Source organism: Talpa occidentalis, unplaced genomic scaffold (genome assembly GCF_014898055.3).
Source record: "Talpa occidentalis isolate TD23 unplaced genomic scaffold, MPIMG_talOcc4v2.1 talOcc4.16, whole genome shotgun sequence".
Taxonomy (NCBI): Eukaryota; Metazoa; Chordata; class Mammalia; order Eulipotyphla; family Talpidae; genus Talpa; species Talpa occidentalis.
Genome location: NW_023601653.1, coordinates 50,359,907 through 50,504,085, shown reverse-complemented (window position 1 = coordinate 50,504,085; position 144,179 = coordinate 50,359,907). Strand labels below are relative to the sequence as shown.

General features: G+C 42.0%; 1 protein-coding gene and 1 non-coding gene across 2 annotated transcripts; one reads left to right on the top strand and one right to left on the bottom strand.

Moving 5' to 3' along the window:
* Window positions 1–2,337: 2,337 nt before the first annotated feature.
* On the bottom strand, window positions 2,338–2,528 carry LOC119248531 (U2 spliceosomal RNA). The gene has a single exon (XR_005125961.1). It is a non-coding gene; the product is annotated as a U2 spliceosomal RNA (small nuclear RNA).
* A 62,015-nt stretch (window positions 2,529–64,543) lies between these two features.
* Window positions 64,544–132,557, top strand: STK38L (serine/threonine kinase 38 like). Its single transcript, XM_037514192.2, has 15 exons — window positions 64,544–64,605; window positions 86,947–87,041; window positions 106,144–106,286; window positions 111,450–111,501; window positions 116,323–116,445; window positions 116,684–116,767; window positions 120,812–120,935; window positions 122,323–122,477; window positions 122,826–122,928; window positions 123,086–123,147; window positions 124,981–125,098; window positions 125,503–125,626; window positions 127,357–127,452; window positions 129,674–129,765; window positions 129,870–132,557. Exons 3-15 carry the CDS (start codon window positions 106,153–106,155, stop codon window positions 129,995–129,997), a joined length of 1,395 nt encoding a protein of 464 aa, XP_037370089.1. The 5' UTR covers window positions 64,544–64,605; window positions 86,947–87,041; window positions 106,144–106,152; the 3' UTR covers window positions 129,998–132,557.
* The last annotated feature ends 11,622 nt before the right edge of the window (window positions 132,558–144,179 follow it).

The following is a 144,179-nucleotide window of genomic DNA, read 5'->3' as shown; positions in this document are numbered from 1 at the left end:
ATAAGAAAGTAAAAATCAAAATCAACAAACAGCTATGAACCAGATACACTCTATGGGGGAAGGGGGGTGGGGAGGAGAAGGATTGGGGTCAAAATAAGGGGGTCGCAATTGTATGGGGAATATAAAAATAATATTTATAATAAAAAAGAAAAAAAAAAGTCCTCTCTGTCCCTCTAATCCAGGAATGGTTACTGTTGCATGGACTCACTAAGATTGTGTCCTTTTCTTTAGAATATGAACTGGAGTTTATAATTATACCTCTATTAGTGTGATTACTTGACGGATATCTGAATGTCTCCTTTGACCATCTGCTCCTCTTCCAGCTTACTATGGTATCCCCAGGGCCTAGCACCAAGACTGAAACATAGTAGACACTTGGGAAGTCTGTGTTAAATAAATAAAAGAATGAATGGAAAATATTAAATGTAAATAACTATAATAGATTTCCAGGAGTGGAGATAGCAGGAAAAAATTGTAGCTAACTTTGCAGACACTCTAAGGAAATATCTTTAAAATGTTTCTTATAGACTTAGCAGGAGAAGACAGTCAGTAAATTTAAGGGGAACAGCATATGAGAAGGAATTTGAAAAACTCTCAGCCTTCCAGAAAAATCCGGTACATTCTTTATATATATTGAAGGAGCTTAATACTTTCTATTCTGAGCCCTATTTGAGTGTTTTTCTAAAACCTAACTTTCTTTTTACATGGCATAAAGGGTTGTCTGTTTTCTTGAGTAAAATGCTTTTCTAACCTAGTATTGTTATGGAGCAACCCCGATAAGTATCACTGGCTAATAAAATATCTTTATGCCAAAAGATTTCAAATAGAAAGCCACATTGAGAATTTCAGTAAATAGACAAATTAGATTACAAGAGGAAAAAGGCTCCGCTTAATTTTTTTTAAATGCCTCTTTCTAGCTTTTTAAGTTTTCTTTATTGATTATTGGTTGTTAGATTTTTTTGTTTTGTATTGTTTTGGTTGTTAGATTTTCTAAGTAGTATTTTGGACATCTTTTATACATTTTAGTCAATGCTTTTAAATTAAAAAAAAAAGTCCTCCTTTGCCTACCATCTTTTAGCTCTGGGAGAAAAAAACTACTCTGAGATTTCCTTGGTGGGTGAGGAAAAGTTTTGTTTGCACTGGAAAACTGGGTTGTCCTCTTTTCACAAGCCTTTTTTCCCTAAATCTGAGGACATATTCAAGGGAAACAAGGTAGAAAGTTTTGAACCATCCACTGAGGAATTCCTGGGAGGGGCAAAGAAAGAAAGCTGGCTAGAGAACAGGGCCTCAGAGAGTCTGCAAGGCTTTAGTAGGTTTCCAGTGGTCAAAAGAGATGTGAATTGGTGAACAGCTGGCCAATTAAAAGACAGAAATTTGTTTCTTTGTCCTGTGGGAGAACAAAAACTGAGTGACTTCCCTCAAATCTGAAATCTTCCTTGAAATTTTAAATGTATTGATTTATCAGTTTTCAATGTACTCGTTCACTGTGGCTTTTAGGCTTATGTTTCTTTTATAAGAGAAATAATCTCCATTGTGGCTAAAAAAAAGAGGAGGAATAACAGTAGCAGTTGGTATTTTCACAAGAATTTGACTTAAGAATGTTGAACACTTTAAAAGGAGATCAAAAGAAGAAACAGGCAGTCACAGATGAATCTGGAAAAAAAATACACTGAGTTTGAGGGAAAAAGCAAGTCACACATGAAGAAGGGAAAATTGGGAGCAAAACTTCCCTAATAATAGAAAGCCTGAGAGGCATATTTAACTTTTCTTTCTGTCTCTTGGAAAATGTATCCACTTAAGAGGCCATCTCTCTTGCCTGAGAAATAGTATCTTAAAACTTTTCACTTTTCACTTTCACTTCTATTATTTGCTAGATTGAAGAAACTTTAGTTAAAATTAATTTAGTCACAGAGTATCTACTCAATTCTCAAATTGAGTTCTTTGATTATATAAAATAAACCAACATTAATCTTGTTATCGGTCTATAACTAATATAAAATAAAAGTGAGAACCAATGATTAAAATATCCTGATACATTCAAGATGGTTTAAATGCCTGTTGATGCCTTAAGTCTAAGGCAATGGGATAAAAATAATCTCCTTACTAATGTTGAGTTTTATGGAAGTTGTGATTATTTTTAATGAGAAGAATTCATTATAGTTCTCCATTTTCCTTAGAAATTCCTACAGAAAGAAAAGGAATCTTCACAACCATGATACTATACTTTTACTAATTTTTTGGTGTAATAATAGTAATGAATATCATTTGACATCATTTAGAAGACCCAAATTTTTTAAAAATGTTCTTTTAATGGCTGCTAGATCTTTCTTTCCCACCAAAGTTTGCATGGTTCCTGGAGGTTCTACTGTCCCAAATGGTGCATGGAGTGGACAGAGCAAGTTGCTATCCCAGCTGCTGGCTTCCAGAGTCCATTTCATACAAACGTTCATGGATAGAGGATGAATCAGACATTGAACTGATAAAAACAGATGCTCCACTTGATCTTATCCAAAAGGCCAAGAAATGATAGAAAATCCAGATTTTAAAAGAGAAGAAACTATTTCATCACCCAAAAATAGTCACTGTGAGCATTTTGGTGTCTATCAGTTCAGACTTTTCTGTCTTCTTATATGTATTGCTTCAATAGAAAATGGAATCATAGTACCAATTATTTCTACACTTAAACCTGCTTTATACACTTAAAAGCACATTGAAAGTGGATTTATAATCCATTTTTAAAAATATCCTCTTGAGTATGTGCTTTTTTTTTTTAAAGATTCATTTATTTATGCATACAAGAACTGGAGCACAAGCCAGAGGTGTGGGGTGGTGAGAGGGCTCAGCAGAGACAGAGCGGGAAACAGAACAGGCAGTTCTACTGAAATACACTGCTGAGGGTTGCAGTGGGAGACAGGAGAGGTCTGCTGTGCCATGTGGACCAGCTCCCTGGCCAGGGATCGAACCTGCACTGCAGAGGCTGAGGACAGCTTCGCAGCTCTATGCTCAATCCCTTGCTCCACCAGGGAGGCCCTCGAGTATTTGTTTTTTCCTTTAAAATTTCTTAATATTTATGTTGAAAATAGATAATTAATTTTAAAATTATCTTGATATTTTGTTTTTATTATTTTTTTTCATTTTAAACTTTTAGAATATTTTAGTTATATTTCTTGTCTTGATATTTTAACAATTGTTGGACATCTAGTTTTATAATCTGGGATGAAGATATTTATTATTTGTATATGTTCTTTTGGATAGAGGTTTATATATATATATATATATATATATATATATATATATATATGTCCTTTAAATTATTAACAGTTTCTTCCAGTGGGTTAATTGGATGAAAACACTGATTTTCAAGAAAAATAGCCAATCAGGATTAGGTTTTGTTGCAAAACTTAATTTAACAACATTCATACATTACTTTAATCTGCCAACCACTATTCTGTGCATCTCAGAAATAGTCCTGTTAATAAATCTGTGAAGTACATCCTGTTACCACCCGATTATGCAGGTGGGAGAACAAGGATCTGAGAGTCTAAGCAGCTTGCCCAGTGTCACACAGGGAGCAAGTGGCAGAGCCAACCTGGCATCAGGTCCAGGCTCTCGACCTTCCCTTACAGGCCTCTCTGTGTTGCTTTCTCAGTTCTCTGAGAAACAGAATTTGAGGTGTTAATTGGAGCTATCTCAGAAAGAGAATTTGGTGACCACTGGGAGGAATCTGAAAATACAGGAGATCTTGATCAATGTTTTAGACTTTAAGGGACCAAGAATTACTAATGTCTGGAACAGAAACCTAGGCATCAATTACTTTATTAGGACCAAAAATGGAAAGCCTTATCTAAAGAAATCTTTATCACCCTCTCTTCAAATCCTTTGTGATCTCACAATGCCACTTTCCAAAACACAATTATTATGCAGAATGCATTTTTTTTCTCCTCCCTTTCACCATTTTGCTGTGATTTTACTTATCGAGAAAAGATTTTACTTATCGAGAAAAGATTTTTGCTCTGCATTTACGGAGATGTTCTCTTTGAAATGGCCAAAAACTTTTCTGTGAGGGCTTTAATATAATCAGTTCTAAGAAATTCTGCTCTTACAGAGAAATAACAGCACAATATGTTTGTTTTCCATTAAAGTTAGTGAATGTAAAAATGATTGTAAAAGCAGTGTATTCTAAGATCAGACTCGAAACAGACAGCTAAAGCCAGAGACCCAGCCCAGAGATAATAGGACATGTTAGTAGCCACTAGAGAACTCCTCTGAAAAAGAGCACTTCAGCCATGTCTGAGTTGCATGGAAGGTAAGTTTAGCAAGAGAGACCTGGGTTCTGGGAAGAAACAAAAGCTCCTCTAACCTTTCTATCAAGGCTCGTTTGTGGGGAAGTTTGCTATGGCTCCTTTCTGCTCTTAGTTATGGATATAGCGTTCTCCTGGTGTTTAAAACTATCTGCACAAGGAGTGAAGTGTAATTCCTTCAAGTTAATGAGGACTGAATTAGGAGGAAGAGAGGAACTCCAGGCAGTGGGAGAGGGAGGAGCTTGAAGAGAAGAAATGTCCCAGAGGCGCAGCCATGTCTCATGTGGCAACATAACCACGTTCAGAGCCACTGCAGCCCACTCATGCTAACAGGGGCAACTACAGGAAAATTCAACATGCTGAGCCATTACCATCCTTGACTGCACGGCACTGAGAGTTTCGTTCAGGGAAGACTTGGTTTCCATGTACCTCACGCCCTCCCTCTCCCTTGCCGGTGAGATGTGATTCTCCATGTCACACTGAGAAAGGGGAGGGGCCTCAACAGGGCCAGGAGAGGGGTCTTTTACCACAGATGCTCATCTCTACCAGCAGTGTCTCCCTGTCCTAGTGGTCGCCCTCACCGAGCATAGAGCTCAGCTTGATATAAAGAACCAGACTCATTATGAAGAGTCTGAAAGGAAACAATGTGACCCCTGGGGTCAGCTGAAAAACGCCACACAATCTGATTGGAGCGTGGTCAGTGTGACATAAAAGGGTGGTTGAGTCTCACATCCACTGCCTGAAGGATGGTGTTTGAGTACCTGTTGGTGAACAAGACTTAGAGAAAAGGGTGGAGAATCTGTGGGGTTGTCCTTTTTTAGGTTCTACTCTAAGGATTCTGGGTCAAAACTTAAGATAGTTGAAGCAATACTTTCTGAGCATCAACCTAGACTCATTCCATAAATGGCCTCAAAAGAGACAGCAAATCAGTCTGAGAACTGGCAACCTGAAACCAACAACTTGGGAGATACTCAAGAAGGACTCCAAGCAAAAGTTTTCTAAGGTGCTTTATTAGCACATCAAGAATAATTCCTAGACAATTTGAAAAACATACTGGTGACCAGAGGGAATGGGGAGGGAATTAAGAAGGGGACAGGGGAAGGAAAGGACTAGGACAGGCACAGGCGCTCTGGTGGAGGGTGAGTGAGGCCTGTGCACATGTGGAGGGGCGACGTTGTACCTCCGAAATTATATAATTACGTAAATGACTGGTGAAAAAGCTTTTATTGTTGTTACCTTGTTAAAAAAAAAAAAAGGTAATCCTTTCATTCATTCAGTTACTCATTCAGTCATTTGGCATATGATTAAGTGGTAGGGAACATCCACAGGTAAGATGGGTCCGAGCCCTGTGGGACCCATTTAAAGTCTGTTGGTACAAGGAGAGTATGTTACAGATGTGCCCTTCCTGTTGGGAGCATCTTCATCTTACAGGACTTGGGTTCTGCCTGCCATTTTTAGCTTAGGCTTGATGACGTGGTGATAATGGAGTCAGAAGTAGCAGCTACCATTCACTACAACTTACAAGGTGCTCTATAGATGTGATCTTATTTAAATTCTGACAATGGCCAAGCCTGAGGTAGCCTATAGGTGGCTACATGCCTTTTGCGGGTTAAAAGCAGGAACCTGTCTCTGATCCATGCTGCCCACTCCTCCTCTACTAGGTGCCTTTGTACAGTGCACCGGCTGCACAACTGTGCTTGGCAGCCCTGTCAAGAATTGACTGTAAAGTAGTATATAAATTTTCCAAAGTTGTACCCTTGGTCAATGGCAAACCCTTGAAGCAAAGTCATGTTTGTCTGGTTCTGGAGCCCTGTTGTCCTTGAGCCATTTGGTCTGTCTGCTTGCTAGATTGCCAAGACTTCCCAAGCCTCTCATGCTGGGGCTATTGTCATAGAATTCTCAAAAAGCCTAATGCTTCGTCTGCATGTTCTGTACATGGTTTTGGGAGTATTCCCCTTCTGATCTCTCTTACTAGCAATGTTAATAATAACTGGCAAATACATTTTATTACTAATGATGTAATTTAAATCCAGGTTATTTAAATAAACAATACCTTTTTTTTTTAAAGCCCTGTTGAAATCTTGTGAATGGGGTAACATGCATTTAAAAGTGAATATGTGGGGCCTCCCGGGTGGCGCATCGGTTGAGCGCTGGGTTGCAAAGCTGCCCAGAGCCTCTGCAGCACTGGTTCGATCTCCGGCTGCTCCCCGGCCTCCTGAGGAGGGTCCCACATGGCGCACAGACCTCTCCTGCAGCCCGCTGCTCCCCTCAGCAGTGTGCTTGTCACTCTGCCTGTTCTGCTCCCTGCTCTGGCTCTGGTGAATTCTCTCACCCTCCCGCGCTTCTGACTGTACCCAGTGCTTGTATGTATCAATCAATCAATCAATCTTTAAAAAAAAAAAAAAAAAAACAAGTGGTGCTGGGAAATGGACTGACACATGCAAAATAATGAGACTAAACTACTATCTCACATCATACACAAAAATCAACTCAAAAATGGATAAAAAAAAAATAAAAGTGAATATGTGAATGTGTACAAAGCCAATTTAATGATGCTTTTAAATAGTGGCCTGCCTGTTGGGAGGATTTACCTTCACCACTGGTTTTTCCTGAATGGGAATATTGTGGGGAGCAGTCCATTATCACCGTTACTGCATCTTCAAACTGACCCATCTGTGTACCGAGCTTGGGTTTTCCTTCCTCTGTTAGCTGGTTGTGAGGAGGCCACCTTAAGGCCATAGTGTCACCTGAGGGGGGCTGTCAGTGCAATGGCAGGATGGCAGGGGGCTCTCAGGGGCTTGGCTCAACTGTCAGAAAGTTTATTGGTGTATCTGCGCCTGCTCTGGCACAGTCTCAGGGTCCTGCTTCTCTCTTCAGTAGATTGCTGCTGAGCCTTCCTCACCTGGCCCTTGGGAATTTGAGAGCATCCCACTTGTGGCTGTTCTGGTGTGGGGCCACTTGATATCCCAGTGTGAGGTCCTCAGACAACATCATCACCACTAGCTGCCCAGATCTGCCTTTGCCAGGATGTAGCATTCTCTTCAGCATGTGGCATAGCTTTGCTGAGAGAACCCTAGAGGTTTGTGTTGCACACCTTCTATGCAGACTGGTCAAAGAAATCAAGTGCATGTTTTTGTTCATAGCACCCCCTGCTACCATGCAGTCTCCTGTGCTCTATGACCAAGCATCGAGGCTGCCTTGAAACCAGGACGTGATACAGCACCTTCTCCAAAACTGGCGACCTTCTGAGTCACTTTATAAATGGATGGTAACTGTGTGCCTCTGGGTGGAATATTCTCCCAACCGAACCAGAGACCTAGAAAGTGGTGTGCTGCTTACAGATAGGAAGGGAAAGATCCAATAACCTACCTTTTACTTTGGAGTGGATCTCCTAAATGACCTGCACTAACCTGGCAGGCCTCTGGATGTTGTTAGGTTGATTTCTCACCCTCTGGTTAATTAAGTCTTATCAAGGCATCTAGATTACCTGCCATATCATGCTCATTAACATGTAACCTCAAAATAGTGGCCTGATATAAGTTTCATAGGCTGTCCAGATAGTCCAGGCCCCTATGACCGGATATGGGACAATCACCTTCGTCTTCGTGCAGTTCTGTAAAGATATACTGTTGTCCTTCCATGTGAATGAAACTACATTTGATACTTTTTTATTGATTGATAAGGAAAAGAATTTACCTACCAGATTCAGTACCACATCAGTCATTCCCAAGGCTGTTGTTGACTAGACACAACCAGGCTGAAATGCAATCATGGAAGCATTTGAGAACAGGATCAGGCCCTGGTCAAAAGGGTGATCTCAAGCTGTGTCCCACCAGGGGGGCTAAGGACTCAGGAACTGTTGAAGGGTCTGGAAGGGAAGTGGTCTGAGCCTGGATTGCTTGAAAGCCTTTTGGTTGGTCCTTAAGTTCACTGGTCTTTTTATGATTGGTTGGTGAGCTTCTTCAGACAGGAGGCTGAGATGAGGGGGCTTTTGTAACAATTAGCAGATAGTCTGCTGTTTCTTTAATAGTCACAGATAAGGAGAAAAAAGGAAGTTGCTGAGTCAGGTTGCACTCAACTCCAAGAATTGAGTAGGAGACAAGATGGAGTGTGATTTTGGGTGGGCTCCATACCTTGCATCTGTTCTGGCACTGATCCCACAGACAGCCAGCAGCTTCGATAGGGGTTGCTGGTTTCTCAACCCAGGTAGCGCATGATCACCCACTTTTGGTTTTTGCAGATGACAGAATGATAAGTAAGTGGGGGCCCAGCACCCTTGCATTCTTGTGCCTCTGACATGGGATATGGGTCTTTATGTGCTTTCTTGGCGGGATGGGGTGGTTCCAGGGGCTTTCCCTTGGCCTATGCTGCTACAGTAGCTCCTCCTCTTGGGTCTGATGCCATTCTAATTCCCAAGAGTCCCGACTTATTTCATGACCTGACCCCTGAACCAGGTATGCCCATCTCTGCACTGTACACACAGCTATGCCAGCTATACACCTCTGGTGCCCCAGAGCTCAGCCTATCATGTCACCATTTCACTTTCATTATGGACAGCTCACACCCCTTTCACTCCCCTCACTCTGTCTTTCTGCCCTGAGGCTTCTCCGCTCTATGGTGGGCCCTGCAGCAGCCTTCCCAGCCCTTCTGACAAACCTGGAAATCAGAGAGTCTTAACCTCTTTCACCTATGGGAAGGGAGTCATGGGTAAATCATCCCATTATGTCCCTCAGGCAAACAAGGCTGAGGTCCATTCCACGTGGCTCTCCAGAGAGAACACCTCATCCACTCATCCATGGCGCTCACCAACTTTGCAGCTCACCTTGATCTGACTCTCCTTTATCCCGATCTTACCCTTCAACATCTACACGCCTGCTCCCAGGGGTCGCTTACCAAAATAAAGTCAGTGTGTGGAAACTCTTATTTTACGATCCATGTGAGCTCAGTGGGGCTCCATTCAGTACAGAATGCATATGTGTTCTCACTGAACATTGGAAAGATACGTGGGCATTTGGATGTGTGAGCTCCACCCCAAGACCTGGCTTTCTAGACGGCTGTCAATACATGTAGGCTTTTCCTGAAACTTATTCAATATGTATTTTTTTAAGATTTATTTATTTATGCATACAAGAACTGGGGTACAGGCCAGAGGTGTGGTGGGTGAGAGGATTCACCAGAGATAGAGTGGGGAACAGAACATGCAGATTGACTGAAATATACTGCTCAGAGGAGCAGCAGGCGAGTCAGGAGAGGTCTGCTGTGCCATGTGATTAGCTCCCTGGCGGGCTGGGGATTGAACTCGTGCTGCAATGGCTGCAATAGCTTCACAGTGCTGTGCTTACCCCCTTATGCCACCAGGGAGGCCCTTCTCATTCAATATATTGCGAACACTTTTTCAGGTACTGCTGTAAATTGTAGCAGGCGACCACAGTGGGTGACACCTGAGCATATAGCCCTGCCACCACTGGTGTGTGCAGCGCTCACATCCATGTTGCTCCAGAGCAGAACGATAATTCCCATCCATGAATCCAGTAGATGTGGTTTTACTTAATGTTGAATCTAAAACCAAAAGCAGACAGTTTCATGGGAACAGAACAGAATGGTGGTTGCTAGAGGGGGGAGGGAGAGGAGGGGGAGATGCAAGTCAAAGGGTGCAAACTTTCAGTTTTATGAAGAATACGTGCTGAGGAGCTCACGTTCTGCCTGGTGACTATCTTGTATCCTGTCATAATAAGTACTTGAGAGTTGCTGAGAGTAGATCTTTTTTAAACATTGGTTGACACCATTGTTAGTGTTTTGGAAGCACAGGACACCCCCGCCACCCACTTCGGGTGTTGTCTCTGAGCTCACCCACCATGATGGGCCCATAGTTTTCCACCGTCATCGTACTGTTTCTCCCCACATGCCCAGCAGGTCATGCTGTGAGGTGACAGATGTGTTGATTAACTTGATCTTGGCCATCATTCCACATTGCAGACTTTCAACAGACACAACTACACTTGTCAGGTATCCCTCAATATAGTGGGAATAAAAAGATTACTATAAAAAGACAACACACTTGATCATTAAGAAATGTTTAAGTCAAGGAAGCAATAAAGAGGAAAATTAAAAGAGAGTAGCAGTGTGTTGTAGCACCTGAAAGCACAGTGTCTGGAATTAAGCTGATGGATTTAAATCCTCTTTACCCTACCTAAGGTTCCTTTTTTTTTTTTTTTAAGATTATTTATGTATTCATACAAGAACTGGGGTGTAAGCCATAGGTGTGGGGGGTGAGAGGATTCACCAGAGCCAGAGTGGGGAGCATAACAGGCAGATCTACTGAAATACACTGCTGAGGGGAGCAGCAGGTGAGACAGGAGAGGTCTGCTGTGCCATGTGGGTTAGCTCCCTTGCCAGGGATGGAACTCATGCCTCAGTGACAGGGCATAAGTTGATATCACTGAAACTTAACCACTGCACCACCAGGGAGACCCTAAGTCTTCATTTTTGAGAATTTGTTCAACTTCTCTATGCACCCGTCTCCTTGTGTAAAAGTACAATAACACTAGGTATAATCATAATAGGTCATACATTATAGGATTGCTGTAAACATTCTTTTTTTTTTTTAAGATTTATTTATTTATTTATACAAGCACTGAGTACAGTCAGAAGCGCAGGGGGAGGTGGGGTGGGAGAGCGAATTCACCAGAGCCAGAGTGGAGAACAGAACAGGCAGACTGATGAAGTACACTGCTGAGGGGAGCAGTGGACAGCAAGAGAGGTCTGCACGCTATGTGGGACCCTCGCTGGCAGCTGGGGATGGAACAGGCGCTGCAGAGGCAGCTTTGCAACCCAGCACTCAACCACTGCGCCACTGGGGAGGTCCTGCTGTAAACATTCTAAGGTAATTTATGCAAAGCACTTAGTGCCTGCTACAAAATAACTATTTAATAAAATGTAGCCATTATTTCAGACTATTTCATTAGATTAATTCCTAGGAATAGAATTGCTTAGTGAAAAGGTATGCATTTTTGAGGTTTTGATGTAAATTGCCCAAATAAAGCTAACTATTCATATTCATAATTTTAATTAACTGTCGAGCTGTCATTAATATCAATGACTTCTCCATGGGTGCAAATATGTATATTGTCAGATATAGATAGACCTGATATAACAATTCTTCAAAATTACATTTGATTTGGACAGAAAGCCAGGAGTCCTTCGGTTCCATTCCATATCAGTGAGAACAGGCTAGTTTATGCTGTAGTAACAAATACTCCCATAATCTCTGTCATTGAAAACAAGCTATTTCCCCCTGTGGCTCATGTTAGTCCAGTGGTGGGGAGAGAGGGGTACTGTTCAGTCACACTCGGGCTAACAGGAGTTGGGTGATGCTCCTGTGACCCATGAGACAGGGCCCAGGCACCGGCTCTGCTGGCTTCCTCCTGTGTGTGACCCCCACTGCTTCTGCTTCTGTTTTATTCTTCAGATTAGGCATGTGTCACACCTCACTTCAGCCCAGGTAGGGAACTGCAGTCCCACCATGTGCTCAGAAGAGAAGTATCAGGGTATTTGTGATCAGCTGGAATGACTACCACCAGTTTACTTGTTTCTTGGTTTGTTTTGTAAATATTCAAATGTTATTTTTTGGAAATAGGTATTCCCCCTATTCAGAATTCAAAAGGTACAAAATGTTGGAGACTGATCATTGTTTGTCCTTCCACTGTTTTCCTTCCCTGCATTCAGCAAGTGAACACTTCTCCTGTGTTTCTTTCAGAAGCATTGTATACATATTCTTCACTGCAAATGCTTGTGGGGGTGAGCCCATGCATTCATTATTCTTTCTGGCCCTCAGACCCATTACCCACGCCTTGTGGATCTGCGCCACGCCTAGGGGGTGACCTGTATGAAATCATGCTTCAGGTCCCCTAACCCTCTCACCCACAGCTGGGATTGATCAGTGCAAAGCATCAGTGATCAATACGAGATTGAGGAGCAGGAGAGTAGACTTTTGGAGTTAATTCCCTGCACCAACTTCCTCTGACTCAGAGCTTCTATGGGGCCTCTTGCTGGGAGGCCCTCTTTTGGTCTTTATCACTCACTGTGTTGCCTCTTCTGATCCCATAAGTCATAGGGATGATAATGGCTTCCCGCCATGGTGATTTCTGGGAGCCTGTGTGTCTTAAAAACAGCTTTATTGGGATATTATTGCCACACCATACAGTCCTCCCAGCATCTTGTTGTGTTTCCCTGACCTTGCTAGGACCTTTGTCAGTACTCCCTTCACTGAATTTTCTTCCTCAAAGTGGGTTTCATTTGTTGGTGGGATACTGCCCCACTGAAACCCAGTGATACACCAGCTCAGACCGATTCATGAGAGTCAGGCATTACATTTTCAGGAATTCTGTGAGCTGGTGATTTAAAAAAAAAATTAAAAACTTATAATAAAATACATTTTGGAAGGTAATAATACCTGAACATTGGTCACTTCCTAATTGTTCTTGCTGCATTTTGCAGTTACCTTTGTGTCTTGAGATATTTTCATTTACTGTCTCTCTAGGGTGGAAATACTATATCGTGATGGGCATGCAGGTATCTGTATCTCTTCCTAACTGTGGTTTCAGTGACATCAGCCTGGTAGCTTGAAACTGCATATTCTGGGAGTATTTCCACCTCAGAAATCCAAAGGATATAGATCAGGATGTAATTGTCTAATCTTAAGAAAATGATGGGGGAAATGTTAATAATTCAAATTAAACCTTAAGACTTATTGTGAATATAACAAGACATAGAGGAGATAGTCCTCTAGTATTTGAAATTACTATCCAGTTGAACAAAGAAGTTCATCATTCACAGCACTGATGAACCAGGGAAGCTCCAGCTATAGCTTCAGTGTTTCCCTCTCATCTTACTGACATTTATGAAAGTACACTTGGCAAACTGGTGGTTTGCCAATACGCCACAGTGTACACACACACACACACACACAGAGACACTCATGAATTTAGATATTCCATATTGCGAATATCAGTCATGTTTAGATTTCCATCATATGTACCTTACTGATGACTATTTTTTTAATTTTTATGGTTACATTTTTGTTCTTCCATATGTGCACATGTTCCGCTCACCCTCCAGCCAACCCACCTGTGTCAATATTCCATCTCCTTCCCTTCCGCACCACCCTCTCCTTCCTCCCCTCTGTTCTCTGATAATCACTACATTCTTTTTATTTATTTATTTATTTTTAAATTTTATTTTATACATTTTTACATCATTTTTCATTTTTGCACAATGTATGCATTTTCATCTTGGTTATAGTCCCCATACAATTCCCACCTTCCTTGTTTTGATCCTGCTCCCTTCTCCCCCCATTGTAATGTGTCTCTGGTTTATAGTTGCTTGTTGATTTTGATTTTTACTTTGTTGTAATTAGTCTTTTTCCTGGTCCCTTATTTAGGTTTTCTAAATTCCTGCTATGAGTGAGACCACCTGGTATTTTTCTTTTTCTTTCTGGCTTATTTTGCTGAGCATGATCCCTTTCAGCTCCATCCATGTTGCTGCAGATGGCATGAGTTTATCTTTTTTGATTGCTGAGTAATATTCCATTGTGTATATGTAGCACATCTTCTTGATCCAGTCATCTATTTTGGGGCATTTGGGTTGTTTCCATAGCTTAGCTATTGTAAATAGTGCTGCTAGGGTGCAGGTGCCCTTTTGAATTAATGTTTCTGTGTCCTCTGGGTAAATACCTAGGAGTGGAATTGCTGGATCATATGGACGCTCCATCTTTAGCAGACTGAGGAATCTCCACACAGCTCTGCATAGTGGTTGGACCAGTTTGCACTCCCACCAGCAGTGCAGGAGAGTTCCTGTTTCTACATATCCTCGCCAATATTTATTGTTACTAGTTTTTTAATATGTGCCATTCTCACTGGTGTAAGATGATATCTCATTGTAATTTTGATTTGCGTTTCCCTGATTATAAGGAATGTTAAACATTTTTTCATATGCCTGTTGGCCATTTGCATTTCCTCTTTGGAGAAGTTTCTTTTTAGCTCTTCTGCCCTTTTTTTTTTTTTTTTTTAAGATTTATTTATTTATTTATTTATTTATACAAGCACTGGGTACAGTCAGAAGCATGGGAGGGTGACAGAATTCACCAGAGCCAAAGCGGGGAGCAGAGCAGGTAGAAGGACCGAAGTACACTGCTGAGGGGAGCAGCGGGCGGCAGGAGAGGTCTGCGCACCACGTGGGACCCTCCTCCGGTGGCCAGGGAGCAGCCGGGGATCGAACCGGCGCTGCAGAGGCCGCGGGCAGCTTCGCAACCCAGCACTTAACCACTGCGCCACCGGGGAGGCCCTCTCCTGCCCATTTTTTGACTGGGTTATTTACTTTGTTTTTGTTGAGTCTTGTCAGCTCTTTGTAGATTTTTGTGATCAGTCCTTTATCATTAGCGTTGTGTGCAAAAATTTTCTCCCAATTGGTGGGGTGTCTCTTTGTTTTGGTTACTCTTTTGCTGTACAGAAGCTCTTTAATTTGATGTAGTCCCAGCTATTTATCTTTGCCTTCACTATCACTGCTTTGGGTGATGTGTATTTTAAGATGTTACTGAGATGTATGTCATGTAGGATAATCACTACATTCTTCCCCTGAGTTCAAAATTATTCCTACTATATTCTGTTCTATCTTTTTCACAGCTGTATAATATTCTACCAAGTATACATTGCTCACTTTCCTTGTGGATTCATCGGTTGATGGCTATTTAGGCCAAAATCTTTCACTATTGCAAAACAGTGCTACAGTGAATCACCTATGAATCGTCTGTAAATGCTTCCATAATTTCCGTAGATATTGCCAAATGGCTGCCTGTGAAAACTATCATCAATTGATACTCCTGTCACCAGTGCTTGATAATGTGTTTCCCACACCCTCAGCAATAGTGTGTCAGATTGCTTTGCATTTTGCTATAACATCGTTAGTGATTGTTAATAATCCACCTAAATTCCTTTCAAGTGCAACTTTAGCTAAATGCATTAGTTATTGCATTTACTAATTATTGCAATTTTATGTTCAATGACAGCCAGTAAGTGACTTATCTGAGAGATGGTGTAGTTTATTCTTGGACACACAGTGTAGGAAGCTAGTGTTCTAAGGAGCAGATTGATCATGCCAGGAGATGAAGAACTGGTGATTCAAAAGAAGTATTGGCAGACAGCCTATCTGAGAAGTTGAAGAACACCACTCTTTTTTCAAGATTTCTGCTGAGAATGGAATAGGATGTTGGACTTTGTAGAATGCTTTCTCAGCATCTATTGATATGATCATATGGTTTTTATTTTTCTTTTTGTTGATGTGTTGGATTACACTGGTCAATTTTCATATGTTGAACCATCCTTGTGCCCCTGGGATGAATCCCACTTGATTGTGGTATATTATCCCTTTGATGCATTGTTGGATTCTCTTGACAAGGATTTAGTTGAGGATTTTTGCATCAGTAATTGGCACGTAATTTTCATTTTTTGTGCTGTTTTTGTTTGGTTTTGGTATTATTGTAATGTTGGCTTTGTAGAACATATTTGGTAGTATTCCTTCTTTTTCAAATTTTTGAAAGAGTTTGTGTAGGATAGGCACTAATACACTGCTGAATGTTTGGTCAAATTCATTTGTGAAGCCATCTGGACCTAGGTTTTTGTTTTGGGGTAGTGCAATTTCACTGCTTGTAATTGGTCTATTTAGTTCTTCTACTTCTTCTTTGTCCACGTTTAGATGATTATATTGTTCTAGGAATTTGTCCATCTCTTCTAGGTTGTTGAATTTGTTTACATATAAGTGTTCATAGTAATCTCTGATTATTCTTTTGATTTCTACTGAGTCTGTTGTGATTTCTCCTTTTTCATTTATAATCCTATTTATATGTGTTTTCTCCCATTTTTTTTCTTTGTGAGTCTTGCTAGAGATTTGTCTATTTTATTTTTTCAAAGAGTCAACTTTTGGTTTCATTGATCTTTTGGATTTTTAAAAAAATTTCCATTTTGTTTATTTCTCCTTTGATTTTTATTATTTCCTTTCTTCTACTGGCTTTAGGGTTTTTTGTTGTTCTTTTCCTAGCTCTTTGAGATGTGAGATAGGTTGTTTCTTTGAGTTCTTTCTTGTTTCTTGATGTGAACCTGTATTACTATATATTTTCCTCTTATTCCTCTTTTGCTGCATCCCATACATTCTGGAAAGTGGTGTCCTCCTTGTCATTCAACTCAAAGTATTTTTTAATTTCTTCTTTGATCTCCTCATTAGTCCAGTGGTCTTCCGGTAGTGTGGATTTCAATCTCCATGAAGTGGGAGGGTTCCTTGTTTTCTTTTCATAATTTATTTCTAGTTTGATGCCTTTATGATCAGAGAAGATAGTTGGAATGATTTTGATCTTCATGAATCTGTTGATGTTTGTCTTGTGGCCCAATATGTGATCAATTCTGGAGAATTCTAGGTGGCACCAAAGATCTTTCCTAGTATCCTTCCAGAACTGCCTTTTTTCTGCGCACTCTTGAGAAAAATGTGTACTCGGATTCTTTTGGGTGCAGTGCCCTATAGATGTCTGTTAATCCCATGAGTTCTATGTCTTTATTTAGGGCTCTAGTGTCTTCATTTTTTGTCTCTTTGATCTGTCCATTGGTGAGAGTGGAGTGTTGAAGTCTCCCTCTATTATATATGTATTTTCTTTAATGTCTGTTTTCAGAGCTGATAATAATTGTCTAATATATTTTGGTGCTCCTTCATTTGGTGAGTATATGTTGTTGATTGTTATTTCTTCCTGGTGTATTGTCCCCTTGATCATAATGTAGTGTCCATCTTTGTCTCTTTTTACCTTTTTTAATTTGAAGTCTATTTCATCTGATATAAGTATAGCTGTTCCTGCCTTCTTTTTCAGTCCATTTGCTTGTAGAAGTGTCTTCCAATCTTTTACTTTCAGTCTATGTTTATCTTTTGTGGTTAAATGTGTTTCCTGGAGACAGCAGAGGTTGGATTTTGTTTTTTAATCCAGCCTGCTACTCTGTGTCTTTTTATTGATGAGTTTAATCCATTTACATTTAGAGTTAATATTGATATGTTGGCATCTGTATTTGCCACGTTGTTTGCCTTCTTTGTGATTTTATTCCTTGCTTTCTTCTGTTCTTCTTGTTCATTCCTCTGTTGGTTTTGAATTTAGGACTTCTTGTAGAATTTTTTGGAGTGGGGGTTTAGTTGTAATGAATTTCTGGAGTCTCCGTTTGTCTGAGAAGATCCATATTTTTTCTTCATAGAGGAAGGAGAGCTTTGCAGGGTAAAGTATTCTTGGTTGCCATTTGCTGTCTTGAAGTTTGTTGAATATGTTACTCCATTCTCTTCTTGCCTGTAGTGTTTCTTTGGAGAAGTCTGAAGTTAACCTGATTGGTTTTCCCTTGCAAGTTATCTGTTTCTTCCCTCTTGCCAGCTTCATTATTTTTTCCTTATCTTTGACTCTTAAAAGCTTTACTGTTAGGTGTCTTGCTGTGGTTTTCTTTTCATTGTGGTAATTGGGTGTTCTTCTTGCTTCTTGTATGTCTATATTCGTCTCCTTTTTCATGCTTGGGAATTTTTCTTTAATTATCTCCTTGAATAATTTCTCAGTTCCTTTGTCTCTTTCCTCACCTTCTGGAATGCCTATAACTCTTACATTTCCTCTCTTCATGGAGTCTGATAATTGTCGAAGAATGTCTTCACACTTCTTCCTTTGCACTTTTCTTTCCTTTTCTCTTTTGGCTCTTTTTATTTCTGTAAGTTCGAGAGTACTGATCCATTCTTCCATTTAATCGATTCTGTTTTCAGTGCTTTTCCCAGAGTTCTTTATCTCCTCTAGTAATCTTTTAATCTCCTGCGTTTCTTTCCTTTCCTTTCTTGAGTTCTCAATTTCGTGCTTCAGTTCAGTGATTATTTATCTCAAATCATTTTTTCCTTTTTGTTTTCTTTCTGCTTTTTAATCATAATGATCATTAATTCTGTATTTGACAGGCCAAGAAGTTCTTCCATGTCTTGTTGAGCTCTGGTGACTGTTTTTCTTTTTGTGGTGTGTCCTTCTCCTGCGGGTTTGCTTGGTTATTTATATTTTTCCTTCTCCCTGCTGTTTGCTTTCTAATTAGTTCTATGTGTCAGGACGTTGTGCCATTGGTGTTGGTGGGAATCTTTTTAGGGTACTCCTTCAGGGGTGTTGGAAGCTGTTTACCAGACCAAGTCCAATACTGTATGCCAAAATTCCACCAGGGTGTCGATGCTGTGTTGCTAGGCACTGTCCCTTACAGTTCCCTCCCTCTGTATTTACTCAGTTCCAGCAGGGAATTAGCTAGTTGGTGATTTTGTTCTGATTACTAGGTGGCACCAGAGACCTGTATTTGCTGACCTGTGCTTTTTCCCAGTGGTTCTCTGAGAAATGGATTGGGGGGGGGGGCACCTCAACACAGGGGCTCTTGTTCAAGCTGGGTGCCATGTCTGTCCCATGTTCACCCAGTGCTGTGCCCACAGCTGTATAGATCCCATGCCCAGAATTCCATGCTCTATGTCTTAGTTCCAGAGCTATCAGATCCAAAACACTGGCTGTCACCCTGTGTAGTGCCCACTGTTATTGTGCGTCCCATGCCCCGGATCCTGTGCCTGGCTCTCAAGACCCCAGAATGGGGTCTTGCTCCATGCCTTGTTTCCCTTCTTACCTCCGTTTGCATGGCCCACCCTCTCTCAGAGCCTGAGAGAGGTTTTGGGATCCCTGGCTTCTGACTATCAGGAAGTTGGTGATTTTGTTCTGGTCACTAGGTGGCGCCAAAGATCTTTCCTAGTATCCTTCCAGAACTGCTTTTTTTCTGTTGGTCTCCAGGGAATAAACTGGGGGTGGTGTGGAGCGCCTCAACGGCGTGGGGAGCTGTGTCTACCCTGTGCCCCGCCGTTATGGGGATCTCAGGCCCCAAATTTAGTGACCCGGGTCTCAGTTCTGAAGCCCTCAGATCTGGGATGTGGGCAGTAGCCCAGTTCAGTGTCTGCGGAAATGGCGCCTTTTGCACCCTGCTCCCATGACTTAGTGAGGGTCATTCACCTCTGTGTCAGTTCCTGTGCATCTCCCCACAAACCTAGGTGGCAGGTGCTGGGACCTGGGCAGCTGTGATCCGCTTATGCTTTTTGAGCATGCCTGAAGCCCTTCGCTCACCTCCATGATGATTCCCGCACAGTTCTCCACAGTTCCCGTTTGCAGGGTGCGGTGCCTACAGTAGTTCCTATCCACTCACTGTCCCACTTGATCTGTAGTTTGTTCTTGTTGTTGTTTTTTTTCCCCCTCCTTTCTGTTGGTCTGAGTGTGGCAGTTTTGTGGGTGGGGGAGGGTAGCAGGGTTCTGAGCGTTCCTCTCTTCTCATCCTCTTTTATGGCAACTTTCCTCTTCAGGCAGTTTAACAGAGTTGCCCGTTTATCTTCCATGTGCTGGTTCTCGCAGAGACCTGCTACTTTTCCTCCCTATAACTTTTTTTTTTAATGGGAGGACTTACTGGCAGCATTTCCCTGATGCCATGTTGATCCTCCAGTCTCCTAATTAAAAAATTTTAAACGAAGTCTTTTGTACATCTGAACCAGAAGAAAGTACATAAGCAAAGATTAGATCTGGATGACCCCATTCCACATGGGGTGTCAAGAATCCCTTCATAAATGGGTGTGAGTAATTGACATTAAAAATATATCCATTACTTCCCGAATTTACTAGAATAAAGTTTGGGCTTTGGATCCTACCTCACTACCTAGAAGCTCTGTGACATTTGGAAGTTCTTTCACCTTTTGACTTTCAATTTTCTCATCTATAAAATGGAGATAGTAATAGTTCCAATTGCATAGGGAGTTTGTAAAGAAATGAGATAATCCATATAAGGTATAGATCTAGTGCTTGACATAAGCATATTATTGCTTAATATGTTATCTATCATTTTTATAGAATTGCATATTATAAATTGTATGAACCCTTATTACATCACTCACTGTAGATTTTTCTGTTGCCCTTATCCTGAGCTGAAGAACTCCACTAGATATTCACCTACAGAGCTCACTGGTGAAACTAATGTTGATTGAATAGAAAAGGTGAAAGTAAAGATCTAACACTCCCCAAAACCTCTGAAATGAGGAATGTCTCTGAGTGGGCTGGCTGCATGATACATGTGAGTTGATCCAAGCTTAGTCTTAAGTAGCCATTTATATATTTTGCTGAATAAAATTAGGGCTTTTGGGCATGTTATAACCTATATGCAGGCCCTATTCAGTCTCCTAAGAGAAGATTCTTAATGATACCCTGATGTTCTAGAAGCCCTCACTCAAGTTAGTCAATGAGATGTTTCATTTAGTCAATGAGATGTTGATCCCCTCCTCACCCAACCCCCGATGATTATGTATTGGAATCTGGCAGATTTGGGAGTTGCTTGTGTGTAAAAAAGCATGGATCACCTTTCCCTTGCCCACAGTTTAATTATATAGGAAGAGTGGGTAAGTTATGCACAAAAACCTAAATCTGACCCTACAATACACTGAGCTCACAGCAGAGATCATTTCTTTCTGCCCACCCCCTCCCCCACTCATATTTTAAGAAGTGAAGAACCTGGACCTGATTAGAACATTGATCTTTGCAATAATGTGGAGGGAATTATGCTGAGCTAGTAATCAGATGGAAGAAGATAAACTGCATATGGTTTTATTCACATATGGCATAGATAGGAACAGAAAAAATGCACCAAATAAAACAAAAATAAATTTTAAACTCTTAGACCAATTCATGATTACTAGAAGGGAAGGGTGTAAGTAAATTGGGTCAGAGGGGTCAATTATCCAGGGAAGGATGGAATTGGACTTTTAGTGGTAAATTTAATGTGCTATATACACATGTTGACTTTTAATGGTGCACACCTGAAACTTACATAATGTTAAAATGCAGTTACTTGGATAAAAAAATCTTTTTGAGAAAAGCAAAACCCAATTCCACACTGATATTAAAAAAAAAAAAACAGCTCTTGTTGAAACAGAGAACTATTTCTTGAGGATGTAATTATCCACGAGGTACTGTGCTGGTGGTGTGACTAATCAACAAGGAAGGTTGTGTCACAGTTCTCAAGAAGTCATCACCTGAGGGGACAGACAAGAGCAGAACAGACAGTAACAAAAATGTGGTAAGAGCTACACCAGCAGTACACAAAAAAATGTCATGCAGACTGTGACCAAGTCCATTGTCTCAGGATGGCAGGGAGGCGGACTCACCAGGAGTGATTTCTGAATTGGATCTTGGGGGATCTGCAGAATTTTTGGAGAGAAAGGGGAGAGAGAGAAATGGTCTGAGCAGGGCCAGAGAAACTCTGTGGTGGACGGATGAAACTCACAGGTTGCTGAAGCCAGGTTCTGTAGGACTTGGCAGTCTCCTAAAGTATGTGCACTTTATCCTCAAAGCAACAGATAACATAGAAGGTTCTTTGTTGAGGCAGTGTCCTGAACAGATTTGGTTTCTAGAAGGTCATTGCAGAAGTGAGAGTGGGAAGGGCGGGAGATAAGGGTGTCTAAGGGGGTTGTGGGCAGAGGAGAGGTTAGGAGAGTGGCTAACTTTGGAGATCACCTAAGGGTAAGTTGTGGGAGAGACAGGCGGGAAGGCTTGTCAGAAACGATCTTTAGAATTGAGAGAACCACAGGAGTAGGACAAGGAAGCCAGTCACGAGAGGGACAGACAGAGGAGATCTCAGCAGTGTCACACACTGTACACAGTTCCCAGAAGGAGAAAACTAGAAAGAATGTATAGGATCAGGAATCTAGACTCTGGTTACTGGCTCTCTTGAGACTAGTTTCAACAGAATTAGCAGGGCGAAAATCAGATACTGTGTCAGACTGGGAAAAATATTTTTAACATACAGGAAATTTAAAGATAGACAGGAGCTGATGGTGCCTCTCTCAAGGAGGGTAGCATTTAAGAGCAACTGATGGAAATCATGAGAAATTGCAGCCCAAAAAAGGTCTAATGCCAAAAACCAGACAGACGAGAAACATTTGCAGACTGATGTCATCCTGCCTCCTTGGGTGATATCACTTTGTTCCTCCAGTGTTTCACCCAGACTGGATGAGTCAACATCTATATTTGGGCATAAGGAGAACTACCTTTTGTGCTGTGTGCCAGTTCAGAAGTCTGCTTGTGCTAGTCTGGTTTAGCTCTGCCCAGTTATTTTAGGCTTGTGACCTCACCAGCTGCCCATGGTAGCTGATCTGCTTAATATCATACAGCTTTGGATTCCAGCAACTCTCTTTTATGCAGTGTAATCTTAATTGGATTTTTTCCCTTTGCATTTGGAAGACAATAGGTTTATATTTATGAGGACATTCATAGCTGATATTCAAAAGGCAAAAGTGGAAATGTCAGAAGTAGCCATAAATTGATCCCAGAGATTATGTAGATTGCTGAGTATGACTAGAATAATAGTGATAGCTTCTGTGAATCTGGTGCCTACTGTTTGCCAGAAAATTTTCATAGATTGTCTCTAGTTCTCACACTACCCTAAAAAGGTAGCAATGGTTTCCAACTACAAAAAAAAAATTAAGGGCCTCCCCTGGTGGCGCAGCGGTTGAGCGCTGGGCTGAGAAGCTGCCCGCAGCCTCTGCAGCACCGGTTTGATCCCCGGCCGCGAGGGAGGGTCCCACATGGCGCAGCAGACCTCTCCTGCCGCCCACTGCTCCCCTCAGCAGTGTATTTCATCCGTCTGCCTGTTCTGTTCCCCGCTCTGGCTCTGGTGAATCCTCTCACCCTCCCGCGCTCTGACTGTACCCAGTGCTTGTATAGATAAATAAATAAATCTTTAAAAAAAACCATAATATTAAAAAAAAATTAAGTTACTTGCCTCAGTTCACTCTAGATTTTATTGACCCGAGCCAGACCTGACCCCAAAGCCTTGTCTTTTACCTTGTCACGTTCTTTTGGTGTCCGTAATTGAAAAAAAAGTGAACCAAGCCTTGTCCAGTATGTTCCCAAGAGATGGCCTCGATTTTCATTTCTGGGAGTTCTTATAAGATAGATGTAAAATGGTTGGGTGTAATCAGGGAGATGGGGGAGAATGGGGTTCCTGGTTCTCTGCCACCCACAGATTTCCCCCTCTGTGTCTCTTCACTCTTGTTGCTCCTGTAAACTACTCATCTAATTAAGTTAGGCATAAATAATACAAATTGCATGTGGTTGACCAAACTTAATAGTGAGCATCTCTTTCTCTCTTTCTCTCTTTTCCTCTCTCTCTCTTTCAATCTTTCTTTGATTCCCATCAAAGTAGAAGTAAGAAAAAAAATAGGACAGGAGCAAGACATAACATGAACTATGCCTGAAGGCAAAATGAAAGAGCTGAGGTGGGTTCTTTTGAGATCTGGAGAAGCACAAATTTTCTGAAATCCTGAATTATAGCCATTCTTCTTTTGCTAAGTTATAATGAGATCTCTTATCAGAATTTAATTTCATTTCTATACTAAACTCCTTGCTGTGACCAGCAAGCAAATGTGCAATCCTTCCTTAGAAAAGAAGAGGAAATTAACACTTTGTCAGTGCCTCTCCCAGGTCCTGGTGCATAGAAGTTGCTCAGTAAATGTGCGTGATGACTGCTGTGTTGTGTTGCTCACTGTGCTATGCTGTTTGGTGCAGTAGCATAAGGTTTTAAATAGAAATTAAGGAAAAGGACATTGAGGTATTGATTGGGTGTTTTCCAACCTGCAATGCTGAGTAATCAAGTTTATGATATTTGATACCATTATGGGGCTATTTACAAGTGAAGCATATCAAAGAAATTATTTTGGGGAGGTCATAGGGACATCGATATCTTGTAGATTTGTGTGTCTAAAGAGTCCATGGAACAATGAAGGGAAAACTAAGGGAGGTGTTGTAAGAAGAATACAGCTTCTGGGCCTCCCTCATGGCCTAGGGGTTAAGTCTCAGTGCTTCCACCACTATAGCCTCAGTTCGATCCCCGGCCAGGGAGCTAACCCATATGGCTCAGCAGACCTCTCCTGTCTCACCCACTGCTCCCATCAGCAGTATATTTCAGTAAATCCTCCTGTTCTGTTCCCCACTCTGTCTCTGGTGAATCCTCTCACCCCCTGCAACTCTGGCTTACACCCCACTTCTTCTAAAAAAAATAAATATTAAAAAAGAGAGAGAGAGGGCCTCCCCGGTGGTGCAGCGGTTGAGCGCTGGGTTGCGAAGCTCCCTGCGGCCTCTGCGGCGCCGGTTCGATCCCCGGCTGCTCCCCGCCCACCGGAGGGGGGGGTCCCACATGGCGCACAGACCTCTCCTGCCGCCCGCTGCTCCCCTCAGCAGTGTACTTCGGTCCTTCTGCCTGTTCTGCTCCCCGCTCTGGCTCTGGTGAATTCTCTCACCCTCCCACGCTTCTGACTGTACCCAGTGCATGTATAAACAAACAAACAAATAAACAAATAAATAAAAAATACATGCCTCTTTAAAAAAAAATTGTAAAAAAAAAAAAAAAAAAGAGAGAGAGAGAGAGAATACAGCTTCTGAATTCCAGAGCCTAATCCAGTGGCTGACATGAGGAAGACAGTTAACATTTGTTGTGCTGTTAATCACTTTACAGTCAAGAAGCCATGTGCCCTCAATTCATCTTTCTGAGTTACAGTTTCTTTTCTATTCAAACAAAACATCCTTTAAATTCTTTTCTTCCTTGATGACGTAAGTGAAGTTCCTAAGAGCAGGGGCCAGCCTCCTTTTGTTCAGCATTTTATCCCCAGTGGTAATGTAGCATGTGGTGAATGCTGCCGAGTGAGTGACTGTGCTCACATCACTGAGGATTCTGTGTTCAGGTCTTTCTGATGACACCTGAGTCGCCCTGGTTTTCATTGGCATCTCAGATGGAGATTGCTGACCAGTCTGGCTCATAGTGATTCCTTCCCTGGGCTGCTGTGAGCTCCTACCACACTTTGTTCAATCATGGACCCAACTACTCTCTCCAATTCCTGAAGCAGTTCATAGAAGGTTTTGGTGGTTTCAGAAATTTAACTTTACTTTTGAGGTTCACATAAGGGGTGGATGTTATTGGAAGCAAACAAAATTGTAGAGCAGATAACATTCCTCTGGACTCCAGCAGGCCATGCTTCTCAGGACATCCCCAGGCTTTGCCTCACTCTTTAGCCCCTGGGTTGCATTGAGTTATTTGGGGTGTATTCCCTTCCACTAATGACAGTTCCCATACCCCCTCCAAATTCATGTCTACTCAGGACATGTGAATGCGACATTGTTTGGAGTAAGGTTTTTTGCAGATATAATCCAGTTTAAATGAGGTCAGATTGGGTCTGGGTAGGTCCTAAGTCCAATGACTGGATAAAAGTCATTCCCTACTTATAAAAGTAGGGAAATGTAGTCACAGAGATAGAGGGGAGACAAGGAAGAAGCCATGTGAAAACAGATGCAGAACTTGAAGTTATGCTACCACAAGCCAAGGGAGACCAGGGATTGCTGGTCACCACTAGAAGCTAGGAAGAGTCCATGAAGAATCCTTCCCTGGAGACTTTGAAGGGAACATGACCCTGCTGACAACTTGGCTTTGGACTTCTAGCCTCTAGAACAGTGAGAGAATACATTTCTGTCGTTTCAAGCCCCCTAGTTTGTAGTGACTTGTTATGGCAGCCTTAGGAAGTGAATACACTGTGCCTGTCCCCTGAAATCCTGGACGAGAAGAAATGGGGACAAAAAAAAAAAAAAAAAAACCAGTTCACTTCCTAAGAATCTCCAAAGATGATTTCCCTTTTCTAATGCCAATGCAGAAGACTTTTAGCAAATGATGTATAGAAGTTCTGCTTGTTCTGCCCTATCTCTTCTTTTCAGACCTGCCTGGGAGCGAGAGGACTGGCTGCCCTCCTGCCGGGGAGCCTTCTCTTGACAAAGATCTAAAGTAGCCCTCATTCTCTGACACATCACTGGATTGTGTGTTCTTCGTAGAAATACCTAAAATTATCTTGCTCGCTCATTTTTTAATTGACTGAAACACTCCCTCCTCCTCAAATTTACGCTCCACAGGAACAAATCACAGCTGAATCTCAAGGTTCCAGAACCATGTAAGCCAAACAATGTGTTGACTGAACAAATGAAAAGCCTGCTGAAGACACAATCATGTCAGTTCCCAACTTCCTGTGGATATCTTCACCAAGAGATAAATTCTCCTTCTCTCCTAGAAGGGGAAGGTTGTCATGGGGGTGGGGTGCATCCCTTCATGATGATGAGCTATAAAAGGAAGACTTGGAAAGACATACTATGAACACAGGCTGAGAGCTGGTTCTGAAGAATCTCCTTCCTCCTAAGGGTGAAGAGCAGACCTATAGACGTCCGAACATCTCTTGGCACTAAAGAGAAGAATGCTTAGTTCAAACTTAGTTCTAAAATACCGGCACGTGAAAGTTGTCAAAAAATATACTAAGTATACCCAAATAATTAAAATGAGTTATCACCATTCAGATCTGAGGTGATGCTGAATTGACTGACTATTGTCCAGGATTTCTTTGTCTTTTTTGCAGGTCAGAATTGTAAAAGCAACTCTGAATAGAAGGGAGTTTTATCTTATGCAAGTCTTACAGGAAGATTCTTACCAGCTCTCAGAGCTCTGTTTATTGCTGTGCTTCAAAGTTAGGAGTGAGATGGGTACAGTCCTAGTTGATGTGACTGGGTGCTTTAGGCAAATTACTTTTCACACAGAAGCCCATTCACAGACTTAGCACAGCCAGTCTCCTCCTAACTTAGTAAGATGGTCCAGTGAGAAGCCCGTGAGTGCTTTTTTTTTAAAGATTTATTTATTTATGCATATAAGAACTGGGGTGTAGGCCAGAGGTCCGGGGGATGAGAGGATCCACCAGAGACAGAGTGGGGAGCAGAACAGGCAGATCTACTGAAATACACTGCTGAGGGGAGCAGTGGGTAAGACAGGAGAGGTCTGCTGTGCCTTGTTGGTCACCTCCCTGGCCGGGGATTGAACTCATGCTGCAGTCATTGCGGATAGCTTCACAGTGCTGATGCTTAACCCCTTCCACCACCAGGGAGTCCCTCAGTCATCTTTATATTTCTCTCAAATAAATTGTTGTTTATTGCAATGAAAGACACGTGGTATTTTAGGGTGGGGACAAGTCCTTGAAAAAGAATGTCTTCCTAATGAGAAATGATTGCATCATTGGAAACTGGGAAACCCCATATATTAAAAGGTGTGTATGTTCCCCTGGCATAGTCATCACACAGGTGTATTGTCCGCATTCAGCAAGGATAGATCAAAGTGTGAGGAAGTTAAGTTAAAGAAAGCAATATGGTTAACAAAGGGGGAAAGGTCACCATCAATCACAGAACTACACCATCTGTTTTACCTAATGCTGTGAAACACACTGTCCTAACACTTGGTGGCTGAAAGCAATAGCAGTCATCTGTTTGCAATTTTGCATTTCATTCAGGACTGGATAGGCACAGCTCATGCTGTTCCTTTTGCGGCCACCTGGGTGGCTCCACCTCTGTGGGAAGGTGAAGGGCCCACTTTTGTCACATAACTGCAAGTTGGCACTGGACATTGTCTGGAGCTGGCTGGGATACCAGCTGAGGGTGCTATATCTGCCACGAGAACTATGGGTTCTCCGGCTTCTGCAGCTCGGCAGTGGAAGGTTCAGCCCAGAATCAGCTCAGAATCATTTCTACCTTATTCTAGTGGTCAGCCTAAGCATGTTTGCTGGGGGAACATGACTTGGGGGCTTATGTGTATTTGTAAGGTTCCCCCCCTCCAGTAAACTACGTAGCATTTCTACTGTTAGCACTGTGGGTAGTGTGCTCATTCACTGATGCACAAAAGTTAGGTTTATCCATGTGGATGACCTTGGTCCCTCAAAAGGAAACCATGACCCCACTCCAGGGAAGCGTGCCACTAAGGCAGTCTCTCTATTTATGGACCTTCTGGAAAAAGAGTTCACCCCACCTATATCCTGTCTCTCTCCTGCTTGTTGCCCGAGCCTCTAACAAGCCTTCTGCTACCTGGAGGAGGAAGCTGATCAGATTCCTTGACTCCAAGGTTGCCTGTATCACATAGCTGCCCTTCCTGCAAGCTCTGTGCACATTTCTTCCCATCTAGGCGCTGGTGACCACTGACTTCACCAGAAACAGGTAAATGTGGAAATATCTCAGTTCTTCCTTTCTGAAACCAGTGATCCTGAGAGGCCTGATTTCTTACCCATAGATGCCTCTCCTGCAGGTGAGTGCTGCTAGTTCCAAACCCTGCGGTTGCTTTGGTCGCCCCCTCTTCCTAGGATGATGCTTGCTTTCCTTTATTTTTATTTACTGTGGGCAAATATGGGGCAAAGAATCCCACATGCCATACTGACTGCCCCACTATTTGCTCCATGGGCCTGTGCTCTGGTTTCAGACACCACATCGTTTTAGGGGCGATGATGTCTTGCCTTGGTTTTTCTGCAAACAGTTTGTTCTTTGGTCTTTCTTAGAACCATTTACAGTTTCCTGTTGGACAGGATTCTGGCCTGTTGGAATTCTGTTTACAATGTTTTTCCTATTAGTTTAAAAATATACACAGAGAGTCTTTCTTTCTCTCCCCCCATCTGCCCGTCCTTCAGCTGTTTATTAGCTTTGGCTGGAAGAGGCATTCTGCAGGGTAAGGCCTTCCAGCTCCTTCTTGCTGCTTGGGATGCTTGTGCTCTCAGAGAAAAGGTCCCCAGAGCCAAGTAGTCGAGACAGAGTCCAACTTGACTGGGTGTGGTCAGGAAGTGAGGAGGCTTTGGCATGGGGGTGAGGGAGCAGGGGGAGCTGTATGGGTGGGCAGGCCCCTCTGTCTCAGGATGGCTCTTGCCCAGAGTGGTCTACTTTTTTTTCCCCAAAGATTTATTTATTTATGCATACAAGAGCTGGGGTGTAGGCCAGAGGTGCAGGAGGTGCGAAGATTCACCAGAGACAGAGGCGGAGGCAGAACAGGCAAGTCTACTGAAATACACTGCTGAGGGCAGCAGTGAGCGAGGCAGGAGAGGTCTGCTGCACCATGTTGGGTCACCTCCCTGGCTGGGAGGTGGATAGCTTCACAGTGCTGATGCTTAACACCTTGTACCACCAGGGAGGCCCCAGAGTGGTCTACTTTGTGGGGGAGTGGGGTCAGATTAGGACAGATTAGGATGGGGCAGTTAGAACCCAGTCCTGGCCCAGTGGTAAAGGGCTCTTCCCCTTTCTACCTTCCCTTTCTCTTTCCTATCTACGCCTAAATTTTCCTCCTCTTGACCTTCATGTGGACTTCCTAGTGCCCTTCTTTAGTGCATGAAGAGAATGCTGGCATGAAAATACATGATTTAAAGAGTGAAATTGTTTAATTTTTTAAAAAACGTTTCTTGCCACCACCCTTCTCTCCTCTCCTTTTCTCCCCCCACCCTGAATCCTCTCAACCTCAGAAACCTCACTTTGTTTATTCATGTCCACTAGTTTTTGTAAATTTTTCACTTTGTCAAATCATCCTCTGTGTATTTGTCTTTGTCACGGTGACTTGCCTTGCTGGAAAGAAGGAAGCGTGTCATTGCAACAGAGAGCTCAGGGCTGCTTAGGGACACCGTGGGGGAGCTGGGCTTGGCTCTGCAGGGCAGGTCCTGGCCAGGCTCCTCCCTTCTCCAGCCTTGACCATTGCAAAAGGGTGAGGAACGCCGCCACAGGGACATCTGGTCGGTCCAGGAGTCCTGCTCTGCTTTTCTATTCCTCTTCCTTTGGGGGGCTTGGGTACTTCCTTTTAGTTATGCTCTGTGCCAAGTGTTAGTGCCTGGATAGAGTGGTAACCCAAGCGCACAGTCTCTTGTACAAGCACTGAACTAAAGTCACAGAAGCAAAGACAAGCATGTTGAGTGTCACCCAGAAGCCGAGTCAGGATGCCACGAAGCAGGCAAAATCAAACCAAAACAAACCCTAGAAATCTGACGGCAGAACTGAGGCTGCCAGAAGGGAGGGAGAGCACATGGGGAGCAGGTCCGATGGTCTGTGGTAGGGGCTATGGGCGTTCTGGGGAAGGGTTTGATAACATACACCTGAAGGGGGTAAACCTGTACCTCTAAATCATATATAGTGTTATCAACCAATGTTGCCTCAATAGAAGAAATATTACAAGTTTTGACTTGTAACATCCACGTGGATACAGCCACAGGGGCAGTTGATCGGCTCCTTTTTCCTATAGGCTCAGGTACAAAAGTGCCCTTGTCCGTAAGTTGGTGGACTCCGAGAATTGGACCTGGCGGCAAAGTCTTGGAAAGTGGGTGAGGACAGCCTTCCCCAGGCTTTACCATGTGAGCCCGGGACATCTGGGCTTTGCTCTTGGCTCCATTGTCCTCCATGCCAGTTCCTTGCCACTGTGTCCTTTCATCTTCTTAGTTCTTCTCACGTCCCTCCCCTATAAGGCCTAGTCCTTTCTCTCATGTCTTCTGTCACTGGTGGGCTCTGCTCGCCCTGGACTCTGATTCTAGCCCCTTACCGGGACTCCCTCTGTCATGGCCAACTTACCCCAACCCAAGCCAAGCTGGCTCTGGATCCCCAACACTTTCCACCTGTCCTCACTCTCCTGACTCCTGGCTTCTCCCTCCCCTGCTGCTGTGACCCAGCAGGTGGTGACTAAGTCTGAGTTGTGACATTTTTTCTGAGGGTGCCCAGGTTTGTTGACAATTGAATACTATTGATTTGTTCTCTCTTCCTTGCACACAGTGTAAGAACTGACTTACACAGAGCTATTCTGAGAGCTTCTTGCATCAGGTGCTATTCTGAGTGCTGAGAAAACACCAGTGAACAAGACAAAGATCCCTTTCCTCCTCCTGAACCTGTCCGTTCTGTGTGTTCTCTGCCAATGTAGATCTGTAACATCAGATGCACTCTGATGTGGGATCAATGGAGTCCTCCACTCAGTGGACCAGACACACTGTACTGCCAGCCAGCGGCCCTGGCCCGGGGGCCCAATGCAGACTTCCTCCCACCCCTCACATCCTCCACTGAAAATGAAGCCCATACCGACCATTTCCAAACCCGCCTGCTTCCAGCCTGACATCAGCACACAAATGGCCAGTTTAGAAACCACCACTGATAAATGACTTTAAGACTTGGAAATCACATAATTGCCCTTTGAGACTTGCAGACGAGACAACACAAATTGCTCACTGCTGACACAGAGATTCCAAGTGAAGTCTTCTCATCTCAGAGGCTTTAAGCATGCTATTTAGGGGAATACAAATTTGACTTTTGTGCTGATTAAAACCTATTAAAATAAACACTGTTGAATAAATACTCTTTCCATAAATTTCTTCTCTTAATAGTAACAGTAATTTGGGGCTAAACACACACACACATACTATTTGAATCCTCTGTTTCCTTGTATGTATATGTAATTGTCGGTGTAGTTTCTTTCATTATTATTTTCTTTTGCGTTTTGCCTCTTTCCCCACTTGCAGATCTGTTCTTCTGTTGACCACCATAATGACTGAGCTGACAGAAATGTCACCTAGCTATGAAGAGTCATTACTTTCAAGAAGAATTTTTGCATCATTCCTTAGTACTGACCCCTTGTCTTGCACCTTGAGACAAATGTTGCTGCCACTCGCCCAGTGGCAGACACACCAAGGACTGGAGGGCCACCCTGGGCCTTCTGGCCACATGGTGATATACTGATGACGAGAAGCAGAGCAGGGCAGACATCAGCTAGGGGGCCTTGGGAGCTGACCATGTGACCAGTTTCAAGTCAGCCACTGGTGCCATTCCTTCCATCACCGAGCCCAAGCTACCTCCTAAGCCTCCTTTTTTTATTGCTGTTGGAAGTCCTTGCGTTGGGGGGAGGGATAGCTGCCTAGCTTGCATCCCTCTGGGTGGACAGGACTGCTGGAGACACTTGTGCCTGGCTGAGGGGCAGAAAGAGGCAAGCAAATGTTCAACACAGAGGTCCTGGCTGGTGGCAGGGAGGGTGGGTACTGGGGGTACCCTTGGCAAGGATGCCTTTCTGATTTGGACAGAGGCACCATGTGGGCAGCCAGCAGTGCTGGGGCATTAGGAAATTTCTTGTGCATTGGGAAAATAGGCCAGACCCCTCACAGGAGTTCCCAGGAAGGTCCTCTCCAGGAGCTCCACATTCTAGGTGCTTCTCTTGCTAGTTTCTCAATGCCCTGTGATGGGAAGTCTATCGTCTCTGACTGTACTTAATTTTTTAAAAAAATATTTATTTATTTATGCATATAAGAGCTGGGTAGAGGCCAGAGGTGTGGGGGGGTGAGAGGATTCACCAGAGACAGAGTGGGGAACAGAACTGGCAGACTGACCGAAATACACTGCTGAGGGGAGCAGCGGGTGAGACAGGAGAGATCTGCTGCACCATGTGGGTTGCTCCCTGGCCAGCTGGGTATTGAAATCATGCCGCAGAGGCTGTGGATTGCTTCACAGTGCTGTGCTTAACCCCCTGCACCACCAGGGAGGCCCCGCTGACTGTACTTTAAAGGAATATGAGCATTTCAAATCCTTTCCCCCTTGACATTAGCTGAGGGGTCTGTGCTCATATAAGGAAAGTCTGGGGTCTGTTCTATGGGGTGAAGTAGCCAATATACTGTCCTTTGCTAGCCCTCTTATCTTTCCAGAAGTTCAGAGAATTTTTGTAAATCAGTCATTCATGTCTCCAAAGAAAGCAAAGAACATCTGTGGAATCATCAACCTAATACCCATCCAATTCCCTTCTAGGATCTGTCTCTCCCCACCTCCCCCTCGCTCCCCACCCCCCACCCCCCACCCGAGGCCTGTGTCAAGAGTGTCACTCTTCTCCGACTCCTCTTCTATTGGATTTGGCCCAACCAGGGCCCTAACATTTTGCCTGGTATTTTTCTACTTAAAATCAAGAGGAATCCGGGCCTCCCTGGTGTTGCAGCGGGTTGAGTGCTGCACTGCGAAGCTGTCCGCAGCCTCTGCAGTACAGGTTCAATTCCCGGCCAGCCAGGGAGATACCTATATGGTGCGGCAGACCTCTCCTGTCTCGCCCGCTGCTCCCCTCAGCGGTGTCTTTGGTCCATCTGCCTGTTCTGCTCCCTGCTCTCTCTGGTGAATCATCTCACCCTCCCACGCCTCTGACCTGTACCCCAGTTCTTGTGTAAATAAATAAATCTTTTTAAAAAATGAAGAAGAATCCCACTCTAGGGATCAAGCAGTAAGATTTAAAAAGAAAGGGGTCTCCCTATTGGCCTCGGGGTTAAGTCTCAGCACTATCACCACGACAGCCTGAGTTTGATCCCTGGCCAGGGAGTTAATCTGCATGGTGCAGCAGACCTGTCCTGTCTCACCTGCTGCTCCCCTCAGCGGTATATTTAATAGATCTGCCTGTTCTGTTCCCCACTCTGTCTCTGGTGAATCCCCTCACCCCCTACCCCCGCACCTCTGACCTTACACCCCAGTTCTTCTATGCCAAAAAAAAAAAAAAAAAAGATTTACAGAAAGAAAATAAAAAAAGTTGTGCATGTTTTGCTTTTCCTGAGGGGGTTGATGTACATGTAGTGTGTGTGTGAGGGCAGTTTGTAGAGAAAAGCAAGTTCTCTGGCAGAGAAGGCCTCAGTCCAGAGGCTCAGCTGAGTCCTAGTTTCCCCCATCATTTTGTTACTCACCTCCTTGAATTCTGTGAATGAGCAAAACCCACTCCCCACCCCCTTTTCTTTAGATTACTTTAAGTAGTGTTACTATCACCTTATAGCCAAGAGTTGAACCTTATAGAGAGACAGATCTAGTGCCCTTGGAGGTGGGAGGAATTTTATTCTTTTGTAGTTAGATTCCACTGGCCCTGGACCAGATCATCTGTCACTCCAGTTGCTAAGTAGGATTCATTACTATCCACTGAAGTGAAGTGCCTAGTTCAGGAAATAAAGTCCAATAGGGTTTCCGGTTCATAATAATGCTGATTTCCTGACCCCAGCTGCTTGACCCCAGACAAGGCGTTTACTTTCTCAAGAGAATTGTTTTGTCTTTGGACAACAGAAACAGAGTGCTATTGTGTAGTAAGCATTCTTCAGATGACTTCCTTTCTCTATACAAGTATAAGCCAACGACACAGGGATTGAATAGGACTGAAAAATATGTGTGCGTGAAACACAGAATGAAAAATGCTGAGGTTTCACCCAGGATTCCAGGAGCTCAGTGTTACCGTAACCTGCTTTTCATGTTTGCATGAGAAACATTCATTCAGCCACCATTTATCAACACTTGGTTTGGGAAAACTCAGTGGAGACTATAAGGTTCCACAACGGAGTTCCTACCACAGGTGTTTATAACCCTAGTCTGGAAGTGCCCCTGTGAAAAGAAATTGAGGTAGTCCGGTGGAAATGGATGCTGTAACAGAGAGAAAGAAGTATTCTAGAAGCACTGAGGGGCAAGAGACTGACTTCACCTGGAATGGAACCTAAATGGTGGATGCATATTTCTCAAGCTCACCAAAAATCATCTACAAATCTAATGTCATTTTCAATGATAACCCTTGGTGGCCAGGTTCTAGACACTTCTTTGGTTATGCAAGAACTTCCTGAGGGCCCTCTGATATCAGACACTTCCAAAACTGAGATTCTATTTTATAATGAACATTTCTCAAAATACTTCACAATTCTAATGCTTGCAAATGTTATCTGGAGAGAAGGAGGAAAATGAATGATTTAATGAATTAAACTCTGGTGCACACCGTCAGGACCTATCTCAGCCACTGTACCCTCATGAAGCTACCTCAGAATAAGGTCCCCACAGTCATGCCCTAAGACTCCTTCACTACAGTAGACAAGATCATCTTCCAGTTTCTCCTCCCAAGTTGTCCTGACTAGCACTCAAATGCCCCTAGGACCTCTGACTTGGCCTCTGCCCTATACTTTCCCAGCTTTCCTCCCAGGTCTCAATACTCTCCGCTCACAGGTGTTAGTCTGCTGGATCAGGGCAAATATCCAGAAAGTTGACTAGTGTCCCACTTGACATCAAACTATGCTGACTCAGTCTCTGCTTCCTCTTGTACTTGAAATGATTGGATCTGAGCTGGGCATATGCCCTTTGCACATTGATCTTCAGACCATTTGACTGCACTTTTCTTCAGTCCAGTCTGTTTCTCTGACTCTTGGCCAAACCTAGAGAGCTGGTCTCACTCTGTCCTGGCTTGCTCTTTGTCTATGCTGGCACTCTGGAGGTGGAGCTTCACTAACCCTCTACCAGAGCCCACTGCTGCACTGATACATCATCACAGCCTCATGCCCATCCAGACTGAGGGAACAGCAGCCTCCAAGCCACCCTTTACTCTTGTTGCCAGTCCACAGTCAAGATCCTCAGGTTGAAAAAGGCCAAAATCTCCATTGATGGAGGCAAGCAGCTCATATCTACAGTTATTGGTAGAGACCTTCTGGAACCCTCTTGGAGATGGCGTGTTTATGTTTGGGCTTGATAAGAAAAAGTAAGATGATTAATGGGCAAATCCGGTTTACCTTACCTGTCTATGGACTCCCTCCTAAAAATCCAGGCTTATTGGTATCTACTCTGAGATCTTTGTCTTCAGCCTTGTGGAAATGTGGTGATTGGGGGACGGGGGAAGAGGGAGAGGATGATTGAGTCTATGCTTCTAGATGAAGATGAACCTGCTCAGCTCTGCTCACTTGCATCTTGTCTACTCTCATGTTCTTGTTACCTCTCAACAGCCATCTACATGAGTATGTATCAGATCATGGTGGATGTTTGAAGTAAGGTGTTTTGGACCATTTGAAGGCAAAATTGGGACTTTTAGGAAAAGGTCACCAGGATGGCTCAACACTTTCTGCCCTGTGCAGGGAGGAGGGGTAGGGTGGGGAGAACAGTGGCATGCTTGCCAAGGATTTCCCACCCTTGCCCCAGCCCACCTGGCCAGCATGCTGAGCTGCAAGTTGGCAGAAGGGCAGATGCTGCAGAGGGACTTGGGGAGCAACAGCAGCCCCTATGTCATCTCAGGACCTTTGCCTGGATCATGAGCCCCTCAAGCACCACAGAGCAGATCCTTCCTGCAAGCTTACAGAAGGTCACTGGAAGTATCCCTTGAGATCACCTTGAAATACAGTCTAGTCTAGGTCACATGACAGGCTCCCTCTTCCATTGTTAGCACTTTTATTCTAAGTGGGTCTGAGTACCTTTGGTAGCAGCCTAGCACAAGTAGAGTGACAGCATTGTGCATTGGGACTTTCCCAATGCTGCCTGCATCTCCTAAGTACCCTTGCCTCAGATAAGTACCCTGAAATTTCACAAAGTACTAAAGCAAACTGCAGTGTGAGATGCCTGACCTTCACCACCAGCCGAGGTGATCACCCAAGGGTGGCCCGGGGGAGCACAGCTGTGCGCACTCTAGGTGGGATCCCTGAAGTCATGTTCATTTTGGGTAGAAGGTCATGGTTTATTCTGAGCCTATAGCTATCCTCCCTAGAGGAGGCAGATAGTGAAAAATGATCGTTACATTTTAAAGTATTAAGAATTCCTACGTGGCAAATTAAAAGGAAATAACCCTACATAACATTTGGGAAATTGACACAATCTAGGTATTCCATGTGTAAAGAACTTAAATATGGGGAATCAAGCACAGACTTTTTACACAACTCTCTTTCTCCCTCCTTTCTTCCCTCCTTTCCTTGCCTCCCCCCTTTCTTATTTTTCCTTTTGTGAAAAGCTGTGCACTGTTCCCCATTAGAATTTTCAGAAAAGAATCTACTTGAACTGTTCAATGAAGTTTAATTTGGGGTGGACTTAAAGTAGAGGATAAGTGTGCTGTTGGCATAACCATTAGAGACAAGAGGAGATAAATATACAATTTCAATGTGCAGAAAGTCATTTTATCCAGTTTATCCTTTTAATCACACACACACACACACACACACACATGCATAAGTTAAAGACACATCTTTCAGATGTTGGTTTGAAGAGGCTATCAATGAGAACTTCATACAGTCAGGACAGCCTCTTCTATCAGTTTCTCTAAGAGTTTACCTTCCCAACACTAAGTATCTGAGGAGTGAAGGATTTTCACTGTGGTACTGCCTGCTGATCAGTTTCATGGCACTGTTCCTTCTTTTAAATAGTAATTTGTATAACTTTTACAATATTTTAATTGCAGCTTGTCTTTATTACTTGGTAAAAAAATGGGTAGAAAACAGAAAAAGGACTGATAGCTGTAAAGAGTGTAAAGCCACTAACTTAAGACAACTGAACAATGAGAACTGGGATATAGGGGACTCAACTTAAGATGACTAGCAAAGCCCCTGAATGTTGAATTGGGGATGAAGGCCATTGGAGATGGAGGAGGGGGCAGTACCCTAAGTGGGTGGTTTCAGGGAAAAAGTATAATTTGATGGAATAACTGAAATATTTGGCATTTGAAAAATAATGATTGCTGCAAATACTGCAGATGGCTAGGAAAGAGAAATGAGAGGTTATGAGCACTGGAAATCAAGTGAATAAAAAATTTGAGGCAGTGATTTACTCCAGGAAAAATAAAAAGATATAAACATCCCCTATATATTATTCATCTCAACAATAAACAGTACTACTGTTATTACAGTAAAAACAATACTGTTGATTGAACCCCAAAGTCTTGACATAACTCTCTTTGAGTGAATGAGACTAGGGCAAGTAGAGTTAGACCTATATTGTCCATAAAAAGAGATCAGTAGGGCCTCCCTGGTGGCACAAGGGGTTAAGATACAACCTATGAAGTTATCTGCAGCCTCAGCACGAGTTTGATCCCTGGCCAGGGAGCTACCCACATGGTGCAGCAGATCTCTCCTGACTTGCCCGCTGCTCCCGTCAGCAGATCTATTTCAGTAGATCTGCCTGTTCTGTTCCCCACTCTGTCTCTGGGGAATCCTCTCACCCCCCACTTCTCTGCCCTGTACCCAAGTTCTTATATGCATAAATAAATAAATCTTTAAAAAAAAGAGATCAACAGATTTGTAAAATTAGCACATTAAGAAAGAGCAATATAAACGTACTATTTGGATGTGTGCCAAAAGAAATGGATAAAACAGGAAGAGTTTGCTAGTATGACAGGTAGAGGGGACTGGTGAATGGAGAAGGAAAGACTGTTGCTTTTCATAAGTCTCTCCTTGGTTTCATTAACTGTACATGTTTTATTTTGGTAAAGTTTTAATTTAGTCATTAATTTTTTTTCAAAGTAGGGGATCATCCATATCATTGCTTCTGTAATGTCCATCTATGTTTTAAGAAATTTAAACAATCATATGCCACTTACTCCCTTCGGGCATGTAATACATGATATTGGGTGTGTGTATACTTTTCATTTTATTGTAAAAAAATCGACTTGTACATTTTTAATGTTTAAATTTAAACATCATTTTTCATTTCCAAAGTAACAAAAAAGAAATTTTTAAAGAAGCAGGAAAAGAATTACCATAGAGAATGTTATTTCGGTTCTGCAGATTCTTCCATCCAACGACCAAGCTCATTATTATTAGGAGAGAATTTTATGTTAAAAGCATCATCTTGAAGGGTCTCCCTGGTGGCGCAAGGGGTGAAGATGCAACCTATAATCTGTCCACAGCCACTGCAGCACGAGTTTGATCCCCTGCCAGAGAGCAACCACATGGCGCAGCAGACCTTTCCTGTCTCACCTGCTGCTCCCCTCAGCAGTTTATTTAAGTCATTCCACCTGTTTTGTTCCCCACTCTCTCTCTGGTGAGCCCTCTCACTGCCCCCCCACATCTCTGGCCTGTACCCCAGTTCTTGTATGCATAAATAAATAAATCTTTAAAAATATCTTCTTAAACTGAAAAAATTGACACAAATCTTGACTGTCTTCAAATGTTCACCTGCCATTGAGTCAGGTCGTGACTTTTCCAAGCCCTACCTGAGGGGGAGACATAGCCCACATGTCACACCTACTGTTTCTCCCTCTGCTTGAGGACATTTGGCCCTTCAGTGTGGGTTCTTTTGTTAACCCCAAAGCCTGGTTATTTTATTCAACTCTGGGTATGTTGGTTTGGCCTGTGAAAGACTCTATCCTTCCTTGCTCAGTCAAAGCTAAGTTTGCCTTCTCATCTTTCTGGAAACCTGTTCCCCTTTCCAAACTTTCTTTTATACTTACTTTTTAAAAAAAACACACTTATTAATTCAACCAACAAGCATTTTTCAAGCCATGATGATGGATCAAATCTTGGCTTGGGATTTGTTCCCAAAGTCCCCTATGTTCCCATGACCTGGGAACAGAGAAGAATATATGGTACTTCTAGAGGAAGAGATAAAGTTTCTTGATTTGGGGTCTCTTTTAGGAAGTACAGATGCCAGTAACCCTCTTCTAGAAACATCCAGAAGATGAGTACTGGGTGTTGGAAAAGGATACGTACCAGTCTTCTCACCCAGGCAGTATCCACACATCCTTCCAAATGAAGTCCATGCAAATGTGTATTGTTTGGCATTGGATTTTGAGTCTGATTGAGGCTGCGCTGGGGTTTCTCTCTGCACACTGATCAGCAGCCTTGGTGCCTGCATATTCAGCCTTGCCGCTGAGAGGTCATGGACAGCATCTTCAAAACAGACCCAGAGTCTTCTTACCCAAACTGCAAGGAGCACAGGCCTCTTTTTAAGATGTGGGGTCAGGCCCTGCCCACCTGTGCTTGCCTCTCGCAGGGGAGTGAAGGAGGGTCTGTGCACAGCCTAGGGTCCCCTGAAGTGAAGAGGACAAGACAAGACAGTTCTGAGTGGTGACTTTTATCTTCCAATGCAGGTCTTGCGACTCCACTCCCCTCTGTCAAACTGGCCCGGCAAATGTCCCCAACTTCCATGGATCACCTCAGTCTCTTCGGAGAGGAGGAATAAAGACAGGGAGATTGAGGGAGCACAGAGTGTAGCAGAACTTACTACCTCTCCATGAGGACCCCTGAGAGAAGGCCCCTCTCCACACCTTTCTCTACTCATGTGTCTTCTCACTTCTTTTCTTCAAAATAATTAGAAGTGTAAGGGTATAGAAGGGAGTGTTCAGCAACACCACGATTAAACACATTTCCTGTTATACCCACAAAATGCATACATTGGAATTGACTTCAGAATATTTGGGGGCGCAGTGGGGTCCCTAAACTACATCACATGATATGACTGGGTTGCTGGGAGAATTGAAAGAATTAAAATGTGTAAAGTATTAGAATAGTGGCTGGCATGCACAAGGCATTGTTGTCGTGACAATTACTGGTAATTACTATTATTACTATTCATTTATGTTGGTGCAGCCTAGTACAGTGATTATCTCATTTGATTTTCCCAGCACCTTGTTGAAGAAAATCAGACAAGTCACATTACCACCTTTATAGATGAGCTTCTCCGGTACACTCGATCTACCAGTCACATTTTCTGATCGTCAATTCAAAGCCCTCCCACCTGCCCCATACAAAGACTGTTGGCAGCTTTTCCTGAGTCAGAAATTTGAAGGTTGTGGGGCCTTCCTGGTGTGCAGAGGTTAAAGTCTCAGCCCTTTGAAGCTATTGCCAGCCACTGTGGCATGTGTTCAAAACCTGGCCAGGGAGCTAACCCACATGGTGCAGCAGACCTCTCCTCTCTCACCCACTGCTCCCCTCAGCAGTGTATTTCAGTGGATATGCCTGTTCTGCTCCCCACTCTGTCTCTGGTGAATCCTCTCACACCCCCCCACAAATCCAGTCTACACCCCAGTTCTTGTATGCATAAATAAAGAAAAAAAGAAAGATTGAAGGTCGGATGACTTGCCTTGTCATCGGGAATTCCCAGATGATGATGACATTTGGAATTCTCCTATTCTACAAGGAAGAGAGTCACTGACTTGACTTTGCCATCTCCTGGGCAGATCAATATGTGCATTACACAGTTGATAAACATTTGCTTTCTGTTTTGCACAAAATATTTTACAGGCTGATTGTTTTATTCCTTTGGAGTCAGGCTATTATGGGACAAAGTTGAGGGGTGAACCAGATGCCACTCTAAAGAGGTAATTTGGCCAAATAAGTGGTATCACCATCTGCTTCCTCTTCTTAAGCACATCTTTTAGCTTTATGTAGTAAAAAGGTGTGTAATATGTATGAAATACATATATAAAAATGTAGATCTATATACATATATGTGTGAACATGTGTCTGTCAACATGTACATATATACATAAATAATTGAAGCCATGCTACACACATTGTTCTGTGACCTATTGGTTTTGCTTATCAACCTATTTAAGACCGTGAACATTTCCCTATGAATTAACTACATTTGCCGTCCACTGTGGAACCTGACATAGCAAGACTAAACTAAGCCAGGGCAAACACATGAAGACATGTAAAAAACCTAGAAGTAGAATGCCTTCCAGAAACTGCCATCCTTAGCATGTGGTTTAGAACTTATGCTTGTTACCTCATTGTCACGAGGTGGCTGCTGTACCCTGCAGTCTGTATCCCAGGCAAAAGAAAGGGAGAGTAAAAACTGCAAAAGGCACATGTCAACTGAGTGTATTTCCTTCTAAAGAACTTCTATAGAATCCCACCTAACAACTTCCTTCCCCATTTCACAGGGCAACACTGTGTCATACAGCTGTCCAAAGTCATGAGGTTAGCTCAGTATTACTGGTTGCATTCTTCAGGAAGCATGCTGAGATGGAGTCAGGCACATAAAAGTTTCAATGCCGAGTCACTCCTTGAAAGAAGCAAGAAGCCAAATTGGGCAAGCCTAATCCCTAATTAGGATGAACAAATCTGCCAGCCCAAAATGCAGGGCAGAGCAAGCTTCCCCAGGAGGGGGTGCTGTGTTGGGGAGAAATGGCTAGACCTTTCTTCTGTCATCTTGCTTAGCCATTTTCTGGGTACTGCCTGAGGAGAGCTGATCTCAGTGTGAAAGCTGCCAGCAGCTGATGTTGGAGACTGTCAGCTGCCCACACCAGTCTTTTCCTAACGCATGGGCATCTGCCTGGCACATAGCTACTATAACACCCTAGAAATGTAGGCACATTGTCACCCCAGAGAAATCTGGAGCTCTCTTAATAGGGAAGAAGAAAAGACACCCATGCAGCCCATTATTACATCTGATACACAACTGACTCTTGAACGACATGGATTGGATCTACACAGGCCTGCTTCTTTATGGATTTTTTAAAAATAAAACTACAATTGATCTGGGCCTCCCTGGTGCTGCAGTGGCTGAGCGCTGGACTGCAAAGCTGCCTGCAGCCTCTGCAGAGCCGGTTCCATCCCCCGCCGCCGGGCGATGGTCCCATATGGCGCCCAGACCTCTCCTGCTGCGCCCGCTAGTCCCCTCAGCAGTGTATTTCATCCGTTTGTCTGTTCTGTTCCCTGCTCTGGCTCTGGTGAATTCTCTCACCCTCCCGCGCTTCTGACTGTACCCAGTGCTTGTATAGATAAATAAATAAATCTTTAAAAAAAAATACAATTGATCTTTGAACCCCACCCAGTGGAAAATACTGTTAATGTATTTTCTCTCCCATGTGATTTTTCTTAACAACATTTTCTTTTTTCCAGATTTCAAGAATACAGTGTATAATATATGTAACATGCCAAGCACATGTTAATTGACTTTTTTATGTGTTGCTCAGGCTCCTTGTCAACATATGTGAATTAGTAGTAACTGAGTTTGGGAGAAGTTTGACTGTTTCAGGTTAGTGACCCTAATCCCCATTTAGTTCAAGGGTGAACTGGACTTTAGGTTTCCTACTCAGGGGACAAGAACAGTATTTTCCGATAAACACAGACTATTGAAACAACTTCTAGTGGTAGAAGGTTGTCGAGAAACAGAAATGGACCCTCTTTAGAGAACATGCCCAGTTCATCTTCCCATAGCTCCAGCTGCCTCTCATGTTGGGTTATTCAAATAGAAATGGGACTAGAGTCCACCTGAAATGATGGGCATGGGTCATGGTAGAAATAAGTGAACATGAGTGTTGTTTTTTGTCCTTCCCCCTAATTTTGCATTTCTATAAAAATCACTGGCAGCATTGAATTTTCTCCTTTGGCTTTATCAAGACACAACTCATTGATATTTTGTTTGGTAGACTGGGGAGAGACCAATTATTCAGTACCCTCCTGAGGTTGGATAATACTGAGGCCTTTCAGAAGGTCTAGAGTCTCATTCAGAAAGGGAATTCTCTGGGGAAAACTGTAACAAGTAGAGTAGGCAAGTTAGGGCCTGTCGATTTGTTCATTTAGGATGTTTATTGCTCTCTGTTTTTGCTGAGGTTGTTTCCTCTAATCTGCATCTCTCTAATCCTATCAAGAAAAACTCCCTGTCACTAGCAGCAGGAAATATACTTTGCATTCTCCAGATATGTTTGAGAGTTTTTATGCAGTTTAGAGAGGATATCCTGAGTTTGCCCCCATGCAGATATCTGGGCCCATGCTATGAAAATAGATATGTCAGTTGATTAATTCCAAAAGACTTAATATGAGATGCACACCAATACAGCCTCAAAATCTGAAACTGTGACATCATGGAGAATACATTTGGGGCTTGGCCAATCTTAGAAAACTGGTGAATCATTTATCTTCTTGATGAGTTTCCTTGAAGGCTAACCAAAGTTTGCTATTTACCAGTAATTAGGATCCCCACTTCAGCTCCTTCTTTCATAGACAAAAATGGCATGTTCAGTTTTCATTTGGTAGCGAGGAATCAAGTTTTTCAGTGTTTTTAATTTTAAAAATACATGTTTAGTGTAAAAATCAGAGAGAAGTACCAAAAAGATTATTTCAATGAAAAGTAATCAACATTATGTGATCTTTCAGTCTTCCATAGCATTTACATTTATGTTCTTTGTAGATAATAAGTATGTGTAAAAAAGTGGTGAAAGTTGGGCATATGCACCGCACACTTGTTGCCTTAACTGCCTACCGTGGAATTTTTATTTTGTCTTTTTTTAATAATATTTTTTCAAAGACTACGCAGTGTTTCATTGACTACATGAATCATAATATATTCAACTCATCCCTTAGTGGACCGTTCATTCTTTCTGGATTTGCATTATTATAAATTTTTTTTCATGAATAACTTTGTAATGCTTTCACCTGATTATTTCCATATAGTAAGTACATGCAAGAGGATGAACTTTGTATCTTCGGTCATGGCCCACACCGTGACACTTCGGCTGACCACAGAGAGCATCATGTGATAGTGTCCCGATAGGCCATCCTCTATGGCCCAGGCTGCACCGCCTAGGTTGGTGCAACTACATTCTGTGATAGTCACACAATGATGAAATCACCCATGATGCCTTTATCAGAACATCCTGCAGTTAAGCATGCATGTCTTTCAATAGCTCTTGTTTGTCTGCCCAGAACCCCTTCCCTTTTTCAGTTGATCAGGCTGGTCTTTTGCTGCAGCTATCTTTTTCCTTTCAGTAATTGCTACTGCTGCTCTTTGGTAGAACTTTGGTCTCATGGCTAAGATTAATCAGAGTGTGTTTATTGTGGGCCGCTAGCTGACCCTGCTAGGGCCAATAAGATGAAGTTTTCTGAAAGTGATAATGATGATGACATAAAAATATACATTTTCTCGGCTCTCCCTGGTGGCGCAGTGGGTTGAGCGCTGCACTGTGAAGCTATCTGCAGCCTCTGCAGTGCGAGTTCAATTCCCAGCCGGCCAGGGAGACACCCACATGGCGCAGCAGACCTCTCCTGTCTCACCTGCTCCTACCCTCAACAATGTCTTCTGTCTGTCTGCCTGTTCTGGTCCCTGCTCTGTCTCTGGTGAATCCTTTCACTCTCCCGACCCTCTGGCATATACCCTAGTTCTTTTATAAATAAAAATAAATCTTTAAAAAATATATATCTTTTCTCCTGAAATTCTGAGCCACTCCTTTACCCCACTATTTAGATTGAAACTGACAAGAGCCATAGTGATGCCAACACAGAAGGAAGCAGAGCTGAGAGATGGAGAGGGGGCTTCCTGCTGACCCGGCTGAGTCTTGGTTCCAGTCATGTCAGAAGGAAGATGTCCCCTACCTTTTCCAGTTATTTGACCTGATAAATTCCCCTTGCTCAAGATAACAAACCTTCTCTCTTTAGGCAATCTTGACTGATATCAATATTCTTAAGATTTGATACACATTTCCAAGTTACCTCCCTTTGATACACACATTTCCGAGCGTGTGCCAAACACACTTGTGAGATGTAGGATTTTATTTTTTTAAGGTGTTAATAGCATTTTTTAAATTAATATTTTATTTTATATAATTCTTACATCATTTTTCATTTTTGCACAATGTATGCATTATCATTTTGGTTATATCCCCCATACAGTTGCACCCCCTCCCTTATTTTGACCCTAGTCCTTCCTCTCCCCTACCCTCCCCGCCCCCATAGTGTGTCTTTGGTTTATAGTTGCTTGTTGATTTTGATTTTTGCTTTGTATTAGAAATGTGGGATTTTAAATTGAATTGTAGTCAATATGGCTGCAATGGGTTGATATAGAGTTACAGTCTGAGTCATCCTTACCTCTTCTTTCCATATCCCATGCTGGCCTAATTTAAAGTCAAGTCATTCCACGCAAATCATCATGAATATATGTGGTAAAGGTGAGGCTTGTGAAAAATATGGACTAAACTAAGGTTGTATCATACACAGTAAACTAAGATTGTATCAGATTGAGTAAAACACTTGCTGTCATCGTGGAGAGAATAAAGATCAATGTCGTGTCCTGTAGCCAGGTACAAGGGTCCCTAACACCTTTACTTTTCTCACCCTCAGAAATGAAAGCCAAGAGATGTCTCCAGAGGAGTCAGTTCCAAGAAGGGAGTTAAATTATTTAGCATAAGTTGCCAATGTTGAGTCATTGAGCCACAGTAGAGACTACTAGGAAAAACTATGTGATTGGCTAGGTGAAACTGAAGATTTAGAGTTAGAATAAAGAGGCAAGATTGTAGAGGATGCTAAAGTAACATTGGAAAAACTAAATCAAATGTCACATCTCTGGAATGAGTTGGAAAGCCATGTCCTTGAACTCAGGGTTTTCTATCAACTCCTTATGTAACTATGGCATAAAAGTTGGTTCCAGTTTCACTGCCTCAAAAGGAAATGAAAACAACCCTCTTAGTTAGCAGTGGTCACCTAATTTGGGTATTTTTGAGATGAACATGCACATCAGAGGTCAACTGAAATTCCTGAATCAATTAATGTGTGGTCTAGTGCTGTCTTGAGAGAGTGAGTAGTTTATTGTACTTACCCTTTCACATCTTTAAAATGTCTTCTGGTTCTTTGTTCTTTCTTCTTCCCCTTAAATCTCCTGTACTTTTAACCACCCCCTGCTTCCCGCCACTTAACCTTAGTACCCGCTTGGCATTTATTGATGTCCATTTGTTTTTATAAGTATTTTACCTTATTGAATCATCCGCTATATTAATGTCCAATATTGTTTCTATTCTGACTTGCTTTAATACACATAATTCTCTCAAACTCCCTTCATTTTGCTGAAAATGTCTTCATTTCATCTTCCCTTATGGCTGAAGAGTACTCCCGAGTGTGGATAACCACATCTTCATTTAGTCTTCTATTGATGGGAATTTAGGCTGCTCTGATGTCCAAGCTCTTGTGAACAATGTTGCTGTGAGCATTGTAGAACATATATTTTTGCATTTTGATGGTTTTCTGTTCTTTGGATAAATGCCCGAGGTTGGGACTGCTGGATTGTATGGTATTTCCATTTTTAGTTTTTTAAGGTAAATCCAGATTGCTTCCCATAATGACTGCACCAGCTTATATTTCCACAAAAGTATAATAGGCTTCCTCTTTCTCTGCATCCTCTCCAGCCCTGTTGTTAGACATTTTCTCAAATGTGCCGGTAATATGGGTGAGAGATGGTATCTCACTGTGGTTTTAACCTGCATCTTCCTATTAGTAGCAACACATGTGTGTTGGACTTCAGGATATGTCTTATCATTTTTGAAATCATAAACAAACAAAACTGAAAAGCTAAGAGAACTTTGGAAAAATAGGAAGTGATAAATTTTTTTAGAAGAGGTTCTGTTCTTTGGCTAGTGGAAGTAAATCAATAAGCATATCCATTTCTAAACATATTTTTTAATTGATTACAAATAAGTTTTTCTATATCCTGATCATATTAATGTTGAACACAAATCTGTAGGATATTTGTTTGTAGGAGCTACCTGACTTGGTCCAGGCCTTCCAGGAGGTTGGGAATGAAAAATAGGATGAAGCAGCAAGGACTTTTTTTTTTTAAGTTCCTAAATTATTCCATTGAGGCAATGTCTCTATGAAAACAAATGGATAGCCAGGATTGCAAAAAAGTAAATTCAAAGACCAGTGAGGTTTGCATTAGAAATTTTGGAAGCATTTCCCAAACCCTGAGAGTCAGCCATCCATGATTCTTTAGGCAAAGGAAACTCTTGGGGAAAACAATAGTCAATTAGTAAAAGATCTGAAACTTTGGTAAAGTAATTAGCTTGTTCACCCAGTCTCATCCCTTTACCTTCCCTTCACTCATTCCTTCCAAGTGCCTTGAACTAAACACAAACTTGGTCTGAATTACAATTCAGTCTGGGCATCAGAGGGAAAATGGTCTCTCCCCACAAATTGAACTTTGCTGTGCCAATGGAAGTAACTGAAACAGAACATAGGTGTGACAAAACTCAAAAATAGCCTGAGTTACCATTATGGAATTTCTCAAAGAATAGACCGAAACCCTCCTGGAACTAATAAGTTATTATAGTAAGGTTGCAGGATACAAAGTTAATATACAAAAGTCAGTCACTTTCCTATCTACCAGTAATGACCAAAAAACATTTGAAATAAAAAAACACAATACCATTTTTGTTAGGACCCCAAAAGGATGTAATTCTTAAAAATATACAGTATCTATAGGAGGAAAACTGATGAAAAATTTTTTTCAAAGATTTATTTATGCATACAAGAGCTGGGGTACAGGCCAGAAGTGTGTGGGGTGAGAGGATTCACCAGAGACAGAGCGGGGAACAGAACAGGCAGATTGACCAAAATGCACTGCTGAGGGGAGCAGTGGGTGAGTTAGGAGAGGTCTGCTGCATCATGTGGGTAGCTCCCTGGCTGGGGATCAAACTCCTGCTGTGGTGGCTGCAGATAGCTTCATAGGTTGCATCCTTACCCTTTGCACCACCAGGGAGGCCCTGAAAAATATTTATTTAAAAAACTAAATAAATAAGCAAAGAAACCAGTCTGACAAGGCTACATATGGTATGATTCCTATTTTATAATATTCTGGAAATGTAAAAATCAGTTATTTTTCTGGTTGCCAGGGATTGGAAGGGGGAGATGAATCAAGGGGGTGGAGTATATAGGATGTTTAGGGCAGTGAAACTATTTTGTGTGGTATGAAAATGGTGAATTACATTCATCATGTATTTTTTTCAGAGCCTATAGATTGTACATAACAAGAGTGAACCCTAATGTAAATTGTGGACACAAAGAAAGATGTGGGTGCTTATAATGGGTGAATGCAATTTCATTGGTTGTAGCAAATGTGCCACTCTGATGCTAGATGTTGATGATAGGAGAGGCTGTCCATGAGTGGAAGTAGAGAGTGTATTGGAACTCTCTATGTTTTCCATTCAAGTTTACTATGAGCCTAAAACTACTCTAAAAAGTAAAGTTCAGTAAAACAAATAAAGGAGCATAAGTGTTAGTTTGTGAGAAGAACAAGTGTTGAGTAGCACAGGGTTTTAAATGTTTTTAAGAACATTTAAGAACTCAAAAAAATTATAGTGTGTGAAATTATTTTTTCATTTTTGTGGATAAAGTTGTATCATACAGAGAAAAATGCATGTTCGCCAAACCTCATAGTTGTGTAGCTGTGAGAGCAAATAAGTACCCCCAAATTGAGAAGGTGATTTGAGTCTGAAGAACAAAGCAGGCTCGGCCACTCATCAAAAGTAAAGTTTATTACATTCAGGGCTCCTCTGCACTAGTGGACAGGACTTCATGTTCAGACCTGAGAGTCTCCTCATGTTCAGAGGGGAGTTGGGGGGAGAGTCTCCACATCACTCACCCTACAGGGGTCTTCTTAACTCCTACATGGCACTTGTGGCCATTCTTGTGTAAGATGAATGATTCCAGATGTCTGGGGGGCACGTCAGGTGTCTTTGTTCCATGATCAATGGATTTGTACACAGATTGTGAGGACATGTTCATGCATGTGGAAGAAAAGTTGGGGAGATTGGCTCTTTTCCCAGGGTGGGGCAATGACTGGTCATGGCCTAAGATGCCATAGATACAAGATGGCGTCACCTTGGTTTTCCTACCACATCTATCCCAAGTCTCCTCTAGGTTACAAAGGGTGTAGGATGAATGGAATTTCTGTCCTGTAATCAATACCCTTGACTCATCTCAGTCACTCTCAGTTACTTAACTTCTTCATATCTTTACCTCCTCAATAAAAGAAGGGAGAAAGACTAGATGATAAGTCAAACCTCTTCCAGTTTTGAAATTTTTGTCATTTCTGTACTTTATATGCAAATACAGATGGTGACTATTTAAGCTGGCATAGTTTCCTCCTGAATCATATTTCTCTTAAAGTGAAACCTGAAATCCCAAAAAAGCTTACTATAAACAGCCACATTTCAAATTTCATCAACTCCCAAAGCAGATTGTGTATGGATCAGAGATTCTCGTTTTGAAAAGGAGCAAGTCCTAACTTGTACACAAGTTCTTTCCACTCCAATGCGGACACTGTTCTTGTGGAAATGGGAGAGGAGGGAGCCAGCAGAGGCCCCAGTGGAGGGGCCTCCCAAGGCAACCACTCCCAAAGGCGGGTCAGGTTTCTGTGAGCTGTTTCCTGCCTGGACAAACAGACCCTCCCAAGCCCTTGAGGCGGTCTAGTTCAGGGACCACCCTTTGGGATCAAGTCCATTGGACGGGCGGGTGAGTGTTGGATAAAAATAAATATGAAGCAAGTGGTCCCTGGGGTGTGACTCCATGGCAGCCCCAGAAACAACATGTTTTTTCAGGCTGCTAATAAATAAGCCAAGTCTGTGCCAAACCTGGAACACAGCCCCTGCCCTATCCTGGTTTAAACATGTCTGTGTGATACAGACAGGACTGGACACAGGGAAACAGGAGCCCATGTCCTGTCGGCTGAATCCTGCTTCTTGGCCAGATTACATCGCTGTCTGTCTTGAAGCCCTCCTACTTACTTCTCTTTAGACTTCTCCATCCATCTCTCTCTTCAAAGCTTTCTACTCTCCTGGCATATCAGCCCCTGTCTGTCTCGGCTGCCCACCTTGCTGATGTCCGGGCATAGCGGGACATCAACCCAGGCCCCTCTGGGTTGTTCTAAGCTGCAAATAAGCAAAATAATCACACATAAAACAGACTGATAAGAAAAAATGCCAACAAGAAGTTTAATAATAATATGATTATCTCCTGTATCCATGGGAGAGACCCAGCAAGACTGAGTATAATTCCCCATGTGGCTTCAGACCCCTTCTTAAATAGCTTAGCTAAAACGAAAGGACTTGGATGGAGCGGTGGGTGGGGGGGGAGGTTAGAGAAAGGGAAGGTTAGTTAGGGAGGTTGCTAAAGAAGGTGCAGTAGACAGGGATATGCAAATTAAATGTTCCTGTCTTCATAGAGCAAAGATAAGGAGATTAGGTCTATCTCTCTGTGTGTCTCTGTTTTCTCTCTTTCCCTCATCCATCCCTGTTTTCCCCTCTTCAACAGCACCCCAATTTCTTGTCTTTTAGACTGGGACTGCTGTCCTGGCTTTTTCATTTCTATCAATGTCTTCCTGTCCCTGGGTGAATTAATTCATTCCATTCCCTGCCACTAGACTAATCTCCTTGAAGAATTTGATTCTATCATAAGTCAATTCGAATCATTATTGTCTTCTCTTTGCCTAGAACATCACATTAAAAATCCTTACTCAGGTGTTCCAACCCAGACTACTTTTCTAACTTTGTATTCTAAATTCACCTTTGAGGGACTTCTTGTCCAGTCCCTGCTGTGGGACCATTCCTGCTTCTGCATCCATATTTGTGCATAGTGTTCTCCCTGTCCCTAAAGGGTTAGCTCTTCAACATCCACCCCAAATACTTTTTCGATTCATTCACTCAACCAGTCTTTCAGAAACTATTGGTTGTTGGTCTTCTATTTGCCAGGCATAATGGCAGCTAGTGGAGGTGCAGTGCTGAATGAAATAGAATTCCTGCCTTCAAGGAGATTTTCCCCTAGTGGCAGAAATAATGAAGTTGACAGGGCGTTGCAGGTTCTCAGGAAAGACTTCCTGGAGAGGACGAATCTAAGTGAGGTCCCCCACCCGCTCCCCCAGCATACCCCAGTCTTGCAGTCTGCTCTGAGTATGCCGTTCTTACCATCCCCTCCACTTTTACTTGCATAGAATTTTGTACAATTATTTCAAACACTACGCATTTTAAAACTTTGAGTTGGGGGCCTCCCCAGTGGTGCAGCGGGTTGAGCGCAGTGCTGTGAAGGTGTCCGCAGCCTCTGCAGTGTGTTTGATTCCCAGCCAGCCAAGGAGCTAACCACATGGTGCGGCAGACCTCTCCTGTCTCACCCACTGCTCCCCTCAGCAGTGTTTTTGGTCCATCTGCCTGTTCTGCTCCCCACTCTGTCTCTCACCCTCCTGTGCCTCTGGCCTATACCCCAGTTCTTATATAAATAAATCTTTTAAAAAATAAAACTTTGAGTTATAGCTCCCTAAGATAATTTTAATCTTTTTAGTGGCAGAAGGTATAATCTTATACTGTATTTTTTGCCCTGATACCTTCTCCCCCAAAATTTGAACAATGGCTTCTAGTTCTTCTACTTAGCACCTTTGTGCCTAGAATTTTCAGCAGGCTACTTACACTTGTCTGAAGACTTTTCTTTCTCCCAATCTTTCCTGCTCCCCCCAAAAAACTACTGAATACTTACAGCATCTTATTAATCATTCTAATAATTCATAATAATGTTGCAAATGCTATGATACTATATGTACAAGATACAAAGAGAGTATAAGGAAGGGATGATTTCTTTTTAGTATGGTTCCTTTTTGTTCCATTTAGTTTCCATTTTAAAGGAATAATTATACTAAATAAATTAAGTAAAAGTAATTTAATTATGGCTATGCATAATGGCTGTTTCATTCATTTTAGTTACCTTTTATTTCATTTTTATTTAAAATATATATTTGAAATCTATACACCACTAATTTATGGTGTGATGATGATGGAGTCAAGATCCAGTGTTACTGTAGGAAGTCATTCATTAGCTTCTCATTTCTAAATGAAGCAATAACTTGTTTCAGTTATTCCTCACAGCACCTCACAATTCCATTGAACTGTGTTGTTTTTCTAAATGAACATTTCTCTTAAGAAATTTCAAGTCTCTTAGAAATTATTATCTTCTACGGGGCCTCCCTGGTGGCACATAGCACCGTGAAGCTATCCGCAACCTCTTCAGCATGAGTTCGATCCCCAGCCAGCCAGGGAGCTACCCAAATAGTGCAGCAGACCTCTCCTGTCTTGCCTGCTGCTCCCCTCAGCAGTGTATTTCAGTCAGTCTGCCTGTTCTGTTCCCCGCTCTGTCTCTGGTGAATCCTCTCACCTCCTGCACCTCTGGTCTGTACCACAGCTCTTGTATACATAAATGAATAAATCTTTTTTTTAAAAAAAGAAATTAAATATCTTCTGTTTCTCAGTGTAGAAATTTTAAGATTGGGCTCACAAGAGACTAGGAGTAACATGTAATTTGGTTATGTACTAGTACTTATATATTCACTAATTAAAAAAAAAAGTCAAGTTAAAATATTTAGTGAAGAATGAAAGAGCTCATGTAAGTTGATCCAAGTCTTACTCTTAGTATAGACTCTAAGTGATTGGTAGTTGACAGGTCCACAAGGCTAGTGTTCATTGCTTAACTGGTGGGGTTGCTGCATTTTACAGTCCATTTTCATTAGTTTATCTTGAAAGAAAAGCAGAAAGTATACCTAGAGGGACCAGTTGTTCTAGTTTGCCCATTATTGAGGAAACAGGATTTTCAGGGCTAAATGCAAGAAAGTCCTGAGCAAAGTGAGATGATTTGGTCACATATATCCACAATAGATAGATGAATGGGTGGAAGGATGGATGGATGGATGGATGGATGGATGGATGGATGGATGGATAGACGGATGGATGTGGATAAAGATAGATGACAAATGATGCATAAAGACGTGAACTAGAGGCACAAATATAAGTTAGTGAAGGGGATCAGGTGTATGTGGGAGACATTGTTTCATCTAATTTTCTAACTTGTAATAAATGTAAACACTTTATATGCAAATGTATATTCATGTATCTGTCTCCTTTTTATTTTTCTTTATTTGAATCTTTAAAATGAGGAGGATACTGTGTGGGGGATGCCGAGTGAACTCCTGTGAGCACCTCACATTTAATGCTGGTAAAATGCTTTGCAGTCCTTTAATGAAAGCCTCAAGTGACCATGAATGTTTATAACAATGTTATTGTTGTTTTATTTGGAGGGACTCGGCTGGATTCAAAGCATCTTTCTGGTTGAACATAGAGGGATTACTTTACCATTATTGAGACACTAGAACTCCCCTGGAGGCTCAATACCAATCTTTACATAATATGGAACTAGTTCACAACAAATTATTCTTAAAAAAAAAAATCAAAGAGGGAAGTCAAAAGCCTTTGGATCTAACATACAAAATAGAGAGGTAGAAGGGAGGTCTCTGCACATCTGAAAGAAATGAAACCACCTGGCTTTTGTGAGAAGAACTATGAGAACAGGACAGAAAAAATGATGTCGTCTCCTTGTATACATTCTAGCAAGCACATTTCTCTGAAATGGAATTAGTCCTAGTTACTGAAAATGTCATCTTCTCTATTGGTAGATACTGAAGTTTTCCCAAGGCAAAACTGGGAATGTTTGAGATAAAAACAAATGGTGCTGTGGAAGGGAACAGTGTACTCTTTCAGGATTCAATATTCCTGTGTGTATGTCTTAGGAGCAAGGATGTTCTCTTACAAATGCCCAGAACAATGATCCAAATCAGAAATCTTACATTAATGTTATCAAATTTAGAGCTCTTACTCATATTTCTGCCAGTTGTCCCAATTACATCCTTTATAGCAAACAACAATAATAAAATTTTGGCCATGAATCTCAGGGGGGAGGGCAGTAAATTCTGCCTTTAGCTGTCTCATCTTTTTCATCTTTTAAATCTGGAATCATTTCTCAGTCTGTCTGCTTTTCATGACATTTATGTTTTGAACAGGATAGGCCTGTTATTTTTGTATGATTTTCATTACTTTTTCTGTGCCTGTTGTTCCCTCATGATTAGATTGAAGTAAGTAGGGAATGCAGAAGTGACGTCACCTTGTACATCATAGCAAGGGCAAAATGAAACCTTTTCAAGAACATTCTTTTACTATCCTGCAATCTAACAGGCCTAGGACCAAGGGCCAACCCTTTGGTGGGCTAAGAATGTGTTGGTTACACCCATAACAATGCCACCAGGAGCACTGGCCTCTGATGATAGCCCACAGCTGAGTTCCTCTCCAGTTCTTCTCTCTGCACAGGGGGCTGCAGCTGGTGCAGGTTGGGGTGCAAACCTGGCCCTCATTCAGTAGTTGGTGCAGGTTGGGGTGCAAAACTGGCCCTTCCACACATGGAACGACTCTGAAGGGTCTTCCCAACCCCAGAACTCCTTGTGGGATAGGCCGAGGTTCTGAGAACAGCTTGTCCCTCTGCTTGATCCTGCTTTCTTCTTGCTCTCACTTAACTTGTCCAAGAACTCACTCCCCAATAAATCTCGTGGGGATTTAATAGTGTCTTAGTAAAGACGTTCACAACAATCCCTTTTTCCCAGGAAATCTGACCCATCACTGGATCATTTCATATATGTGAGTCTTTTAATAAGCATTTTAAGCATTTAAAATAGATCTATTTTGAACATATTAAAATGATTAAAGTAGTATGTAGTTTAATCTTCTTATAGAATTGTACTCACTCTAATTCTCCCATAGGGACTCTTGTCAGAGAACAATACAAAGATGTTGACAAGAGACTTTATCTAGAAGTCGGTTCTAAACAGTCAGAGCTAGATCCTTAGCTCTGCATGTCTAGAAATTTCCCTTTGTCAGAGATAATGAAACTCAATGGAGACTCACAAAATAATGGAGAAGTACATATAGCAGTTTATAATAGAAGACATATTTGCCAACAAACTAAAAATTTCCATTGGCTAATTAGCACATATTTATTCCAAGAAACTTTCTCTGGGGGCTGAGGAAGTAGCTGTCCATGTACATGGCTCATCTAATTTAGTTTTCATGACCCTATCAGATAGAGTCCTCCTCATCCATCCTCCTCATGCAGTCCCTGAGTTCCCATTACTGTAAGGTTGTTTGAGGAAGTAAGAGTCATCGAAACATGAAAATAACCAACTGACCTATTACAAAATGACTCTCTACACATGCTTCCCTTTTGCATAACTGTAGTCAGGAGCTATCATGCTGAGGTCTCAGTTTCTCTATGTTTGACAAGATTAAAGGTATGGCGAAATCATATGTGAGGAAGCAAGTGGAAATTAGAATTTTCTTATACTGCTTTCTGGTAATAGAAATTTTTGCAACCTGGAGTGGTAGTTTGACTATATATAGTTTGGAAATATACAATGTGCATTCCCTTTGACCCACTTGTAGGCATTTGCCTTAAAGTTGACAGTTCTCTGGTGGGAAAAGAAACTAAGAAGCAAGTTCCATTGTTTCAATTGTTTTAACATACTGGAAACTGTTGGCAACATTGATTTAAGAGAAAAATGTGAACATCAAAAGAGCTCAGCAAATGCGTATTTTTTCAAGAGCAACCTTCTTAGTATTGTGATGTAATGAAAACTGAAAACTGAGGGATGTCAAAATATCATACAATTGGGACAAAAACTTATGCTAAAAAAAATCCTATTGTGATTCAGTCTATGCTTATTCTAAGTAGCACATGGCTGCAGATACAACCTCAAAATTGTTTTCAACTTTTTTTTGGTAAAACACATGTACCATTTTTTTCATATTCACTATAAAGTACTTATTTTCCTTCTGAGTGGTCCTCCTTCCATTCTCCAATGTGACACTGCAGGGACCCTCTGCCCTGCTTGCCTGCTATTCTGTGCTTTCCTGTGCCTCTGAGCTGAGCTAGTTTAGACTATCAGCCTGAACCTGGGCCACTAACAGGGTATGAATTAGAGACATTCTCCACGAGTTAGAGACATTGGCCTGCTCCTCTAGTTCCAGGAATCTGAACACCAAAAAAATGGAAAGCCAGTAGATTCTTAAATGATAGGACCTACACACAGAGTCTCTAAGAGGGTAGCTATACGAATAAGAAAGAAATCTCCACCCCAAAAGGTGGGGGTTGTAAAAAAAATCACCTCTAAACCCTCTTAATTTATTGATTTTCTGAGCCCTGCCTGACACCACCTCTAAAAAGCTAATTTTATTTTATTTTTTGTAGATTAAAACAATGGAAATATTGTTAATTTAAGATCTTATTGAAGATAATAGTTTGAGGACCAGACTTAGAACAAATTAACCTAGTAATTGATAAGCTTATGAAGTAAATACACAAAGAAATGTTAACTCCACATGATAGAATGATATTAGACTGTTGATATGCTGTGAAACATAAGATTTTTTTTAAGCTACCAAAGAGCTAATTTTAATAATTTAAAATAATTCAATGACTTTGAAGCAGAGTCATAATCACTTAAAAATAAATCAACTTTTTGGAAACATTCTACATTAAATGGACTGATAGATTGTAGAGGAAGAACCAAATTAAGTATAAGAATTCCAGTGCAGTTGCAAAGACCTAAGTATGCAAACACGTGATTTACAGTTTAAAAGGGGTGGTATCATTAAAATTCCTTGGAAAATTGGAAAGTAATTACTTTTTAAAGGTGTAATAATTTTAAGTGCTAGAATCATAGGCTATGAATAGATTCTCTACAATGAAGTGACTATAATAATTTCCTAGAATGTATTCAAATTATTTTAACTTTTCTTGGGCAACCTACACTGAACACAAATGGCTTTTTAAATAAGTTGAATTCTACTATGGTGATGAATAGTCTTTTAGGGGGATTTTCTTTCACTTGCTTGATAAAATGAAACTTGGACTCAATCCTAAGGTTAGGAATGAGAAAGCCAATAAGGTTTAAGAGCAATACACTTTAGTTTTAAAAAGGAAATATCTTGTCAAAATTGAATTATAATGATAGTGAATTTCTAATGTCTATGTAGACCAATTTTAGGAGATTGAAAATACCAAACAGAAATTTATTTTTGTTTATTTGATATTTAAAAAATTTAAGCAATATCATAGTGTCCTGTATTGCCTTTTGGTAAGGAGCTTAATTGTCAGTTTTTCTTCAAGTGACGGAGAAAGCAGATACAAACATGTAAACCTACTTTACTTTTATGAGTGTAATTTGGAAAAAATATTCTCCCCCAAAAGAGGTGGCAAGGCAAATAATGTAATATCTAGGGTTTGGACAGTGTTTTTCACATTGCAGGGTAAGGTAAAAGGTATCAGGCTTTTCTGCCCTCCCGCCATAAGGATGGATGACGGAACCCTGCGGTCCTGAATGCATGCCTGATGGCAGGCACCTGGAGTAGGGTGTGGGCATAGGTAGATGGGATTCGACTGGGCTTTTAAGGGCGGCGTCACAGGGATGCCAGCAGAAGCCGAGAGAGAAGCAAGAGAAGCAGAAGCCGAGAGAAGGCCAGAGAGCCCAGAGTGAAGACCTGCTGGGGCCTGGGAGGCCTGCCAGCATACCGGTGCCCCTGCCTGCCATGTACCTGGTAATCCCAATGAAAACCTGCAAAACCACTGAGGACTCTGACTCCTCCTTTACCCGGTCTGCTGGATCATAGAAAACCTGCACTGTGTCCGTTCCTGCCCCCCCTCACCCCATGCATAATATGATAGTCAGTGGTTTATTGCCAAAGTAGTTCTGCTTTTCTGTCCTGCCAGGAATGTCAAAGGATTGTACCGCTGGCTCCCTTTCATTGCATGGAGCCATACAACTACTCACCAACAGGTTGTGAGCTCAAGTCTGTGCACAAGACCCTCCAACCTTGTGTTCTGCTTCTGGCATGGAGATCAGCAGTGCTTAAGACAACGGCTGCTCCTTTGCTGGAACCCTAAGTCTCATGAGCCATACCCTACTGCTGACTTGCAAAGGACATAAAGCATAGCGATAAATAAATAAACCCTCACCACTTTAAGTCACTAAAATTCTGCGGTCCTCTGCTACTATAGCATCTCTTAGCTCCCTCTTACTTGAGTGCTATCCCCTGCAGTTCCTGTTTCACAGGTGGAAAATCCACTGTATCTGTTTCTCTGCTAGTATCAGGAATTTGCAAAAATTAAGAGAGTAGATGAGAATGAAAGACAAAAACATCTGACAGACTTTTTCTCTCTTCATGGATGTTAGCAATGCCAAAAATGTTTCTTAAATGCAGAGAATCCATTTGATTTGAGGCTAGGAAGAGGGGATTCCATTCTGAAATGTGAAATGTATTTTTGTGATACCACATATGCCTAGTATTAGTGGTAATAAAAGTGGTTTCCTTGAATTGAATGTAAATATGTTCTGGGTCCTATACAAAGTGCCTAATTTGCAGTATCTCATGTAATTTCACTTCATTCTCAGTGATTGTAATTCCAGCTGAGGTCTTTCTATCTTCAAACAGTATTTTTGCTGTTATAGCAATATGTTTTACCATTTATAGAGTGTTTGCACCATACATGATCACATTTCACCTTTGTTGCAACTGTTGCGTTGATATTCTTGCATTTTATAGATGAGGAAGTAGACTTAAGATAACTTTTCTAATTGGGGCAGTGTCATCTAGCTAGTATCAGATTCAAGTCCTTGGAACAGAAATCCCCTGTGTTTTTTCACTTCACTTTGCAGGACAATAAACATAAGGCAAAGACAGACATAATTTATTTTTCGACTGCCCTCAATGCTTTTCTCCGGGCTGCCGACTTATATCAGTGCTTTTCACTTTGGGGAAGAAATAGCCTAAAGCTGGGCATGCTTTAAACCTTCGGTGATAAAGAGTTTGCAGTTGAGTCAAGTCAATTAAAAAGTAAAGCAGAGATCAATTAGAAGTCAAAGTTCCCAGGTTTATAAAGGGCTTTGCAGAAGTCAGTTGGTGACAATGTTGAGTGGATTAAATTGTGTTTGATGAGATGACCCAATGAGAGAGGCCCTTGAAGCTCACAGGGCAGTCTTTCTTTTCTGGCCAACAGTCTCAGTTGCACCCAGCCTGTGTGTGGCCTGCAGCCTTTATAAAGTGAGGCTCTGAGTCAGGGGTCATGGGGCAAGGACTTCTGGTGTCAAAATGGAAAGGCCCATGCAATTTTTTTTTTAATCCCACCAACTATTCATGTTTTTCCATGGTAAAAACAATTATTAATGGTTTACCATAAGGCCATTCTTCCAGGAAAATTGAAAGACAACTATTCTTTCTCTCTCCTTTTTAAAAAAATCTATTGGCCTATCATTGTATATCATCTCTTTTTATAATTAGAGCACAAGAGAGAAAACTTTCAGTGTTTTCCTTTCCAGTCTTCAAATATATATAGTGATATGTGTATTATGAACATACACACATATTTTATCTTTCAAATGCTTATATTTGAAAGATATTGTGCTACTGGTAATCTGCTTTGAAAAAGCTCTCAACCTAACAATATATTCTGAACATTTTCCCATGTCATTAACCATATATCTACTGTGAAAATTAATATACAGATACCCTATTTAAGTGATGTCAGGAAGTTGGAAGAGACATTTTAAACATGAGTAATCAGCAACTTACAGGACCCAACGTGCCTTACATGTGCATGGGAAGTGATGTTGCTTCCCTGCTCACTAACAATCCCCTGTAAGAGCTAATAAAATGGGGTGTTAGCTTTAGTTCTGGACAAGTGCTAAGTATATTTTGCAGGAGACTGTATTTTCCCAAATTGCCTTATTGTTGTTTCTGAATAAGCCCATTTGTGTGTATGTGTGTGGACTAATGGGCTGCTTTTTGTTTGAGGTCAACACTAATTTTGGTTAGTAACACATATATGCTATTACCTGTACAGATTCACCATAAGTTTTATGTAAATCTCTATCTTCAGATACCTAGATTGGTTTCAGCTTTTCACTGCTATGAATAATTAATGCTGGCATAAACATCCTTGGAAGTGAATTTTGTTCCATATTTCTGTGTGTTTGAGATGGTGGTCTTAAGCACATTTGAGATATGGGGACTTTCATAATAACAGTAATAGCTTACATTCACCGAGGGGGTTATAAATGGATAAGTGACTTCAAGCTAGTTTCTCTGGTTCCAGATTCTATGTTTTTGTTTGTGCTCAGTGGGGCACTTCTTTGATCTATTTGGAACCTGGGTGGCTAGCTTTGCCTTGCTCTCAGGGAAACCTAGCCAGGTCACCTTAGTTCTCTGTGTCTCAGTGTCGTCACCTGTAAAGTGGGGATAATAATGCCTAACTTACAGGTTTCTTGTAGAGATTCAAAGAGCAATAATTATCAGCTGTTCTTAGTAGTCCCTCCACAACATGAAATCAGGAATTCACATTATTCTTATTCACAGAGGGGAGAGCACTCCATCAGTTTGTCTTGAGCATTTCTCCCTCTCAATTATAATCATCTTTTTGAATGCTTTAAAAAAAACTCCATATCTGCAGTTACATCTCTTTATCATTCTTACCATTTTGTCTTTCTTTTCGCCTGCCTTAGTCTTGCCAAAGTTTTTTCTATTTCTTTGACTTTTCAAAGAATCACCTATTGGTTGCTATTTGCCAATGTCAGTCAGTTTTTTCCTATTGCAATTTATTTCTGCCTTTATCTTTTAAAATGATATTTGAATTTGTTAATCATGAAGAATTTTCATACATTTGAAAAATAGAGTTATATATAGGAGTGATTATATGTTTATCTATAATACTTGATGCACATAGAGCCAGGGACCCATGAAGCGGTTTCTGCTCTAATCCCTATATCCTTCCACTGTCTATGGATTTATTGATCTCTTTCACAGGTCTCCTGAGTTGAGAGCTTGGGTCATCTGTTTTACGTTTTTGTGCTTTCTGTTAAATGCATTTAAAGTAATTAATTATCTTTTAAATACTGTTTGGCTATATTCTATAATTATAAATTTACATATATATAGGAAGGTGACTCAATTCACTTGGTGGAAGTGTTTTTACTAATAGTTTCCTTTTGTTATCATTTATTACCCATCATTTGATATTTGTTGGTAATTTACTACTTTGTAGGTAGTCCTAGAAGAGTGCCAGTAACAGTATAGTATCCTAGGCGTCAAAGAACTTATGACTTCATGTACTGAGAAGAAAAATCAGATGAACACCAAGTGTTAAAAGGTTTTTGCCATAACTTTTCTCACTTTCTCTGGTCTACAGTCTTGGCTTATTTACCTATATTGAGCATAGATTTGGAGAAGGGAGAATTAGTGAAAGATAGGGGATAAAAATTCACATTCAGTTGTACATTAATAAAATTAGCAGTGGCTGGTGTATGCCTTTTATTGACCTGAATTTTATTCTGACCTCAACTTTTATTACTGCCTGAACTTTAATTCTAATGTCTGAGAGAGCTGATAATATAGGACCTTTAAAAAGTCCTATAAATAATGTTATTTAGACCAAGAGTTCTTATCTGAATCTGTGAAATTTGATTAACAAGTATATACATTATATAATGTCTATTTATTTTTTAACCTACAGGTATACATACATATTATTTTTCATTAAATTTCCACTGAAAATGAGTATTTCTTCCATTATCAATGTAGTCAACAAACCAGAGTAAAGTTTGCCAATTGTGTTCCTAAAGGAAATCACACACGCTCCTACCACATTAAAATTGTGACAGATATCTCAAAATATTATTTATGTGCACCACTATTGTAAAATTTGGTAGGTAGGTCTTGATATTATTTAATGCATTATTAAAGAAGCAGATATGTAACTACTAGCTGCCTATCACTGTATAACAAATCACCTCTTAAGTTCATGGTTTACGACAACAAACACTAATTATCTCACAGCTTCCATGGGCCAGGAACCTGGCATGGCTTAGTAGTACCTGTTGGTTCAGGGTCCTTTACCAGACTGCAATCATGGTGTCAGCCAGAGCTGCAACTGTCTCAAGGCTCAACTAGGAGAGAATATGCTTCCAAACTCACTGACATGGTAGTTAGAAGGATTCAGTTCCTCATGGGTTGTCAGACTGAGGGTCTCAATTCCTTGATGGCTGTTGACTGGAGACTTCTCTCTGTTTCCTGCCTTGCGGGTCTCTTCATCAGGCAGGTCACAGTATGGCAGCTGGCTTCCATCAGAGTGAGCAAGTAAGAGAACAAGAAAGGATGGATGAGGAAGATGGGAGGTAGAGTCATTTATAATGTAGTCATGGAAGTCACATCTGCTATTTCTACTGCATTTTCTTTTTCAGAACCATGTCACTCAGTCCATCCACACGCAAGAGGAGGGCATTGTGGAAGAGAGAAATAACAGAAGGTGAGGGTTATTGGGAGTCATGTGAGATGCTTTCATTCACATAACTATATCACAAATTTATTTTTTGGTATTTTGATAACTGTATATGAGCAGAATCAATTTCCTTTATAGTCCTAGGTAGTTTTATTTTTTGCAGTGAAAAACAATTCTGAAAAAAGATCCATGGACTTTACCAATGTTCCAAAAGGGCACAAGCCTAATTTATTTCAATCCATATATCCTCAGTAACCTCCTGGGGAAATTGGTTTAGAATGGCTTTGATTGAGACGCCAGAGTTCAAAGCTTTGGCTTATTCTATCTTACTGTAATCTGATGCCCCAGACTGGTCCATATTGCCCCAGAGTCATGAAAAATGCCTGTCACATCCGAAAACATGCATTCATTATAGAAAACTCCATAAACTCTTCTCAGTCTACTCACTTGAATACAACATATATACACATGTGTGTATATATATATATTTACATGTGTGCCATCATATGATGGCAGACAGGTGCGTAGACTTGTGTCCAACTTGTTTGTTCACAATTAAACCTATTTCCCCCAAATACACTTGTGACCAGACTAGTGATTTTTCTGTTACCAAGTTATGTTTGAGAGTGTGCAAAAAGAGAAGCAATGTCATGATTCTTGTCTAAGTCTTTTGGCACTTGTCACCTGCTCTTGGTGGAACTAAAGAGAATGGCTGATATATCTGAATTAACTTTTCTCTAAGCACAGCACCCAATTCGTGAATTGTGTTATAGTCTAAAAGCTAAGGGTATTTCATAAAACCTCCAGCGTTCAGATGGAGGGTAAATTTGTCAACAATTGGCAGAGGTTGGAAATGATTCTCTTACATTGTTTACTCAGTAAGTTTTCTCCCAAAATTCAAATGCACCATTTTTCAAAAGCCATTCCTTCTGATTCATTCTACAGAGAGTTGATTTTCCTTATAGTTCTCCCATCCTAAATAAAACTATCACTTAAGATTTTCCAATATAACTCAAGAAAGATTTACAGGGACGTTGCCACGTTTTTCGTGGCTTTTCCCTTTCTCAGCCCCTCTCAAGTGGAGAGACTCTGGTGGTAAGGAAGCTGGGTAGTTTGTAAACCCCACAGCTACTAATGAGCCACTTGCTTGGTTAGTCCATACTGGCTGATCCCATTTTCTTAAATTGCAAAACGTGTGGATTTGTGGAGATGATTTCTAAGCCTCTTTCCGTTTCCAACATTCTTCGCACTGCAGAGTGAAATATTGCAAACAACTTTGACGACATGCAGGATACGTGACTAATGTAGGCAACACACTGGGTCACGCTCGAGAGAGGCCCGAAGCCGCTGTGAACAGAGAAAAGCGGAGTGGGGTGGGGGTGATGAGGGAGGGAAGGGGTGACGGGCGAGTCCCCGTCTCCCTAGCCCGTCAGGCAGTCACTCCGCGGAGGGGGGCGGGGCAGGAGGCAGAGGTTGACGACAAAAGGCGACTTCCGGCTCGGTGCGTGTGACGTCACGGTGCGTGTGACGTCAGGGCCGCGGCGGCCCGATTCGGTCGCCGCGCCGCCGAGAAGGGAGGGCTCGCGAGAGTTAAGGGCGGTCACCCGAGATCCCGGCGCGGCCGCGGGCAACGCCTCCCGGGGGCGGGGCGAGGGCGGAGCGGCCGCCGGGAGCGGACGGCGCGGGGCCGGTGCGGTCCGTGCTGAGGCTGAGCCGGCCGCGGGCGCCACGGAGGCAGGTGAGTGCGCGGGGCGGCCGCGCGGGGCCCGGACTCGTCGCGCCGCGCCGGGGCCGGAGCGGGCGTGTGTGTCTCTGGGCGGCCGGGCAGAGCCGAGCTGATTCCGGGCTGGCAGCGTCTCCGGTGCAGCCCGGCGACGGCCTTGGCCCTCTGCTTCCCGGGCTGGTGCTGGCCGGGGTCCGGAGAGGTGGCTCGGAGCCCGGGGCCGCGTCCCCGAGCTGCGCGCGCCTTTCGACCCCGGCCGCTGCGGCCGCCGCTCCCCGCACACGAACAGCGGCGGCGGGTCCTGCGCGCCGCCCCGGGCCCGTCCCGTGCCCTCCAGCCCTGCGGGTCCGCCGCGTCGGGGCACGGCTCTGCCGACGCGGGCGGTGCGCGCACCGAGCCCAAAAACTGATGCGTCAGGTCGCCCGGCGTGCTCCGAGCGCTCGCCCCGCTCCCGGGCCGCGGAGCGTCCCCACCCGGGGTCCCGACCGGCCCCTGTCCCTGAGCCCCCCCCACCCTGCTTGCTCTCCAGCCTCCTCTCCCCATTTCTCCCCTGCTCTGCCGGAGGCACTCGGGGGCTCGTCGGGTACGGCGGTAAGAAAGGGGGGAGCCCACGGAGGGGAAGACGTCTCACCTTTCGAAAAGTTGCCAGGTTGAGAAGCCAGAGAACAAACTTTGTTTGCCAAACCGCTGGCCTCCGGTTTGCTGGTGCTGCTTTGGTTTGGTTGGATGGCTTTTCGGGGGGGCAAGTTGGGAGGAGAGGTGCATAAAGGGATGGGGGTGGGGGCATGGGAGGAGACCCTGGGGCGCTGGAAGTTGTGGCAGGTCCCGGAGTGCCAGGCTGTGGCTCCTCAGTTGAGGACACGCAGCCCAAGCGCTCTGTTTCACATAACTTGTGATCAGTCTTGATGGAAGCCAGTTCATGTAAGGCCGAGTGTTTGTTGTCTTACTGCGAAATTCTGAGGAAACAACTTGGAAGTGTTTTAATGCATGCCTCCCGGTTGTAGGACGGGTATCCAGGAGTGAGTGCTAGTGTTTTGGGGGGTAACGGTGAGGTGGGGGTTTCAACTCTTAAGGGGTCCCTACTTTAAGGAGGGGCTAATTGTTTAAGCCCGCTTTTGCTTACCCCCTGCAGGTTTCTCAGAGTTCTTTGTCTCAGCCAGGTTTGTATTTATACATAAGATAACTGGAAACCTCTTTGTACTTTGTCTGCTTCAGGAGAGAGTAAAACAAATTTATTATGCTCTGTAGGCAGTAATTGAGAGGCATTACGTATGAATTTGCTACTCTTGTGACTATTTAAGGGGAAAGACATTAATCTAAAATAGGATGTGAAATTATGATAACATTTGTTCATTTCATAGCTTCATCAAATACCTCATCTCTACAAAAGTACAATGGCTAAATTTTTTTTTTGTTTGATCAAATGTTTCCCATTTGATTGGAATGTGTTTAGGAGAAACAAATTGGATGTAGTTTTTGAAGCTCTTTAAAAAACTGACTAGGAAATGAAAAATTACACTTGAAAAAACATGTTAAATAGGTGCGATTCTTCTGCAGCCTTTTTTTGAGGGTTTTTTTTTTTTAATAAGTCAGAATAGAGACCAGGAATATTTGTGCAAGTAACTAGGTGTCCTCTGCAGGTTTTATTCCAAAAAATTAATTTCAAAAGATGAAAGAGGAATTTTACTTTGTAGAAAATGTTAGCAAAGCAATGGGCTCAATTTATAATGCTTGAATCAGGGTTTGAGTAGAGGGTGTGTGTGTCTGTGTGTTTTCAGAAGAGTTCAGTTCTCTCCAAGTAAGGGACACTTCATTGTGTTACTAAGTTGGATAACACTTTTTTAGAAAGTGATCTCCTAGTGATCTGGGATAAATTTGAGCCTGGAAGTTGGGGGGGGGGCGGGGTGCGGAGAGGAGGAGAGAGAAAGCAGAAATCAAAGCTAGGAAGATTTGCATGTCATTGTAATGTTAAAGTGATTTTATTTTGCATAAATAGTGTAGGATAAATCAAGCTAGCATATTGTCATCTGGAGTCCCCAGAATTACATTAAAATCAGCAGATGGGCAACTTATGATTAGGTTAGACTTGACATATGCAGAAGTAATGCTACTGTATTTGTATACTAAAAGCATCATGGTCTTTTTGAATGAGATAATGAAAGTAAGATATTTAACGCATAAGAAAATTTAAAAAGTAAGTCAATTTAAAAAGATGCACTTCATCAGTAATTAAGAACTATTAAATGACTCCCTCTTTCCTGTTCTCCTACCCCAATGTTTTGTTTAAGTCATAGACTATTTAGCAAGGTATGACCAGTATTTAAGCACACTGATTTCATAAAACTCCTCTCTGTAGGGGTGTTATTGTTTACATTCTTGAGAGAGAGAAATGAAGGGCAGCAGAAAACAGTAGTTGCTGCCGTGGGTGCTCAGATGAACTGTAGTCTTCAAGGAAACATAATCTGATGGGAAGGAAATGTATTCAAATAACTATAATATGCAATGTGTTTCATGGCCAAGGAAGGAGGGATTGCATTCTACTAGATCAATTAAGGGAGGCTTTGAGGGGGAAGAGTGATTTGTTTAGTTCATTCAAAAGATCTAGTCATAGGAGAATCATAATAAGCAGACCCTTGATATAATGCTACTTGTGGCCAAATGCTTCCATGGACTAATTTTCCTGGGTTTAATTCTTTGCCTATCACATGGAGTAGGTAGGTTTACTACCCCTTTTGCAGGCGTGGTGACCAAGGTACCAAGAGCTAAAAAAATGGTGGGACAAGGATCCCAACCAGGCTTTCTGGTTTATACCTGTATCATTGTGCTTAACAACTTTGTGCCCATACTTTTTCTCTATTTATTGATGGTATTTCTCAGGTTTGTGGTTTTACAGAATTGATTTGGGAAAATACATTCTTCTGTTACCTAAATGTAGGGATTAATTTTCTAGGAAATTAATGTAAATAAAGTATTTTTGGAATGCTGTTTAATCAATTTCTGAAAGTTGCTCTTGGTGCCAATTATATGTAACTATTGAGTGGGACTATTGATGAATTTCATTTATTACCTAGTAGCAAACTCATGATTTACAAGTGAGAAGTTACCTTTCTGTTAACTCCTTTGTCTAGTGAAATGTTTGAATCATTGTATATTTTGGCCTGTGATTGTTTTAGACCACTGGCACTGGGTAGGTTTTATACTAAATTGTGGCACTGGACTTTTGTAAATGATGGAATGTCTATCTCAGCCCTTTTAGTTTTTAATTTCTACAAACAACTATATTTATAACACTTGAATCAGAGTTTGAGTAGAGTGGTGTGTGTGTGTGTGTGTGTGTGTGTGTGTGTGTGTGTGTGTGTGAAATGAGAGAAGCTCTGATACTTTGTTAGGGTAATGTTGAACACTTTTTGGGCATATGAAATCCCACAGTAGTAATTCCCTGTGACCAGGATAGGCCTACTCAATCAACATGCCTTTGTTCAATCAACATCTGACTAATTTTATTTATGAAGTTTCAGGAGTAGTTTGCATTTGTTATTGGTTATCTTAAGTGTTGCAATTGGAGTCAAAGGTGAGGGGAAAAGCCTTTGGCCAGTAGTAGGGCCACTGCCTGTTCTTACCTGTCTAGTGAGAGCCTGACCCTTCAGTTCCTTTGACAGTCCCCTGGTTGAGCACTATAGAGTAGAGCCCCAGAGGATAAATTGTAGCTAATGAGTTTAAAATGTAATGGGGAAAGTAGCAGGATTTACCCAGGATTTAAAAGTCATTGTGTTTTAATTATTACAATAAGACAAAAATGGCCCAAAAATGTTTTAAGACTTTTTTTTACATGATTTAAATTACTAGTGATGGCATAATAGTTCTATTTGCCATCTCTAATTGATAAGATGTTCAGACTCTCCAACCTCTAAATTCATGGAGATGCTTATTAGTCAACTATGCTTCGTTCCAAACAAGTTTCATATTTCTCCAAGGTTTGATTTTGAAAGGTTGTTCTTAGAAAGAAAGGAGGTTTCTTCGGAGGGAAAAACAGACCAAAGGAGGTTTCCTCAAAGGGAAAATCTTACCTCCTGGCTGACAGAAATTTGGGGGGCATTTTTTCCAATAGTAGAGCAGTTTTGTCACTGTTGGGCAGCCCATGAGACCAGTAGCCTTTCTCTTAGGTGGGCTTTGCACAGGCCTTAGGAAAGACCTCAATGGTCACATGTCACACTATGCCTGACCCTTTGTGTGGCTAGTATGTAAATTCAAAAAGACCTCAGATATCAGCAGTTGTTTTGATTCATGAGGCTGCACTTGCAGTGTGGCTGACTTGACACTCCTCAGTGAGCTCCTTGCCTGGCCCTGAGTGAGCGTAGACCACTGGGTTCAGGATGGATGTGGATACTCTGGCCTCACATACAGAGGCGGCCTGCTTTCCATGGATTCCATAGGTATGGCTCTTCACACGTTGCACAATGCCAGCCTCTAGTCTTGTTTGCACAGCCGTATCCCTTGTGTTCTCTACATCTGATTCAGGAGAAGAGTCTCTTTTTCTTTTTCCCGATTCCTGGAACACATTTATGGCTTTGGGGCTTTTGCAATTGCTGAGTGTGATAGAGTTCACAATGTTTAATACCTCAAAAATTCACCACAAATGCATCTTCTCCAGAATAAAAAACAAGACGACAGGAACCTAAATGACTATGCATGATGTTAATGCTGCCTATTTTTGGAAGGCAGAGTTGCTCTGCCTTTGCCATGGAGCCTCACTTTCTATCTATGAAAATTTAGAAAATTGAAAGTTTGGAAACAGGCTTCTGTACACATCAGCAAGCACTCCCCACTACCACCCCCACCTTTTTCTCTCTCCGCACAGTCATTGCTATTCTGCTTTTATAACTTGGGAGATTTTAACTACAGTTCTCTAGTCCTGGAGACAGTGTAAGTAACTTTTCACACTAGATACAAAAATTTGTGTAATCTATGTTTCTTCAGATTTTCCTCCCAACAGGAATGTAGAGACCTAGCTCGCTGTTTGGCCGCTGCCCCTCTGACATGTGTGTGGCTCCTATTTTCTTCCTGAGTATCACCAGTTGGGGTACAGGTCTAATAATAATTTTATTCACAACAATAACTGCTTGCTTATCACTTTCTATGTTCCTGGCATCATGTTAGGCACATTATACAAGCATCATCTCAGTTCACCCCCACAGCAGCCCTTACTGTAACTCTGTCTCCTAACAAGTGAGGAAGCTGCAGCCTAGTGAGGTGAAGGGGCCAATGAGGAGGCAGACGTTGGCTTCGGAGACCCAAGTTTGCTTTCTCTTATGTAGTTTTATTTTATGCCCAAAATATTTCTTTGGCTGTTTGATTTACCTCTTTCTTTAATCCCACCTGAATTGTCTTTCTCTCTCCTTCCCCCTCCCATTTTTAGGAGTTATTGACAGTTTTGCATATCAATCATGGCAAAATACACAGAAATAACTCAGGCATCTTCAGATTTCTTTGGAGAGGACTTGCTCTTGGAGAGAGTTCCTTTGAAGACTATTACTAGTAAAAGGGAAAAAAAGACTATTACTAGTAACACCTTATATTTGTATTGTGTTTTACAATCTAGAAAGTTTTTTGCTCATTTTCTTACTCATTCCCCTTAGTGGTCACGGGTATAGGCAGTGAGGATATGGTGACAATAATAATGCTCTCACATCCATTGACCATCTCAGAAGAGAGGAACTCAGATTAAGCAACTGTCTCAGCTTTCAAAAGAAGAGGCAAAGCCTGAATTTAAACTCCAGACATAAGAGGAAAAGCTGCCACGGGCGATTTGTTAGGGCCTTATGAAATTAGTTGATGAGACACAGTTCTTGCCCTCAGCAATTTTGGTGCTGAAGAAAATGATAGGATCAAATGTTTTGACTTCATTCAGGCCACTTAGGAGCAGATAGATATCATTGTAGCACAGTGTTTTCTCAAAAGGTGTTAACAGTTTTGAGCCTTGAACTTTTTTGTTCAAAGTCGAGAAGTTGGAATTTTAGTTCTGAGTTCTTCATCTTGAAATGTTAAAAGTCCTCCATTCTTATGATGTAGGCTGCTGTCTACTTCACCCTGCATTTTAACTCAAATAATGCTTGCGTTTTAACTCAAATAGTTACAGTGAAGGAATGGGATGGAGGGAGCATAGATATAATTTCAAAAGTGAAATTAAAGAAATTGGGGATCTTATCAAGGGCTGATGAAGCATCTTATTGTAACCTTCTTGCAGGAAATGGACAAGCTGTAATAAACGTGCATTTCTGGAAATTTGCATTTCTTGAGAGATCAGAAAGCTTACCGAATGATCCATTTTTGTAATGTTATCTTGTGTCAGTATATTGTGGGCATTTTTGTCCGCAGACTTGCTCTGTTCATGGAGCCCCCATTCTGAGTTTGGCCCCTGTGATTCTCCTGTGTTTGTCAGCAAAAGCTGACTGCCTGTGACCCAGCACCAGGAGTTGCCTTTTGTTGTATTTTTACATACAGGTCTGTTGCGTGTGGACACATCTTTCAAATCTGGTTGGATATCCTCCATATCTCCACTGTGATCTAGCCAGACAGAATATTCTTCCTAGTTTTGTCCCTAGTGGGGAAACTTTTAAGCCCCAAATTGCATGGATTTGATGCTTAACACTGGCAAGTCCTAAAGGAACCACAGAGTCACAGTGTTTTCATGAGGTTAATCATCACAATTGCAATTCATCACCTGTGTGTAGGGCACTGTGTTAGGTGCCATGGCAGAATAGAGATGAGTGCAGTGTCTTGCCGTACCACTTAGAAAGGTTCAGTCCAGTAAGAGATGTAATATTGGAGTAATTCAAAGAGAAAGTAAGTTGAGTAGGAGGGCACTGTTAGGGAAAGAGGAAGGAGGAAGAATTGCTTCTGGCTGTGTGGATTAGGAAGGCTTCCTACAGAATGTGAAATATGAATTGACCACAGAAGAGTAAAGGACATGTTAGGCAGAGGCATTAGCATGTGCTGGACATGTCTCATGACACCCCATGAATTATATGTTAGTTATTTACTTCTCTCTGCCCTGTTGGATAGGAGCCCATTGAGAACAGGTGTTTTTCAACTTTCGTTCTCTGCAATCTCAGCTTTCAACCATGGTGGTATTGTATGTAGAATGGATTCAAGAGGACGAACCAACCGGAAATGGGGCCACTAATGAAGGGACTGATATAAGCAATCTATAGGCTAAATGGTGAAGCTGTAAACTGGGTGGGTTGGGAGAGCAGAGACTTGGGTGGATGGACCTAAGGAGCTTTTCCACTGTGAATTACCTATGGCGTGGGTATGTGTACAGGAGATGCAGTGATGGGAGTCTCTCTGGAAGCAGGTTGGTGACCACAGACTCTCAGCTATTGAAATAGCTGCTGTATAGGAGGAGCATTGTGGGGCTCATATAAGGAAAAAGAACACCTATTTTGGAGAATCAAAGATGTTTCCCAGGGAGATGGTAGTGTTTGAGCTTGAACTTGAAGGGTGAGTGGGAGTTTTTCAGGCCACCAAGCTGCAGGAGAACTTTCTAGCACAGAGATATAAGAGACTGTTTAGAGAGACACAGAACCTGGAGCACTTTGGATAGGATACATGTTACAAAGTAACTTTTTTGTTTGCTGTTTTAAAGTATTTTATTTAGCTGAGGAGCTGAGCTTTTGTAGGCAAGTGTTTCTGTGGCCTCTCACAGCCTAGTGGAAGCCCCTTGGCTACACTTCCCACTCGCACCATAGGACTGTGGTGACCCATTGTCCTTGCCTCCATTCTGTGAAATTAAACAGAAAAAGTAATGAGGCTATTAATCAGAGACATCCAGAGAGAGAGATCCTCTGAAACCCTTCTCTTTGATGGATGCTGAGGCCTATGTGATGGTTGTGTGGTGAGCAAGTAGCCCAGGACCTGGGGTCAGGAGCTTGAGGAAGGCCTGTGGTCAGCACCTTCATCATAAAGTTTTATGGAACCCTAACAATTTCCCACAACTGTCATAACTGCTGTATAGGTGCTTTTTTTCTGGTTCAGCCTTGATTCCCATCCCCTGCCCTCCGCCTGCAGCTTCTCTTCTGGAGCCCTTATTATGTTTGAATAACTTATCATGACTTTGAACTTCGGATGTAGACACCACTGTCTCTAGTCTGCCCCCCTCCCACCTTACTCTGTTATGCAGAATCCTGCTCCCGCAAAACAAGGCTTTGAGCTCTGTGTCCAATCTCGAGGGGTCTGCCAGGATGAAAAAGCCACATTGCCTTCATTCTAGAATTTTCCTGTCCTGTGCATTAAGCCAATGAGACAGAATGTAGCTGAGTTGTTTTCAAAGAACAACCAGAAGTGAAGTGTAGGCTCCACTTAGAATACTGGTTGTATTTCTCGGCTGGGGGTTGGCAGCTGTGTCAGCTTTAGTGTCATTAGTGGTGACAGTAAAAGTTTATGGGCTCTAACAGGAGGAAAGTGAAAACTGAGGAAAGAGAAGAATGTAGAGTGGTGGGATTCTGGGCTGGAAAGGGGGACGTGTAGTTCCCAGGGGTCAGCTCCGTCCAGAAACACCTGTGCCAGGTGCACCTGTGGGGCCAGTGCCAGCGAGATGATGCTTAACTGCTGTAGTCCTGTCTCTGAAGACCCGGGCTCTGTGCCAAAAACGACAGTTTGTTTTAGTCAAATGTTTCTGGGTTTAATAAAAGAGAATTGTATATATACTGGAGTCTCTGTTTTTAGAATGGAGCAGAAAGGGGAACAAAAACCAACACATTTTAAATATTAGTGAGAATTACAGGCACTTCTGTGAATTATAGTAAAAGCCATTAAGACTTACATTCATAGATTATGTCTTGTCCTGGCCAGACAGAGGTGGGTGACACTGGGTTTCATACTCTGCCCGGCCAGAGAGGTAAGGTTGGAGATTGGGTCTAGTGGCCGGGCACCAGCGGGGGCAGGACTCAAGTCTGTGCTCTCCTGCCAAGGCAAACTGAGTGTTCATCTCTTTTCAGAAAACAGCATTGTCAGGCAAGAAACTTTTAATTCCTTGAAACATCTTTTTCATCAAAACCAAAGAATAAAAGTAGGTGTGCTTTTAGTTTTTCTGTAACAGTGATGAAAAGTTATTTCTCAGATTGTAAGACATACTGGATTGGATTCAAGTCTTTGACTCATTTTCAGGGTTGAAAGATGCTGTTGAGGTCATCTAGTCAAAATCTCTGCTGTGAATTCCTCAAACCCCTGACAACTGGGTGTTTGGTCTTGGCCTGATTGTTAGTTTCTTCCTTAAAGACAAGGCTGTGAGACCACCAGGTAACTAGCTTGCCTTGCCTTGAGTGTTGGTGTTCTGCAGCCTCTGTCCCCAAGTCTGCTTTTTTCCCGTAAGATGCTCTGGCATCTTCACTGACTGTGCTGTGGTTATCACTTCCACATCTGCCCACTGGACTTATGCCTTTCTTCTGAGCTTAAGACGCCATTTATTGTCTCCTAGGTGTCCCCACCTGGGGGTGTTCCACAGGTGGGGAACACTCAGATTCATCTTGTCCAGAGCAGACCTGCTTGCTACCTTCCCAGAAATTTCACATGCTCCTTACCTATTCTAGTGCATGACGCTATTCTCTGTTTGGTTGCTCAAGTCATAGTCCTGGAAATCATCCTTGATGCTTCCTCATTTCTTACTCACACCTGGTCATTTCTTAAGTCCCTCTATTGCTTCTTGAATTCTATCTTTGCTCTTTCTCCAGTGGCAGAATCTTCCTTCACTCAGGCTCCAAATTCCTAAAGTGGCCATCTCCCTGCTGCCAGTCTTGCCTTCTCCCAGGATCTTCTGTGTGGCTGTCAAAAGGGTTTTCATAAAACAAAGATCTGATTCTGCAGCTTCTCCAGACCAGTCTCACCACCTTTTGGATGCCCTCTCCCACACTCTTTTGGATGGTTTCCTGTGCTATCTTTGTTAGTCCACTAAAGCATCTCCACCTTCACCAGGATTGGGTGCCTCTCCTTTCCCACAGCATCTTGTTCATATTTTCTTTATATTTTTTTGTATCCCGAAATGCAAGGACAGCTGACAGTTTGAGCATTTACTATGTGCCAGGCATGGTACAGTGTTCATTGGCAAATTCTTTTTTATGTATCTTTCAAAGTCTTCATCTTAGAGTTAGAAAAAATTTCATATCGCAAGAGTGATATTTGAAGATGGCTACCTTGTATCTGCTCCGTTTTAGGCTAGGAATGTATGTTCAATTTGTTCAGCTCTCATGGATTTCAGGCATATTGCCTTCTGCACATGACCCCCCTATGTGTTATATTTTGCTAGTTTTCTTTTTTTTAAGATTTATGTATTTATGCATACAAGAGCTGGGGTACAGGCCAGATGTGCGGGAAGATGATAAGATTCACCAGAGACAGAGTGGGGAACAGAACGGGCATATTGACCGAAGTACACTGCTGAGGGGAGCAGTGGGTGAGTCAGGAGAGGTCTGCTGCACCATGTGGGTTGCTCCCTGGCCACCAGGGGGATTGAACTTGTGCTGCAGAGACTGTGGACAGCTTCATGGTTTGCGTCTTAACCCCTTGCACCACCAGGGAGGCGCCTTGCTAGTTTTCTTTTTAGAAATGTGTGGTTTGTTTGTAGAGAGAGATGTCATAGAGAGAGGCAGGACTTGGGTATTATGTGGATAAGGATCGTCATATTTAAAGTATAGACCTTGTTTTCTCAGGTCTGTAAGTGTAAAAAGTGTGTGTGAGTGTGTGTGTGTGTGTGTGTGTGTGTGTTATGGGAATTTGCTTACATGTAGCAAGTGACCAAGAGATTGACATTAAAATGACTATGTCTATTAATGGCTCTATCTGTGAACTGTTATACAAATAATGGAAATGGAACCTTGTGTCATGTGGTCGGCATACTGTCACCCAGTAAGAATCAATGTGGGAAGACAGTCTTCTGACTAGAAGGGTGATCTTGCTGGGAGTCCTGGTAGAGAGAAGCCGTGGGAGGCGGACCAAGCCTCTGTTAGTGGCCCACCAGCTCAGGGCTGCTCTGGAGCTGCTCATCCTACCTTCTCTTCACACAGTGCTTTGGGACACAGGCAAAACCTTGCCATTCAATTACTGCATTCCCCCCCCCCAGGTTAATGTTAACACAGCACCGCCATATTAATGTAACACCCACACCCAAGATTAATATAACACCTGCACCCCCACCCAGATTAATGTAATACCTGCACACACCCCTCCCCCACCATTAATGTAACACTCTTCTGTTAACACAGCTTTTCTTGAGCCAGAAGAAAACACAACTAACAAGGTTTCAGTTTTCTTAATTCACCTGCTAACCCAATTTCCCAGAAACTGCACCCTGCTCACTTTTTATTGAACTTGGGTGTTCCCAAATCTTTTCAGTCACACATTTTCTTGGAGTTATTGATGTTGAAAGCTTATTTCTACCACTTTGTTTGATTCATGCTGCAATTACTTCCTGAAAGTGACTTAATTTTCAAGTTTACGAGGGCACTTTATTCTGCCCCTTTGTACTGACTACAGGGTAGTGCCAAGTACTGTAAACTTCTCCAGGGGACCCGGCCAGTCAATGTAGAGCATGGTGTTCCCTGCCTTGTTGCTGACCTTCTCTGTCTACCTAGCCAAGGTCTAAGCTGTGCTGAAGTTGGTGGGGCAACCATGCACACTTTTAACTTGTGTCACGTTTGAGTCAACACAAAACTTTAGTGGTTCTTTCTGTGTGTGACAGGCTATCACAATTTATACTTTAGCGTTGGAGTTCTTAAATCCAAATACAATTTTTTTTACCTTTTCTCCACTAAATTTCATTTGTTAATCTTCATCTTCTGTAAAAAATCTTCTGGGATTCTGATTCTGCTGTCTTGCTCTGTATTGTTCTCTTCAGGTCCTGGTCATTCTCACGTATAGATAAGGAGATCACTGGGCCCTGCCCCAGGGAGTCTTACAGCACTTGTTTATGAGCATTTGAGATTTGTTGCCTAACTGGTAGTGAACACATTTATTATCAACCCATTTTTCTTCACCTTTTTTCCCCTTCTCCCCAAGAATTGGAGAGTGGCGTTTGTTATATGCCTTTCAAAAGGCCACAGAGATCAATTGCCCTGTGGATTTACTAACAAAAGAAATCAAGTTACTTGGCAAGATTTGTCCTCCTGGGTCTGTGCTGATTTTCAGTGATCACCCCACTATGACTAGTCAAGAACTTCTGCCTTATTATTGGTTCTAGACTTTCCTCAGGCTGGATGTGAAAGCACAGTGGTTACTATTTTGTAATGTCCATGTACTTTTGTAATGTTCTTTCTGCATTGTGAAAGATTGGGTTGTTTGTGTCCCATCCTTCAGCAGGCCTTCTGGTCTGCATTGTCCACCATTCATCACAGCGTCCTCACAGCCTTCAGCAGTATTGGTGTGCACGTCATGACCTGGTAAGCTGGGCAGGTCAGGCTTGCACTGCTTTGGGGGTGGGGGATACTGGGAAGGACAGCACTTGTGTGGCCTCCCCTATCTTGGGCCCCCCACACTCTCCTTGTTTGTCTAGCCTCCTGCTAGACTTGAGACAAGAGGTAGGGCTCAGGCCCTGCGATGTGCATTAGACAGTTCTCTGTGATATGGAAGATGTTGTAAAATAGAAGTATATCAACTCTAGGTGGTACTCAAGGGTAAGGCTTTTAAAAAGCAAAGTAGAAGCAGAGGCTTTTGTTTTCCCTCTTGTCATATATCAGTTACACCATTTACCTTAATCTGCTTACCCAGGCCTTTTCTAGATCTTCTTTTCTACTAGACACAAATTTCAAAGCCTCTTTTGTAGCCCTTAATGGCTTTCTGAATCTTGGCTCACCATGTGCCTTTTAACTTCCTGGTGTCATCTTCTTTCTTTTGTTGGTATCTGAGCTACACGTGCCTCCTTTATCTTTAAAAAAATATCTGAGTTCATTGGTGAGCTCTGTGTACAGCCAGTCTTCAGAATTTCCCCTTCTCCATCATTAATACCTTTGCAGTTTATGACCAGAATTCCATTTTTTTATGCCAGGCCAGTCTCTCTCTCTCTCTCCCCCCTCCCCCTTCCCATCTCTCTCTCTCTCTCTCTCTCTCTCTCTCTCTCTCTCTCTCTCTCTCTCACACACACACACACACACACACCACCCCACAGGTCTAGTGATGTAGCTTTAGGCATTACTTACAACCCAGTTTGAATATGCCATCGATAAAGACCAGTCCAGTAAAGATAGAACATTTCCCTTGTTATTCTGTTAAATTCATTTTCAGTTTATAATTTACTCCCAACAGAGTTTCAAATGGACACATTGTCTCCAGGTCTGTAATCATGTTTTCTCCTTCCTTTGTGTTTGCCTCGCAACACCTAGTAAAATATTGGTACTGCCCACTGATTTTTAGTCTAACAGAGCCCAATTAGTCTGAATTCTTATGTGTGTAATTCAGGAATAATAGGAAGTCTTTCCAGTCTCTCAGCACTGCTGCACATTCTAACTTCTCTAACCTCTGAACTCTTTGGCTTACCTCTCCCCCTCACTCACCCTGCTCACCACAACTTATCTCCTCGCTGTTTCTTACACACTTCAGCCTCCAGGCCCTTATATTTTACTGTCCCCTGTGTGGTACCCTCTTGTTTCAGGTTTTGGAATAACTCTTTCACCTCATTCAAACTTTCTACTCCGTGGAACCTTTCCTGTTGACCTTATTTAATGCCTCTCTCTGCCCCTGCACTCTTCTCCCTTTCCCCATTGAGTGGACGCTCCATAATGGCAGGTTTCTTGTACCACTTGTATCCTCTGTGTCAAGATCAGTTCTACATAGTGGTGCTTAGTAAATGTTTGTTTAATCAAACAAAGTTTGTTGATCTGGAATTCTGTTCTTGAGCACTTCTGAAAACATGACGTGTCTTCCCTTTTAGAATTTCAGGTAGGATTTACTTTTCTTTTTCTCTGAACTTGTGGTTTGTATTTTCTAATTATACCGCACATTCTCATTACCAGCCATGTAATAACTTCAGAGCTCCATTGTTAATTGCTCTCAGGTGTCCCAATATTTCCATTTAATCAGCTCATTTCTTGCCAGTAGTCACATTCATATCTGGAATATTTCTTCCCTTATTTGAGAGATGGCTTACAAGGCAGTTGTAAGATGCCTTGATTTTTAGCTGTGAAAGACTTCTAGCAAATATCCCATAAGTCAAAGTTCCATCACCACTCAGTTTATTTCAATGTCAGTTTCATCTCTAGATGATTCCAAATCAGCAATTCTTTAGGCTTTCACTTTCCCCCATTACTCCATCTAGTTCTGAGTCCTGTCCCATGAAGTCTCAGTGATGCCTAAATCATTAATTACATTAATTATTTTGCACATTATTTATTTGCATTATATCAAGTTTCTTTCTTTGTTTAATACCCCTATTCTGGACCTAAGTTTGCAAGTGCCTAAGATCATTTTATTTTCTACACCCCTCCATTTCTTTTTCTGCAACAAAGGATTTGCTAGATCATTGTCATCTTTTCAGAGTATGACAAGCTTCTTTCATAGTTAAGTGATATCTGTACTTTCCCTGTGTCTTCCTCCATTTTATACTTAAAGTCCCTTTGATCAATGAATTAAAATTACACAGTGATTAGAAGCAAGGATATATTATTTTCACTGTGTGAGCTGGAAAAATGTAATTATGAGTGCTCCTAACCGACTTTCATATCTGTAGAATGGGGGTATAGCCATTAATCCTCTCTTCAGAAATCCATGATATGAAGATGGTGGTGATAAAGTTTTATGGCAGGTTTATGATTTGCCAGAAACTGTCTTAAGAGTTGTGTATATGAACATAGGGCATACTTGGCATGAATGTGTGCAGCGTGTGCCGGGCACACAGAAGCATTCAGTAAATGTTACTATCATTAGGAGCAGCAAGTCTCTGTGTAAAAATACTTATTTCTTAGTTTCAGTAAGATATACTTCCTCATCAGCCAAGAGTCTGGTGGAGGTACCTGTATATTAAGGTATGACCCAGACATCCAGGTACCATTTATACTATTCTTTAACACTATAAGAAGTTGCATATCAGTCCCTCTCTCAAAATAGTTGTATTTGGATCATAGAGCCCCAGACAATAATAATCCCTTTTGAGAGACTAGCCATTTATACATTGAAATCAAATAAAAATTATGTCTTTAAAGCCCAACTTTTAAAAATTGAAATGTGTAAAACTAACTTACTTGTTTTGTGAATTCCATATACATTTTAATTAATACAAAATGAGTAAGTTAAAATAACATTATAGACATTTTGCTAGATTAAGCACTCTAAAATAATAAGTTTTCCACACAAGGAAACTCATAAAATGAGCAGTTAGTTTCTGAAGTAGGTCTTAATTTTAGAATAATATAGGTATGTGTGCTTAAAGTGGATTCAGACTAAGGCAGGATTTGTTATGTTTTATTCAATGATGCTGTGTCCATTTTGCCCTCTTTAGGAAAGATCAGATAGTGGAGTACAGTGTATGAAGAATGCCTTTTCAAGGCTCCTAAGAACTTGTAAGTGTGGGTTCTACTAATATGCCCATGAAAATATTTTTTTCTCAGTTGGCATTTGCCATCTCTTAAGGAACGGACACCTCCTAAGTTAAACTGAGACTCCTGCGATTTGGTGATTTATGCAGTACCTTCTGATAAATAAAGCAGGGCTCTGCTTAGGTCTTTTGTTTGAGTCTCTTTTGATACTCATTCTAGTCAGAGTGCCTGTTTTCATGGAAACTGGAAGGTGCTTGTGAGTTTCCTTGGAAGATACTAGAGAACACCCATCCTCATTCCTTAGAACTCTCTGTTGTCCCTGGTATGGGCCAGGGACCCTGCTATCCCTACAGCATTATTCATGAAGGGCCTCCAAAGTAATACGCTTCAAGAGTCTCATTATATCCCTTAGATGGTGCTTGACCTTCCTAAATCCTTCACACATTTTAAAGAAAGACTGGAGTTGAAGTGGGTCATTCCTGCCTGACCAGCCACAGATGCTGAGCACTTTCTATGATCTATGCATCATCCTAAATATTGTGGGGGACAGAAGAAAGTATGGTGGTGACCACAGCAGTGTGAACTGGGAAGATGACTAACAGATGTGACAGTGATCCTCTTACACAGGAGTAAGGAATTAAATGTGGCATTGTAAGATTCCTAAGACGTGCTAGACAAGCTCTGAAAATTGAAACATAAATGAGATTGGGAAAATGAGGAAATGCTTTGTAGAAGAGGTAAAATTCATTAGGTTCTATAAATACAAGTAGAGGGGAAAGAAAGACCATTTTTAGTTTAGATATTCTGGCACGTGGCGGTCAGGGAGATTATGGCATGTCTGTTGGTTGATGAGGGAGTATACCGGTGAATAATGGAAAATAAAGTTAAGTAGTTAGGGTGGAGCAAAATTACAGGGTTTAATAAAAGCCAAGCATAGAGGTATAAATTGGAGTGTTCGAAAAGAAAGCCTTAAAAGTTTTTGAGCCAAGGAATGACATCATCCCAGTTGTATCAAAGGAACAGTGATCCAGATGTGGGGAGAAAGGTGTTGGGAAGGCTCCTGAATGCTGGGGCTTTTGATGTTACTGCTGCTCGGCCCTTGAGTGCTGAAAGTTGAGGAGGAAGAGTTGGTGGGAAAGAAGAGAGATTTTTGACAGTTTATTCATGAACTTGAACCCAGGAAGGAGGAGAGGAGAGAGAACCTGAGGCTGCTTTCTAAAGCTTTTCGGTTGGGAGGAAAGTTAGTGCCATGGACAGAAACAGGCTGCTAGAATATTGGTTGTGAGGAAATAGTGAAGCCTTTTCTTGTGGTCATAATACATTCTGAGTTGTATGTTAGATGTTGAAGTGGACATGTTCAAGAGACAGCAGGAAATGTGGAGTGGAGTGTGGCTGGGCAGATGGGATGCCCCTTAGATGCAGTCCTTGTTACCATGTAGCTTACAGGCAGGGCAGGCTGAGGGTCATTGAGTGGCACTTACGATTGAAATGACTTCAAAAGCACTATTTCCCCGTGGTGATAGAAGGGCATATATTATTATTCTAGAAAATTCAAAAAGATATAAAGGAATAAAAGGGTGATCATTCACAGTACTCTGGTAACTCCTTTTGCTTTCCTGTGTGCAGGGGGTGGGCCGCATATGCGCAGTGGAGTGTGTTGGTAGGGTGCACAGTGTATTAGTGGGGTGCACATATTCACGTGCACCTTGATCGTATTCTGGACACACTTTTACTGCTGCTGTTGTCATTTGATACTGCATCACGATAATTCCTCCGTGTCATGAATTACTGCTTACAAATACTATTTTTAAAATAACTACATTTTTCTTTCATTTGGATCCATGATTACTCAGTCTTTGCTCTACTGTTGAATATACGATGGAATGCTTCCAATTTTTTTGCTCTTCATATTTTAATAAACTTCTGGAAATATATACTTCTAAGCTGTTATTAAGATATCAACTCTCTGAGAACAGAGACCTCTGTATTCCTAGCACCTAGAAAAGCACATGGACATAGTAGTTATTTAATTAAAAAACAATTACTGATGGACCTCCCCTGGTGGTGCAACCGTTGAGCGCTGGGCTGCGAGGCTGCCGGCAGCCTCTGCAGCCCCGGTTCGTTCCCCGGCCGCCGCGAGGGTCCCACCAAAAAAAAAAAAAAAAAAAAAACAAAAAACCCAATTACTAATTAGATGAAAAGACCATTGAATATCCACTTCCTCTTAGTTTCTTAATTTTGATTCAATGCTTGCCCAGAAACCTGACGATGATGTCTTTCCATATACTTCTGACTGTAATGAGGGCATTGCCTGTGTGAGTCTTAATGGACAGATCTGTTTTCAAACAGATTCTGTGCTGTAGGTCTCATTGAGCCCCCTGTCTGTTAGTCAACCATGACCCTAAAAGTTCTGGAAATGGTTCTCTATTTTCCGTGTAGATCTTTCCTGTCACACTTTATGGAGACATTAAGTTTGTTCTGAAGGTTCCTGTCTGGTTGGGAGTTTTAACCCCAATCAGATTTGGTGTAGACAGTCAGATTTGGTGTAGACAGTTAGCTGCTGAGGACTGAGCTGTCTGAGCACCCTTGCTTGAGCTTTTCCCTCTTTCTTGCCCTCATCTTTTATTTAGCACCACCTCTGTTAGAATCACTTTTCCCTTTAATTGGAGGAAACTCAAGTCCTAAAAAAAAAAAAAAAAATCACTATATTATTCACCATGTGAAAAAGGAAAAAGGTTCCAGAGTCAGAATTCAGTAAATTCTGTTCCTTTGCTAGGAGATTTGCACATTTGACCAGTTATTTCCCAGGTTTATTTTCTCCCACAGCCCCTTTCCCCCTCAGACTTGTAAGAAAAAAATGCTTTGTAGGACACGTGCTGACGATTGATGCTTCACTTTGTTACTTTGTTGTTTTCCTGCTTGTGAATTAGTTTGACTCTCTTAAAGTTTCAGGGTTTTGATTTTGTTGCAGGTTTTTTAGTAGTTACTTCCTGAAGGAATTCATTGTTTCAATGATGAATTCATTATGTATCCTTGTCTACAACTCACTTGAAAGGACTGTGTGTTAAGTTGTTTCTTCAAATGTTGAAGGGTGTTTCATGGCAGAATAGAAGACAGGTGCACTGTAAGTATAAGCCAAGTGGACCCCAGAATATCTTTCACAATGTTGGGGCATTCCTACCTCCTAAGCCCAGTGTGCCCGTTCTCCCATGAATCAGTACTAGGTTATTTTACTTGGTTCGGAACTTTATATATGTGGAAACACACAGTGGGTATTCGTCTGTGGCTTGCTTTTTTTTTTCCCTTTGGATTTTGTGTGTCTGCGATGTTGTGTAGTTTTCAGTTGGTGAATATAGTCCTTCCATCTCTGCTGATGGGCAGTTGTGTCGTTTGCCGTACTTTGGTCTGTGGGAACAGAGTTCCAGTGGTCATTGTTTAAATGTGCTTCTGCTTCTGGTGCAGGCGCATCTTTGTGGCACATACCGTGCAGTGGGTCTGACCACTGGTGTGTGTGTGTTCAGCTTGCCTGAGCAGTGAGGAGTGAGCTGGGCTCCAAAGTGCTTTACCAGTTTCTGCCCTCACTAGCATGGAGTAGAGTCCCGTGGTTCTCCTTCCTCAACCACTCTAGGTATCGAAAACCTTTTAAGTTTTTGCTGATCTAGGGTATAAAGTGATATCTTGTTGGGGATTTCTCTCCATTTCCCTGATTAGAAGTGTAGTTTAGCATTTTTCATTATGTTTATGAACCATTTGTTTTCTTGTCTATGAAATTCCTCCTTGGGATTTTTTGCCCTCTTTCAATATTGTTGTTTGTGTTTTTTTCTTATTGACTCAGTAGCATTTCTTCATGTATATAAGATATGTGTATATGGTTTGGAATAGTATCCGATACATAGTTAGGACTGTTTAAGAATAGCTATTAATACCGTGTTGTATTTAACTCTTTGTTATTATGAATTGCAAATATTTTAAGCTAGTTCGTTATTTTTAATTCTATCATGTTAATGTATTTTCCCTTCCTGTATATCTATATATCTATCCCCTTCCTTAATATCTATTTTTAAAAGATTTTTTAATTTATTTTTGCTTACAACAACTGGGGTACAGGCCAGAGGTGCAGGAGGGTGAGAGGATTCACCAGAGACAGAGTGGGGAGCAGAACAGGCAGACGGGCCAAAAACACTGCTGAGGGGAGCCACAGGTAAGGCAGGGGAGAGGTCTGCCATACCATGTGGATATCTCCCTGGCCGGCTAGGGATTGAACCCGTGCTGCAGAGGCTGCGGCCAGCTTCACAGAGCTGTGCTCAACCCCCTGTGCTACCAGGGAGGCTCCCTTAATATGTAAATTATTTTAAATAAAATCTTGATTACATATTCATGACTAAAGTATTCACAGTGCATATATTATAGTTCATGACCTCTAACTTTTCAGTCTTCAGTATCATTTTTTTTGGGGGGGGGGTTGGCAATGCTATTTCTTTTTTTAACCCCCATGAAAAATGAACCTGTTTTACCCCCTGTTCCAATTACTATATTTTGATTTATTTTCTGTGTTGTAGCCTGTTTATAAATGCATTCATTTCTCCAAATGTGTTGTGATTATTTTGAAGAGAAAACATTTTTGGCTTCATGGCTTCACAGATTTAGTACTCATAACTTAGTGGCATCTGAAATCAGCCACAGTTGCCCAGAAGAGAGACAAATAGATCTGAAACTGTTATTATAGTTGAGTCTTCTTGGTGTTAAGTCACTGATGAAGTTCCTCGGAATGTGTAGCTTGCTAACCAAACTAACTGTCAAGGTAGTCTTTTCTTTAGCTTAGTGGTTGCTCAGAGATCTAATTTATTTGTGATAGATTGTTTCACTCACTGGAAGAAGAGTAAAGGGACATATTCACAGTATCATTGTCAAGTTAACAGCAGCAATGATAGCAGCAGTAATGATGATAATAGTTTCTACAAACTGACCACTTATCATGTGTCAACTACTATTCTAAATGCACTACAGGCACTGCCAAGAGCCCCTTTGATTTGATGAGAAAACCAAAACTCACACAGATGAAGTAACTGGCTCAGCTCACACAGCAAGAGTGGGATGAGGGGCTCAAGCAGTCTAGTTATTAGTCTTATAAGTAGATTCACAAGATAATCATCTACTTGCTATCTGAAGAAGTGGGAATCTTATTTTAGTTTTAAGAGAATTCTAAAACTGCATTTTTTTGTATTTTTTTATGTGATGGTGAGAGAATGGCAAACTCATTTTCGACGTAGTGAGAGGGGGTCAAGGTAGAGCAGGTGTAGTGCTGGAGCTGCCTGCTGGAGGTTGGTGGGGACAGGTTTCCCCTGAGCAGAGGCGGAACACTGTGAGTAGATGATGGCCTGTGAAAGCTGTCAGGAAATCCAGAACCTTTCATTCAGTCCCCCATATGCTGTATTCAAATATTGGGAGAGTAGTCAGTGATGATTAGTTTTGAAAACACATAGAAGGGGCTCCGGCACGTTTTTGAACTTGGATAGTCAGGATATGGGAACTCTTCCACCGCTGCTTGGGAGATGCTAATCATAGTTGGGAAGTTTCTACTCATTAATGTTAGGATGTGAGAATTTACCTCCTCATAACGTTATGTGGAATTTAAACCATTCTCATTGCTTCAGGAAGCAGTTTTCTTTAGGTTGCTATTACTGCTTTGGCTATTGAGTATTTTCAGATATAATTTTCACTCAGCTGTGGTTTGATTTCTTTATTCATTTAGCTATAGATCATGTGCTTAAGTGAATTAAGGTTAGTGCATTTACTCTAAAAAATATAGGGTTAAATGACTAAGCAAAAAGAATGAAACAAGTTCTAGCTTTTTACCTATTCTGTTTTGAGTAGAATTAACAGAGTTGGAACAACCATGTAGAGGGAAGGTAGTTAGTACTGAGGTGATCCACTGTGGGGTGTGAGGCTGATGACTCAGCCAGGGTGTGTATCTTAATGGAAAAGTTTTCAAACTTTGCTATGGGATTTAGATATTATGCTTTTTCCTCTATTGCTTCCCCCTCAAGGAAGGACTCAGAAGTAGCCCTTTTCCCTCCCTTGTATGGTCATACTGAGGGATTGCAAATTAATTAGCTGCATTCACGGCACCACACAAAGATTGAATTCCATATTTGTCTTGGAGGGAAGTCCAGATTCTGTCTGGGGTGATTGACTCTGTGCTTTGTGAGACTGGGTGCAGCTTCCTTGTATTCAAGGGTGGGATCATCTTGTCAGCAGCCAAATGCTGTAAGAGATGGAAGTTCCTTACCAACATGAACCTCCCAAATATAATTTATTCATCATGTTTCCCACTACCATCTTCACTCCTCCTTCTGCCACACTCGTGTGCAAACACATGCATGCACACATGCACCCATAAGGTGCACCAGAGGAATGTTACACCAGCTTGCCACTTGGCAGTGGAGTCTGTGAGGATTAATTGTAGACATTGTTTTCTCTATGGTTTGGGGGCAGAAAATGGCTCTTTAATCTTTTCTCAAGTCCTTGATAAGTCCTGAAAACTTTAGCAGTTGCGTGCATGTGGGCTGTGGAAGAAACACATAGATAAATACTGGGAAAACAAAAATCAACATGCACATTAGAAATCTGCAAACCATGGTTTTCCAAACTAGTTCCTTTATGACCTGAGGTGAAGGTGGTCTTGACAGGTCAAAACAAATTTTACTAAGTCTTTGTTCTTTTTTGAAACCTCATGACCTTAATGCTGTGTTGACAAAGCCATTTTGTGTTTGACGTTTTGAAAGTAGGGTGGGGACTGTGTACTTTGCTGATGCCGTGGTGTGGCTTTGGTTTGTTTCAGGGAACAGGTCCAGTACTAGAGGCAGCGGTGGAGGCCTGGAACCCGGAGCCTGCTGCTGGACTCACCTGGCTCCACTTCCAGACGAGGAACCTGAGGCAAGTCTTGTCAACTTTTGTGTCTCAGATGTTTCAGAAGTAGCTGCCCACAACCCTCACATGGTTTGAGAGGGGTGCCTCTGGGGAGTGGTACAGAGTCCTGGATGCTGAGTCTGAAGGACTGATATGGGTGGTTTATCGCTGTCTAAGATGCCTGTTTTCTCTCAGCCCCATTGTTTTCCATTCAAAAGGACAGTAGCTTTATGTGCCACTTCTTAGGGTTAACATGAAGGAAGATCAGGATCAAATGGGATGATGTGGGAGATGGTTCAGCATATCACCTGGCTCATATGCAGTTAATTATCAGGAAGGACATATTGTTACTGTAGGTAACATTTGCAGGGGTGTAATGTTTTGTACAACTATGGGTATGGAATGAATGATGAGATTTCCAGGTTGTTTTTTAGTGCCACAAACTCACTGCTGGGAATATCTGAAAGGATCAGGAGGTCATAATTAAAAGGTGGACAGAATTTTCTAATTTCTGGCTAATAGTCTTTACTAGGAGGACAGTGTCTAACTGAGCTACCTTTCTGTGCTTTCCATTTTATCTATATTCGAGTAAAGATAATGGTTTCTGAGAGTAGATGTTGCTGTTGCCTTATAAAAATGTATACAAATGCCCATGTGGTCTGTGGCACTTCTGTGGTGACTGAACACTTTTGCTCTTAGATAGAAGTGCCCTCCTTAGGGCCCAGATAAAAGCAAGGAGCAAGCATTCTCTGTCACAGTCCACTTGTGGGGAGTGGCCAGATCTTATGTAATAACCCAACTGTCCATTCCATTGTTTCAGAAAGGACAGTGAAGCTCGTTGCTGATATGGCATAAAAATTGCAGTGGTTGGGGTGGGGGTACCAGGAGTTACTGAGGTTCTGAAAAGTCTTTCCTTACTTCTCTTTTCATCAAATCATTGCTGATATGACCAGCGAGCTAGGGGTTAGTCAGCTGCTGCACATGTATCTACTGGTTTCATTTGCTCACTAACCCATCTCATTCACCCCACATTAGTAAGCCCCTGTCTATCTGCGCTGGGCTCTGTGCTTGACATTTGTCACCCACTGATGATGAGTGAATATTAGAGTTTAATGCTGTAGGTTCTGCATTTTTTTTTAATTCTTTTTTTTTTTTTTTAATAGAGGCATGCTTTATTTATTTATTTATTTGTTTGTTTGTTTTATTTATACAAGCACTGGGTACAGTCAGAAGCGCGGGAGGGTGAGAGAATTCACCAGAGTCAGAGTGGGGAGCAGAACAGGCAGAAGGACCGAAGTACGCTGCTGAGGGGAGCAGCGGGCGGCAGGAGAGGTCTGCGCACCATGTGGGACCCTCCTCCGGTGGCTGGGGAGCAGCCGGGGATCGAACCGGCGCTGCAGAGGCTGCGTGCAGCTTTGCAACCCAGCGCTCAACCGCTGCGCCACCGGGGAGGCCCTGTAGGTTCTGCATTATATTGAGAAGAGGGGGAGAACTACTATACTAGAATACCTAAAATCTGCATTTCTACATCTGTGCTTTTTATCCTTGTGTTAGGGGGAAAAGGATGGCCTAAAGCTAATTCCATACAGGCTTTGTGGACTCCACCCCCACTCCAGACCAAATCCAAAAGACATTGGGAGAGACAAATCCATCACCACCAAAGGGAAGGTGGCTGGGACCTGAGGGTGGGGTTAAGCAGCCAGGTTTGGTATAAAACCAGACACGTGGGCTTTTGGGGGGGAGGGGGTTCCCTTTTTTGGCGCTCTGCCAGCTCACAGAGCTTGGCCAGCTCTTGGGGTGCCTTTGGGTTCCAGGTTGGCGGATCGGATAGGAAGCATTAAAGACTTTATTTCCCCATTTTCTCCCCGAGTTGTGCATTTCCTCATTTCCCTTTTCCTTGTAAATAAACCTTTTATTAACCTTTTGTGTGTGCCTGTAGTGGAGTACAAATAAATCCCTTTTAAGCGCTTGGGTGAGGACCCACAGCCAGGCAACACGTTTTTATATCGGGGCTGCTCCGTAACGCTTGGGAGAAAGAACGGATTATCTTTTTTGGACATTAGCAACCACTTATCAATACTCTTTCAGTTCCCTCCAAAATCTGACTGTCTCAGGAATTACTTCCACTCCTGCCATGGTTCAAGTCTCCTCATAACGTGCTGTATCATTTTATTTCTCTCCTAAAGGGAGGGAAACCTCACTTTCATTCTTTTCCTCCCTCCTTTGTTCTCCCGACATCACCACCCACCACCCAATCTATATTCCTGCTCAAGCAATTCCAAAATGTAAATTGATCCGCATCATTTCCAGGCTTAGAAGCTTTAAAATGCCAGCCTTACCTCCTGTAACATACTGTCCAAGTTTGTGGCATCACATTCCTGGTCCTTCTCAATGTGGTCATTACTTCCTTATCCAGACTCATGTCCTGCCACTTATTTCCTCTCAACTTCCTACAGCCCCTGCTCTCATCATACCCTGTGTTGTTGTCATTTGCTTGTACATCTGTCTTCCATGATTAAACTGAACCTTGAAGGCAGAGATTCTTTGTCATTTAATCTTGTATTCTGCCTACATGTAACATTGGTGCTCAGTATACTTTCCTGAATGTTTGTTGAAATAAATAAATGAGGGACAAAGATGATACCTCGTGGCCATAGCCTGTCATTAGTAACCTTTGCAGTTCTTAACTGTATGATAAGTAACTGTAAGTCAGTTTTATAGCTCTGATAATCATGTTGCAGTGAAAAGGGACTCATATATCATCTTATTCAACCCTTGCATTTTTTTTCACATTAATAAACTCAAAACTAAAGACATTGAATCACTAAGACTAGGTGCATGGTTGGTACTTTTCCTAGAAATAACCATTGTTCTAGGTTTAGAATTTTTTGTTACTCTGGTACCTCTATAACCTTACGATGAACAGTGATTTGCCTTTCAGAAGGCAATTTGATCTTCACTACTCTTGAAATATATAGCAAACTACATAGTGTTTCTCACTTTTGAAAATGTGCACTCCACAAACTATGCCAGTTTCACGTAAGGAAAGCTGTAGGGTGTTTTATGCTTTACCATGTATTTCACTAGAAATTGAGTTTTGAGACATGTGTGAGAACTATTCATACCTGCTGTGTTCTCTGCTTAATTTTAAGTATTAATAATTATCTTTTAAAACATAAACACAGATAGTACTAGGAGGAACTTCAGCCAAGTGGTCTTGACTTCCTGATTTTAGTGAAACTGTCTTAGGACCAACTTGGAAGTACATTTATATTTATTTTCAAAGAAAGAATCCTCTCTTTGAATGCACACTGGCATAACAAATTAGTAAAGTCACTGAGTTGTCTTGCTTTGTCTTATCTAATAATGCTTTAAAATTAAGTAACTGAAGGGTTTGCACATGTTTTAAATTAAAAAAAAAAATTCCACCCCAATTCTTCCCAACCAATATTCCCAGCTATGTTTAGCACCCCCCCCCCCGCCCCACTTCGGGAAGGAGATACAGTACTCATCCTGTTTATCCAACTTAATTTTTTTTCCCTTTTTCTTAAAAAGAAATCTAGTGCTGGTAAAATTTCTGACTCAGTAATTTTGGAAAGAACTACCTCTTTCCACAAATAGATGAGCCCACATACTAGGTCCTCTGCGTGAACTAGTACATTTCCATGATGTCAGGCAAATGACTGGATTTTTTTGTGGATGCCAGGGCCATGGCATAGGGACTTTCCAGGTCGGAATATAGAGGCAGTAGGCCCAACTTCTGGTGCTGAATAGGCCCTGAAGCCACACAGCTTTGGGGGATTTCCTACTGGGGTCACCCAGCACTGCCCAGTGTCTGCATATCAGCAGGAGTAGCTGATGGTAGAACAATCAGACACCTGCTGTGATCTCTAGGCTTTTGTTAGGTGCTGTAAGCTTGACTCAGTCTTGATTTATAGACTAAGTTGAGATCATTGCCACTTTTCTTTGCAAGGACTTCTAAATAGTTGTCATTATATTTTGGTTATCACCAAGCACTCAGTAAGCTGGAGCCGGGCTATCCAAATTGATTAGCTTTTATTGGGCACTGCCATCCTGGTTATGTCAGAAAGGCCCACTCAGGCTCATTTGTCACAGGCTATTTTCGACAATATTATAGGATAGGGAGTGTTCCTACTATCATCCTACTTGGGGTCCTTCTTACTAGCAGAGATTCTAGTGTATGACAGGAACTAATGATGCCAATTATTTCACCATCCTGACCCAAACCCATTGTTACTGCTAGCTTAGCTACTTCCTTCAATTTTTCTGTCTTTGGTCCTCCTGAAGCCCTAACTGCCCTGCAGGTTTATTGAATAGGCTTATTGAATATCTCCTTTTGTTGTTTTCTGTGGTCAATAACAGACGCTCTGAATTTGCATGCACCTCTTTTAAAAGAGACTTTAGAAACCTCAGCCTTCACTTTGGAATTTGTCTCTAAGGTGACAAAGGAACCAAAATCAAAGTGGTAATTATAATCCCAAGACTGAAGCTTCTTGGTTAGTTTAAACTTTGTGATTTCCTCTTTTCTGAAGAGATGATTTCAGTCAGACAACTCCAACAGCATTTGTAGTTGAACTTTATTAGCAGATTCTAAAATTCTTATGAAAGACTATGTGATAAATCTGGGGGGTTAGCAAAAAGAAACTTGCCCAACCAAATATATAATCCAAAATATATTTGACAACTCTGAAAATAAAATAATTTGGTTTCCAAGTGACTGGATGGATGGATGGATGGACATGAGAATAGATAAGATAGACTGATAGGTTAATGGAGCAGAGTAGAGTCTCACTGGATCCTTACAAATGGCTATCTCATGCAAAAGTTCCGTAGTTGCTTATAGTCATGCTCCTGGGTCTTAGTGCACATACTTCTGTTTCTGGTTTTGTGAGACATTGGGATTTTCCCCCCACAAATTTTACAATAGAAAGTGATGAGGAAAATAAAGAATTATTGAAAAGAACTTGGTGCTTTCAGGAACAAAGCACTCTCTAAAGGGAGGCTTCCCCATTAAAAGTAAAGTTCAGAGGAGGGACAGGAGAGCAGAGCGGGCTGTGAATGTGGGTACAGGGCTGAAGTGGATTCTGTTGACTAGTTTATCTTCGGGATGCAGCTTAACTGAGCCTCAGCTTCCTCATTGGTAAGTGTGGGAAACAACCACTTCACAGAATCACTGTGCACACAACAGTGTCACTCACGCTTGTGAAACTTCAGCATTGCCCTCGACACAGAAGTATTTGATGGAAGTTACCTGTGACTTTATTTTTATCAGTAATGGCCTTCAAAAGCACAGTGGAGATAGGTACTAGGCTTGAATATTTCATAAAGGCAACTTAATTTTCAAATTAGTTTCACAGTTGTCTTGAGGGAGACAAGCCATTCTTCCCTAAGCAAGATGACTAAAAATGTAAGAACTTTTAAATATGCAATGAAGAGAGAGCCAAAAGAAACTGGTACTGATTTCAGCTACCTTTTTCTTATTTGCTGTGAGAATTTGAGCAAGTTAATCGCTGCAAAAAAGTTCTTCATTTTTATGGAGAACTTGATGAAGAGTAAGTTTAGATTTCAGTGGGAGAGATTAAGGTTAGAATAAGTGGAACTTTCTCAGTGTGTAGTGGCCCAGCAGATAGGAGGGAGGCTTTGTCGCCTGCAGGAGACCTTTCTGGCCTTTCCAGGCTATTTTAAGGTCCCTAGAACCCCATCTATGTTCATTTCAATCCCTCGAATAGGGCCACTACTCTGTGCTGGGTGATGATCCCCTTCACACAGTAAAGCATGCTGATCCTTTTGTTCCTATTAAACAAGTAAATAGAATAAAAACTCTATGGCAAATAACCTATGAAATATTGTAAAGGTTCCCAAACACAGATTATAAAACTCTTTGAGCAATTTGTTGAGCAGTTTGGGCAAGAGGGCAGGTTGAGTGGGAGGAAGGTTAACACAATCTTGTTTCTAGTGGAAAGATGGGTGAGGTGATCCTTTTAAGTTTCTTTTAGATCAGGAATTATGCGAGGATTTAAGATTTATCAGGAGTAAAAAAGGTGATCATGTAAGAAAAGATCTGTGATTCTCTTAAGTTGCCTTAGGAAGTTACGGCTTTATTTTTGGTTTTAGCTTTGTTTAAGTAATTGAGTCTAGTCATAAAGACTAGGGATGATGTTAAAACAATAGAACAATAGTCCTGGAGTCAGGCAGGGTTTAAATCCCAGCACTACCACTTTCTCATTGAGAGGCCCCCGGCACACAGTTTCCTCTCTTTGAGCCTCAGTTTCTTGTTTGTAAATGGGTTAAAGGCGATAATGCCCGGGTGCTGTGGCACAGGGGATGTGCTTGATAACCGAAGCCTCGGTGTCAGTGATGTGGTGACAGTGGGAAGCACATTGATTAGCTGTTTTCCGGAGAATTGTTATCTAAGCTGGGAAATATTCCGCTGAGAAGTATACTGGCATCATTTAAAAAGAGAAATTAATATATTCTGGTTCAAATAAACAAACACCCTCGTCAAACAAACATTTAGACCAGGGTCTAAATGTCACATCTAAGTAACAGAGAATCTTAAATAGATTGGAAAACTATGTTCCTATGTACACTTCTTGCAACCTTTGAATCACATAGCAATAGTTTTGATTTGTAGGAAATTGCCCTACTTTTAATGTAATAATGATAGTTCCTGTGTGAACTAAAGCATGCTCTGATTTTTAAAAGTGGTATAAATTGAAATTATTTAAACACTGGCATTATGCTATGGTTTTAGCTGTTTATAATAGCTAAACATGGACTGTCATGGGCCTCACCCATGGTACAAGGGGTTAAGACGCAACCTCTGAAGCCCACAGCTGCTACAGCACGAGTTCGATCCTCTGCCAGGGAGCTACCCACATGGCTCAGCAGACCTCCCCTGACTCGCCCACTGTTCCCCTCAGCAGTGTATTTCACAATTTGCCTGTTCTGCTCCCCACTCTGTCTCTGGTGAATCTTCTCACACACAACCCCCCCCACCCACATACACACACACACCCCCCTCTGGCCTTTACCACACTTCTTGTAGGCATAAACAAATCTTTTTAAAAAATGGACTGTCATAATTATGTTATTCAAAGATAGCCTGAACCTCTTAAAGAATGAATTTTTGAAACAAAAGTGGACAAAAGGCGTAAATAAGTCAGTTTATAAAAAATAATTATTTAAAATATGAGAAATGCTTGGGCCTCCCCTGGTGGCACGGTGGACCTCTTCTGTCTCGCCCGCTGCTCCTCTCAGCAGTGTATTTCATCAGTTTGTCTGTTCTGTTCCCTGCTCTGGCTCTGGTGAATTCTCTCACCCTCCCGCACTTCTGACTGTACCCAGTGCTTGTATGTATAAATAAATAAATAAATAAACAAACAAATAAATAAATAAATAAATAAATAAATAATCAATCTTATAAAAAAAGATAAAATAAAATATGAGAAATGCTGAACTCATCTTATTAAAAAAAAATGCTTACGCATTTCTTTGAACCTGTCTGGCTGGCAGAGACTGAAAAGTTGCCCAGTACCCAGTGTTGACTCCTCACATTGCTGCAGATGGTCAGTTTGTACTGTCACTCTGGAAGACATCCTGGCCCTGTGAATCACAGTTTCAAATGTGAATATTCTTAGAGTCAGCAATTGCCCCTCTGGAAGTGTATAAGGAAGTAAAAGAAAGTCTATGCGGTGTATGATCTAATGTGTTTGTGCTCGCTGTAGCATTGCTAAAAACCCTTCCCCCCCCCCCCATGGAGTCATGTAAACATCTGTTCATGAACTTTGGTTTCAAACTATGACGCCCTGGAAGATGCAGGGTGCTGTGGTCACTTAGTGTCAAAGGAATCTGGAAAACCTGTTCTGCCATCACAGCTCGCTGTGTGGTCTAGGGCAAGCTCTTCAGGCAGCTAATTCTCTTTCCTCTCACCCCTAAATGGGAGCAGTAATGGCACATACTGTTTAGGGTTGGCGTGGGGATTAAGTGAGGTGATAAACACAAGGCAGTGTGCCCAGCACAAAACCATTCATTATGTATTAGAGAATATTATTACTGTGTGCTCCTTACGAAGGATAAAGTGGATCTATATGTATTAATATCACGGGACATCTGCAAGATAGTGATGAGGAAAGCAGGCTACAGACCTGTTACATCTGTGAGCCCATTTATGTTAACTCCTTATCTGCGTGTGTGTTTATATGGGGTACATAACAGCGTTCAGTGGACATCAGTGAATCTCAGGCACTTAGTACTTTCACACACATCGGTCAGCCTCTTTATTCATAATTCGTTAATATGTTTAAGTGCTTGGAACAAACTTCCACTTGTGAAGTAACTTAATAAATCCTAGTCGTTGCTGCTTACCTGCTGTCCTTGTCTCTGTGCAGGACACTGGTGCCCTCAGGGGTTTCACAGGTCTTAAGTGGCAGACCCAGAGTATAAATCCAGGCTTTTTCACTCCAAAGTCCCAACTGGGTATTGTGGAAGGTAGGACTGAGAGGTCATTTTCACAGTGCAATTTACATGCTAATAGAGATTGTCATATAAAACCTTTTATTTTCATAAATTTTTTAAAAAGGGGGAAAAACTTATAAAGAAAAAAGCATTCTATTTTAGAATGCTTCATTTCATCTGTTACACAATACCTGTGGCAGATTTCAGAGATCTAGATATAGGTACACTTAGGTTTGCCTCAAGCTCAGGTGTTCTGTTGTGTTTTCCAGAGAGTTTGGGATGAATAAAGCAGGCAGAAACCAGTTACTTCATCCATAGCTCCTCCGGGTCAGAGGGAAGTAGTGATGTGGTGTCGGAATGGAAGTTTGTGTTAGAACTCAGCAGGACCACGTGGCCTAGGGTTATGAGGCTATTTCCCTGCCACCTCCCACCCAGGGCAGCAAGTGGCCCAGAGCAGGAGCCCTACCTGAAGGCTAAGTGACCGGTTCTCACCCAGGCCTACCTGACAGACAGATGGCCGTGACACTGACTTAGCAGATAATGTAACTTCTCTTTTCAAGTTCTGTGATTCTGATAATCTTGTATTGGTGAACTAAGTTTGTGATCTTAGATCTTTACGCTATCTAGAAAAATGCTGAGCAGAATTGAACTCATAAGCTGATTTATGGGAGGGTTTGCTAGTATACTTACTTGAATTACAGGATATCCTTGATGACAACAAACTATACAATTTATTTTTTATTCCATTTAGGCATCTTTATTCTCTTCTATATTTGTTTCCCACACAAACCAGAATTCTGTTGTAGAGATCACAATTCAATAAAATGGTGTGACCCTGTTTGACACATAATAAGCTGTTCAGGTATTAATTATAAATGTTACCAGCACTGAAAAAAAATTCTTTTATGCCTTAAAGCTTTTTGTTCTTTGGTGTTTGATAAGGCAGGCACCACCTGGACTTTCTCATGGGAGCAGAAGGGCGAGTTAGCCTGTCCTCTGAGTCTGAGGAGTCACATGGTGTGTCTGCTTTTAGCTGGGAGCATTTTTGGTGGTCACTTGTGATGGTCAGTGAGTCTCTGGGGAGAGTTTAAATGATTCAAAATAGCTAAAAGTAACTCATTGCTACTTCTGTATTAAAATTGTAAACTTGGTGATAATCATGTTTTAATTTTAGTCGAATCTAATTTTTGCCATCTAAAAGGACTACAGCTTCTGGGTTTAAGGTTGTTAAATTAGTCAGATTTCTGTCAGTGAGCAGTTTTCATTTGGAAGAAGCTGCAAACAACTTAACACAGTCATTTTTACATTAAAATTTAAAAATACAAAAGAAATTGGTAGAATGGAAGAATTCCCACATTAAGTCCCTCCTGAAGTTATAGAAGGGTTGAGTCTTTTGAATAATGAAAATGCATTCATATTTCCAGTTAAGTTGTGTTTTGAAATTTTATATTTTACATCCTCACTTAAACTCAAGTCTGTTTTCAAGCCTCATATTGTGTATGATTATCATCAGTCTGTTCCCTCCCACCACAGCAGGTCACACCACTTCTCACTCACCTCTCCTGCTATTCTGGCCTATGTATGCAGTGCTCTCTGACCAGACCAGACCAGTTATTTATAACTGTTATAATTCTCTAATTTTATGCAAAATTAGCATTTTTGGTTAACTGGTGTTTTGAATGAGGCATTAGCTCCTTTAAAACAGGCAAAGACAGTGTAAAGGGGGTGAGGATAACTTTAAAGCTAGAGCATCTTTCATGTCCCTTCTGATTTGGAGGGAGTAAGTCCCCTTACCTAAATGAGACTGCATGTCAACTTGGCTGGGATGTGTGCTTTTCTATTTTGATATGGACCTTTTGATTTACCAGTGGACAGACTGCTTGGAAAGAGTATCAGTGTGAGCCCTTGAAAATATGCGCAGGCATTAAGTCATTTAAAAACTGTTTCCTCGAGGAGAAGAATAAGGGATGAGTGAAAAATGTTTCCGAATCCCTAGTAGTCTTCTGGATTGTCATGAGTTTAATGTGGAATGAAAAGTAAATCATATAGTTTGTTAAGTTTGATTCCACAACTTCAGAGTCTTTGCCATCACTAACCCAGAACTAAACCAGAACTAAACCACTAAACCAAAACTAAGAGTTTGGTTCACAAGAAAACTCTTAAGTATAGTAGTGCCTGGAAAACCTCCTCTGTGGGCCAGAAATATAAGTTGATCCCATTTACTGCTCTCATTCTCCCCACCCTCACACAGTTATTCTTATTTTTTGCTTGTTATAAAATTGGTTGTTTTCCCATTATGGAAAAATTGGAAAATTCAGAAGATGATAAGGCACATTTAAATTACCCATGACTTCCATACATAATTTATCCACTCTTTTTCATCTAGTTGAGCTCATATTTGCCATCAAGACAGAACTTTGTATTTGGTTTCCTTAACGTTATTTTTGATGTTAAATTTTTTGGGAAATTTTCTTGATTGCTATTTCCATAATTTTTATGCTATCACCATGCCATCAGTCATTTTACCTAATTTTAAGCCAATTGTTAGTTTTTCAATTTCAGATAATGCATTGATTTAAAAAAGTATAATTTGCTGCAATTTTGATTATTTTCTTAGAATAGGCTCCTAAAGGTGGAATTATGGTGCTAAAAGATTTTTAAAAATAGTCTTTAAAGTTCTTGATACAGATTGGCATAGTACCTACTGGAAATATTACAATGAATGAGCCCTGGGAGTGGTAGTATCAAGATGGTGACATAGGGCATTCCTGGCTTCAGTCTTCCTCACAAAAAGACCAACTAGCAAGTGTCTATAGACAGGACACCATTGTGAAAATCACAGAACCCAAGGGTGAGGCAGGAGCAACCCCTGGACCAAGGGCACTGAGAAGGATGGCATTGGAGAGGGGAGGGCCGTGCTTCCTTCGGACTGTACTGCCCCTTCCCCAGGCTGGCACAGTGCCACAGAAAACAGTTAACAAAGTGAAAATTGTCTTTACCTATCAGTAATAACTTAAATGTTAATGGATTAAATTCTCTAATCAAAAGATACTGAATGACTGCAGAGATAAAACCAAGATTCAGTGATGTGATACCTATAAGAGACTTACTGTAACTTTAAGGACACACATAACTGAGAGGGAGGGAATGGAAAAGTTGTTTCAACAAATGGTAACCAAAAGAAAAGGATAGCTAGGGTAGATCAAGCAAAAGAGCCAAAATGGTCGTAAGAGGCAAAGACAGTCATTATATAATGATACAGGAGGTCAATCCATCAAGAAGTTATAACAGTTATAAATAACTATGCACCTAATATCAGAAAACCTAAATATATAAAGCAAATACCAACAGAACTAAAAGGGAAAACAGTCTTATAATAATAGTTGGGGGGGGGCCTTAATACCTTGTCTCAATAACGAATAGATTAGACAGAATAAGGAAATAGCAGATTTGAATAACACTGTAGACCAAATGAACATGACAGACAAAACCCAAAACATTTTATCCAGTAGCAGCACAATGTACGTTCTTATACACACACAAGACATTTTCTGGGAGAGAACATGTATTAGACCACAAGACAAATCTCAACAAATACAAGAAAATGGTAATTCTATCAAGTATCTTTTCTGACTTTAATAGCATGAAACTAGAAATTAGTGACAGGAGGAAAATTCACAAATACATGCTAATTAAACAACATGCTCCTGACCATTGTGTCAAGGAAGAAATCTAAAGATAAAAAACAATAATAAACAGAAGCAAATGAAAATGAAAACACAGTGTACCTGAACTTAGAGGATGCATCAGAAACAATTCTAGGAGGGAAGTTAATAGTGAGAAATATACACAAAAGAAAAATCTCAAAATATCCTAACTTTACACCTCAAGGACCTGGAAAAAGAAGCACATACTAAGCTGAAGTTTGCAGAAGGAAGGAAATAACAAAGATCAGAACAGAAATAAATGAATAGAAAAATAATCCAAAAAATAATAAAATTGAGTTGGTTCATTGACAAGATAGACAAAATTGCAAAATCTTTACCGATACTAATCAAGAAATAAGAGTGCCCAAATAAAAACATTTATGAAAGAGGCAATGTTACAACTAATACCACAGAAATACAAAGGGTCATAAGAGACTGCTGTGAGTGATTATACACCAATACATTGATCAGCCTAGAAGAAATTGATACATTCCTACTAGCAAATAAGCTGCCAAGATTGAATTCTGAAGAAACAGATGATCTGAACAGTCTGTTAACAAGTAAGGACACGGAATCTGTAATTAAAATGCTCCCACAAAGAAAAACACAAGGTAAGGGGTTAATTTTCCAAAATGTAGAAGGGACTCATACAGGTCAGTGGCAAAACCAAACAAATAATCTAACGAAAAAACGGGCAAGGGACCTGAATAAACATTTTTCCAAAGAAGCTATTCAGATGGCCAACAGTTACATGAAGAGTTGCTCAAGTTCACTAATCATCCCAGGAAATGCAAATCAAAACCACAAGTAGTATCACTTCTTACCTGTTAGAATGGGTTGTATCAAAAAAAAAAAAAAAGAAATGACACTGTTGGTGAGGATGTAGAGAAGTGGGAACTCTTGTGTACTGTTGGTAAGAGAACTAAATTGGTGTAACTATTATGGATAACAGTGTGGAGGTTCCTCAAGAAAATAAAAATAGAATTATCATACTATTCAGTAATTCCATTTCCAGGAATCTAGCCAAAGAAAATTAAATCACTATTCTTTTAAGTCTTGTATTGACTTAAGCATGTATAGAAGTTGACCATTGTTATCTTTATTTTAATGAACAGAAGCACAGAAAGTTTATATAATTATCTAAAGTCACACAGCTAATATGTCTAGGCCAAAATTCAGATCCAGGCAGTTGGACCCTTTATCACTGCTCTGTCACCATTTAAGCAGCCCATCAACCTAACATGATTTGCATGTTTTGTCTCCACCCTGGCAGTGTAGACTCTGAGTCTGGTTAGGTAACTCAGGATCAGCCTTGGATTTATTTTCACTTCCGAACAAGTGAGCTTTTGTAGTATTTACTGTCCTTACTAACAATTTCACCATGCACCCAGTCATCCAAATCTGAAAACCAATGGTCATTGTAGGTTTTGTTCTTGCCAGCTATGTATCTGAGCCCCACTTTTAGTCTCTTCTGCTGCTATCTTTAATTATAACATCTTGGTGCTTACATGAAGCAGGCAGGGCCTATGGGAGTAGAAATTTGGTGGAGCCCACTGGGATGCTGTTTCCCTCTTCTATTCCAGACAGGAATGTGGGTTCATATTTGACACTCAGTTCTTTAAAGGGAACCAGAAATCTGAATTTGTAATGTGAAAACCTGCAGTTTGTAAATCATGGTATGAGCCAAACAAAATATAATTACAGGCTACCAGTTTATAATTCCTATTTATTTTTTATCAAGTCCCCCTAAACTGATTTGCATTCTTCCAGTTTAACTTCCTCCTAGCCTTTCTGCCATCTTCCCTGTGCTAGGTAAGTGCCAATCAGGTAGACATCGATACAGTTAAGCATGTGAGATTCTAGAAGAGTTCTCGGTGGGTGAGCACTCAGAGGTATGTTGGCTGTTAGTGCTGGACTTAATTAAGTCTTGAATGACTCCCACCACACGTCTTGACCCCGATATCCTTATGTCATTCTCTGTATGTCCCCTCTTCCGTCCTGTCTCTTTGACTTGTGAACTCTTACCCCCACCCCTACCCCTCCTCCACTCAATTCAAGCATCTTCCCCTTTAGTAAACTTTTGATTTTTCCCGTCTTGCTATCCCCATGAAATTGTGAACTACCCAAGGACCATATTTTATCAGTCTTCACATTCTCAGTTCTTAGTGCAGTGCCAGCACATGGTATAGATCTGCAGCACTGCTGGTGGAAAACACTACTAATAAATACTAAGTAATATTAGTGAAAGTTAGTGATGGGACATGAATGCTCTTCTGACTGAATGTTTGTGCTTATGATTATCCCTTAGAGGAAAGAGGCCATGGCAGTTCTGTTATTAGGGACCTAAATAGGGTATCTAGCCTGTTGCAGCCCAGAACATTATGGTTACAACTAGTGGTGAATTTAGGAATGATTTTATATTCCATGGCAGTATAGCGGCATTAAGAGTGCTCTTTCCTTGAAATGTAATATGTGAAAACTAAAGTGAGATCACCTGTTAAATAGTGTTTTACCAGTCAGGTAAAACAGTTCTGTTTTCCTATTACAGCAGTTTGATGGTGAATGGTTGGAAACACCACAACTATTTATAGACGACCTGACTGCCAGATTTGTTATCTGCTGTCCCCAGGCTTGATAAATGAAAGAATGTTGGACTTAACTCTTGGTAGTGTCTCCAGTAATGAATAGGGGAGTCTGGAGAAAGCATGTGGACAGGAAATTCAAGGGCACCTACTGTTGTTTTTATCAGTCCAGGAATTCTAGACTTGCAAATTGTATCCTGTTCTTTTTCTGGACAAAGAAAGGGCTTTAATAAAAGACAAAGAACAGTGTTAAATCAATTAGAAGAATAAATATGCAGCATAATAAGTGCCAGTCATCTGGATCAATCTTTGTAATAATTTGATCAGTTCTGTTTCTGGTTTTGTTTAATCTGAAATATTTAAAACCTATTTGTGTCTGATTAGAGGGAAATTTTTTTCTTGTTTTTTTAAGCTACTCTCTGAAGATAGTTAATCGAGTCGTAGGGTGGGATTTGGCTTTTCTGCAGTTGTGTATCTCAAGTAGGATTTGTTTCTGAAGGTTTACATAGCACTGAATGATGCCATAGGAAATTATATATGAAAAATAATTTAAAATCCATTTAATTGGAGTTCACTTGCTCACTCTTCTTTACAGAATAACTACTCCATGCTCAGCACCTTTTCAAGGACTATACTGCTTTCATTACAAAGATGAATAGGCATAGGTTTTGCTCAGAAGACACATCTACTTGCACCTATGTATAAGTGGATGGAGAGAACTTAGCCCTCATGATAACATTTCATGGTATCTAGAGGTTGTTTTTCATTACTTCATGTCCTCTTCTGGATTTTAAACTAATTATAACCAAAACAACTTCTTATTTATTTCTGTACTGTGAATGTATACACTTCCTCTTATTTGGAATTGTTTTGAACTCCCTAACATTTTTTCACAAAAATCCCCCCCAAGGTTTTGCTTAGTAATATTTCTGCTACCTCCACCCAGTAATCTTGCTTCTTTCTGGCCATCTCTCCAACTACTGGACATGGGCAGATGTGCCCAGGGCAGGGGTCAGAAGCATGTGCTTGTTGATGAGAGCCCACCTGACCGTGCTGCCAATCCTTAAGCATTTCAGCGGAATCACGGTTCTTGTTTTTGTGCCCTCGCATCGCCTGTCTTCTGAGCTTTACATCTGACTTGCATTTGCTAGGAGATCAAGCATCTCTTTGTTCCTTGCTGCTCATTTTCTCATGTGTAATTCAGTAAATGCCATTATGTTTTGTGTGTCAGTCTCTTATGAACCTCCTTAAGATAGAACAACTTCCAGAATTTGATTGCCCTGGGACACCAAGGGCCAGACCTTGCACCTTGGCTGACTGAACAGGGCAGGCTGTTTCCTCCAGGCACCTAGTGGCCAGTCCACTGCCTTCCAAGGCCAAGCCTGAGTTCATCCTACAGTTTTTTGACTTCTGTTACCATTACTCAGGCGTGATTTCTTTGTGCTTTTCTCAACAGACATTATACAAAGTTTTATTTGCTTTTTCACCATTCACTTTTTGAAAGGAAAATTATAGACTTTGGACCAGTATAGTAAGGTCTTGACCTTTTATCCGGTTAGGAACTGGCAAAACAATTTGGAAATCATCTTGTCATCTCCAGATTTCTGGGACAAATCAGAAAGCACTTTGAAATCCCTAGGCATTCTCTCTGATAGAACATCTAATGGTTCTTTTTTTTTTTTTCCTTAATGTTAGTAGAAAAAATAACAGGCACTTTTCCACTAGTGTTTAAAGAGTTATCTATGAACTTAAATTTTATATATGCCTGAAGGAGGCTCCCTGGAATACTATTGCAAATTGTATACCTAACCCCTTTCTGAGGATTTAGGGTGCAGATTTACTTATTAAAGATGCTGAGAAGTCTTGCAATAAGACATTTGCTTAACTTTGTATAATCTTGATTTTTTTTTAATTTGTTTGAATTCCTTGATTTTCAGTCCATCTGCTCCCTAGCTCCACCACCAGGTTCCCAAATCCCAATTAACAAACATATTTGGAATATTTACTGTTTGCCATACCTCTTCTATTTTTTTCTTCTCTGACTTTTCTGCATCTGACCCTGAACACAAAGCATGAGCTTTCTGATCCTGGGATTTCCAAAAATGGTTTGGTAGCATTGCTTTAGATAGCATTCCAAGAAGAACAGCTTGGTGCTGAAAAATCATTTGGCCATGACAATTCCTGAGTTTTATTTATTTTCATTATTTATTGTTTTTAAAAATAACACTCATTATTATCAAAGCATTTAACACATTTAAAAAGGTCAAACTAGGTGCCAAAATAGTTTCTTACATTTTTATACACCATGTGGCTTTGCTGACTATTTTCTCAGATAGCCTTAGACTATGCCTATGAACTAGACAGAAAAAATACTGGAATTCCTCTGGGGAAGGGTGACTAGAATTCAGAGTGTACTGGGGATTTGAATATGACCAGTTAGATCTCTAGACATCTCACTGTGTTCAGTAATTTCTTTTTCCACAGCTGCTTAATAGCCAACCTTTATAGAGTGCTGTCCTGTATATTTACAGATTCTTTCCATTCTTCCTCCACCCCTATTTGCTAGGTTGATTCATTCATTAATGTTGTCATGAGTCAAAGACTGTGCTATATCATCATGAACTCTCAGAAAGAATCAGGAAAAGTTCTTGCCCAGAGTTGCTCGTCTTACAGTGGATAGAGAGATGGAGGCCACCACCCAGTATCTGCAACACAATGGTCCAAGAGCAAGTGAACACACTGGAAAGAGTGCCAGCAGCTCCATCTGTCCTGGTGGGGTATGCCATCGCAGTAGGACTTGAGATACTCTGGGCCTTCAAGAATAACCACTGATTAGAGGGTGGGTCCTGTGAGGAAAGGAAGGCACAAAGGATCCCAATCCTTGGGGAAGATGAGTGGTGAGGGAGGCAGGTGGCCCCCTGGCTTTACTGCTCACTGGCTGGGACCTTTCCAAGTGTTACTTCCTTACTGTACTTTACAACTTCTTGTAAGGAATTTAGAGCAGTCAATAGAAGGACAAGTTTAGAACAACCAGAATGGTAGACATGGTTTTAGGCAGGATACTTGTGAGGCTCATGGAGTCCACTGAGGTATAAACCCTACAAGATGACAGTGCAGCTGGGAGTTTCCATTAATTAAATCATTTGCTTTCAACCTGTGTTGAATTGCTTGACATGGAAGAACAAGAAAGCTCTTCTGTTCATTCCCTTATCCCTGGAGTCTGTCTAGGCCAGTTCATGTTGATGTGCAGGGGTCCGTGTCTTCATGGAGTTGAGGAGATGTGGTTGTTGGGGAGTAGGTGGCAAGTTTAGGGGCATCCTTTCAACTAAGAGTGCAGTGTTGCATGGTCAGTTGGCAGTCTGGGTCTTCTCAAGGATGGAATGTGGTGACCCCTTGCACAGAAGCAAGAAACTTCTTCACTGTTTGGATCTAGTGTACTCTCCTGGGGAGATGTGGACGGTGGTGGGCATGTCTCTTGGTCAGTGCCCACCTATACTAGCCACCTGGGTTCATTCTCTCACCCTTCAAAGCAGTCCTTTTGCTGCATTTCTTATCTTGTCTAGTTGTCCATATCATCTTCTTCCAGCCAGAGCTCTGTTTGGCTGGCCTGTTGGCTTTTAAATGCTGACTTGAATGTTCAGTTAAGGCCACAGAATTTGCCGTTGTCCCCTAACTTAATTCATACATTTATGTTTCCAGTCTGGTTCCTACAGGCATTTCAGTGTCATTGAATCAGACCTTATGGTGTAGACCTCGCGGCATTGAACAAAACAGAATTCAGAATGAAATATGACAGCCAAGAGCTCCACCCAGAGGAGCTTGTTCTTAAAAGAAGTTTTCCCCTAAAACGTGTACCTATAAGAATTGCTTTAAACTGATCTTGTGGGCATATTTGATGTAACATTTCAAGTTTCATAGAATTTATGTGGCATAAGACACTTGTTACTACTTTACTAAACTGCATTAACTCTTAGGAGGGCAACACTTATTGGGGATATAAATATTGGCAAAATATTACGTATTTTATTTAGTAATCCTAAAACAGAACAAAATAGATTGAGTTTTGTTTTGAATGCTTGCTTTGTATAAATGTGCCTGTATAGTGTGTGGACAGTCTCTGGTGGTTCTTTAATGTATTCACCCAGGGTTTTGCTAATTAATTTGTCAAAAGTAATTTCTATAGCTTTGGAAACAGTGCATCTTTCTCTTTCTTTGCTAGCATTGTATTGTTTTTAATGTGAAAGACTCAGGTGTTAACTGTTAGAACAGGACTTTACTTAGGAGAAATTAATCCATTCTCAGAATTTATCATAAGGAATAGAAAGTGACTTTCTCTTGACAGTTGGTCCTGTGTTCTTACAGTTCTGTGAGATGGCAATGGCGGCAGGGCCAGCAGCAACCTTCCCCATGAGCAACCACACCCGGGAGAGAGTGACAGTGGCCAAGCTCACTCTGGAGAACTTCTACAGCAACCTGATTCTGCAGCATGAGGAGAGGGAGACCAGGTAGGGGCTTGCTGACAGGTACACAAAACCCACTGGGTGTTTCCTGGAGGAAGCTGTTGGGGGAGGGTAGGTGTGTAGCCCCTAATAAATGCCACGTCCTTTGTTTTGATGGTGAAGCCCACCCTACATGCCATTTGAGTTTCTTGCAGCAACAGTATGCCTTGTGTACCTTGTGTTTCCAAAGAATGCTTTCTGGAGATCCCCACAATCCCATGCACTGCATGCTAACATCACATGTTAGTTGTTCTTTTAAATAAAATGTTTCTAGCCGTGAAATTGTGGTATTTTTATAGTTTCTTCTAGAGGGATGCTCCTTGAATGACTGATTTTAATCCCACCACATTTATAATATAGTGTGTGTGTCAGTAGGAACAGAAAAATTAAAAAAAAAAGAATGGCATGTTATTTTGCTTTCTGGAAACCTGTAGTAAGAAAGATAAAGCATGTCTTTTGAAACAGTGAACAGTATCACTGAGAGAAATCACCTAGAGAAGGGGAAGAAAGGAAAGAAATGGCTTTTAACCAGGGTTTGAGGAAGGCAATTCACAGATGGTGGTGACATTTAAGCAGGAAGAATAGGCTTTCTGCACGCATCAGAGGAGGAGGAAGGTCAGAGAGGGGATGGATGCTCCAGAGAGACGATGTGGCCTCCTGCTGCTCAGGCAGCGTCAGGCTTGGCTGCAGTGAGTTTCAGCATTTCCTGGGTGCCTGGTCACGCTACTGCTCTCGGGATGGCAGAGCTTAAGTGTCCTGAGCATATGCGCGTCCTTCAGTGGTGTCCCTGGAAGAAGGAGCAAGTGGTGACGCGCAGAATGGACTGTGGGAGTGGACCAGAAACAGGGAAAGCTGGTGGCGTCGCCAGGGAGCTGGAGAGGAGGCCGAAGCAGACTTAGAGCCTCAGCAGCCGTAGAGAAGGACCAACAGGGTCAACCCACCGAAGAGAAATGTGAGAGGAATGAGTGATGCTAACTGTGACATCACGTCTGGACACTTAGTAAGACTAGAGAAGAAGAGTCATGTTTTTGAGTTTAATTTTGGCTTAAGTGCAGCTTAGATGTAACTGTAGAGAGAATTAGAACTAGAAAATGAAGCATAAGTAACTATTCAGAAGTAAAGTTAGATTAAGAGTGTGAGAGTTCAGGAGTTTGGAGAGTCGTGCTGACATTTCTGTAATCACAGTTCCTAAAGGAAGTGAGGAGAGAGGAGGGAGCAGAGGCAAATTACAACTGAGACTTCCTCATCAAAGAAATTCCAGAGGGTTCAATAAGAAGGAAAATGATTACAGAGAAAAATCTATATGCAAAGATATGGATAAGTCTCAACAAAGTTGTTCTTATAGCCCAGTCTATGATGAGTCCCAGGCTGCCCCGCCCCAGCAGTGGGATGCAGAGGCAGATCCAGAAGTGTTCCTGGCAGGCTGCCATCCTGGGCTGATGACAGTCCTTACCCAGGAGGCATTTTCTTGGCCAGCACTTTCCCACAGATTCCTCTTGCAAGTCCCCAGAAGTTGTTTCCATGTCCAGAATGTATCCTGCCAACATCAACTGCAATGGTAGCATCTGCGTGGATGTCTGGCAGTCACTGTGGTCTTCAGACTAACAGTATCACAAAGTATCGTGTGTTCCAGGTGCCCAGTTGCTTCCTGGCCCTGCCTTGGGCCTGCTCTCACAGCAGCATTTCTACACACCTGGAAGGTTCAGAGAAGGCAGCTTCCCCAGGTGGCTGCCGGTGGCGGAGGAATCAGGCGCACACTACCTGCCCAACCATGTCCACACAGATCAGTCCTATGCGCAATCCATCCAGGCTGTCGCGTGGATGCAAGAGGACCACGCCATTTACCCTGTGGATATAGAAACAGAAAGGTGGATAGTACATTACCTCTCTGGTCCCTCTTGTATTCTTTCATCCACACACACAGACTTGGATTGTGAGCTGCCCTGAAGGAATTGATACGGGACCTGCCCCTGGGTCTTGCGTTTTGGGGAACCCTGCCAGGGACTGGTGATGTTTAGCACGGTCCCTCTGGGTTTTAGAATCTCTTCTGAATTAGGATGGCTGTGGGTATACTGAGGCCTGCATGTGAACGGCATTAGTGTCCTGCTGGGGTCATGGGTAGGATGATGACAAAATGAACCCCAGAAAAAGAGAAAAAAAGAACAAACAGGAAATAAGAGACAGCGGAGTGCAAGGCAATGCAGGTGGCGGATCTCCAGGCACCTTTGAGGAGCTGCTAGGCCAGGGCGGTGGGGAGAGACAGTTTCCTGAGACTCTTCAGGGTGAATGTGAGGGAAAGGCGCCCTCCTCTGCATCATAGCTCTGTGGGGACAGAGCCAGCTCTGAGCCGGGGCATTCTGGGGACAGGCGCATCCTGTGAGATGACGCCACGTGGAAACTCCTCATGTGGCTGAACCCTGGTCCCACTGCCTGAACCTGGGAAGTACTCTGAGGAAGGCCTGGAAGGGACTCAGAGTACCAGAAAGTAGGGAGAACAAAGGCTGCACTTGGTTCCATGTGCCCTTCTAGGGACAGCCTAGGTGTTCAGAACAGCAGGGGTCAAATACCTTTAAAAAGGCAAACCCATGCCCTCCCACCCTTCCTCCAGGGGGTGGGGAAGAAAATATTGGGATCATGAATATGTACATTTCCTTAGAGGTAGTGATGGAATCCCAGGTGTGTGCTATTAAAACAAGAGTAGAGGCCCCTTCCCCAAAATGGACTGTGAAAGCAGCAAAGGTGGTGATGCTGATGTCTTCTGCATTCTTAAACACAGAATTAAAATATTTTTCAACAATATATTCTAAGTCAGGAGGGGCATCATGGGAGTTAAAATGTTCTTCAAAGGGGGGTAAAAATTGGGTAATTTCAGACTAAGTGTATATGTTGTATATCTAGACTAGTCACTAAAAGAATATAGAGTTTGTAACTTTCAGTCTAGTAAAAGAAAAAAAAAAAAAACAATGACAAAAGTCAGATCAAGAGAAGGTGAGGGAGAAAGACTGACCAAAAAGTAAGCACCAAAAGAACACACAAATGAGTTATAAATAAACCCAAATATCTGAGCATGTACACTTACTGTGAGTGTATCTAAAGCCTCTGGAAGTGATCAGATCCTCAGGAGAGAACCAAGGAAAGATCCTCAGGAGATCCTCGGGAGAGAACCAAGGAGAAACCAAGACCTGTGTTTTTCAAGTCAGGCAGTTAAGTTCTGCATCCGAATTTAAAGGTTCATTGTCTTTTCTTGCTGAAGCTATAAAGTAATTAAGTTTTGGCCTCTTTTCCCAACCAAAAGAAAATAAGAATGAAACTATCTCCTGCTATTTAAAAAAAAAAAAAAAAAACTGGTGCCATGGAGTCCAGTTGAGCATCTCATATTTCCTACAAGCTTATACTCTAAGCGAGCCTGATGAATTTTTAAGATTTAACTCATTAGATACCTGAATACTCCATTCAAGGACAAAATATGAACACATATTAGGGAAACTACTCTTTGAGAAAGTACAAGTGCAGTCAGGGGCCAGGGGCCTTCCTGTTTCAATACTGTGGAAACAGGTGCGCGTGACTCCATTTCTCCCCAGCATGAGGGAGGGGACAGTAGAGATTTGACAGAATGGTTTGCCGGGAGAGTGTTTTCTTCCCGAGCAGTGGTGGTCTTTCTCTCCAGATTCCTTCTGCCAAGGAGAAAACTCCAGCTCATGCACCAGCAGCTGCTGTGCCTTGCGGGGCCTGATGGCAGGCACAGAAGCCATACTAGACACAGACTCCACGTTAGCAGTGGGAGGAAGGTGCTAACAAGACCCAAGTCACTGTGGTGAGCTCTGAGGGAGGGTCCTATCACCCATGCTCAGAAGAGAGCAGAGAATATGTTGCCCAGTCTCACCTCCTCCAGTGGGAGCTCATTTATCAGCAGGCTTTAGATATTGTTTAATGAATTTTCCATAAGAAAGACAAATGATATTTTAGGGGAGAGCTTTTGGACATTTAAATAACAAATGTCAAAAAATATGTCTGATGGTTTCAGTCCTTGGCCCTTATGACCCATTTGGCTTGATCATGGCAAGTCAGAATTATTCTGGCCTCCTGCAGGACAAATTAGGAGGAGCCTTCCTGTGCTGATTTTTAAGAAAACCTAATACAACAGAAATAAAATACTAACATTCACTTGGAAGTGAGTTGCAAAATGTATGCCCTGACCAGCTCCCTAGTTACTATTGCTTCATCCCCACCCCTTGCCACCCCAGGACTTAGCTTGAGTCACTTCAGGGGTGCTGTTTAAAAATAACTGAGGGCCTCCCCGGTGGCGCAGTGGTTGAGCACTGGGTTGCAAGCTGCCCGCAGCCTCTGCAGTGCCAGTTCGATTCCCGGCCGCCAGGCGAGGGTTCCACATGGTGCGCAGACCCCTCCTGCCGCCCTCTGCTCCCCTCAGCAGTGTACTTCATCACTCAGCCTGTTCTGCTCTCCGCTCTGGCTCTGGTGAATTCTCTCACCCTCCCGCACTTCTGACTGTACCCAGTGCTTGTATAAATAAATAAATCAATCTTAAAAAAAAAAAAAAGTAACAGCAACAAAAACACTTTAAAAAAAATAAATAAAAATAACTGAACTTGGTCATCCCTAAAAAGCAGATATCTTGTAAGGCATTATAATTTTTAATATACATGCACGGCTTTCCAGTTTTCAAGGACTTAGAATAGAATACACCCAGGTACAGTGAACACCTTCCCTTATAGAAGAGGGATCAGTCAGATTTGGGGTCAAGTGAGGGTCAAATGAGCTCTCTTGGCTGCTGCATGTCAGAAGCACCACCCACAGACCTAGGAAGGGCCGCCTCCAATCTCACACCTTCAGCATTTCTGGTGTAAACACTGATCCATGTTAATGACTTTGATGCTTGGACATTAGATAATCATTGTTCATATTTCTAACAGTTCCTTAGGCAGGTTTAGAAGTAAACTGTATTTGGCTGGTATGAGAAAGTAAAAACTGGTTTGGGTAAATAGTTGGAGAAAGAAAATATCCATGGTGATTATTTTAATTGAACCTGAAAGATTTTTTTTCAGCATAGCAAACAAACTGAAATGTTAGAGTTAAGTAAGTAAATGTGCCTTTTTAAAGTGGAAACAGTTAGGAACGTACTTAAAATGTTCATTTTTTTATTTTGAAAAGGCAGAAGAAATTAGAAGTGGCCATGGAAGAAGAAGGATTAGCAGATGAAGAGGTACCTAAGCTGTAATGACTATGACTTTGGGTAACATGATGGCATCATGCACCTGATCAGAGAGTAGATCTTACATGTTCTTACCACACACACACACACACACACACACACACACACAAAATAGCAGTGTGTGCAATGTTGGAGGCCTTAGCCAACCTTACTGTGATAACCATTTTGCAGTGTATATGGTTACGACAGTTATCTCTCAGGGAGGCTGGGGGGTGTAATTACTGTACAAAAACAACTCCAGTGACTTTTTAATTTCTTGGTATCAGATGATTTTATAACTTAGATTATGTTGATTTCTTCATTTGAATATGGACTTTGTTGCTGTGTGGTGGACATCTTTAAAAAGTGGTAGCTTTTTAAAAAAATCTTGAGTGTATATTTGATGAACAATATCTGTAGTGCATGGAGCAGGAGAGCTTTAAGGAAAATCAGTTGCCAAACCTTTTCACATTTTTTCCTAAACATTTTTTAAAACCATCCATTTCTCTAGTTCACTGCCTCTGCCCTAGTTTAACTACCATGTGTGTCATCTAAGGTCTCTCTTCCTCTTCCCTCAGCCTACCCTCAACCCCAGTTCGGCACACTAGCAGAGGCATCTGTCCAGAAACAGATGTAATCATGTGCCTCCTTTGTTCAGTACCTTTCCTTGACTTCTGAGGACTCTAAGGATAAGGGCTAACCCATCACCATTGATGAACCAGCCCCCTCTCCGGTTTCCCCTCTTACTGCCACCCCCTCTTCTCACCCCCCCATGATAACCAGCAAGGTTGACTTACTTTCTACATTCTTACCCGTGGACTTTTGCACATGTTGTTTCTGCCCTTTGGCACTCTTCTTCACTCCTGCCCAACTCCCATCATTCTTTTAACAGCGTAAGCCCTCCCTTTAGGCATTGCTTTTCCTGGGAAATTCTTCTACTCTCTCGAGCTCCTCCTCGTAAATTCTATAGCATAACACTGTTTCTGTCCCTTCGGTGGCCTGAAAATACCCCAAGTACAAACTCCATCTCATTTCATTCAACTCTACATTTCCAGACTTGGCAGAGGGCTAGAGTAAATATTTGGTGAATAAATGAACAATGGCTCTTTGCCTTGAGTTTATAGATGAGAAGGAAAGATTGTGTGTGTGTGTATGTACACATGGTGGGATGTGGCAACTTGGAAAAGACACAGATTTTTTTTTTTCCCTCTAATTCTGAAAATCAGAAAAGATTTCATGGAAGAGGTAACAAGTGATTTCAATCTTAAAAAATGGGCGGTGTTTACAGTACAGACAGGAGGTATATGAAGTACTGGGTATGTGTGTACAGTAGTGATTCCAAAGGTGCAGTAAGGAAATGAAAGGTGAGAAGTCTAGAGTTTATCTACTAGGTGGTAGGGAGACTCGACCCGGGCAATTAGCTTGAAAGTTTTCAGTGTTTGGAAAAGAATTTCTGTATTTAAAGAGTAATTTTGCAGATGGCTTGAAATCTAAACATTATGCAGGCTTCCTTGCATCTCTCACTGGAGAGTTACCTGTGGTTTTATATTTGTAATGTTTAAGTGAAATAAAATATTTTATGATGATATCAGAGCTGGTTAGTTTATTAGTTGACTCAGTCTTAAAAATTCAAATTATTTACACAAAGTTAATATAATACTTTTTTCCAAAACTCATTTCATTTATATTCTTTAAATATTAAGTGAGAAGGATAATGATTTAAATCTGCATCACAATCTGTAGAGAAGACAGGATATCTTTTGTCATTTTTATTCATTAATATTAATCATCTTCTTGTCATTACTAGCTTATTAATTCAGATGACATATCATATTGATATTTTGATCTCACATAAGATCTTACTGTGAAATCTAGAGAAGTGACAGAGCAGCTGCCTGAGGGCTGAACAGACCTGACTGGGCGCAGCAGCCAGCTCGGCTTCCTGTGGCATCTTAGGTTGTGTTCTGTTGAGCCAATATAGTCTGCATATTCAGCTCATAAGGATATTACTTCTCATTTCCAAAAAGAAATAGACTTTTCTTTATTCCTCCTTCCTAAGTGATTTGATGCTCACAGTTCACCTTTGCTATCCCTTACTGCGAGAAGACGGCTGCACTGGCCCTGTGCACAGGTCACCTGTGACCAGCGTTGCTGGGCAACTGTGACAAATGTGATAGTGCTGTCCTCAGCAGGGGCTGCTGCTGGGCCCTAGGCGGCCCTGGGCCTGCTGTTCCACAACATGTGGAAGACTAGACATCAATGAGAATACCTGCTTTTTTCAATATTGGCAAGGAATTCAAATGTTTTAAGAACGTTGTGCAGACCAAATCTAGTGCATCTGTACACAAATACAGTTTGTAGTTTCAGGGCTTGCAGTGTCTCATCTGTACCAGGAAGTACTGACTACATTCAGAAAATGTGAGGTGATTTCACCCCTCAAATAGTCAGTTGCTTATTATAACTATAAAACTTGTAAAATTTTTCAGTAAAAATAATTTAATTCCACAAATGTCTATTACCAGGCCTCATGCTAGCTCCTAGATTGTTGAATTCTGTAAAATGGAAATTACTCTCTAAACCTTAGTATAAAATATTAATTTATCTAGAAATTACTCATGGAAACTAAGCTACGTAGTGTAGACATGAAAAGCATACCCACCACTCCCTCTCCCCTCCTGCCCTCACTCTCGGTCTTATACCAAACCCTGGGCCACACAGAGGGAACCTTTGAGGAACACTCATCTGCAAGGAGCAGAGACAGAGAATGATTTCTTCTTAGTTCTTCTTGAGATGAAGTTCTGTCAAAGAAAATTACTTGTTCTAATGGAAAATTAAAGTAGGCAAATTTAAGCTGCAAAAAAAGCCATGAGAACGTTAAGCCTGTTCACAGACTTTTGTACAGGAAAAAAATGTTATTATTTTTTTCAAGGCTATTCAATCTGTACAAGTTGTAAGCAGATAAACAGCATGCTTTTTTCATGCAATTTTGTAAATACACTCTTGCTTCAGCTACCTCAGACTGCAGCACGGATTTTTGTTTTTTAAGTAATATAAAAATGTTACAGGTGATCCCATTTTGGTAGAATTAGGTGTTCCACACACTGGCGATTTCTTCTTTTGCCATTAGAGAGCAGCACCCAAAGCAGGCCCTCGGCCTGTCGGTGCTAGCCGGCATCTTCATCTTCAGCTGCTTCTCTTGTCTGTAAATTTTAAGCCCAATTTATGAAACTGTGATGTCGTGTTTTCCATTCAGATTATACAAGTTTCTGAAACCATACCCAACTGTACTTTTTTTATCCATAAAGTCAAAAATCTAGAACATCAAAATGTATTTATGTAGTTGACAACAGAAATTGCTTCATGCTCTGTAGACTCAGTCCTGCAGTGCCACCATGAGGCCCTTTTAATTACAGCCTTAAAGTTTCAAACAAGCTACTTTGGGGACTGTCTTGTTTTTCTAGTGGTTCCTTTTAAAAAATTATTCAGAAGGCATTTTGAACACCAAATAAATAAATAAATAAATAAATACATAAATAAATACATAAATAAATAAATAAAGTCATCGCTATTTCCACCACTGAAGTGCCTGTCACTTAATTTAGCTGTTTAAAGATAGTGTCTTGATTTCAATCTCTTGAAATGACTTTGTTAGAAGTTAGGATTCCAGTGCATGGATGGGACATTGACACACTGGTAATTAATAGTTCCTTCAACCTTTGGAAATCAGGTGTCTAGTGGGCAGGACACCAGGTTATACCTGGTGCTGCATCCAGGAGCAGCATTTCCAAATTGTCCTGAAATACTTTACTTGTTTCCCTCAGAACTGAACCACTCCAAGCTTGACAGGGTTCAGGTGAAGATGAAGGGAAGTGTGGTTTTCCCACTGAGTCTGTTTCCCACTTTGTGTGTGTGGTACTTATTTTTTGTGATCTTTGGAGAATGAATTATGAAATTCCTGACTTTGAATATTTTTGTCAGTTCTTCATGTATTTTTTTTCCATTTCATATTTTCAGGAAATCAAATGCCAAGTCTCCAGCAGTTTATTAAAATGTGTCCAAGAATAAATTCTCCCATGATTCAGTCTCTATGGAAACTGTGTCACTGGCTGTCGAGTCTCAGAGACTGGGTGGTGACAGAGCCCATGTGAATGTTAGGGGTGGGAGCCGAGTAGATTTCCCATGAATCCAAGTGAAAATCATAACCAGAATAGTAGCATTTCCTAAAGTTTAGTGTTTATCTATGATTTAAGTTAATATAGATGGAGCAATTTGACAGACTCAAGATGAAATATTTCAAGGGGTCCACCTCAGGAATAAAGATTTATCATTTGTTTAAATGTGTCCTTCAAATAGCTTTATTCTTTCCATGCTTCATAAATCCCTGACTTTGGGGGCTCCCTGGTGGCACAGGGTTATAGTCTCAGTGCTGTCAAGCTATCGCCAGCCATTGTAGCCTGAGTTAGATCCCTGGCCAGGACGTTAACCCACATGGCACAGCACACCTCTCCTGTCTCACCTGCTGCTCCCCTCAGCAGTGTATTTAAGTAGATCTGCTTGTTCTGTCTCACCCCCTGCATCTCTGGCCTACACCCCAGAGGTGTGCATAAATAAATAAAAAACTTAAATAAACTTGTATGCATAAATAAAAAAATCTTCAAAAAAATTATAAATAAATAAATTAATCCCTGGCTTTGATACATAAGTTATAGCACTAGTAGTTAACATTTAAGGGAATTTACCCCTATTTTTATATGCCTCATCTTCTGATACTATAGGTTTCCTCTGAAACAACCTGATTTTAAAGTCATCCTTTGAAACTCTCTTTTTTAATAGAAAAAGTTACGTCGATCACAACATGCTCGTAAGGAGACAGAGTTCTTACGGCTCAAAAGGACCAGACTCGGCCTGGACGACTTTGAGTCTCTGAAGGTCATAGGAAGAGGAGCATTTGGAGAGGTATGATTCTCTGCAGTCACTGCTGCTGAAAATCTCTATCTTAAGATCCTTTAAGATCTGTTTTAAAACTGTTTAACTGTATAAAATATGTATTAAGATAGTTTAATTTTAATAGAATTCCTAAAATACCAGCTGTGACAAAATCGTGCTTTTTTTAAAGGAGCCTACCTTTTGCTCCTAAATATAAATGATAGTGACTGTTTAACATGTATAATATGATCTGCTGTTTCCACCCCAGGTGCGACTGGTTCAGAAGAAAGACACAGGCCACATCTATGCAATGAAGATCCTGAGAAAAGCCGACATGCTGGAAAAGGAGCAGGTATGTTTCCTTTAGCCTCGCGGCCGAGGCCGTGCCCTGACTGCAGGCAGAGCAAGTTAATTGTTCCTCTCACCATATAATTATCAATATTTTTATAGCCTATTTCATCATTTCTCAATTGTTAGAGTTAAAATCCCTTCCAAATTTATAATCTAAATATACATTTCTCTGTTCAGATTTCCATAACAAAATGTCACAGACTGGGTGACTTCTCTAAGCCCCACATGGGGCTGGGGTAGGGAACACACACTGGCTTTCATATGTCTCTTATTATGTGGACACTAATTTCCCCCCTTCACCTTACTTAATCTTAGAGGCCTTCTCTCCGAATCTAGCCACACTGGGGATTCAGGTTTCACCATAGGACTTTGGCAGGGGTGGAGGGGGACACAGATATTCAGTCCAAAACAAAGTACCTTCTTTTCTGGCTTCAGTGAAAATGCAGTTTTCAACACTCTTGATCCCTTCTATATATCAAGCAGGCAAGACCAGTGTCCTGAGAATTTGCTCATTTCACACCTTTCCAATCTCATCCTCTTGGGCCCTCTCCAAGTTTCCTGTGACTTCATGCAGCTCATGGGATGGCCATAAGTCCAAATCATCAGTAGCATTTTTTGTGTAGCACTGTGTTTCCAGTCTGGGTGGACACTGTGTGGAACCCTAAACTAAGTATGTGTTCTAGTGAAGGAGTTGAGAATTGGGGCTGACGTAGTGCCTCTCAGCACCTCATGTTTCAGTCTCCTCGCCCCTACCTGAAGCTTAGCCTGTTATTGAAGCACTGTCATACTCACTTAGTTTTATTGAAATATGGCTCACTTGAATTTTCACGGCCTTCTTTCTGTACTCTTTGCATTCCTTGAACTAGTATTTTTCGGGCTCTTAGGGTCCATGGAATGAAGGTGCAAGGACAAGAGTAAGAGACCTGGAGGGACACAAGATGGAGATTACAAAGAAGGCTCCTCTGTTGAAGTTGAGGTTTTTTAGAAGGGATGCCATTATTGATGATAAGAACAAAAGGATTACCATGGGTGGTCGGGGCGTACTGGAGGAAGAGACTTGGGAGTAAAGAATAGTCAAGGAGCTATCTAAGTGGTGGAGATGAAACCCGTCCCTGAGTGGAGAGAGGATGGAGATGGCACTGATAACCCATGAGCCTTGGGCGTGAGTGAGAATTGACCAGAATTCTACAAAGGATAACAGTAAAGAAAGACAACAGCGGATTGTCTCTCAGTGTGTGCTGCACGGACAATGGAGAGAAGGAAAGTGTCATGGTGGTTCAAAGCAGCCCTGAGGATGAATTGGAAACCCACCCTTCCCCATCAACACTTGAGGGAAAGCGGCCATTCTAGAGAGTGCTGCAGGCAGACAGATAAGCCCTCAGTGTACAGCCTAGTTCAGTCAGATGAGAGTTGGTGGGAACCACTAGACATGAGGTGACTAGGTCTTTGTTGTGGGGAGGCGGTTTCCAGCAGGGTAGTTTTGGAAGGCAGGAAAGTGTAGATGTTGAGTTGTATTTGAGAAGTACAGACAGTCATGGGAATTCAGGAGTCTGGATGAAGACATAGAACCTGAGACAAGTAGGTAAATGGGAATTCAGGAGTCTGGATGAAGACATAGAACCTGAGACAAGTAGGTAACCAGGCCATAATGGGATAGGGAGGCAGGACAAAAGACAGTTCCAGCACATCCTTCAGTAAGTAGCCTCATGCTACTGGACATCTAAATCCATCTAGTATGAATTGAGATATCCTGAAAGTAGAAAATACACATCACAGGCCTCCCCTGGTGGCGTAGGCGGTTGAGTGCTGAACTGTGAAGCTGTCCGCAGCCTCTGCAGCGGATTTGATCCCGGCCGGCTGGCGAGGGTCTCATATTGTGCGGCAGACCTCTCCTGTTGCACCCGCTGCTCCCCTCAGCACTGTATTTCGTCAGTCTGCCTGTTCTGTTCCCCGCTTTGTCTCTGGTGAATCCTCTCACCCTCCTGCGATTCTGGCCTGCACCCCGGTTCTTATATAAATAAACTAATTAATCTTAAAAAAAAAAAAGAAAGAAAATACACATCACATTTTGAAGACTCAGTACAAAATAAAAGTAAAATTCTCACTGATTTTTATATTAAGTACTGAACTGATAATGCTTTGAAAATTTGGGTTAGATAAACTATATATAATAAAAAATAATTTCACCTATTTCTTTTTACTTTTTGATGTGATGACTAGAAAATTCTAAACACACATGTGGCCTTCATTATGTTCTGTTAGAGGCCGTGGTCTAGGATGTTGTCCCAAAAGTTGAAGAGCTCCTGGACCATTATTCTTTCCCAGCTAGGTAGTCTCAGGCTAGGGGGTTAAGGTAGGGGGACACACACTATCAAGGCTATTTTGCACTTTGGGGTTTTTTTGTCCCCCATAAATTAATCTGCATGTGTCACCATTACATTTCTTTGTGGAAAATGTTCCCCCCCCTCAATTCAAATGTCAATGTGCTAGGTATTTCTTACACTTACTTTACTGCTAATCATGCTCACAATGGTGAATAGCAATGAGTCTCCCTGCCATTGTGTACCCAAATTCTGTGGTGACCCTCCTACGCTTTGGAAACATAGATCCATTTGGGAAACCGATCCTGGAATCTGGCTAAGATACTTTCAAATAGTTAGGCCAAGTTTATGATGTAGTTATCTTCCTGGCAGCACCAGACGCAACTCCAGGCCTTTCAGCTCTTACCTATACCACCTAATAATGCTTTGTAGCATCAGTAAGAAAGAATCTGGTGCCAGCATCTGTTTTATGAAACAGATCCAGAGAGACTACAAAGTTTTTTGATGCCAGAAAACAAATTTTGTTTTCAGCTTTTATTCCTGTGCTTTGATTTCAGAGCATTCACTGCACCAGGTGTATTTGTACATTAATCCTAAATATGACATTTTAAGCAATCATTTCATTTTCATGAAAAGGCTTACAAAATCTGTGTTCTCTTGTGCTTTGATTCAGAGTTTGTATGGGGTACAGTGAAAATAGGGAAAGCCTGAAATCAAATCTTACTGTTAATTTAATCTTTGAAGAAGAATGCATAAGTAAATTAAGAAAAGCATCTGAAAATTGATTATGCCAATCTCAAAATTAAGCAGTTTGTAAAATTTTCCAGTCTATACAAATTTTGGTCAAATAGTGTCTATAGTAATTATGTGTCTGACCAAAGTCAGTAGCAAAACCCCCAGCTACACTAATTTCCTGTAGATGTGTTCATAGATATCACAGAATGTTTCTATTATGGCAATAATTGGTATTCTGGGCCTCCCCTGGTGGCGCAGGCGGTCGAGTGCCGCGCTGTGAAGCTGTCCGCAGCCTTTGCAGCGCAGGTTTAACCCCAGCCGTCCGGCGAGGGTCCCACATGGCGCAGCAGACCTCTCCTGTCTCGCCCACTGCTCCCCTCAGCAGTGTATTTCGTCAGTCTGCCTGTTCTGTTCCCCGCCCTCTCTCTGGTGAATCCTCTTACTCTCCTGCGTATCTGGCCTGTATCCTGGTTCTTGTATAAATAAATAAATAAATCTTTAAAAAAATAATTAGTATTCTGTGAAGTTATTATAAATGTTTCTAATTCTTAAAATAAAAAACCACCACCACCAAATGGTAAAATACCAAGTTGAGCCCTTTGTTTAATAACGAAGATTAAAAATAGTTTGCTAAGGAGCTCGAGTTTGTCATGTCAGTCTATAGGACATTGTTAACTGCTTGTTGCAGTCAGACCACTGCCTTAAACTTGACCCTTTGCTGGGTAGAAATTTTAGTTGGACTGTTTTAAGGCTAATCAAGTTTCTGCCTCATAGGCCTTTGGGCCCCACTTTATCAGCCCTAAAAAGTCTATGCTAAAACAAACTTTCTTCTGAGACTTCCCAGATTTAAGACCTTGAAACGTGCCTATATGTTTCAGATCTTTTCTAAAACTGCCTTTCCTTCCTGGTTGTAAAGGAACTGGAAGGGTAACTGTGAGCTTGAAAATGTGTAGTGTGTTACAATTATTTTTCTCAAAACATTCACCTAGGTGGCCCATATCCGAGCTGAAAGAGATATCTTGGTAGAAGCAGATGGCGCCTGGGTGGTGAAGATGTTTTACAGTTTCCAAGATAAGAGGAACCTTTATCTGATCATGGAGTTCCTCCCCGGAGGTAAAAGCAACAGTGGAGACTGATACAAGCACACATCTTCCTATGTAATTACGATTTGCTGATAAGGTTTGCTTTGATGTTCCTTGCTTGAGGTTTTACATGGTCAGTGATGGTTTTTCAATATTTCCTCCCATGGTAATGCTCGTTCTGACAACACATCAGATTATTTTGAGGGAATAATAAAGTCAGCACATTTTCAGAGCTACCCATTCTGGGTTTCTCTGTATAATTAGATTATTAGAGGTCTAGCCATAAGAACTAAATCACTAAATTAAATAAATTACTAAAGAAAAAGACACACAACCCAGTGGTCACATGTAGAAGAGGAGAAACTCTTCACATCTATAAGCATGTGCAGGTGCTCACTTCACCCATGGCTAGGGAAATGCCTGGTGAAGCAAGAATGAGATGCCATTTCTTACTCCTAATTAGTAGAAACACTTAGTCTGATGAGGCAGGAGGACTGGCCTCTTGCATGGAGAGCGATTCGTGGACCCTGGTGGCCCCCTGTCCATTCCATCCCGCCATGCTCCCCAGAGGTTCTCCCCATGTGTGCCTGAGGGGTTGCAACAGTGAAAACCTGGACACAAAGTGCATGTGCATCAGTAGAATAGATAATAAATGTGGTATGATGAAGAGGTTCACGGAAATCTAAAAGGAGGGGTAACTGTGAGCTCAGAAATAGATTGGAGTGATGAAGAGAGAACTGTGCAAGTATACGTGCAGTTAGACTATCGATGGATGAATACGTGTGTGTCGAAAGTACTCAAAAATAGACTGGAAGGATACCCAGCAGAACAAACCATAACAGTGCTGCCCAGCAGGAAGGGCCGGGGGACAGAGCAGGGCAGAAAACACTGCACGTTAATTCTTTGAAAAGACCCGCAGCATGCATGAGCAAAAGCCACAGCTACCGACTGCAAAGTTTATTCCTTGCCCCCTAGTAAGAAAATCCTTAAAAATCAAAGAATGTGTGCAGGTAAGTTTTCTCATGGGATAATGTCCTTTTAGGGGGTGAAAGAGCTCCGGTCTTTTTGAAGCTGTAACTGGATTGAACGCGCTTGTTCCACTGCGCTTATGGATTCACTCATGCGGTTTGGTCTGACCTGTGTCCAGAGTTACTTATTCCCAGTGTTGAGTGGTGGACATTACTTCCTCATCAGCATGACTCTGGTTTGATTTCATATATTTCCTAGCTTAAAACCATTAAATATTGGGAAACTTCTATTTCTGCAGTGACACTTTTTCATTTGGTCTTAGAAATGGGAGGATGGTGGATATTAACAAGCAAAACATCAGGCACACCTGGTAGAAATCAAAGATGGCTTTCTTCAGGTGTGCCCCTTTGGAGGCGTATCCAGTTCCTGACATGTATCCCTTCATTTAGGTGACATGATGACGTTGCTAATGAAGAAAGATACCCTGACCGAGGAGGAAACGCAGTTCTACATTTCAGAGACTGTTCTGGCAATAGATGCAATCCACCAATTGGGGTTCATCCATCGGGATATTAAACCAGACAACCTTTTATTGGATGCCAAGGCACGTGAGCAAACTGATGGACTATGAGGTTGCTGGTTATTTTATGAAGGAACAGAGCTGATTCCGTGACTGGAATGGGCAACCGCAGTGTGTTACTTTCACATTATTTTATAGAACAATGTGACAGGGAGGACTTCGGAATTGAGATGCCAGCAGGGGAATATAGCTATTGTTTTCTTGCATTTTCTTTTTTTTAGAATTGTCAAATATTAATTTTACATTTCACCTGTATGATTTTTAAGCTAAGTATTTTTATAAGTGCATTTAAAATGGAGTTTATAATAGGCTTTTGTTTTCAAAGTTAATATATATACTCTTGATTTTACTAGATTTTAATTTTAACTTTAGGGGCACGTGAAATTATCTGATTTTGGTTTGTGCACGGGATTAAAGAAAGCCCACAGGACTGAATTCTACAGAAACCTCACACACAACCCACCAAGGGACTTCTGTGAGTTTACATTTTTGGGTTAAAGGGTAACTAACTTAAGTCAGAACTGTCAAGAATGGAAAGCTCTCTCCCAATGTGTTTTAAATGTCTGTGTGTGATTTTATTTTTTGGTGAGAGGTTTTCCCTCCTGATTACAGTTCTGTCTTGTTGAAATTAGCATTTCAGAACATGAACTCAAAGAGGAAAGCAGAAACATGGAAGAAGAACAGGAGACAACTGGTGAGTTAGCCAGATTTTTAAGAAAGAACTTCTCCCTGGTCCTAAAGTCTCATTTGGTTTTCACTTGATATTTTTGTATCTTCACAACAATTAGTATTTACTTTATAGCAATGACAGAGCTTGCTCTGGATCACAGAGTCTTCATAGTCTAACATCTGCCTGTAGTATGTAATGCTGATTTTTATGATTTTCAGTTAGATTATTTGATAGAGAATGCTTATAGTTGAGTCATCTGCTTATTGGTCACTAGCTCTGCACGTGGCAGGCACTGAGGTGAGGATGACCTGTGATTTCCTTTCCTGTCTTCCACTCCCAATATAACATGTGTGAAGCAGCATGAGCATTCCATTGCAGGTCTAAGGACTTCTTTCTAGATAGAGTAACAGGAAGTTTGCTTGTTAACAGCGTTATAGGAGACGATAGTGGAAAGCAGACTTTACCACAGCGACTTACTCCTGTGGTGTGGTATTACCTGTTGTAATTCCACAATGTGTGCCTGTTGTTAACCCATGCTGTTTCTCCTCTATTGCTCAGCAAACATGGGAATCCCTTGCCTCTTCCTCTTGCCCTTTATCCTGTTAATTAGATCCACTTGCACTCTCAAGTTTAGGCATGTGCCTTTTCTTAATTCTTTTACAACTCCTGGCACAGGTAAATATTCTGTAAATATTTGTGGAATTCAAGTGATGAAGAGAAACTAACTCAGCATTCTCCCAGGAAGGAAAATAGACTGAAAGATAATATTTTAATGCCTTCTCAAACCAAATAAAGTGATCTTTATATTATTAGGTTTATTCTCTTATTAGCCCAAGTAATTGTGAGTTTCCTGTGCTTATAAAATATTTGTGTTTTTAAAAAAAAAAAACTGTAATGTATCTGAGTTCTGTAGTAAGGACAGAAACTTCATTGTACTTTTAAATCTGTCACTTTTAGATCAGGTTTTACAACTGAGGAAAAGAACTGGGACATTCCCTCCTTTTAAAGGGAAAAGTTGATAGTGTTTTAAATCATGGTGGGAATTCTGTGCCGCTGTTTATAGAATCCTCCCCGGCCATGACTCCTGTGCATGCTGCGCTGTTCTGTGGCCACCTGGACTGCTTCTGTCAATGTTTCCCAGGAGAGGGGAAATGAGGCTCTTTTGGAAATTTCTTCAGAACATGTTTCCCCTGCTCACTAAATGCCAGTCATGTCTCCCTAAGATTATTGAGATGACAAAATCTACAGCCACGCATTTTCAAGTGGCTCCTGAAATAATACCCTTAGTGGAGAACTGTTGTGTTAAATAGTTTCTGTAAGGTTTTATATGAATTAAAAATGAAAAGCTGTACTGCTTCTTAGTGAATAAGCAGTGCCCTGGAATTAGGTTTACAAAGAAAATAGTGATGTCTCTACAGTAGGATGGAGTTCACCAAGTGCATTCCTGCTCTTCTCTGTGCCTCATTTCAGCTGTCAGGGCAGGTGCTGCTACTCCAGCTTTGTGGAAGTAGAAGCTGAGGCTCAGAGGGTTGAGTAACATCCCTAAGGACACATTAGTAGTGTTTGAGTGCTTGAGCCCAGCCAGGCCACTGGGCTCAACCTTGTCATTCTTTTGGAAATGAATTTAGGGCTAAAATATGCAAATATATTTAGTTGAACTTCTTAGAGGGTGGAAATCATGTGTTAAATAATATATTCTCTCAGTGCCTACCACTGCTTTACACATTACAAACATGAAGAAGCCTAAATGAGAAATAAACTTGTGTGTATACTGCTTTTTCCAGTAGTGAGCCTTCCTCAGGTCTTTCAAAAATAAAGATGTTAAGAATGCTGCCTTGACAAGCTGCTCCCTTGCAGGCATATTCCACAGTTGGGACGCCGGATTATATTGCTCCAGAAGTGTTCATGCAGACTGGCTACAACAAGTTGTGTGACTGGTGGTCTCTGGGAGTGATTATGTATGAAATGCTCATAGGTAGGTCTTACCGTTCATTTGTGAGCTTAATATGTAAATTTCCTTGAGCACCAGTGAGTGATTGCAGATATCATCGGCTCAGCTGTCTCAAGTCTTTTAAACTGACTCCTGACAACCCCAATGTTAAATACACCATGATAGATACCAGTGAGTGTTCTGGGATCCTCTTTTGGGAAGGGAGGTATTTAAGCAGAAGGCTTATGTCAAAATTGTATCTGTATGTCCTTTGGGGTGGGGGGCTAGTGCTTTAAATCCTTTATTGAGTACTGCCAATAGCTATGGTATTAAATTGCCGATTCCAATTGTTAAATAGAGCACTATTTTGTTTCTTGTGACAAATATATATTAGGAGTCACATATTGGATCATAAAAGCTGATAAAACTTTTGTTTCTCTGATACATAGGATATCCACCTTTCTGCTCTGAAACACCTCAAGAAACATACAGAAAAGTGATGAGCTGGAAGGAAACTCTGGTATTTCCTCCAGAGGTGCCTATATCTGAAAAAGCCAAGGATTTAATTCTTAGGTTAGTGGTTAAATCCCCAGAGGAGTGTGTGGTATTTAAAACATTACTGTTACCTAAAAGATTAAATTGCCCATGTCACTTTTTTTTTTTAAAATAATAAATTTTATTTTTATATTCCCCATACAATTGCAACCCCCCCATTCTGACCCCAATCCCTCCCCTCCCGCCGCCCACCCCCCAAAAAGTGTCTCTGGTTCATAGTTTTTTGTTGATTTTGATTTTCACTTTCTTATAGTTATTCATTTTCCTGGTCCCTTATTTAAGTTTTCTAGATTCCTGCTATGAGTGAGACCATCCGGTATTTTTCTTTTTCTTTCTGGCTTATTTTGCTGAGCATGATCCCTTCCAGCGCCATCCATGTTGCTGCAAATTGCATGTGTTTATCTTTTTTGGATGCTGAGTAATATTCCATGGTATATATGTACCACATCTTCTTGATCCAGTCATCTATTTTTGGGCATTTGGGCTGTTTCCAAAGCTTAGCTATTGTAAACAGTGCTGCTATAAACACAGGGGTGCAGGTGTTCTTTGGAATTGATGTTTCTATGTCCTTTGGGTAAATACCTAGGAGTGGAATTGCAGGATCCTATGGAAGCTCTATGTTTAGTAGGTCCAGAAATCTCCACACAGCTCTCCATAGTGGTTGGACCAGTTTGCACTCCCACCAACAGTGCAGAAGAGTTCCTTTTTCTCCACACCCTCGCCAACATTTGTTGTTGCTAGTTTTTTAAATATGTGCCATTCTTACTGGTGTAAGATGGTATCGCATGGTAGTTTTGATTTGCATTTCCCTGATTACAAGTGATGTTGAACACTTTTTCATATGCCTGTTGGCCATTTGCATTTCCTCTTCAGAGAAGTTTCTTTTTAGCTCTTCTGCCCATTTTTTGACTGGATTATTTTTGTTGTTGTTGTTGAGTCTCATCAGCTCTTTGCAGATTTTTGTGATCAGTCCTTTATCATTAGTGTTGTGTGCAAAAATGTTCTGCCCATGTCACTTTTTTTGGAAAGTAAACTACCACTGATCTATACAGCCAGAGAGATCCATGAGGAAAAGGTGTTTTTTAAGAAATGCAAACTTGTAAAAGGAAGCGTTCAGGAAATAGAGTGCAGTAGGTAGTGGTGCTTCACAGTCTGCAGGCGAAACCTCCTCTCAGCTCCACATCCCACGCTATCCCGCTCTGCTCAACTGAGATGCAGCGTCATGGTGCTGCTGTGAGTGACTTGAAGGAGGTGGAGTCGGGGCTGCCCATGGCAGCAGTCGGGGGTTTAAACTTTGACCTGGTAAATCTGCTTCCAAGAGTTGTGCTGGTGCAGATAACCAGATGTCTGTGAACTCCAGGCTTAATATGTGTATCATATTATTTTTAGTAATGAAAAATACAAAGCTGTCTAATTGTTCAATAGTAAGTAGTGGACTGGCAAAATAAACTATTTCCACATGCAAATTTTAGAAAATGAAGTTACAGAAGTATGTGTAGTGCTTTGGGAAATTTTCTCAGTATAGTAAATGGAAAAAAGGTCCTATAATAGGAACTATAGGAACACAAAAATAATTTTTTTATTACATGAAGATGAGACAGAAAGGGCTTTGAACTATTTAGTTATTATCTCTGAATAGTATAATTACACATGATTTTTTTCTCCCACATTCTCACATAGTTGAAATGATACAAATAGAGTACGTCTGATGTGATTTACATGTGATGATTTCTGCTTCCCTTTTCCAGATTTTGCATCGATTCTGAAAATAGAATTGGCAATAGTGGAGTAGAAGAAATAAAAGGTCATCCCTTTTTTGAAGGTGTAGACTGGGGTCACATCAGGTATGTTCACAGGCTTTGATGGGAGAGGTCTGGGTGGAGCAGATTTCTGGAGGTTGTGATTTATCTGCCTCTGCCTCTGCTAGATTAAATGCAAGAGTCACCAGCACAACATTGTTATTGAACCAGTATTTTAGGGATTACATCAGTGAGATGACAGCAGCCGTTGTTGAATGGCTCCTCATAGCTGCATCCGCTCAGGGCACCCACCTTGTGTCCTGCTTAGATTTCAGATTCAGAACTGCCAGAGGAAGGTCACGAGCATGATGCAGATGTGTCTACGTTTCTCACATTAGTCCTTTCTAATATCATACACTGTGCCTCTTCTGTTAATTTATAGGAACAAATATTCCCTCCATTGATTGATTTTTGTTTATTGATCATAAACAAAAGAAAGAAAACCTTATAGATCAAAACACACACTATGTACAGCAATAAATACTCAGATCCTAGCCCAGTGCCGCCTCTCCTGGACAGCAGCTTAGCAATAAATAACAACATGACAGGAGAGAGGCTAGGAGTCAGCTCCCCAGGTTCCCACAGCCAAGTTCAGGGCACCCAAGGCTGGCCCTCTCCTCACTTAGGTCTTCAGCAGCTCCCCAACCCTCACCCACCCAGGATGTCCCAGGGGACCCTGGCCCCACTAAGCCATTGGGGGGCTAGAGCAGATGGGGTCTGATCCACTGTGCTTGGATCCACCCTCTTAGTGCCCAAAGAGCAGAGTGGGTAGAGTCCCTTTTGAAAACATTGTTGGAAAAGTTAAATGATGCACTAACTTTTAGAATTTGCTAATGGTTGTTCATTGTGAGCAACCAGGGACCTTTGTTCAGTGTATGGCCAAACTGCCTTCAACAATTCTGGTCTGTTCTCCACATCACAGAAGTCTGGGAGACACGAATCTGATCATGCCATCATCTTTCTCCCCTTTGCACTAAGGATAAAATTAAGAGTTGTCTGCCCTGGTCCCTGCAGGTCACATATTTCATCTTGCCCACTGCTTCCCACCACAGGGCTTTGTCCCTGCTGGTCCTTGTGACTGAAATGACTTCTCCCCTACCCTGCTACCTCCCACTTTGATAGCTTGTGTGGCTGCCTCCTCCACCCTGCTGTGCACGAGGCACTCTATCAAGTTGCTGCTGCCCTTGGGTCACTTAGTGTATGTCCAGCACTGTTCTGTACCTTTTTTATCCTCTTAATCGACTTCAAAAAATCAGTCCTTAAGTCTGCTTTACAAACGAGATACCAGGGCCTACTTCTGATCTGATTGGCTAGCTGCCCACAGCCAGTGAGGAGCTAGCCAGAACCCTGGCTGAAACTGGGCCAGGCACTGGCTCTGAGTCCCGACTCGCAGCTGCTGTGCCAACTGGGCCATCCACAGTTCATCTCACTGTGCAGAGCTGCAGACCCTGTAAAGCTGGATCCCGGGCCAGTCCCTTGGTTTTGAGGTGAAGAGACAGTCACAGAGCAGGATTTGCCTGCCTAACATCAAGCTGCCACTCTGCTGCTTACAGCAAGTGACTGGATCTCAGGATAAGCAGGTTCTAGTTCTTTCCACCAAACTAGTAAATTATATTAAGTTGGAATAATTTGGGGAAGAAGATATGTATGCTTTTACATAATTTTGTCAATTTATCACCTTATAGATCCAGTGAGTATTTGTTGGAAAAACAGAAATATAAAAAAATGATACCTTTTTTTAACTACTTCTATACTTAAATCTTTTCAGCAGAATAAGAAGGCATTTGCATGACTAATTTTTTAGACCTTAAAACTTACACGTCCAGATGTTATCACAAATGTTTGGTCCCATTACCCTTTGTACCCCTTATATTGCCAAATGACCTTTGATTTATAGATCTTCTACTAGAAGAACTCTATTCTTGAATTAGGTAGGATCCAGTCCCACAATACAACATACTTCATATAATTATAAAATCATTCAAATAAAATCTCTTCTGTTCTTTCTCGCTTTCATTAAGTCTCATTTTTCCATTTAAAAAAAAAAGCTTGAGAAAATCTTGGTGTAAAGAAATTAAAATGACAAGTGATAATATAAAAATTATGTTCAACTGTGTAATACATTAAACTATTTTCAAATCCATAATAACTTTTTTGGATCTTCTATTATCTATGGAACAGCATGCAGGATTTTCAAATAGAATCATTTTCTGGAATATTAAGAATTCCCAAAAATTGACTAAGAGTGCTCCATACCTTTTTGTAGGGAAAGGCCAGCAGCAATCCCAATAGAAATCAAAAGCATCGATGACACTTCAAATTTTGACGACTTTCCTGAATCTGACATTTTACAACCAGGTAAGACCATCTGCAGCACCACTAACAGTTTGAAAAGTCTGAAGATGATGACATTCTCATTCATGACATTCCTTTGCTCTTGGTTACTTTTTCTAACTCCCTAGTGCCAAACACCACAGAACCGGACTACAAATCCAAAGACTGGGTTTTTCTCAATTATACCTATAAAAGGTTTGAAGGGTTGACTCAGCGTGGCTCCATCCCCACCTACATGAAAGCTGGGAAGTTATGAACGAAGACCACCTCCCCCCACGACAAGAGAACTCAGGTAGCTGCATCGGCAGGCTCGCGCGGCATAGGTAACAGCCCCCTGAATATTCGGACGATGGCGGTGCTCGGGACTACAGGAGGAAATTCTACAGGCTTAGGATTTCTAAGACTACTACAGGAATTGGTTGGCCGTGCCAGCTGGCTTTTTTTTTTATATTTTATTATTTTTGTTAACTTTATTATTCGAAGGTACTGGAATAAAAGAAACATGTATCCCTTCCTAACTGCACTGCCTACATGCGTATTAAGGTCCATCCTGCCTGTGCCGTGGCTTTGTACTGTAACCCCTCTAGTCAAGTCAGGAGAAACACCCGTCACTTCAGCAGTGTAGGCCACCTGTAGGTAGCGCCGCAGCCTTGCTGTCTCACCGCCAATCTTACGGGTCTAGGTGACCCACAAAGCCATCTCCTGCAGAGGACGTTAGAACACTTGCCCTGTTGGTTTGGACATCACAGGATACATCCGAAGGCAATTTCGGTAATGGTTCTAAGAAATTTTAGTAAGGAAATACACTGGTTATTTAAAAATAATAGAATTTATCATCATGTTACTTACAAACTCCACAGTAAGGAGTGACACGTTCCTCACAAAGAAGAGGAAGGTGACGCTGCCACTCGCACAGCCCACGATACATTTACTTTGCCTTCGGAAACACTGATGACCTTCGTACACCAGTCTGTGTACTCATAGGGAGATGCACTGTATTATAGAGTGTCAAGTTGCTTTTCTTGTGACAGGAAGACTTCTTTTTTAACAAGAGGACATGGCATTATTTTAATTTGATTATGCTGAGTTGAATTTTAGAAATGACCACGAAGGCTGCTTGTAGAACTCGTGTATTTTTATTAAACTATTTTTTTAAAAGTCAAACTTCTGATCATGTAAAAATGGACTTGCAGAAAACAAAGAGCTATTTCCTTTGGTTTTCGAGAAAGTTGTTAACATATCATGGCTGGTTAACTTTTACTCCCTTTGACTGCCCTTGTGTTATTGTGCCATTATTTTCTCACACTCCAAATGTACCAAAGATCCTGAACAGAGTGGATGAACTCAGTGGCTTGTACTTCCCTGCAGGAGTGCTGTGTTCTCTCCTGATGGGTGTCCACTAGAGGTCAGCTTATGCGGGGCAGGATTGTTCGTGTTTAGCTCCCTCGCTGTGGTTCCTGTGAATGGCGGTAAGTGCAGGCCCAGGGTGCAGTGATGAGAGGGTTGGGGAGATGATGTTCACTTCCCTAAGAACTCAAGTCTTTTCTAGCTCAGCATTTTAATTCTAAAACTACTCTGAGGTTTTGGTTTCATAAGTCAATAATACTTGATCCAGGAATGGCCTAGCTTATGTCTTTACCTTTAACTAATAGAACTTTTTAAGATACAACTATAACCATTACAAATGACATGTGATCAGAATCTAAAATGGCCACATAGTTGTGGGGATGTTCTTAATGGGAAAGAATGGCAAAGGACCATTATGCAAATCAACAAAAGCTTTTTCACTGTTGCTGCTAGTGGCTCTGCAGTGTGTCAGTAGACCCCTGGATTGGTGTCCCCCCACATCCCCATCCCCTCTCTCCCTGTCTCTCTCCCTCCTCCCCTCTGTGTTTGGTATTTATTATGTGTTTATCTAATAGTTCATCTGTTGTGTGGATCGTGTGGCTGAGTATTTTGGAAAGAGAAGTTTTTAAATTCCGGGGTTATCACCATTCAGTTAACTCTAACTTTTCTAATTATAACTGCCTCTTATTAAAACAAGTCTTTAACTTCTGCTCAGATTTGTGAGATTTTCTCACTCCACCTCACACTGTTTTTTTAAAGGACTGTTTTCCTAGTGTGTTAGTGAATGGGTAAGATATTTGGAAACTGAAACGTTTTCTAGCTCTGATATGGTAGCTTTTCTAGCACAGAAAATATTAATTCAAATTGGAATGGGAGAAAAAGGAGCTGAATTACCTAAGTTTATTTTTTAATTGAATAAGAGTAGAATGTGTTAATTTCTGTCTCCTCCGATCTTGTGAACAGGAAGGACTTGGAAATAGTTACGATATCCTGGCAGTGGAAGGGCCGGTCTGGAAAGTTTACTTGGTTTAGAGTTTCATTTTCCCCTGGACTTAACAGAGTGATTCATAACCTTTGGGGTTTTCTCCTCATCAAAAGCATTTCTTAAGTGCCTATCTAAAAGCAAGTACAGACTGTGTCTGCCCTTTGGAAGCTAAGAATTTGATTCATGATACAAATTAACTAGATCATCTGCAAAGTACCCTTGAGATGGAATCTTCCCTCGTACACATTTCCCACATTTCAGGTCAACCATTTGATTTCAGTGACAAAAACCCTACTAACCAACTGGGCATAATGGCATTTTCTTTAAATTAGACTCTATTTTGAATTAAAGAGTTTTATTATAAACTGTGTGTTTTTGGTTTTTCTAAGTATATAGAAAGCTTGTATAATTCAGATTTATTGAATTTTCCTGATTTAATGTAGACTGACTTTTTTATTAAAAAACCTTTGTATTAAAACAAGTTATGTTATTTTTCTTTTACACTTCCATTAGCACAGCTTTAAACCTTTAAATTTATTGAAGCATGGTGCTGTTTGAGAATGAGGAATTTGTTATAAGTCAGTTTTCTGAATGGAATCTTTCACTGATTTAATAAGTAGTTGAATGGAAAACAACAAATGCGGACTATTCAAAACTTTTCGTGGTTGCTAAGGTTTTATTTATTTATGATAGCATGGCTTTTCTGTTGTTTAAACACTTGTATCTCTTCATGTTGATCTGTAAATTTAAAAACATTTTAATTTATGTTGGGTGTTTTACCATAGAAAGACAATGCATCCGTCAGTCTCTGTCAGTCAGAGAAACAGCTCACCACACCACTTGGTGTACAAATACAGGAATTGAGATTTTGCTCAGTAGGGTGGTCCTTGGCTACTACACACATTCTCTTTGAATTGCAAAGAATCAGAACCTTCAGAAAAACTGTTTTGCTATAACCATGATTATTTCCTCTTGTCTTTGTTTGAATTTATTTCCTCTTTAGAAGTGCACTTATTTCTGAAAATTTTTAGTGAAACAAACACTTAGCACAAACATCAATACAAGACATAGGGGACTACCAGAGATAATTTAGATTTTTATGAAAAAAAATGTGAGGGGCATTGCTGCTTTAAAAAGGAATAAAGTGATAAAAATAGATTTTAGTTATTTTTTTAAAAATATAAATGATTCAACAGTTGTCTAGAAAAAGAATGGTCAGGCTATCAAGTACTGTGTTTAGTTACTGAGTTTCAAAAATGTTTTGCTGGCCTGAGGCCTTTTTCATCGAAGGTAAGATGAGAATAAAAACTAATATTTCTATTGGTGAGGCTTTTTGGGTTTACTGTCAAGTTTTGAGATAGGCATTATCCAAAACTCAAGACACTTGTAAATGTATCCAACTTTTACACTTAAAAATACGTAAAACCAAAGCAAGTGATTACACTTTCAATTGTGTCGTGTAAATAATCAAGATAGTTGCACAAGTTCATATACAACGGTTTCTGACCCACTAGGCCAAAGCTAACTAGCCAGGAGGGAAGTGAACAATTCCTCAAAATAGCAGGGCAACTGGGCGTACAGATGCCCAGGCCCCACTGTCCTGCCCCAGGAAGAGGCTGCCACCTGTCCCGGTAGCCTGGCTGCTGCACTCAGAGAGCCAGTGAGGACGCGAGCATCCCAGGTCAACTCCGACCTGTTGGCTGGCAGGCCTCGTTTCAGTCAAACTGTCAAAATGTGGACAGTGGAGCAAACTTAGAGGCTCTGAATTCAACTTGCAAAAACTTCTTGTGAGCAAAAGAACTTAGAGTTTCTACAAAACATTTTCACCTGCAGTGTTCATTTTGGTTTTTCCTGCTGTTCAGTGACCGCATCATTTCACCAGTGATGACCAGAGGTCGGTGTGACTTTACCCAAACTCAGGTCAGGAGATGCTCTTGAGCCCAAGGCCAGTCTTTACCCCCCCACACCACAGCACCTGCTCAGGTTACCTGTGTGCTCGCGGTTACCTGTGTGCTCGCAGGACCACAGGGTGCTCTTCAATGTGAGCGTCAGAAGACAAGTAAAACTGACTACAAGCAAAGTGGGCTCTTACGACACTGAGGCATGAGACCCAGCGCTGCCAGGGCAGTCGCTTCAGCATGTCCGGCGCATGGGCAAGCACACAAGGTCTTTTCATTTTTCTCTTTGTGGTCCTCAGTGTTAACTTTGTCCTCGGCCTGCTTTTCCCAGGAGCTGGAGGGCTGCAGGGACATGGCAACAGGGGAGGCCTTCAAAAAGACCATTTCTTGTGCACCCTTCATTTCTAAGACCAAGAAAAAACTTTGCCAGAATATTCTCAGCAAAGTAACACCCACATTTTTTCTGGCCATGAGTATGTCATCCATCCGTTTCTACAAGGCTTGCTGTCTGGTTTGGTGACTGAGTCAATTTTCACTGCTGGGATGGGATGGGGCGCACCTAAAACCCACGGGCCACTGGTACCAGAGCCACATTGCCTTTTTTTTCCTTAACTACCTTTAAGCTCCCAGCAGGTGTTGCAGCTGGAGCCCCTGCACCCAGGGGTGGCCCTGGTCCTGCCTTTGCCTGTGTATAAACAGGAGGTTTATTCATCTTTCCTGACCTCTGGCTACCACACTAACAGGATAGGCTGTACGGAGACCAGGGCTTGGTCTTTTTTAGTGCTTTTACCAGCCCTCCCAGCTCCTAGTCACCCCCTCATTGGTCCATCTCTCCCAAGGCTGTTAGGTGAGGAGCAGGGACCCTCATCAACGTCTGAGATCCAGCCAGGACCCTCATCAACGTCTGAGATCCCGCCAGGGGTCATGGCCCGCCTACTGTCGACTCAACTGCATGAGAGATGAGTTCTGACTAATAGAATGATGGTGGGAGGTGATGGTGGGGAGGCAACAGTGGATCCTGCTTAGGATGCCTGCCATCCCCAAGAATCTTGCTTCTGGAATCACCCAACCACAGCCGGACCCCAGGCTGCATCCTTAGTGATCCCTCTCTGCCACTGCACCCCGTCTCTGCAGCCACATCCTTCCCTAAGCAAGGAGAGCCCTCCTCTAGCACCCTTCCGGCGCCTCTACACACAGGTCCCGCTTGCGATCACGCCACACCTCCAGAACCTCGATACTTAAGGTGAGGTGGAAACGTGCTTGAAATGGGCAGGTCTCCAGGGAAGCACCCCATTTCCTGGCTCCCCAAGTTCCCTCCTCCAGAGCCAGCTCACCCTGCGGCAGGGCTGCAAGCCTCCAAGGGGTCATGTGCTGACCTCCCAGGGGCTGAGACTCAGGAGGTGCGTGCCCGGCGCTGCTCAGTGGTCTCGCCTCCAATGGTGTCAGGCCCCAGGGCGTCCTCCCCGACTCCTGCGTGGGGAGCCACGTGCCCCGGCTGCACATATGGCAAAGGGACCCTTCACCCTGGGGTGGGGAGCAGCCTTCCTCAGCCAGTCTCTGGGGCTCCCTTGTAGTCTACAGCCTGCACTGTAATTAACAGGGTTGCCCCAAGAAAACAGGAGTTTCCGGGTTCCCTGCCCTGGCCAAGGGAGGGGGGAGCTGAGCAGGGAGGAGAAGAAGCTGGAGAGGAGCCTGGGGAAGGAAGGAAGCAGGATGGAGAGCCAGAAGGAGACCTGGAGGAGGCCCACGGAGCAGAGAGACATGAAGCAGCTGCGCTTGATTCTTGGCCCTGGACTGGCTGAAACAGATGTGGGGAGAGCCCCATGGGGGGGGGGGGTTAGCAATGGCAGCTTTTATCTTGAATTCGATTTTGCTCTTTTCTTTCCAGACTTGTCTGGCTATTTCTGACATTATTCTGTGGGTCCCCGCCTGAAGGTGCTTTAGACTCGCGGCAGGCTTTCGGGCCTCAGTGGCTCTGCCTTGGGCCAACCTTGTTTGGCCGGGCATTTACTTTCCCACAAGGGGATGGGGAACTTTGGGTGCTGGATTTGGAAACAATATTTTTTGTCTTTTCTTTGTTGCACAGTAATAGTATTAAAGTTCCTTTCCATTAAAGGTCTTATATGTTTTGTCTGGATGTGGCAGATGGCAAGAACCTATTTAGAGCAGGCGGGTTTGAGGGTTCTAGGGTGCCCTGCTCCCTGCCCTGTAACAGCACCAGCCAGAGGGCATTGTTACCAGTGGGGAGGCAGCTGGGGGGTTACGTGGGGTGGGCAGGGCCACATCGATGACTAGAAACCAATGCAGGGCCCGTGACATCCCTTGCCCAGAGACAGGCAGCTCGTGTCTCCTCATCAGAGCTCCAGGAAAGCCTTCCATGGAATTCACTTTTATTTTCGTGGCATTTTTCTGAGTCCAGTCAGAAGTGGTGCTCCTCCCCTCTCTGGCAACATGTGGTCTGTTCCATGGGCCTACTGACAACAGTGGGATGATTGTGAAATATTTGTTTTCTGAGACAGATGGGAGGCAGGAAAACACAGAAATAAGACTGGCAGAGTCCCGGCAAGCAGTTGATTCAATCTCTTTCCTTTTGGAATTCAGAGTTTAGTCTCTTCTGAAATAGGGCAGGGAAAATCCTGCCACTTGGAAATGTGAAGTCTCTGGAGGAGGCAGAGGTGAGTGAAGCGGTGCTCTGGAGAGGGGCAGTGAGGCTCGGCCTGTGCGCTCAGCTGTGATGGCTTCTGTCCTTTCCTGACCAGGTCACCTGTTCAGTGATTTAAAATCCTTTAGCTTTATTTGGTTCCCCTCTATTCCTCCTGTAAGTGAAACCATCCAATACTTTTCTTTTTCCTTCTGATTTATAGGGGAGCCAAATAAGACATCAGGGTGGGGGGAATAATACAAAACACAACACAACACAACAAAAACAATTACAGAGCAGAGACAAGCTGCAGGGGAGGAGGCGGGAGAGGGTCGGAGGGAGGGAGGGCGGAGCACAGGGGCTGAGGGGATGGTGCCCTGTGCACTGGTGGTGGCGATCCTGCAGGCACTGCATCCGAGGGGGGAAGCAGACATTGCTTAAAAATCAACAATGATGTAAAATATATATGAATAAAACAATAAAATCCTTTGGCTTTCGTTTCTTCATCTGTGAAGTGGGGACATGACAGTGTTAGTTGTGAGGCAAAAGGGGAAATTCCCCCACCCTCTCTGGGATCTTCTCAAACTGCCGGGGCAATCAGATGAATGCGGACGGTAGGAGAAGAGAACACATTTAATTCTACACGTATGGAAAACCCATGGATGAACAGCCTAAAGTAAATGGGGCAAAATGAGGATATTTATCCTGAGCTGAGCACACTGACTTGGACAAGTGTTTGGATACTTGATTGCTGAATACATAGATTGAAGTTGGGAAGGATTAAGATGAGACTTTCTTAGGCAAGAGCGGCCAAAGTCCAGGGGAGGCTGCGAGGACCAGCATTAACTGGCATCAGAATATGTGCCAGGCAATTATACCACCCTCCCTTCGGCTCATAGCAACACTGGGGTAAGCCGTGTTATCTCCATTGCAGAGGTCCGAAAACTGAGGCCTTCTTCCCTGACACAGTTTCACGGCCAGAAAGCAAAAGAACTGGAGTTCATCCCTGGGGACCACCCAAGCTGCTCCCCTTTCCTTCCCATCTCACGGGGTGGTGCTCACTGCCAGACACCTCTTTATCTAAAGGTGTGAACAATATTGTTAGACATTCTCCCCTCCCTGGAGGGAGGCAAAACCACACAGGTCTCTATGTGACAGAATCTGGGATGTGTTTCCGTACAGTAAATCGCTGCAGATTCCTTTTTCCCAGGCAGTTTGACAGGAAGGCCCTCGTGATGAACACACATTGGTGGTGGGAGAACCACCTCCTCCATAGTCTGGCGGCCTGGCTGAAGAAACTCCAGGGCTGCTTTGGCAGATGGTCGCCCAAAGGAAGCACCGACATAATTGCCTGCTCAGTTTGCTTTTTCGGCCTGGCTGATGGTAAACGCCCAGATGAAGCCAGCTGCCTGGTGACAGGACGTGCTCCTGGCAGAGGATTCCCGAATCCCTGGCATTAGGGAGAGGGAGCTGTGGGGGGCAAGGGGGGGGGGCAGCACTGTTCCAAGACTGACTTCACAGGTGGTCTGGGGTCTTGACCTCCTTGGACATCTGCTCACTTATTCTTTTCTTACCACCCTTCCACCTGGATGTTAACAGACTCAACTCTTTTGAGGTACATTCTGCAATGATATTAAAAAGTGCATTCTCCATGCATCTTTGTGATTCAAAGATCAAGTGATGTTCCAACCAGCTTGGCATAAGCTGCCGTCCTTGGCCTGGGTCCCCAGGCAAAGTCGCAGCCTGAAATTTATTATTCAAGACAGGCTAGACTTATTTTCACATGTTGCAGGGGGAGGAGGGAGCGTGGAGGAGCTAGGAAAGGAGGGAGGATGGGGAGGAGTCAAGGAGGTTGGGGGGTGAGGGAGAAGATGGAGGTGGGAAGTAGAAGGACTGTGAAAGGTGGGAGAACAGTATGCTGGGGCAGATGCCTCCCTGGTGGCACAGGGGTTAAAGTCTCAGCACTGTCAAGCTATCGCCAGCCACTGCAGCGTGAGTTCGATCCTTGGCCAGGGAGCTAAGCCACATGGCGTAGCAGATTTTCCTGTCTCAACCATTGCTCCCTCAGCAGTGTATTTCAGTCAGTCTGCCTGTTCTGTTCCCCACTCTGTCCCTGGTGAGTCCTCTTACCGCCCCCCACCTCTGACCTGTACCCCAGTTCTTGTATGCATAAATAAATAAAAATCTTTAAAAAAAAGTATGCTTGGGAACAGAGTGGGTGAATGGAGATGTAGGAGAAGACAGAAATGAGAGGGTGGGGGAAGGAGGGATAGCCACCTCATGCAGGTTTGACTCCAGCAAAAAAAAAATCTAGTCTTCAAAATGTTAAAAGTCAAACACCTCACACCATATACACAAAAATCAACTCAAAACGAGTAAGAGACTTGGATGGAAGACTGAAACCCTAAAATACATAGACAAAAACAGGCAAAACACTCCATGACATTAACCTCAAAAACATCTTTGAGGAATCCTCCAGAAGCAAGGAAAACAAAGAAGAATATAAACAGCTGGGACTATATCAAACTAAAAAGCTTCTGTACAGCAAAAGAAATAGCAACCAAAAGGAAGAGACATCCACTACATGGGAGAAGGTATTTGCACACCATCCAACAGATAAGGGGCTGATATGAAAGAGCTCATATGACTCAACAAAAACAAAGCCAACAACCCAGTCAAAAAATGGGCAGAAGAGCTGCAAAGATACTTCTCCAAAGAAGAAATGCAAATGGCCAACAGGCATATGAAGAAATGTTCAACATCAATTATCAGGGAAATGCAAATTAAAACCACAATGACATACCACCTCACACTGAGGTGATATGAGAATAGCCCATATTTAAAAAAAAAAACAAAACTAGAAACAACAAATGCTGGTGAGGATGTAGAGAAAAAGGAACCTCTTGGAGTACTGGTGGGAATGTAAACTGGTCCAGCCACTATGGAAAGCTGTTCGGAGGTTCTTCAAAACACAAAAATGGATCTACCATATGATCCAGTGATTCCACTCCTAGGAATCGACCCAAAGGACACAAAAACACTAATTCGAAAGGAGACCTGCACTCCTATGTTTATTGCAGCACTGTTTATAACAGGTTACAAGATGTGGAAATGCCCCCGAATAGATCAGTGGATCAAGGAGATGAGTTATAAATACACAATGAAACTACTCAGAGATCAAAAAAGATAAACTCATGCCATTTGCAGCAACATGGATGGAGCTGGAAGGGTTTATGCTCAGTGAAATAAGTCAGAAGGAAAAAGGTAAATACTGGATGGCTTCATTTCTATGTGGAATAGAGAGCAACCGGACAAAGGCTCAGGGGAAGACAATGCTGGCAAGCTGCAAGCTGGCCACGGATCTGAGGCTCCTGGGGTGGGCAGAAGGGCAGGCAGGTGGCGGGGAGGGGGCCGAGGGGCCAAAACAAGGGAGGGAGGAGCACAAGGGACTGAGGTGGCTGGGGGGGAAGGAAATGTGGAGAAATCAGCAACTTGACCTCCGTTCCTGGATGTTGGTCACTGAGGTTCAAAGCGGCTGCCATAACAGTTACCTCCAAGACAATCAAAACACTTCACTTTCATTCGTTTTTCAAAACAGCTGGGAAATACACTTTCCCTTACCTTCGAGGCACCTCACAGGGAGAGCTGAGAATCTTCCACTGGTTCTGCTCCAAACTGCCTCCACTTTGCTGCCCTTTGTAAAGAACCCGCCTTTCCTGCCAGGTTTACTTTCCCACTTCCACACCGTTGCCCCAGGGGTGGCTGCCCCCGGCATGTCCTTCCTCCTCCCCTGCCCTGAAGTCTGTCTGTTTGATCTACCTGCAGAGATGGGGGGGTCCCTGCTAGGAAGGCAGATGAACTTTGGCGCCTACAGATAGCTCCCCTTAGGGGTCTACACCACTGCAGGATGGGCTTGACCTCCAGGGTTGACCTAAGCCAGCGGTAGGAGAGGCCTTGTGGGCAGATGGCCACAGACACCAGTGGGCAAGCCGGAATCTGAGAGGCAGTTCCAGAAGCCCGTGCTGTCTTGCATCGTAGGTTATTTCCTTGCAAGCGGGAGAGGGGGGCCTTCCAAGGAACTGTGGGCAGATCACCCACTGAATGATTTGATCTTTTAATAACTCACTCTGCCATTCTCATGTAAATCCTCTTGCTTGCATGCAGACTTCAACTTGCTTGCATGCAACTTCAACATGCACACAGGATGCTGTAGCATTTTCTGCAAAATGCATGATGTTTACATTTGGTGGTTATTAGAAGTGACAGGTATTTTTAGGGCTTGCCCTAGATTAGTTTCTTCTACCAATGAATTTCTTGCCAAGCTGAGAATCACCTAAAAGAATGGGGTGGAGGCCTGGGAGGAGGCCTAGGGTCATGTCGCCTGCATTTAGCTGTGTGGCCTCAAGCAAATCAAATTAAACACTCTGTACCTCGTTTCCCTTTTGTAAAAAGAGGTTTAGTTCCAAGCTTACTCCCGTTCTAATCTTGTGTGGTTCTAATGCACAGAACTCAAGTCTTAGATGGGACACTAAGCTCTGAGGTGCAGAGTGAGGGCCACTGACCACACGTGGCTGTTGGCCTTGAGATGCTCCCTGCATGTGCAACATATACCAGATGTCAAAGTCTTGGCACTATATAAAACATCACGTACCAATCTCACATTGATGTTATGTCCACGTAATGCTCTGTTAACTTTTCTTTTTAAACTTTGCTAATGTGGTTACTGGAAAAATTTAGATACACACATGGTATGAATTCTAAGTCTATCAGACAGGGCCACCCTGGGAGGTTTGTTAAGTGGCTATTACTAATGTAGAACAAAGGTCATATGGGAAGTCTGATATTTACCTCTGGATTCTGCAACTGAATTACTTGTTGGAGCAAATCAAATACTTGTGAGCCTTTGCCCATGTGACAAATTTAAAACTTTCTTTAAATACATTAAACTCGCAAGCATTAGGTCTTCTATTCCATAGCCTGAAAATAAGTAATATTTGCGGTTATGTGGGTGCCCTAGAGGTCACTAAATTTGGAAATCCACTGACCAACCAGACACAGGAAAACACAGAATGGGTTTTTGGGAAATAAATGGGATCAAGGGATGTATCTCATTTCAGCGCCGCAGAGGAAAGTCTGTGCTTACTGGCCCTTGTGTTTGAGGTTGAGGATCTGGGTGACGTCCAGGGCACAGGTGCATGAAGCGGCGGGCATGTGCTGATGGGACCCCGTGCAGGGGTGCTCTCTAGGCTCCGGCGGGGAAGAGGTTGCTCCTGCACAGGCCGATCATGGCTGGAGACCGTGTGGCCTCTCGTGGTTCGTGGGACCGCGAGGGTTGCCATCCAGGACATCAGGAGCCGTGCAGGACCGCCAAGTGGCCGCCAGGGGTCACCCTCCTGCTTCTTTAGTGCTTTGCTCCCAGTAGATAAAATTGTTCAAGGCCCATGGGGTCTAGGAGAGGCTTTTATGAGTCTGTGCCTGGAGTAAGTCTGCTTCTCTGGTGTGGGTTGTTTCCTGAGAAATGCTTTTAAAGACAAGTCTGGCAAGAGAGTTCCCATAATAGAAATTTGGTTCAGGGAAGTTTCCAGATGTGGTTCTAGAAAAGTTGACCTTAGAAAAAAAAGAACATTGCTTTCTGAACTCATTTGATATGAGAGAGAAAGAAAGAGAGGGAGAGAGGCAGAGAGACACCATGCCTTTCTGAGTTTTGGTTGTCTTATATAATTTTTAACTTTCTTCCAGTTTACTTGCTCTTGCGCACATAGTCGTATTTAAAAAAAAAAAAACTTTGTGGTAGTAAATAGTGAAATTGAACTATATTTTACAACAATTACTAGTTTGGAAGGTTTAATATCTTAAACTTCCTCCCCCCAAAAGCATGTCTTTAAGTACTTTCTGAAGTGTGCACAGACCAGGTGAAACATGCCATCCTCAGCCACTGGACAGAGGGGCACTGAGCCACGTGACAATGGACGTGGTGTGCTCACCGGCGTAGGGTAACTAACTGCTCTAACAATATCAAGGGCTCGGTGGCTAAAGCCTGTGCAGGTTTCCTTCTGCTCACACTGCGATCCCAAGTCGCTAGCACTGGCTGCCTCTCCCCGCCCCCATCCCCCACCTTTGCTTTCTTTCCTCTAAGCTGCCTTCACCCTCTGAAGGCCGCTGTTCCCCATAATGACACTCAGAACTCCAAGCGCATGTTGCTGTCACACCTGCAACCTCAACAGAGAGCACTTCTGTTTCCTGCTAATTCACACCAAAAAAATGTGCACTGATTGAGCAACTGATCCATTTGGTTCATGGGGACTTTCCTGGGGTCAGCAGGGTGTACCTACAAAGGGGTCCAGCTTTGCACACCACTCCCCCATACCTGGGCTTAAAGGCCTCCTTGAAAGGGGTGCGGGGACTCCTGCCTGTAGACCATGGAAACCAGGAAACTCACCATAGTAGGCCATCTCCTAAGACTGTGGTTTGTTTCGGTGATTTTTGAGAGGAGGTGAGGAGAAGCCATTGCTTCATGATTTTAACCTGTGCACTCTGTGTAGTTTAATTCTCAGCTACTAGTACTTGGGGAGACTGTCCAAGATGAAGGGAGCTAGTGGTGATGACACCAAATGAAATAAGCTGGCGAGTAAAAGACATGGAATATAAATGACCAAGGAGGGCCTCCCTGGTGGCGCAAGAGGTTAAGACTCAACCTATGAAGCTGTCCCAGCCTCTGCAGCACGAGTTCGATCCCTGGCCAGTCAGGGAGCAACCCACATGGCGCAGCAGACCTTTCCTGACTTGCCCGCTGCTCCCCTTAGCAGTGTATTTCAGTCAATCTGCCTGATCTGTTCCCCACTCTGTCTCTGGTGAATCCTCTCACCCCCCGCACCTCTGGCCTATACCCCAGCTCTTGTATGCATAAATAAATAAATCTTTAAAAAAAATGAATGACGAAGGAGACATAACGATAATATTCATAGATGCTAAAAATATATACCAGTTAACAGGGGTGGGGGAACAGCAAATTGGGGGAGGGGATGTGAGCAGAACTTTGGGGTGCAAGGTGAGGCAGGTTTGGGCACAAGCCAAGGTGTGCAGCTGTACTCTCCAAATTATATCAACGATTAGCAAATGAACTTGAGAAAAAATAAAGTTTGCTCCTTGCTTAAGGTGTGTTGAGAGTCAGTAATGAGTGCTTGTCAATCCCTGGTCCCGCTGTGTTCCTGGCCCTGGATTTTTTTATTTCCGAGGTCATCGTCATCCTACTTGGCTGACCATTGGGCACTGCTTCCCACATTTACTCCTGACCAGGAGGAAACCTGTTGCATTTTACTTTCGTGGGAAATACCAAAGTGGCTGCCAGAATGTATTTTTTTAAAAAGCTACTAAAATGGGATACCTGGATTATGTAGAATTGTACCTATTAGACATCTTGAAAATGCCTTTCTAAAAAGGATTTATTTATGCATACAAGAACTGGGAATATAGGCCAGAGATGTGGGGGTGAGAAGATTCACCAGAGATAGGCGGGGAAATGAATAGGCAGATTCACGGAAATACACTGCTGAGGGAAGCAGTGGGT

Coding starts and splice junctions, on each gene's coding strand:
- STK38L (XM_037514192.2), top strand. CDS start 106,153: ATGGCAATGGCGGCAGGGCCAGCAGCAACCTTCCCCATGAGCAACCAC. Junction 116,768..120,811: donor ACATGCTGGAAAAGGAGCAG/GTATGTTTCCTT, acceptor ACATTCACCTAG/GTGGCCCATATCCGAGCTGA. Junction 129,766..129,869: donor ATCTGACATTTTACAACCAG/GTAAGACCATCT, acceptor CTAACTCCCTAG/TGCCAAACACCACAGAACCG.